Source organism: Tenrec ecaudatus, chromosome 4 (assembly GCF_050624435.1).
Source record: "Tenrec ecaudatus isolate mTenEca1 chromosome 4, mTenEca1.hap1, whole genome shotgun sequence".
NCBI lineage: Eukaryota > Metazoa > Chordata > Mammalia > Afrosoricida > Tenrecidae > Tenrec > Tenrec ecaudatus.
In genome coordinates this window covers 139,220,444-139,364,622 of record NC_134533.1, presented here as the reverse complement: position 1 = coordinate 139,364,622, position 144,179 = coordinate 139,220,444, and the positions used below count along the sequence as shown (strand labels likewise).

Genomic DNA, 144,179 nt, shown 5'->3' with positions numbered 1-144,179 from the left:
CTTTCCATCTGCTGATCTTAATGCAGTAGCTTTCCACATGAGATGCTGTCCAAGTACCTACCCTGGAATTGTCATGTGTAAACTGAACAGCCCTCTGCCGGTCAGCAGAAAGTTGTTTATAGGGCATTGTTCATGTGACAGTAGGCTCTGGCAGCTTCTAGAACTTCCCGGATGGAATATATGGAGAAGGAGGCTACCTGTTCATCAATACTGAGGTAGTTAGTTTATTGTGCCAACCTGGCCAATAAACACATGGGCTTAATTGAAGGGTAGATGGGATAAATGGCTCGGTAAACCTCACCTTTCAAGTTCTCAGGTCTCTTGCTTTGTGATGGTCGGACCAGGGTGCAGCTGCCTTAGCCAGTTCCCTGCTTAGCTGACAAGGCTCACTTCCTGAAAGACATCTCTGAGGAGAAGCCACATGGACCTACCCCAATGCAGCCATGGGTTCTGGAGGACCTGAGTGGAGACCCATGCCAGTGCTGAGATGCTTACACATTCACTGACTCTGCTTTCCTCCTGCAGTTGGCATCATTGCATGTGTTTTGTGAGATGGAAGAGGACTTTGTGGATTAGTGTTGGACACGTGGGTTAATGTTGGACTTGTGGGCTTGGGCAGCACTGGGTTGGGATGTTTTCTTGATGTGCACTTAACCTTTGTATAAAACTCTCTCTGATACATGAGTTTCTGTTGATTTGTTTCTCTCAAGTACCCAGACTAATACAAATACAATGGGTGCTTCTCTGCATTCCCCCAGTAGCTTGTTCCTATATGAACAAGTTATTTGTTCCATTTTATTAGGGAACTATGCACTTTGGGCAGCACCTTCCTATCATTGATATGGTCTCAGTCAATGTCCAGTAGCAGGCAAGTAATTGCCTTTCAAATGCGATGTGTTATGTTGCATCTTCTGGAAACTTCCCAGTACAGAATCCCAATGGCTCTCATACAGCAGTTTTTCCATGTTTTTACCAAAAATTTTAGTCTTTCAGTAGTTTTAGAAGCAGGCAAGTGCAGTCTACATGTGTGTGAAATTTCTGAGTCCAGGCAGGTTCCAAGTCCATGGGTCAGGTGGTGGTAAGCTGGAGGCATCTCATATACAAATACCATTGGAGGGGAAAGGTGGTCAATATCCACTAGTCCTGCCTACAGACGCCAGGAAGTTGACTGTACCCTGAAGCCAATTGTGTGCCAGTGGTCTTCCCATGTTTCTAACATCACCATGATGAGTAGACTTGGACTTACTACTCAAGACCACTGTCCTGCCTCCTACTGCACATCTTTCTTCACCTGCCCCCGAGGTCTGGAAACTATAGCCTTCGGCCTCTAGGGGACATACATGCTTGTGATTTTTTTGTTCTTCTGTCCTTCACATTGGGTTTGGCCCAGGTGGCTAGGTGGCTCCTTGAGGACAAGAGACCACAAAAGGACAGCAGGCCACAGAGGGAGAGTTCCAGGTCAAGATGGAGAGGGGCCACTCATCCTGTGATCAGTTGGGCAAGACAGGTGAAGATCTCTGAACTGCTTGTGTCCCCTGCTCTCTTCCCAAAGAATAGTGACCTTACTGCTGTTTGAGAGACTGTTTAACTCACCCGTGGGTGGGAACTGCACACACATGGCTTCCAGACTGCCCATGCACCATTCCCCGAGCTGGACATGGTCCTGGCTGGTGAACTCCCTGACAAAGCTAGTGCCTGTCCTCACTGAAGCACCAGTTAACTGACCGGAGCACTCCAGTGGCCCCACAACTTCAATCCCGTCACCCTAATTATAGAGGGCAGACTGTTGCTTTGGATGACCTGGGGTGGTCTTAACAGGCTCTCCTGCCTACCCCCTCCCACCTCTCACCTCCACCAGATGCCTATGAAGGTACTGGCTACAGCCCCTTTCCCCCATCCTCACACAACTGCCAGTGGAAGAAGCAGAAAGGCAAAGCTTGAAGCTGGGAGGTCACAGACTGGTCAAGGAACATGGCAGGGTCCCACAGCTCCCAGCAATGGCAGGCCACGTGTGCTGCCACCCCTGGAGCCAGCTGTGCAACCCAAACAAGCAGGAGGTGAGGAGATGCAAGACACAGATGTTCCCAGTGCCTCGCTTATTCGAGAGCCACACCCCCAAGAAGGCGCCATCAGGCTGAATTCCACCCTGCATCCACACACGTATGATCAAGTTGACATAAAACCTTCTCACACAGCAACCTGACCTCATGCACAAAGGAAGAAATGTTGCCTAGTCCCACCCATAACTGTAGCCCAAACCATTCAGATCATCGGGTTTCCGGTGGCTGATTTTCCGAAGTAGATCACTAGACCTTTCTTCTGAGGCTGGAAACTCGGTAGAGCCTCCCTTGTTGGTTGCTGTGACACTAAGCAGGCTGCCGTGGTCAGACAGTGACTGCCCTGAGGGGCACTGACAGACAGGAGTCAAACCTGGCTCTCCTGCACAGAAGGCGGGACGCTTGCCATTGAGTCACCCATGCTCCTGCTTAGAGCTAGAACTGCCTGTAACGGTCTACTCTTCACTCATGCAATCATTGAGTAAATTCTTTCCGCGTGCGAACTGTGTGCCGGGCACTGTGATCGACGTCCTGAAGCTGCAGCAGTGGTCCCTGGGCTCCTAGAACCCAGCCAGGATAGCTGGGTGGAGAAGAAAACAACCCACCAGCTTTGAGAGCTGCAAAATAAAGCCCATTGTCTCTCAACAGCCATCTGAGACAGTCTCAACTCCCAGCCCCAATGTGCTTCCACATGATGAAAAATCACTTTTTTTTGGGGGGGAGGGGGTAGGAGACATAAATCAGTATAATACTGCAATTAAAATGCATTTTTAAATTACTTATTAAATTACTCTTCTTTACATCGTGAGAAGACACATCTTTCCTTGGAGGTATTTAAGGGAATTCAAAGAGGCTGGTGATATAAGAAATGCCCCCACAGAAAACACAAATACCCACTCTGCAGCCAGCAAGAGCCACCCACCCACCCCTCCCACTCCCACTCCCACACGCCCAACTGCATCTACAAAAGACTCAGCACAGTGCTCCCACAAGGCCCATGGACAGACTTTGTCTGCCCTGGGCCCTCTGTAAGCATTCGTTCATTCATTCACTCATTTCCCCAGCGATCTTTCCTGCCCCCTGTGTGTCTCTAGCAATATGGAGCTGGACAGGAGCGGGTCCCTGCCCTCAAGGGAACAGAGGATGAGAAGGATTCCCCTGGCCCCAGGAATGAGAAGAAGGTCACCAGGTGGCACTGAACTGGGAGACCAGCGGGGACAGGGGCCTGTGGAGAGCAAGACAGTGAGAGAAGTCAACCCCCTGGAGTGCGAGTCCATGGCCCCTTCTCACCCCACCCTCTGACACCCACAGGCCAGGGAGCGGCTCTCCCCTCACCTCACTGCTTCCAGTGACCCTCATGACACAGCCACCTTGCCTCAGCCCTGCCCAGACAAGGGAGGCAGAGGGCCCAATGTCTTAAGCATCTTGCTGTAAAGGCAGACATCCTTTAGCCCAGGCCACAAAGGTCCCAGTCCCTCCCCTGGAAAGTCCTATTTGATCTCCTCTGTTACTGGTTCTGTGTCACCACCTGCTGCCAAGGATTGGCAAGTGCAGCTTGTTAACCAAATGTTCCAAGAGAAAAAATACCACAAAGAGCTACCTTGAATAATATCAGCGTAGGGTTTTGCTCTAATTCTTATTAGTTTACTTCAGGTTACATTCAAAGACTGGAGAGGAGAGCATCAGAGTTGAGATTTGAATGTAGGACTCTCAACGTACCACTTTATGGTTGGTACAATCGCAGCCCGGACAAGTGAAATGACTTTTCGACATATTAAGTGGAAATAATGCCAGCTCACAGACGTTGCAAGGAATAGAAGACATCCAGTTAGCACAAAGGCCAGCACATGGTAGAAATCAGGAGTTGGGGCTGAGTTGGTAAAAAACAAAACAAAATAATAACAATAAAAAAACAGCAGTGAGTATGACTTTTGCCCCTACCTCCACTTTATCCATCTCCTCACTTCTACTTCTCTCCCTCCTCCACTTCCTTACCTTCACTCTGTCTGCCTTTTCTGCTTCCTCACCCCCTTCACCACCTCACCACCTCCCTTCTCTACTCCATCACCACCTCACCCCTTCCACCCTCCACACTGACAAATCTTAAAACTCCTCATTCCCCCTCAGAGGAAATGGCATCAAAAGATTCTTGCAGCCCACCAAATCCCGAGTGCCTCCTCTGGGGAAATGGGACGGCACACACCTCGTGGGAGAACTCGGGGAAAGGGGGCTGACACGACGCAGACTCTTAAATATGGGGATTATTATTGGGATAAAACTCTCTGCCATGGGGTGCAGTGTAGCAATAATGAAACATACAACTTTCCTCTAGTTCCTAAATGCTTCCTCCCCACCCACTATCATGATCCCAATTCCACCTTACAAACCTGGCTAGACCAGAGGATGTACACTGGTACAGATAGGAACTGGCAAAACAGGGACTCCAGGAGGGATGATCCCTTCAGGAGCAGTGGTGAGAGTGGCGATACCAGGGGCGTGGAGGGAAGGTGGGGTGGAAAGGGGGAACTGATTATAAGGATCTACATATAACCCCCTCCCTGGGGGATGGACAACAGAGAAGTGGGTGAAGGGAGACACCGAGCAGTGTTATAAGACATGACAAAATAATCATAATTTATAAATTATCAAGGGTTTGTGAGGGAGGAGGAACGGGGAGGGAGGGGGGAATGAGGAGCTGATACCAAGGGCTCAAGCAGAAAGAAAATGTTTTGAGAATGATGATGGCAACAAATGTACAAATGTGCTTGACACAATGGATGGATGAGTGGATTGTGATAAGAGTTGTACAAGGCCCCAATAAAATGATTTCATTAAAAAAAAAAACCTCTCTGCCATGATAGAGAAGTTCTAGGTCTACACAGTCCTATGCAGCAGCCAGTAGCCACCCAGAGGGGATACAAGAAAAAGGCCTGACCATCAGAGTTGGCATCGACTCCATGGGTAATTTAATGGAAGTATGTTGACCCTACAGGACAGGGCAAAAATGCCCGTGTGGGTTTCCGAGACTGTAACTCTCGTCTTTCTCTCTCAGAGCACCTGGTGATTTCAAACTGCTGACCTTGCAGTTAGCAGCCCAGCAAGTAAGCACTCTGCCCCCCAGGAAAGCCTTAGAGAGCAGGTATGTGTCCCACCTGAGGTCACCCAGTCTGAACAAGCACGACGGCAACAACCTTGGGTTTGGGTTCAGCCATCTGTAGCCACTGAGCCTTTGAACGGTGACTATTGTGTCTGGATAGCTGATTGTTTTATTGATTGAATGATAATTAGTTTAAATTTCCGTAGGCACGTGTATCCAGACTGCCCAGTTCTTGCCACACGTATCACGGATAACAACAGTGGGACCCCATGGGCGATGTGTGCTTGTGATAGCTTGAGCCGAACAAACCCCCACAACTACAATTGGTTTCTTATGGCCTTTCTTGTAAGAGCACCTGCCTTCAGTTGAGCTCTTCCTGGGTCCTAGCCCTGATACTAGGCACTTCACGTAGATTCTGTCTAAACCCCACAACAGCCCTAGGCAGCAGCATCGTTATCTCTATTCATTCATGTAGTCGGCAGACATATATGGATCACCAACTACATGTCAGACAATCTGCCTTGTTAGTACCCATATGCTTAGTGCCAGGCTGACTTCTCTGAGAACGTGCCTTACAAAGGAGGTGAGGGAGCCGAGGCTCCGTAAAGTTCAGTAACTGAGATTGGACCCAGGCTGCCTGACCCCACAGCTTCCCGGCCAGGCCAGCCCCACCACACTGTAACTTGCGGCAATCTATTTAATTTTAAGGTCAACTTGATGCATCTGTGTGAAGGTGCTGATGGAGGCAGGACGCTAATGGGTTTATCTAACTCAGGACCCTAATGATGTCTCCTTGGGGCGTGGCCTTTTCTTGTAAGAGAGAGATGAGGAGAACTGATCTCTTGACTCTCTTTACGTCTTTGTTTGCCTTGATTGTGCATCTGCCTCTGGAGTTGGCGGCCCATGTAGCCTGCAGATGCTCGGAGATGTTGCACCCTGTTGGCTCCTGAGAACCTTACATTGCAGGCTGGTGGGTGCAAAGGTGCATGGATCCATCAGCTTCCTGCATCACCTATCAGCAGCCATGGGACAATGGAAGACCTCCAGCTAGCATATGACCCATGGTATGTGTTGGACTACGCTGGGCCACTTTCTTGATATAAAATTATTTCTGGACATAATGTTCTTTCTATACATCTTTGAAAGGCCCAGCCTTCTAGAGAAATAAAACCAGTGAGAAACACAGACAAACAGCAAGCTGGACACTCTGGCAGCCTTAAGAGCAAAACTGAGGTTTCATAGAGAAGACATCGAGACAAGCCCAATTATGAAGGAGCCCCGATGGTATAGTGGTTGCAAGTTGAGCTGCTAACTTCAATGCCAGCAGTTCAAAACCACGACACTCCTTGGGAGAAAGATGGGGCTTTCTACTCCCATAAAGAGTTACGGTCCTGGAAACCCACAGGGGCAGTTCTACCCTGTCCTCTAGGGTCACTGGAAATCAACAATATGTGTCTCACTCACTGCTATTGAGGTGATGCAAAGAGCAATCTTCTTTACTCAGTGTCAGCTGCTTGAACATGTTGATCACGTGTGCAAATTACCATCACAGCAACATCCAGACGAGTGTGGGCATTATGGCCTAGCAAGGTTGACACAGAAACAACCCAGCCCACTGTTCAATGCTCTCTGGTTTTGAAAACCTAAGAGAATATGTAGCATATTTTTTCTAGAAGTTGGGGGAAGCAAGGAAATAGATTCTCCCCTGCCCTCCAAGACAGTGCAGCCCTACAGAACCCTTGACTTCAGCCCAGAGAAGCCCTTTTCAGACTTCTGCCTCCAGAACAGCATTTCAGAGAATAAATCTGTGGAAACTGCTTAAGCCACCATTGAATGGGAATGTGTTATGATAGTCTTAGAAAACTAAAAATATTGTACTTGGAAATTTCTCTAATAAAAAGTTAAAGTCAAACATCATTATCTCAATGCATGCGGACAAAGTTCATTGAATTAAAGTCAGTGTCTGCTCCTAATTGCTATTCTTGGCAAATTAGGCATAGAAGAATATTTATTTAATCTAATAAAGTGTACCTTCCACAAACCTAGAGCAAACATTATAATTAATAATGAATATAGAGAAAACATTATAATTAATAATAAAACAGAAGCATTTTTTTTTAATCTTGAAGAAAATGAGGCTCCTCCCTCTATCACCACTTCTCAGTACCACTAAATTAGAGAACCTTTTCCGTTAAACAAGGAGAGCTTCTCTGAAACCTCTGGACCACTATGAGTCTGCATTGACTCAGTGGCCGTGGGTTTGATTTGAGGTTTGTCAGTTCCAACTCAGGCTCTGTCCTCTAGGGTCACTCTAACTGTTCCTGTGGATTTCTGAGATTGTAATTCTTTACGGAAGTAGAAAGCCTCATCTTTCTTCTTTGGAGTGTTCAGTGGTTTCAAACTCCTGACCTTGTGATTAGCAGCCCAATGTGTAAGCATTATGCCGACAGGGCTCCTTAATAAAAGGTACATGGATTGTAAAAAGCCCTCCTGGGTCAGAAGAAAGTCAAAGTCTAAGGCTGAAAGGGGATCGCCTCACCCTGCTGACTCTACACAACTGCTCCGCTGGTGGTGCTGTGAGCACTTTGTCCAGGACATCTGCATGCCGGTGTTAGGCATAACGAACAGCCACACGCAGATGGGGTGTCCCGTGGCAAGTCCACAGAGGGAGTACAGAAGACCATCCGCAGGGGATTCTTCTGCTGCCAAGAAAGAAAGGCATATGGGCCTGCAGGAGCGCTTACTGAGCACTCTTTGGCCAGTAGGTGCCCTGTCTCCATCCTTACAGTGCACTCTCCATAGCCAGCCAGAAGGAGTCGAGTACCATGAACTGATTCTGTCCAGGAAGGAACACATATGTCAGATCACCACTCCTAATCCTCAGTGGGTTGTGGAGTTCGCCTCGTCTCCTGTGGATCTGTGACCTACTAAGCCAAGCAAGCAGATGCAGCAGCAGCTCCCGCCCTACCTGGAGCCCCACCAGTAGAATATGCCCCAGGCCTTTGGTGGAAAATGAATTGTGTGAAGCCTCTCACAAGGTTTTTGTATGGAAATACAGCATGATGATAAACTAAGAGCAAACAAAAGTCGTAGATTTTCCATTTCTGGAATTACTGAACCATCTGGCCACATTTTTGTTTGTTTGTTTGGGGTTTTTTGTTTTGTTTTGTTTTGTTTGCAAGCCTTCAGGGCTAGATCCCAGAGGACATCAGACTTTTGGTGGGTGGGGTTGGGGGAGGGAAGAGACTGGACCGGCTCCGCAGTTCTGACCCTCTAGAAACGGAGGCTCGTGGTGGGGGCACCTTGAGGCTTGGAGTCTCAAAGGAAGCGAGACACGAGATGTGGAGGGTTGTTTTGGGGCGGCTGCCGCTTTTCAAATATTTTGAACATTTTTAGTTTTCCTGCTGGAGTCTTGCAGTGCGCGTGGCATGCAGCTGCTTATCTGTATGCCTGGCGTTCCTGTGTGGACCACGGGTTGAATTCTGCCATTTGTTGACACTAGCTTTAAACTTGGACCCTTCTCTTGTCTCTGAACCCCCTCATGACTTAAAAATCTTAATGTTGAGTAAGGAGGCGTCTGCATTCATGCCACAGAGTATCTTCTGCACACAATTTAAGATTTTGTGCAGTTCCAGAGCTGTGAGTGTGCTAAATCAGAAGCACTGTGTGCGACCCTGTGCCCATTCATTTGACACACATTTTAAAAGGATAGTTTGCCATAAGGACAAGGAAATATTAGGTAAGTTTATTCATAATAGTGAGTCAAATGGCATTGGGGGTGATGATATGGTCTGGTCTTAGCTCGTAACAATAAAAGCACAGGTGAGGAAATGAGACCCTATTCTAGAATTATCAGTCTGCTTATTAAGAACTCTTTTCCCTGCAAAACTTAAGCCATATTGGTTAAATATGGGCAATCTTTTGTTCTGATACAGTTGCTAATGTTCTGAGTATAATAATTCCACTTTTGAAATTGTCTAAGCTAAAGTAAGTTTTCTGGAAAAAAAAACCAACAAACCTATCTGGCCACATCTGCTGGGGGGGAGGGCATGTTCTTTAACAGTCATTGTGTCCCCAGATGGTTGTCTGTATGGATTTGGAGTGACCAGATAATCAGACACTTACAAGAAAACTAGAAAAATGTTAAATGTAATGTATGCAAATAATTTTGAAATTTGAAACGCCCTTGGATCAACCTATTAGATGGGGCGGGAGCTGCAGTACGCCTACAACTCCCCAACTCATCCTGAACCTTCATCCAGCCACTTTTCCTGGCTGGCTCCAGTAGGTGCCCAGTGTGTAAAGTCTCTCCCAGGATCTATTACATTGATAGGAATCTACCTGCATTTCCCTTAATTCACCAGAAGAGGGAAGGCACAGATAATCAAAACAGAAAGTCAGAGCTTTTGCTGCCACTGACTGATACTTACAGGAAGAAGAATTAAGAGATTAACCAGGAAAGACAGTTTACATGTTGATATGTGTGTAAAAGTATTTTTTAAATGTTTTATTAGGGGCTCATACAACCCTTATCACAATCCATACATATACATACATCAATTGTATAAAGCACATCTGTACATTCTTTGCCCTAATCATTTTCTTTTCTTTTTTTTTTCCTTTTCTTTTTTTACATTTTATTAGGGACTCATACAACTCTTATCACAATCCATACATACACATACATCAATTGTATAAAGCACATCCGCACATTCCCTGCCCCAATCATTCTCAAAGCATTTGCTCTCCACTTAAGCCCTTTGCATCAGGTCCTCTTTTTTTTTCCCCTTCCTCCCCGCTCCCCCCTCCCTCATGTGCCCTTGGTAATTTATACATAGTTATTTTGTCATATCTTGCCCTATCCGGAGTCTCCCTTCCCTCCCCCTTCTCTGCCGTCCCTCTCCCAGGGAGGAGGTCACATGTGGATCCTTGTAATCGGTTCCCCCTTTCCAACCCACTCACCCTACACTTATAAGCATGAAGTATAAGGGGCCTGGCCCCAGACACCCAAGGGCTTGACGTACTTCAGAAAGTCTTGGAAATGAGTGGTTCAGTATCTCTCACAGTTGCTCTTTTTGGCTGAATGCATCTCTTGAAGAGAGACTCTCTCCAGGTTGTCTGTCTTCACGTGGGAAAAGAGATTCTTAAGAGAGAAATTGCAAATGGAGTAGGGAAGGAACACGCTAGCCTCCTTGACAGGCAAAGGGTAGTAATGTTGTGCATAGGATCTGAGAGAGAGATAGGGAGAGAAAGAGAGAGAGAGAGAGAGCGAGAGAGGAGAGAACCATGATGTGTAGCATTTACCAATTTTTTTACTTTTTTTCTTTTAAAAATAATTTTATTGGGGGCTCATACAACTCTTATCACAATCCATACATACATCCATTGTGTCAAGCACATTTGTACATTTGTTGCCATCATCATTCTCAAAACAATTTCTTTCTAGTTGAGCCTTTGATATCAGCTCCTCATTTTTTCCTCTCCCTCCCCACGCCCCTCCCACAAGCCCTTGATAATTTATAAATTATTATTATTTTGTCATGTCTTACAGTGCCCGATGTCTCCCTTCACATTTCCATGGTGTAAATGCTGCTACCTTGGCCAACCTAAACAGTACCACTGACGTGGGAAGAGATGCACAGTCAGCTCCCACCAAGCAGAATAGGCTGGCTTCAGCAAACCACTGAGTTCCCCACACTGCACCTCCACTTCAGAGTTGAACCTTTACTGCAGAAAGAGGGCCACCCCAAACATTTGCAGGGTTAAGGCAAAGAAATCAGTAGAGGACCACATACTATAGGTGAAAATATTTAAATTATAAATCTACCTGTGTTAAATCAGGTGTCTTACCCTGCTGCCTTGACAACTATACCTTCAAAATTACCTGGAAGGCCAAGTTTTCATTTAGAATTCTATGCCTAATCATAGCAACATAGGCGTCCTTCTCTCCCAATCCCAGACCTAATCCCTACTCTCCCCAGCCCAGTCCCATGCACAAATCCCTAAGCAGCTCATACTCCAAGCCTTCATCCCAGCCCCACTGAAGCAGCTGACCTCCAAATGTAGTTTGGCTAACATGTAATCTCTTATCATTTGACCCATTTTTAAATGGTTTCAGTTTAGAGGAATACACGTGGATTAGCCTCTGGTGAATCCACTCTAACTAGAGGCCAGGGATGTGAATAGTCTGCTATCTTGGAGAATGCATTGGAAAGTAGATTATTGCCATTATAGTTAGATTAAAAAGTAGCAGTTTATCATGTGATCTCCCTTTTACCCCATGTTAAATTTGTTCTACTTCTTAATATTTTCTACTTTCCCAACTGAGGTTTTTCTCTGTTTTACTTTGTTGTTGTTGTTGTTTGGTTTGGTATGTTTTGCTCCACATGAAATCAAGGACAGGTAATTCTTATAGAGATAATGGCCTCTTGGAGGTATGGCTGGGGAGGCTGGGAGGAAATGGGGACTAATCATAACGAGTACAAGAAAGAAGAAAATGTTCTCAAATTAATTGTGGTGATGATTGCACAACTCTTCTTAACATAAGCAAACAATTTCATGATAGCTATATTACATGCTAATAACACTGATACAAAAGAAAAGAAAGAGCTGCCCCCAACAATCCCTCAGGCCTTGGGGTGGGCATCCGCGGTAGTGCGATCCAAGCTCAGGTGGATGGGCCTATAATTGCCCAAGAGTGGACTTGATGCCATTTATATGGAATCCCAGGTCCCCAGGAACCGGAAAGATGGGGCAGAGAGAGGCACCAAGTGGGCACATCCCTTTGTCCAGTCGTACTCCATGCCCTCAAAGCCAGAAGAAGGTCTAAGCAGGCCCTGCCACAGCACAGTGTTCAGAGCAGGCCCCTTCTCACCCAGGTCTAGGGTAATTACTACCGTGGAAATCAACAACTTGATTTGCTATGTGATTCTCTTTGTGGTTGAAAATGACATTTGGCCCCAATTAGAGCAGCCAGGCTACAGAGAGGACCACGTGGCCAGCCCCACTCTGAGACACGACGCCCTCACTGACCCCTAGAGGTTGTGCTGTTTCCATCTTTCCCATTCCATCCAAAACCAAGTTGGACAGTCGCTCTCTTTAAAATATGACTTTTCATTGGAAAGATCACTTTTCCAGATTTTAAAACCCTCTACAAATCTGCTGTGGCCAGGGCAGTGTGATACTAGCACAGAGATAGATATAAAAATAAATGGACTAGAATTGTGCGTACAGGAATAAACCCAGACAGTTAGGGTTGATTAATTTTCAGCAAGGAGGTCAAGACTGTTAAACAGAGGAAAAATAGTCTTTTCCGGAAGTGATACAAGGGCAAATGATTATCCACATGCAAAAAAGTGAGTATGAATTCCTCTCACACTATACACAAAAGCTCAATAAAAATAGGCCAAAAGCCTACATTTCAGAGCTGAAACTACAAAACTCCTAGAAGGAAACATGCAAATCATCATCATGGCTTCAGTTAGGCAACAGTATCTTAGCTGTAAGATCACAGTCTCAAGCCATGAAAGAAGAGTTCAACTGGACTGCATCAAAATATTAAAACCTGTGCGTCAAAGGGCACGAACAACGAAGTGAGAGGATACAGTTAGAATGGGAGAAAATATTTGCGCCTGTTCTACAGTAAAGTCTGTGAAAGTCCGGACCTGGGAAAGGCGGTCAGAAAAGAAGCATATCGTTGACATCTGTTCAGTCAAAAGGAGAGAAATTAAGTACTGTAAAATGATGAATCTCAAAAATGTGATGCTTCACGAGAGAAGCTAGACACAAAGTGGCGCACAGCAGCGTGTGACCCACTGATGTCAACTACTTGGTGGGTTCGTGGCCGATGAGGCTGCGAGGAGAGCTGTGGGATGGGAGGGCTGCTCACCGGCTTCTTTCCTGGGTAATGAACGCGTTCTGCCATTAGATGGTGGATGCAGGTACACAACACTGCCGTACACTAAAACCCACTGAATTGAAAACTTCAGATTGCTTCGTTTTAGAGTATGTGAAGTGTACCTCAATGAACACACACATAAATATGTATTTCTATTTTTATACATACTTGTAACTTTTCGCTTCCGTTTCTCCCTGCCACATTCTCACTGCCACTCCTGTCATCCAGGCCACATCATTCTTCATTCCCTTGTAAAACAAACAAAAATAACCCAAACGCACTGTCGCCGAGCCCATGCCTACTCACAGCGCCCCTATAAGACAGGATAGAACTGTTCCTGCGGGTTTCCAAAGCTATAACTCTTCCAGAGAGTCAAAAACCCTGTCTTTCTCTCAATGAGTGGCAGGTGGTTTTGAACTGCTGACTTTGAGATGAACAGTCCAACGAATAACCACTGCACCTCCAGGAATCCCATTCACTTTGTGAGAGCCTCCTGATTGTCCCTACTCTTGCTCCATGAGTTCCAGTCTGCACACAGCAGCCAGTCCAATTGCGTGGATGCTATTTTTAAAATGTATTTATCGACTGATTATTTGTTTAACTCATTTTTGTCATAATTTTAACCATCCAAAAAATGACGATTTCTAGGCCCTTTACTTGGTCTTCCCAAATGTGAATGTCTTAAAACAATGCAGTGCCGCTGAGTCAATTCTGACTTACAGCGGCTCTCTCACACAGAGCGGAGCTGCTTCCTGTGCAACAGCCGACTGCCGCGGCTTTCCCCGGAGGAGCAGCGAGTGGCCTCAACTACTGACCTTTTTGTTAGCAGCCCAGCACTCAACCAGTATGACACCAGGGCTCCTTAAAAGAGTCAATACAATTTGGGGGGAAATGCTGGCCGGGAAAGGAAAAGTGAACTGACACCGAGTTGTCATAGTTGATATGATTTCCAATGTGTTTAACAACCTTGGTAAAGTTCCAAGCAAAGCAGAGGCCATGCTGCCTTGATTTATATAGTAGTTCCACCCCTGGAAAATTCAGGGTTTATTAAAGTTGGGCCAAAACCACTCCTGTGTTTACATATGAAACAGCATTAGATTTCAGGCTCGCATCACTAGAAACAGGTTTTTCACCTACTTGAATATCAGTCATGGCTTTTTACAGCCCCACGCAATGTACAGCAATTCTCTGTTGAACCAGAATGGCCTGGGTTCTGTGGGAGGTGTGCCATACCTGACCTCGCCTATTGAATGCCAACAGCCTCCCCCAATCACTGTGACAACAAATGGACTCCCCAAATTTCAACTTCACTTCCCAGAGTGCTGTTTGCCAGACGACCAATAGAAAAGGTAAACCAGGTGTCCATACAACAGGGCCTTGCCGCCACAGCACACATCCTTGCTGCCCACCACTCGTCTGCCAATTGGTCATACTGCGTGGATTGTTTATTGCTATAATCCTGGATGTTATGCCACTGCTGCTTCACCTCTGTGATTTGCTAGGGTCCCGACAGGTTTCAGTAGAGTTTTCCAACTAAGACACGCGGAAGTGAAGCCTGGCAATCTACTTCCAAAACCAGTCAATGAAACCCTATGTGTTACAGCAGACTACTGTCCACCACTGTTCTGGAACTCCAGCCCGCTAGGTCAGAAGGCATTCAAGATACACAGAAGCTGTGCTGATCTCGAGCATACCAATGATTGGGAAGCTCGCACAAGACTGAGCAATGTCCCCGTCTATTATTCATAAACTCTCCAGGAATCAGAGCCATCTTGAGGGTGATTGACCACGAAGGCATTCCCACTGCCGTTGTGATTTCTAACTCATAGCGATCCCAAATAGAGTTTCCGGGGTTTTGTGAATTCTTGCTCCTAATACTCTCAGACTGGAAGCGGGAACCATCTGCGTAAGTAAGGTAAGGACTTCCCTGACTGACCCCTTTCTCTGACCCCACAGCACAGCTCTTCTCTTGAACCACAGAGGACTCACTCTGGATCAGCGCTATCCAGATGCACTGCTGCGGCGCCTCCTACTAGCCCCCAGGCTCCAGGAGAGCTTTGTTTGAGTTACTTCTGCTGTAGGTGCTTGGCCAAGGTTTGTCAAAGTCAATAAATAAATAAATAAATGTCTGCTTTGGTAAGGCTAAAGGACCGAGACAAGCCCCTTTCTAGAACTGTTCCCAAAAGCCGCACTCATGGACCTGAGGCTGCACTGAATGTCAAACCTGGGCTCGGCCCTCGGTGCCAACATCAACAAGACAGCTGCCTGTCCCTGGGCAGAAACACGTCCATCAGCCTTTGGCCACGGCGAGCACAGCAAAGAGAAGAGAAGCACTGTGGGGCTCTGGGGAGCACTGCAAGGTTCAGCTAACTGGTAGGGATGCACAGGGCTGGGAACCGATCTGCACCGTGGTTTCTGGTCACGTAAGTAAGTGACCAGCGGTGAGGCAGATTCTCCCAAGCCCATGTGGCCGTGCAGCAAAGTCACAGTAGGGAAATTCGAGTAGTTCACTCTTCCTCGAGACACTTTAGACACTGCCAGCGTGCTCTGGAGACGGAGTAGGCCATGTCCTGGGCCGCGAGTAACCTTCAAAGAGCCCAAGCATGTGCTGTGTACAGTCCACCTCCCTCCCCAGGCCACAAGAACTGACCATGACGTTACAGGACTTCAAATGACCTTTTGGCTTCCTCAGGACCTTACCACTTGGAAGTGCCTTTTCTTCACAGTGCAATACTCCCAAACCAGTGACTATTCAAAAAGAAATTTTAAAAAATTCACCTCACTAATAAAATCATATTCTCTCCCTTCACCCCACCTTCTCGACCTCCTCTCTGCCAGATGTGGTCCTAGGTGCACCACATGTCACCTCGGGTAACATGTAACAGAAACCTGAGACTCGAAGAGGCTGTGTGACTTGTCCAGTATCAAGCAGTTAGCTGCCTCCGGTCTACCCCGTGCCCTTTCTGCCAGCACACCTTCATGAGGACTTGATGGGTGGAAGTGAGGCTGGGTGGCTGGTATCAGGGGCAGGATTTTCAAAGCACTTCCTGGACCAGGAAGGGGCCTCTGTTGTTCTGTGACAGTCACTCGAACAGCCCGCAATCTAAACTCTGCGGGTGAGGGCTGCAGGAGTGACAACCTGGCACCTGTTAGATGCTCAGCATCAGTGTGTGCCGTGAACCTCTGTCCTAATATGACCATGTAGTTGATCTCCCAGGATACCTGGGTTTCTAGCTTTCACCCACACTTGTTCCTTCTGTGTTATCAGTCATGGTCTGATAACAAGATAGTACATGCCAATAATTTAATTGGATAAATTATAATAAATGTTCTAATAAGGTGAAATCTTCTGGTTCTATATCTGACCATGTTCATAAGGTTTTCAGTGACTAACCCCTTAATTGGAATCCCTATTCTGTCTTTCCTGTCTGTCCTTAATATGGAAACTCCACTGAGTGACTTGCTGATGTTTGAATCAATGATGGTCTCGCTTCCAGCATCATGGCAACATGCGAGCCAGCACAATGTGACCAACTGACAGAAGATGAGGCCCTCAAGGTTGAAGACATTCAAAGTACAACAGGGCAAGAGTTGTCTTCTCAAAGTAGAATGACCTTAGTGACCTGGACAGAGTAAAGATTTTGGAGCCTTCATTTGTTGGTCGACAATGATTCAAAATGGGAAGACCCAGCAGCAAACATCCATTAATAATCAGAAAATGGAATTGGATAATTGGAAGTCGGCAACAATGCAAAGGAATTCATAAATATCTGTGTGCTAAGCATTAGGTTGCTGAATGGACTAGGATGTGTCATTTTGAATCCAGTATATTGTACACTATGCTGGGAATGACAAATTCAGAAGGAATGATGTAGCTCTCATTGTCAAGAAGAACATTTCTAGACAATTTTAAGGTTAAATGCTGCCTGTGATACCATAATATCTATGCACCTACACAGAAGACCAATTAATGTAATTGTTGCTCAAATTTGCACACCACCCACCAAAGTTAATGATGAAAAACTTGAAGAAATTTACCAAGTTATTCAGTCTGAAACTAATAAAATATTCAGTCAAGATGTATTGATAATTACTGTTGATTAGAATGGGAAAGTTGGAAACAAAACTATTCTCTCTCCCAAAATTGATCAATCTTCTGATTAACTTGTCTACATTTTAATTGTGTATTGGCTAATAATAGAGGGAAAATCCAAGCTAAATAAATGAATCTATATCCACAACTGAACTTGATACAACCTGAACCTACTATGAAAAGCATGTTAAAATCTAGATGTAAAGTGCAGAACCAACTTTGTCAAACTCTTCCAGGAAGAACATAACATGTGGCCTGTCTTCTTAAATTTTCTCTACAATTTTTATTGCAGAGTAAAATTGTGAAAGCTGGATATGTTATCAATGATTATCGGTGCTGGGAAACCATACTGTATTAGAGCTTAAAGTCTGGGCACTAGACTTACAGAAAGCTATAGTTATTAACATTAAACTATAAACCAAAACCACTACTGTTGACTTTATTCCAACTTGTTACTGTTATTGTTGTTGTTGTTAGATACCAGTTCTGACCTATAGCAACCTCATGCACAATTGAACAAAACACTCTGGTTCTGCACCATCCTCACAATTGTTCCTAGGCTTGTGTCACTGCAAGTCCTTGAGAGCCTTCCTCTTCTTCGGTGACCCTCTACTTCACCAAGGATGATTTCCTTCTCTGGGGACTGATTTCCCCTGATGATATATTCAAAATACGTAAGACAAAGTCTTGCCATCCTTTCCTCTAGGAACCAATCTGGCTGTACATCTTCCTGTACCTCTTCCAGGACAGATTGGTTGGGGTTTTTTTGGCAGTCCATGGTACTTTCAATGTTCTTCTCCAGCACCACAATTCAAACACGTCAATTTTTCTTCAGTTTTCCTTTTTCAAAGGCCAGCTTTCATAAGCAGATGAGGCAACTGAAAACAGCACGGTTTGGGTCAGGCATCCTTAGTCCTCAAAGTCGCCTCCGTTTTTCAGCACTTTGAAGAGCTGCAGTGCAGATTTGCCCAATGTGCTGCCTCGTTTGATCTGTTAACTGCTACTTCCATGAGCTTTGATTATGGATCCAAGCAAGACAAAACCCTTGACAACTTCTACTTCCACTTATTTCAGTTTCTCCATTTATTAAGATGCTACCTACTGGTCCAGTTGAGCGTATTTTGATTTTCTTTACTTTGACTTGTAATCTATATTGAAGGCTGCAGCTTACTCTCACCAGCTTGCCTGATTATGCCCTTGACCGTGATTGCGGTGGTTATTGTTAGGTGTTGTTGAGTTAGTTCAGACTCATAATGACCCCATGTACAACAGAACAAAATACTGCCTAGTCCTGCACCACCTTCACAATTGTTCTTATGTTTGAGCTCATTGATGAAGCCACGATGTCAATCCATCCTGTCAAAAGTCTTTGTCTTTTTCACTGCTCCTCTACCACGCATGGTGCACTTCTTCAAGGACTGGTCTTTCCTCATTACATGCCCAAAGTACACGAGGCAAAGTCTTGCGATGTCAGCCTCTAAGAAGAATTCTGGCTGTACGTCTTCCAAGGCCAGAGTGCTCCTTAGAGGCAAGGATGGCAAGACTTCACCTTACATACATTGGACCTATCATCAGCAGAAACCAGTCCCTGGAGAAGGACATCCTACTAGGTAGGACACGGTGAAAAATCAGAAGACCTTCAACAAGATGGATTGACACAGTGGCTGCCACAATGGTTCGGGTAGGGGAGTGATTGGGAGGATGGCGCCGGACTGGGCAGTGTTTTGTTCTGATGTGCATAAGTTTGCTGTGGGTCGAAACTGACTTGATGGCACCTAGCAACAACAACAACAACTTATTCCAAGACAGATTTCGTGGTTCTTTTAGCATTTCATGGTATCTTCAATGTTTGAAACCATAATATTCAAATGTGTAAATTCTTTCTTATTCAATTTCCAACTTTTTTACTATATATGAGATGATTGAAAATACTATGGGTTGGGTCAGGAGTATCTTAGTTCTCAAAGAAACATACTTAGCCCTACCCCAAAACTACTTGAACCCTTGGACTTAAAACTAAAACACTCTGATGGGAAAGCAAGCAAAGGATGGCCAGCCCAAGACTGTGGAAATAGTGGTCACTGGACTTTGGATGAAACCCCTGACTTAGTGAGTGTTCAATTAACGGGGACCCAGAACCACCATATGTTGAATACCTCAATGCTCCCCTTGCATTAATATGACAGGTTTCAATCTGTTAGGCAAGGATCTGTGCTTATAAGAAATGATATGGCAAGTTTCCCCCTAGCACCAATTCCCATGTGTAAACAGAGCTCAATCAATTGAAAAATCAAGCTGCACAAAGCAATCACTTAAGGGTTGCAGCTGGCCACTGGACATTACTCGCATGAACAGTGTCGTAAATTCTAGATCACTGGAAAAATATTGATGCTATCACCTTATACCCCAGGAGGATGATTAACCATGTTTTCCTTTTTTGTTGCTTTGGTTTTTTGTTTTTCTACCTTTTGTTTGTTTGTTTTTGTTCTTCGTTGATGTGTTCATTGTTGTTGTTGTTGTTATACCAAAATAAACCAGAATTGTTCTTAACCCATGGACCACCAGATGTGTTCTCAGCTCCCACTTAACTCTAGCTCCAACCCAAGATCAGTTTGTTCTTATAACATGTCCCTGCTCAATACTTGCCTATGTGAAATGATCATGGAAGGTAAGGCTGCTACCCCAGAGTGTGGTGAAGAAAGCAGATGGTACCTGGCTAACAATTGGAATGGTGCCTGGGGTCTTAAAGACTTGTGTTCAAACAAGCAGTCATCTAAGTAAGGGGTCAATAAAATCTACATGGAAGAAGCACACCAGCCTGGGTGATTCAAAGATGACAATAATAAAATCCAAATATGATGAAGGGAAAAGTATCCGAGCTAAAATTGTGAACACTCAATTTGTAGAAGACTTTGGAGGACAGTGGGAGCCCTAAATCCATCTGCAGAGGATCTAGTCAGATTAAACCGCTGGCACATCCCCTCTGGCCACAGGAGAGGGACTCCAACAGCTGTACCATCAGACAGAGACTTGCGTAAGCTTGATTATGGTGGATCGAGCCATGGTATAATAAGATACTTGGTAGTGGACCTCCCTTTTGACCCATCCTGAATTTGCTCGAGGCTCAAATGTTCCATGACAGAAATTTCTTCTCTGGCCTTTTAACTACTGATGGTAGTCTTTTTTTCTTATTATTTACTTGTGTTTTTATATTTATATTATTATTTTCTTACCATTTTGTTTTGGTTTTGTTTCTCATACTTTCTGTTGGGTTTCCTGGTTTGCGAAGCACAGGAGTGGATGCATAAAGACAGTAACTGATGTACTGGTTTATAGCGGATGTGGAGGTGGAGGGAGCTGGGAAAGGTGAGGGGATTCGGGGAGTAAACAATGAATGTGGGAGTGGGGAGGGAGCACCAGAACTGATTGTGATGATGTACATATAATATTTAAAATCATTTTAACCACAGAAATATATGATAAGTGAATACTATATCAAGAAAACTACTTAAAGAACTAGGAGGCAAAGGGCATTTATAGAGATCTAAATACAGGCATGTACATATGTAAATATATGTATATATGATTATGGGGAAATAGATCTATGTACATATATTTATAGGTTTAGTATTAAGGAAGCAGATGGACATTGGGCCTCCACTCAAGAACGCCCTCAACACAAGAACACTTTGTTCTATTAAACTGGCATTCCATGATGCTCACCTTCCCGACACACTCTCTAACGACAAAAGGGGTGCATAAGCAAATGTGGCGAAGAAAGCTGATGGTGCCGGCTATCAAAAGGTATAGCATCTAGGGTCTTAAAGCCTTGAAGATAAACAAGCAGCCATCTAGCTGAGAAGCAGCAAAGCCCACATGGAAGAAGCACACCAGCCTGTGTGATCACGAGGTGTTGACAGGATCAGGTATCAGGCATCAAAAGACCAAAAACAACCAACCATATGTATGCGAATGAGGTGGGGCTGAGTGGAAACCCAAAGCCCATCTGTAGACTATTGGACATACCCTCACAGAAGGGTCAAAAGGAATGGACAAGCCAGCCAACACTGAGGAAACAAGGAATGGACAAGCCAAGCCGTATAACACTGAGGAAACACACACCATTCCTCTTGTTCTTTAATGCTTCCTCTCCCTCCCACCTCCCTTCATGACCCCAGTTCTAACAAACAAATCTTCTAGACCAGAGCATGTACACAGGTAGAGATAAGAGATCTCAACACACAAAATACAGGACAGATAAACCCCTCAGGATCAGTAATGGGAGTAGCGATGCCATGAGGGTAGGGGGAAGGTGGGGATAGAAACAGAGAACAGATAGCAATGATCGACATATAACACCCACCCACCACCCACCACCCGCCCCTCCAGGGAGATGAACAGAAACATGGGTGAAGGGAGACAGTGGACCGTGTAAGATAACAATAATAATTTATCATTTATCAATAATTTATCATATAATTTATCAGGGTGGGAGAGAAAGGGAAAAAATCAGGAGATGATACCAAGGGCTCAAGTAGAAAGAAAATGTTTTGAAAAAGATGATGGCAAAAAAAATAAAATAAAATAAAATAAAATAAAAAAGATGATGGCAACATATATACAAATGTGCTTGATACAATTGATATATGGATTGTTATAAGAGCAATAAGAGTCCCCAATAAAATGATTAAAAACTAGTAATAATAACTATCAATGCATCTAGATTGCATGTTTGATCAATTCAGATTGAAGACAGAAGACAGTAGAATTCTTCAATTTCTTCACTAGTTTTAGTGGTTAGTGCATAAATTTGAATGACTGGATTTCCTTGTAAGCAGGTAGATGTCATCCTATCACAAACAGCATTGCACTTTAAGAGAGATCCTGAAATGTCCTTTTTGATGATGAATGTGACACCATTCCTCTTGATCAGGTCATTCCAGCCTAATAAAACCATATGACTGCTTGCTTCAGAGTAGCCAGTGCATTTTAGCTCACTAATGCCTAGAAGAAACCCTGCTGGTATACTCCATATCTGAGCATTTTTCACTGTTTCCCATAATGTTTCCAGTGGCCGATGCCTCTGAAGTGGACACCCTCTTCCTTCTTCATGATCTGTTCTTAGTCTGCCAGCTCTGCTGAATCCTGGTCACTTTGGATGACCCAGCTGTCATTTGAAATACCAGTGTCATAGCTTCCAGCAGCACAGCCACACACAAGCCGCCACAGTGCAAGAAGCCAACAGACATGTCTTGGAGAAACTGGAGTACTAGAGTCAGATACTCTGTGTGATGATATCCTTGGTCAGAGGGTCCTGGACTGGCCTTGCGACTTTTCCAATGTACAATCGTGTGTGAGTGCCAATCACGGTCCCTCTCCAATTCCAGAGTCTGCCTGCTGAGCGACGAATGGACCTGTCACCACTCAGGGCTTTGTGATGCCTTCAGTTCCTCTTCCAGTCCTATTTAAGTAACCACGTGACTGGGAATTCCTGGACACCATTATGGTCTTATCCTGATGGTCTCCTTTCTCTGGATAATTTGCCTTAATCTTTGTCCTGTATAAGCCTTAATAAATGGGTCACTGTAAGCTAGATGTGAATGCAGGGTATCCTTAGACAGGGATTTCTACTCTTCTACACAGTTGCAGTCTCGGAAACTCACTGTGGACACAGTCCTACCCTGTCCTGTAGGGTTATTATGAGTCGGCATTGACTCAGCAGTTAATTTGGCTTTTTTGTTGTTTTTTCTATTAGAATACTACTCGCTCCCAAATAGACCAAAGAAGGTACCAGAACCAATTACCACAAACTAGATGTCTTATAACAGAAATGTATTCTCCTCTAGTTCTGGCTGCCAAACATCCAACATAAAGAAACCTGCAGGGCCAAGTTCCGCCAAAGGTTCTTGGGAAAGATCTTTCTTTGCCTCCCCAACTTTAGTGACTCCATTTTGTTCCCGAGGGAAAAGAAACCTCAAGTTCAAATATAACTTATAAAGACACATTTATTCTTAAATGACAACAAGATGAAGACAAATCATCTGGATGGGGGAGCTCACCAGCATGAGGCTATAATTGTGGGGACCGGATCAGAGAGATGCAGCCATACACTGAAATAGGACACGGAGGACAAAGGAAGCCGTTAGAGAATCATGATTGGTGGCAGACCAGTGCATCACAGTGGCGGGCAGGATGGCAAAGGCAGGAAAGGGACCATGATTGGGATTCATACTCTTACAGATTAGAAAAATTCACAGGATTGGTACAGGGCTCTTCGACTCAGGCAGTCAGGGCATGACTCGTGACTATGTTGTACTAGAACCCCAAATTCCACGGAAGGCACACCCAGGCAAGTCCCTAAGGGAAGCCTCCCTCCCTGGGCTAGCTAGAGGAGTGCTAGTAATCCGCTTGCAATCATGTGCTAGAGTAGGTTTAGGACTCCCCCTGCAAACCTGGCACTCACAACCCAAACTGTGATACAAAATGATACTTGGCTTGCAGCTGCATAGCTCCAGTCTCTTGCCTCTGTCTTCACATGGTCTTCTCTTGTGTGTCTTATAAGAACACTTGTCCTTACATTTCAGCCCCACTCAGGCCATCTAAAACAATCTTATCCCAGGAGCCTTACCCTTAATTACATCTACAAAGATTATTTTTCCAAATAAAGTTATATTACAGTTTCTAGAGAATATTGTATGGATATATATTTCTGTGAAGCCGCAGCCCACCCCATACAGGAGGTACAGGAGGCAGCCTGCTACAAGAGGCCAGTGAAGGACTGGACTCGAGAGGAAGGGCTGCCCACCAGGAATGGTGACCATGCCTCAGTGTTGCTCCTGCTTCACAGAGCACTGCAATCACCTGCAGGGTCAATTAGTGGGCCCTTCAGTAGACCTATGGCCAAAAAAAGAAACACGTGTATTTCCATCACATGCTGATGCTGGCCCATGGATGCCACTCTGAGAACCACTGCCACGAAGAAAAAGCTCCCTGGCTCGATCAGAGTGAAGCAGTCGGCTGCTAACTGAAAGATCAGGGCCCCTGCCTTCCAGAAAAGACCTGTCAATTTTCTCCCTTAGAAAACCCTATGGGGTAGGGCTGTTATAGCTACCTTCTAATTGCATTATTCCAGTGAGAATTTCCCACTGCCTCCTACCTACCCACAGCAGCCAATCAATTTGACTCATAGTGATCCTTCATACGGCTTGTGGGACTATAAATCTTTATGGGGGTAGAGGGTCTCATCTTTCTTCCAGTGAATGGCTGGTGGGTTTGGATCACTAACCTTGCAGCTATCAATCAAACTCTTACTGAGTCATAATCTATGTTTTAACACTCTCCCCAGGAAACTTTTATAGATCCCCAGGTGATTGTTATTACATACCTATAAGAATCACCTGGGAATTCACAAGAATGTAAATCTGTCAGGTGTGCATTTGGATTGAGTATATCTTCATGATTCTGGTAGGTGCTGTCGAGTCAGTTCTGACTCATAGCAACTGCACCTATGTCAACAGGGCAAGTCCCCCTGGTCCTGCACCACCCTCCCGATTGTTCTGTGCGCACCCATTGCTGCAGCCGCTCTATCTAGCCATCATGCAAGGGGATTCCTCTTTGGGGGGTACTTCTACTTTTCCAAGCACAACGTCTTTTTCCAGGGCAACTGGTCTCTCCTGATAAAATGTCCAAAGTACGAAGTCTTACCATCTCTGCTTCAGAAGAATATTCTGGCTTTAGTTGTGGGATAGAAAGGCAAGTTCTCAGCAGGGTGTCCAACCAGAATGGGTAGGTCCGAAGACTTGTCATCAGCCAGAAGACAAACAAGAGTTATGAAGGACAATAAGGACCATAGGAAAAAGGCAGACAACGTAATAAATGCCCCCACCTAGTCCTCCTTCCACCTTCTGGTTATCTGCTGGTACTTTTGTTAATTAGCTAGCATAGGGACTGAGGCGTCCATTACGCATGCTCAGAGGTTCGAGCTTCTGGCCAGGAAGGGGTGGTACACCTAGGTGGGCGTTACACCTGGATTGGCCCATCTAAGCCAGGTGAATTTGATTCAGCTAATGGGGTCGACCAGTACTGTTGACCACGCCTCCCAATAGGGCCCCTGAAAAGGCCAGAGGTTTTGCTCTTTCGCTTTCCCAGCAGCTGCTACATGATGCAGCACAGCCGTGCTGCGGTCCAGAGCGGCCAAGCCACAGCCCCGCAACTGTGCCGCGGACTCTATCTGGCTTGTGCTCCATTTGCTGTAGGACCTGAAACTGCTACTATTCTCTATAAACCCACTGGGATCACCAACCAGCCTTCGGAGGGAATTCTTTCTCACATGGAGCCAAGGACCGAGGTATGTCTCTCCCCTAGAGGTTTAACACGTTTGATTGGCTGAGTCCATCCAGGTGCTAGAAGTCAAAACAAAAACAAAACACTGCTATTGAGACGATGCCAACGGATAGTGACCCTATAGGGCAGGGCAGAACTGCCTGCAGCTGTATAGTTTGGAGGCAGGTTTGGCTTGGCAAGAGAGTTAGGGCTTGATCAAGTGTCCAGAAGTCAAGCTCCAGGACACAGAGGGCAGCGAATGGATCTGGAAGTGGGGAATGAAGAAGAATAAGAAACTCCTCCCCCACCCTTCCCTTGCCTCTCTACTCCCACCATTCCAGTGAGAAGTGGACCCTGTTCTCTTTCGAATATTGTTTTCTGTCTTGTCTGAATTTACTCTTGAATGCTAGAATACATGACATTCTGCTTGAGGACTTACGGAAATGAGGATTCTCTCCACTTGATTAAATAAGCTACCATGTGTTGATGCCCCCCAGTAATTTTATGCCCTTACCGTGTGGAGAAGATTCGCGTCTGGAATAATGCCGCCCATTCTTCAACTCCTGCATCTTCCGCTTTTCCTGCAGATATTTCCAGAGGCTGCTGTCTGTTTCCCAACTAACCTATGACAAGAGTGAAGAATTTAAGTTTCCTTTTTTAAAAAAACCCTTAAAGTGCAAGAGAGCTTCAAACCATTTGTGGAAAATGGAATGGAAAGATAATGGAATTTCCCCAAGCACTTTGAAGCCCCTTTATATAGTGTTTCTTGAATTTGCTCCCAGGTGCTCTCCATGGAGTCCCTACTTGCAACTCTGAAGAGTGTGTATAGATAGAGAAGTGGGTCTTCTCGCCTGCCTCCCAAGAAGAGCCTGAGTCTCTGAATCTGAAAATGAACAGTTAGGAAGTGTGGAATGATTAAAGAAATTCCATTTTCTGTTTGGAAATGAAAGCATTAATGTATGAGTAGCTCTTCAAAAACTGTCTCCCAAGGCTCTCCTTGAGGGTGAGAGAATTTCCACCATGGCATCTCCCAGAACTCAGGTGGGTTGATAAGAACAGTCAGGTGAGTCAGTGCTATAGGTCCAAAGCCTGAGTGAACTTAAAGGTAGTAAGTAGCGGGGGGTGGGGGGCCTCTATTTCTTCAGCAGCTTCTCTTCTCCCGTTTCATGAACCTTCCCCTTTTCTGCATCTCCTCACTCAATGACCTCATATTGATTTGCTCCGGGTACTCAGTAGGTAATGTTTGCCTTCCTCACTAAGGTAAATAGGCAGATCTGTTAGATCTCTCTGGAGCTAGAGTTATACCTTGGTCCTTGGCTCTGCGTGAGAAAGAATTCACGCAGAAGCCTAGTTCGTGATCCAAGTGAGTTTTATGAGAGTTAGAAGTTTCAGGTTTACACGGCACCCATAGGACTCTTCCCGACCATGCAGCCTGGCACGCAGACAAAGTTCTCTCCACTCTGAGCTCCTGCCTTTTCAAGGATTCCATGGGGAGGCGTGGTTGACGACCCCTGATCGACCCATTGGCTGAAGTGAATTCACCTGGCCTAGGTGGGCCAATCCAGGTTTAGCGCCCACCCATGCCTACTGGTGGGAAGCCTGAACCTCTGAGCATGTGCAGTGCGCCGCTCCTTTGTTTCCGTGGCTTGGCTCTCTGGGCATGCGTTAATGGACATTTTTTAGCCCTGCGCTAGCCGGCCCAACAGATCTCCTATGTCAACACTCATCCATCAATAATGAACCTATGGTGCTGTGTTGAGCAGGATAGTAGGACCTTTTTCTAGGTCTAACAGAAGAGACTTGAGCAGCAATTGAGTTGCTATAAACACAGCAAAGCAGCCAGCCTTTGAGCTGGCCTCTGGTGTCCATGCTCCTGGCATTCACGTCTGTTTGTTACACCCTTTCACAAATGCAGGGCCCTAGTGGCCTAGTGGTTTACACACTGGGCTGTTGAGTATAAGATCAGCAGTTTAAAACGAACAGCTGCTCCTTGGGAGAATGTTCTACTCCAGCGGTCCTCAACCTTTGGGGGTTGAACGACCCTTTCACAGGGGTCACCAAATCCATAACAGTAGCAAAATTAAAGTTATGAAGTAGCATCAAAAATAATTTTATGATTGAGGGTCACTGTGGGAAACAGAAGGATTTCTCCCAAGTTGTCTCCCCCAAATATATACCAAACTTAGCTGCTTGCAAATGACTGTACACTTAGAGGTCATCGGAAGTAGATCAGGGGTTATTCTCCCTAAGGGTTGTCAGCCATCTAGAGCAAGCAGACACCACTGTTTATCCCATAACAAGTAGGGCCCACTCCCTTCTGATAAGGATAGTAGTTGTCTGTTTCCTTGTAGGAGACTCCAGAGAGGTCAAGGGTGACCAAGGTTAGGCCGCCATCATGAATCTAGGGTCTGCCCATCTTGTCACATGTATACCCCTAGACCTTCCCATTCCTATGGGCACCCCCCTAGCTCATCCCCTTCCTGTCACGCTCATGCATATCGTACACCCCCTTCCTATAATGTGTATGCCTATTGTACTGCCCCTTCTTGTGACATGTGGTGACCTGCAATCACGCCCCCCCAAAGGAGATATAACCTTGGTTAGCAAGAAACGGGGTCCTCCAGCCTCCAACCCGGTCCTCCAGCCTACTGCCAGTTACACCCCACCTCACCTTGGCCCATGCTGTGCGCGGACCTGGCTGGTAAGATTATGGCTATCCAGGAAGTGAGCATGCTACTATGAAATGTATCTGACTCCATTATTTGACTCTCTTCCAATGCTAATGCTCTCTATGACTATATTATATATAGTCATATATATATATATCAACCATACAATTATGCTTACTGAACCTGTGATTAGTGATTAGGGGCTGCCACAGGTCACCACACATGAGGAGCTGTTGTATTCAAGGGTCGCGGCATTAAGGAGGTTGAGAACCACTGTTCTACCCTATCCTATAGGGTCACTATGTGTCCATATCACCTCAATGGCAGTAATTTGGTTTTTGGTTTCTCGCAGATGCCGCCCAAAGTCCACAGAATTGGGCACATCTGTCTTGGCAAAGCAAGCTGCCATGCTATAAGCACTGAACCCTAAGTCCTATGGGGGGATGGTAGAGGGAAGAGGTTCTTGTAGAGGATGTAGGAAGAGAAATGACCTAAGCTACCCATGAAAAATGAGTAAGAAATTGATAAGAGTGGTGGACAATTCTAGACAGGCATTGTGCCTTACAAAGGGGACCTATATACAAGATCATGACCAGCTTAGGGAGTGAGAAGACACCGAGGATGGCTAGGAGCCCTCATGGCTGAGTGGTTATGTACTGGGCCACAATTCCAAAGGTCGGCAGTTTGAAACCACCAGCTATTGCTCTTTTCAGGAGAAAGACAGGGCTTTCTACTCTCATAAATAGGTACAGTCTTGGAAACTCGGGAGCAGAGTTCTTCCCTGTCCTAGAGGTCACCGTGAGTTGACATTGACTCGATGGCAGTGAGTGAGAGTGTAAATGAAGAAAAGGAATGCTGAGATGTTAAACTTCAAGAAGAGACAGCCCACTCCTGAAGGGTCCTCTAAGGACTTACTTTTCAAAGGCTTCAGAACAATCTCCCAGCAATCAAGATCTTTAAGGACAACCTAGCCATTTCAAGGGAGGGGGAGCATCTTACAACATCAGGATTCAAGGCACCATTAGTTTATCTCTCTCTTTGAAATTACAGTCTCTTCTCTGTCTTCTGTAGACTACTTAACTGTTCACTCTGTCCATATTCTCTGTTCTATCTATCTATCGATCGATCTATCTCTATCTCTCTCTTTTCCTGGTACACATAATAGCAGCCAACCAAACCAAGTTCACGGCCATTGAATTGATTCCAATTCAGAGCGACCCTCTAGGGCAGAGAACTGCTCGGCTGGGTTTCAGAGACTGCAACTCTTCACGGGAGTGGAAAGCCTCCCTTTCTCTTTTGGCGTGCCTGGAGGTTTGGAACTGCAGAACCCACTCCTTGACTGAAATGGCAGCAGCAAGCCTTTAATGAGCTCTTAGTGTGCTCAGTCATTCCTGTCCACGTAACCGTAGCAGCAGGTCTCTGAGGAGTTTCCACAGGTACACAGTCCTGAAAGCCAAAAAGACTCTCAAAACACCAAAATGTTTTGTTTGCTTGTGTTTTCCTTTAGTTTCTGTCTGTTGTTTTGTTTTGTTTGTTTGTTGGTTGGTTGTTTGGTTTTTCCCCAGCAAAACTTAAGGTGAACTGATATAACCATATTGATGTCCTTATTGTACTGATTCTATCATTATATGACAAATCACTGAACAAATATGAATGCCTCTCATGACAGGGGATTCCCCCAGACCCTGTGAGGGGCATTAGATGATATTGGTATATTTGAGGGTGTTTCAAAAAGTTCATGGAAAAGATGAGATTTAAAGCTATTGGAGTTTTTCTCTAAACTTTTTGAAGCCCCTTCAAACAATGTGTATATTTTGAAAAATTCTAAATCCCAAAGCACACGTACCTCCAAGTGTGTGAGATAAGGACTAGGGACCTATCTTGGTAACCACATAAGAATGTGAGGCTCAGGTCCGGACACTGGACTAGAGTGGGAGGAACTGGAAAACAACCCAGTGTGAACCCAGAGCTGGCACCTAGACAAAAAGAGCTCCCTTGGTTTAATTCTTCCATATCTACAACTTCCAGGCCTGAATCCAGATTCCCACGGACAAGATTCTAATTGACCAGGCATGAGTCAAAAACGCAAACTCATGCAATCTGTGGCGAGTGAGAGAGGTCTAAGGGAAGAGGGATGTAGCCAGGGAGGCACCCTGATAAAATGCTTCTGATACAACCAGATAAACGAAAGGCAGAAGAGGAAAGACTACACAAGTGCTGACAGAACATAAGGAGTCTTCTCTAAACATACACAGCCAGTCACACCTCAGGATGTTGAAGAACAAAATGAAGGACCTTCCGCAGCTCGGCTTGGAAAAGAATTTCTCCAGATGGAGCCTCTGGACTCCAGTGTTCCCTTGGTGGTCACTTCCTTGGGAAGTGCAGATATCATACTTCCATCTGGGGGCTCTTCTGGTGTAGTGGGCTAAGGGCTATGCTACTAACTGTAAGGTCCGCAGTTCAACTCCACCAGCCGCTCATTGGGAGAAAAATGAAGCTGCCTCCTCCCATAAAGAGTTACAACCTTGGGAACTCGGGAGCAGATATACTCTGTCCGATAGCATTGCTATGAGTCAGAATTCGTTCTTGACGGTTGATCACACCACCATACTGGCCAGTGTGTGTGAGCCATAGCCTAGGCTGGACAGATCTCCCGATAAAGACGGGGGAAATGGTGCAGGGGCCCAGTCTGATCTCCTCCAGCTTCACAAGTGGAAAGGAGAATCTAGCTAACTCAGTACCTGCCCAAGGAGGCTTCCTATGCGGCTGATGTCAGATATACCTCCACCCTCCACCCTTCTTTAACCTATTCTGACACTAACCATCCTTCCCACAGCATTCTGCATCTCTCCTGGGTTCAAACAATCCATTTTAATAGTCCCACAGAACACCCAGGCAATACTCATGATCAAGGGGTATATCGGGGAAGTTAACAGGTTACAAGGCAAGATCCAAAACATAAAGGATACAGTCCTTTTGTCCTCAGCCATGCCTCTTCTCAGCCACTCAGACAGGCACACCTTTCTCTGGCTTCAGCCTCTGTCATGTGACTTCTTGGCTACTTGACTGCTCAGACGACTGTTACAAAGCTCCTTTAGTTCCAAAAGTCTCCCCGTGCCGCATGTCAACCTCCTGCTCAGAGGCTCTCAGCTTCACTCACTCACGGACCAGGAAGCCACTGACTGGGTCTTGAGAACTCGCTGCTGGTTTTTGTTGGGTCTGCTGCTACCACCATTTTACATGGGATTTCACCCATGCTCCACTGAGGGGTCTTCTTGTTTGATGATCGTGGGCCTCCCACTTCCTACTCCGGAGATGGCTCACTTTATATCCACAGGAATGGTGAAACCGATGAATCCCCTCCTCGGAATCTTCTACATCTTATTGGCATGCTTTCACCCAGCCATGTGGTGGGAGTTTCAAAGACGACGAGTAGAGGAGCCATATCAAGTGATTCCGCATCACTGCAATGACTAGCAAGGAAATACATGTATCTATAAATAAAATGAAAGAACCCTGAAAAGAGTCTAGTTGGTGCTGTTGGAGGTCGCCAGGTCATTTCCAGAGCTCACAACCCGTCTCAGTTCATATTCTGTGGGAGATGGCTACACGGTGGTCCTCCAAAGTCAGAACAACATACCAGGATCATTCACTTAGTACTCAGGACATACTAAGCATCTATGATTTATGTGACACTATTCTAGTCCTTGAGAATCCAATACTAAACAAGCCAGATAAAATCACTGCCCTTGTCACACCTACTTTATCATAAAATGAAGGAGGAAAAGTAAAGTAATCTGATAACTACAAATTACAGTAAAAACAAAACACAGCAATGATAGTGACTGGTGAAGACAACTTTAAATAGAGCAGTGGTCATAGAAGAATATTCCTTGGCATTTCAATATGAATTAAAGGGCAGTGCTTTGATTAAAATAGAAAAATGAAAATAAACCTGGCAGGTAATTGCCATGGGAGAACAAAGGCAGGCCCAGGCCAGGGACCAGGAAAGCTTAGAGCTCAGTGAGACCAGTTTAGCTGAGGCTGAGTGGCCAAGGGAGGGAGCAGCAGGATGTGCTGAGTCTGAAAAACAGACCACAGGCAGGTAGAGCCTGTAGGTCAAGTATATCACTTATTTATAGCTGTGGCACAAACCAATTCAAACCTTTGTGCCTTAAAACAACAGCCGTTTTATTTGCCCACATTTCTGCGTGGTATACTTGAGGCTGAGTTCATGTGTACACTGGCATCATTTGATGGCTTGACAAGGACCTAACTCACATGGCTGGGGGATGGTGCTTAAAGGCCTAGGGGACCTGACCTGGAGCAGCTCATCTCTCTCCATGTGATTTCCCTTCCTCCAAAATGAGGACTATGTTTCTTCAAATGTTAGTGTTGGGGGAGCATCGTAAACAGACAAAGGGGGAAGTTCTAAGGTTTGGGGGTCTAAAGTGTAAAAGCTAAACAATGTCACTTCTGCATCAGACCAAATCGCAAAGCCAATCTAGATTCCAGATGTGTGGAAAAGCCTACCCCTTTCTATGGGGACAATCGCAAACTCACTTTGCAGAGGGGCACAAGGATGGGAGGACTTCACGACAGACTCTAGCAATATCCCACAGCAAGGTAAGAAGTTTACCTTTTACTTAATTTAAGTTTTATTTAAGAACCACTAGAAGTCATTGATGAATCTCAAATACACCCATTGTTCCCTTATCGACATGGTTAGGGTCCAAACACCACTTCAATATGCAAACATCAGTGTTATGTTACAATGGAGGATCCTCAGACCAAATTACAAAATGGCATCATTAAATATCTTCCCAATTGCATCATTATAGAATTAACAAACCGCTGAGCATGATGACCCAACCAAGTAGATTCACAATTTTCACCATCACGGCCAATTGTTACTCTCACGTTGCACCTTGGTGTCGGTTCAGTACCGATAAGCCAAACCAAGGTCACTGCCATCAAGTTGATGCCAACTCTGAGACCCTACAGAGTTGACAGAGTAGAACTGCCCCTGTGAGTTTCCAAGTTTTTCAGGATTAGACAGTCCCTTCTTTCTCCCATTACTACTGATAGAGGGGGTGAAACAGTTAGCCCAGTGTTAAAATACTATAAATAAAAATAATTTAATATTCAATTTATTTAGAATACATTTATTTAAATACATTTATCTTGCAATAAAAAACCTTTTAAACTTAATCAGTAGAGATATTCTACTTCAGGAAGGATACAAGCAAGGCCATTTAGATAGACATTATAGAGCAGGAGAGGAGGGGAGGGCAGTAGTCTGATAACCCTTGGAGAGGGACAGATAACAGATAAGTCTGTGGAGAAATGCAGATTGTTTCCTGGGTCAGGGTCCTCTGATCACTGCAAAACCTGCTGATTATCTCCTGGAACCATGGCAAAGCCTGTTCCTTGTCACAGGTTTGGTGCATATAGCTTACGTGACTTTCACTGGGTCTTTGAAGTAGTTTGGAGGAAGCGCCCACCGCTGTTTCCTTCTGTCTAGCACTTGCAGAGGTAAACTTACAAGTTCCTCAAGTCAACTTGGCGTCTGTCTCTGGTTGAAAGGGTGATAGGCAATCCCAGGCCTCTGTTTTCCTTTATCCAGCAACATAACCAGATGGACCTAATTAAGGTGTAAAACAGTTAAATAGTAGATTTTCAATCTTGTCCTAAATATGAAATGTCAGATAGCAAGCCAGTAGCAGGTAAATATGACTTATGTTTTCAAGGATCACTCTGTTTGGAGTTAGGGTATGAGGCAAGAATGTAAGTAGAGACACTGGTTAGGTGGCTTTGTCAATCATCAGGCCTTGAGAGGAAATAGTGGAGCTGAAGAAAACTGGACATGTCCTAAATCTCTTAGGGAAGTGAAGAAGATAATACTTGCTTCCAGATGTAGAGATCAGAGACAAAAAATCAAAGATGAGTCTGGAATTTTTTACTTCAGCCAACAGTGATGTCATTTGCTGAGTTGGAGAAGACCAAGGTCAAAGTGGGGGTGGGAGGGAACCAAAAGCTTGGTCTGGAGAATGTCACATTAGGGCTACTCAGTGATCGTCATGCCGTCAGTTGCATCCTCAGAGGTGAGGCTCAACAGGGAAGTTGGAGTTAGAGATGCCAATTTTAAGACTTGTTACTTGGGAAATAGGCTAGAAAACAGTCCCAGTTATTCACATACGAAGCTGGGTGTTGCTGTGGAGGCATTTTGTAACTGTCATTAAAGTCCATAAACAGTTGGATTTAAATAAGAGAGGTTATCACAGATTTCTGAGTAGATCTGATTCCACCTGTAGAAAAGCCTAGAAAGCAGGCTTCCTTGAGAAAGAAGAATGTCTACCTATCGGCAAGTTTCATACATGATCCAGTGTACACCCAGGCCTTCCCAAAGGCCAGCCCTACATGGATACAGTCTTGCCACGCCAGTCCTAAAATCATTCAAGTAGCCTCTTATAATGAATCTCTTAACATGTATGTCCTACTCCTTTTGCTCCCTACTCGTCTGTCAGTTTGTCATACTGTGGTAACTCACCTGTAGGTGCTATGATGCTGGAGCTACGCCATCAGTATTTTAAAGAGCAGCAGGGTCACATGATAGAGTGCAGCTTCCACACTAAGAATAGACTAACTAGAAGAAATTAGTGCTCCATTTCCGAGACATTAGACACTGGAATTTTTAAAAATCATTTTATTGGGGGCTCATACAATTCTTATCACAATCCATACATGCATCCATTGTGTCAAGAACATATGTACATTTGTTGCCATCATCATTCTCAAAACATTTGCCTTCTACTTGAGCCCTTAATATCAGCTGCTCATTTTCCCCCCTTCCTCCCCACTCCCCCTACCTCATGAACCCTTTATCATTCATAAATTATTATTATTTTGTCATATGTTAAGTGTAAGGCATCTCGCCCTGCCTTCTACTCTGCTGTCCATCCCCCAGGGAGGAGGCTATAGCTATATTCTTATAATCAGTTTCCCCTTTCTACCCCACATTCCCTCCACCCTCCAGGCATCGCCACTCTCACCACTGGTCCTGAAGGAGTCACCTGTCCTGGATTCCCTGTGTTTCTGTAAGATCTCTCTCTCTGGGTTAGAGTTACACCTCGGTCCTTGGCTCTGCACGAGAAATAATTCACGCCGAAGCCTGGGTTTATTGAGAGTTAAAAGAAGTTTCCAGTTTTACGCAGCACCCATAGGATTCCTCCCACTCATGCAGCCTGGCAGAGACTGCTCAGTGTCACGCAAAGATCTCTCTTCCAAGTTCTCCTCCAAAAAAAGACTTATCTCAAGTTCTTTGTCAAGTTCTCTCCCCAGTTCCTCCTCTCTCCCACCCTGGCTCCTGCCTTTTCAAGGATTCCAGGGGGAGGCGTGGTGGATGACCCCAGATCGACCCCATTGGCTGGATTGCAATCACCTGGCCCAGGTGGGCCGATCCAGGTTTAACACCCACCCATGCCCACCACAGGAAAACCTAGGCCTTTGAGCAGCATGCGCAGTGCGCTGCCCTTTGTTCTCGTGATTGGCTCTTTTGGGCATGCGTCAATGAACATCCCATCCCTGCCTATCTACCTAACATTTCCAGTTGCTATCTGTACCTATGTACAGCCTCTGGTCTAGCCAGATTTGTAAGGTAGAATTGGGATCATGATACTGGTGGGGAGGAAGCATTTGAGAACTAGAGAAAAGTTATATGTTTCGTTGTTGCTACCCTGCACCCTGACTGGCTCATCTCCTCCCCACAACCCTTCAGTAAGGGGTGTCCAGTTGGCTACCAATGGGTTTTGAGTCTCTACTCTGCATTCACCCACATTTTCTTTTTTGTTGTTGTTTTTTTTAATTTTATTTAATTTTATTTTTTTCACCCACATTTTCAATGATATGATTTTTTATTCCTTGATGCCTGATACCTGATCCCTTCGACAACTTGTGGTCACACAGGCTGGTGTGTTTCTTCCATGTGGGCTTTCTTGCTTCTGAACTACATGGCCACTTGTTTATCTTCGAGCCTTTAAGATCTCAGACGCTATATCTTTTGATAGCCGGGGACCATCAGCTTTCTTCACCACATTTGCTTATGCACATGTTTGTCTTCAGTGATTGTATCAGGAAAGTGGGCACCCTCTGATATGATTTTTAGTTCTTTGATGTCTGATAACTGGTCTCTTGTTACACCTCGAAGTCAGCCAGGCTGGTGTGCTTCTTCCATGTGGACTTTGATGCTTCTCAGCTAGATGGCTGCTTGTTTATCTTCAAGCCTTTAAGACCCCAGACACTATATCTGGAATTTTTATGAATAGCAGGGGAACATTTTCTGATAAGATGCCAAAACATGAGCTACTCAGGTTGGAAAACACTCCAAATACAACTACCCTCTATCCAGAGTTGTTTTTAAGAAGGTGGATGGTGTAAACGCTTTCGGGATTTTCATGTGCTCGTGGGGCATGACTTAAAATAAGAAGAAACTGCTGTAAGCGTTCATTAATAATTCAAATGTGGAATGTCCATAGTACAAATCTAGGAAGCAGACAAAATTGAATGCTAATAATTAATAATAGTAATAATAAATAGAAGGTATCCTAGGCAGTATGAGCTGAAATGGACTGGTATTGGCATTTTGAGTTGGTTGATTATACCAAGAATGACAAACCGTGTCACATTCATTATCAAAAGAACATTTCAAGATCTGTCTTCAGGGCCATGCTGTCTAGTGACAGCATAATATCTGTGCACTGACAAAGAAGGCCACAGCAGAGTATCTTGTCATATTACGCCTCTGGCTGATCCCCTCTGGCCACAGGCGGCTTTACTATCAGACAGAGATCATTGGAAACTTGATATGGCGACCTCTCTGTTGGCCCAGCCTGAATTTGCTCTAGGCCCAAGTATTTCTCACATGTTCTGCAACAGAAATTTCTTCTCTGGCTTTTAAAATACTGATGGTAGTCTTTTCTTTCTTAACTCTTTATTTTTATTTATTATTAAAAAGAAGGCCAATTAATATAACTATGATTCAAATTTATACACCAGCCACTAAAGCTAATGATGAAGAAATTAAAGAATTCTAAATTCTTTAGTTTAAAATTGATCAAATATGCAAACCAGCTGCATTGATAAGCGCTGGTGATTGAAATATGAATATTGACAACAAAGAGGAAGGATCCATAGCTGGGAAATATGGCCTGGGTGAGAGAAATGGTGCTGGGGAGCAAAGCATAGAATTTTGAAAGTCTAAAAGCTTTCTTTATTAAATAATGTTTTTCAATATAAACAGTCACTATTCCTGTTGACCTCACCAGATTGAATAACCAAGAATCAAATTGACATTTGTGGTAAGAGATGACAGAGAAGCTTAATATTATCATGAAAAACAGGGTCAGGGGCAAGACCGCGAGAGCTAAAATACGACTCTACCCCATCATAATTTAGAGACCATCTGAAGAACAGATTGTACTCACTGAACACTACCCACTGACAATCAGATGAGCTGCAGGATGACACCAAGAAATCATACCAATACTTCAAGACATGGGCGTCTGGAAGACATTAGACTGAGCGAAGTTCGTCAAGCATGAAAGGACAAATGCTACAGGCGTCCACTGCTGTAGGAACATGCAGCAGAACAGGCACGAGCTAGGGCTTGTAGGGCATCCAGTCTGCTGGTTGCGGGGCCAGACAGCCTGGTAGAGAGCCTGACCAGTGCCAACAAGCCACATGCCATCCACTCTCAGTCAGCATTGTAAAGGTCACTGTTCAATTGTTCAATCCTCTGAAGGAGAATTGTAAAATCTCCACGTCGCCCCACCACCATGGTCCAATTGCCTTTACAAAGAGTTGTGCAAGCACAGTCAGTTCTGGTGCTCCCTCCTTCCTCCTGCCTTCAGTTTCTGTTCCCGAAATCCTTTTCCCTCCCTATCACCCCACCCCTACCCCTGCATCCCCTGTTGTTGCGAGTTCAAATAAATAATAGCCACTGTAATGTCTTGATAACTTAGAAGAGCATTTTATTCAGTTAACTTGACTGCAGGGAGCTAATACATTCTCCGAACTGCAGCACTGAGTGAAATGACGAACCAGCGTGTAAAGGTGAAAACCCATTTATCAGGGGATTTACTATGAAGCAAGTAGGTATGACAAAAGCAACAATAGCAAAATGAATGCTAACATTCTTTAGATGTAGCATTCTTTAGAATAACAGGATTAATCACAATGTCCTGATTCCAGGCACATTCGTGAACAACCACCAATGGAGCTTTCCATTAAGGGAGGGGGGAAGAAGGCAGATCAGTCAGCAATCAACAAAACGGTGGTACAGTGGCCAGTCTGCCTCACTGTCAACCATCTTATCATGCTATTATCACTGTGCATCCACTCCTCCTGTGCTTCACAAACTGGGAAACCCAGCAGGAACAGTAAGAAACAAAATCAAAATAAGGTGGTAGGGATAAAAATGATATAAAAGCAAAACTATAAATAATGAGTAAGAAAGAAAAGACCATCATCAACATTCAAAGAACCAGGGAAGTAATTTCTGTCATGGAACTAGTACAAGATACTTGAGCCCAGACCAAATTCAGCTTGGGTCTGTAGGGAGGTCAACTAGCCAAGTGTTGAGTTCAATCCAGCATAGTCAAGATTACAGTGCTCTTTGCCTGCAGTGAGGCTGTTCATGACTCTTCCCTTTGGCTCCAGTCGATCTGACAGCAGCTCAGTCTGACCAGATACCCTGCAGATGGGTTTGGCGCTCCCACTGTCCTCCGTAGTCTTCTACAAATTGGGTGTTCATAATTTTAGCTCTGATACCTTTTTCTTTGCCACATTCTAATTTCGTAATTGTCATCTTTGGATCACACAAGCTGGTGTATTTCTTTCATGTGGGCTTAGTTGATTTCTTGCTTAATGGCTGCTTGATCAAATGCAAGCCTTTAAAACATCAGACAGTATTCCAATTAATAGTTGGGCACCATCTGCTTTCTTCAATACACTTTGCTGTAGCACCCTTATCTTCAGCGATCATTCCATGAAGGTGAGTATCAAGCAGGGTCATGTTATCAGAACTAACTGTTCTTGGATTGGTGCTGGAGTTAAGTAAGAGCCCAGAAGTCATTTGCTTGTCCATGTAGTTTGCAGATCTCAGGTTTACTTTGGCAGTGGTAATATGACAAAAACAAAACCCTATGAGACCAACAGCATAAATTAGCAGCCAACCAGCCAGCAACCAAACAGACACACACACACCAAAAAGAAAGAAAGAAAAAATCAAGCTACAAGTAGGAAAGCAAAAACCCATATAAACAAAGAAGTACAGCAATCACCTGCCTGGAGTATAAATAGATGACATTATTGTCATCATCCATTTGCCCAGTGACCCAGACACTGGCAGTATGAGCAACCTATGCAAGTACAGTTCCACCTGGAGCTGCCACCCATGAGTTTTGGTCTACACCATTCAATCTCTCATTCGATTGGGGACCCCAAGCATGGAGACTGATGCCAGGGGGACCTTCCTGGATCCATTCTAAGTATAGATATCTGCTCAACAGATCACAACCTGTTGTGTCACTGTAGGGTGGGCATGGAGCTTCTACATGTATGGTGATCCTGGGTCCTTTCCATTGGACACCCACCGAGCCAGGGATTTCCTCCAAGGTCCAATTACCACCACTTCCACATTCCTTGGCAGCCACTCTCTGCTTCCTCTCCCATCCTTGTACCCCAGCCTTCAGTCCAAGGGTGCAGGCAGCTTCGAGGCAGGGTTCACTTCATTCAGTGGAGCCTCTATCTTAAGTCCTTCTGGTGCAGCCCCTGCATTGTGCCCTGCTGCCTGCCAGGTCAGCTTCCATGATCATCCTGGTGCTTAGTCCATCATGTGGTTCACTGACGGTTGGATAGAAATGAGTTGTGACACTCCAGGGGTGAGGTCCAGGTAGTATGGCAGGAGACAGACCAAATCCAGGGGTACATATGGTAGCCAACTAAAAAGGGGCGGGGGGGAAGGGTAAAGGAAAAAAAAAGATGTGCGAAGGGGGAATAGGGCACGGACTGACCCAAGGGGAAGGTATTGTTTGTGTCTCCAGAGGGAAAGAAGGACCAGATATAAAGCCAGTGCCAGATGAATGCAGTGTGCCAGCAAGGAGTGGGGAGCCAGTGGAGGGGTCTGAGGGCTCGGCCCCCATACCAGCTACATGGACAACTGCCCCTCCCCCCAGAAGAATTTACTTGAGAGGATGGCACTGAAGCTGCAGCTAGGGGAAAGGGGCATGTCTGACCAGAGCAAATGGGAGCAAATGAAGGGAAGGAAGAGAGAGTGGAGCACATCCTGGCCCACCAGGCCTGGAGGACGACATCCGCTCTGAACAGCCAATGGCCAGAGTGGACAGTATGGCTGATCCCAGTACAAGACACGCCAACCCTTGATGGCCCGGGGCCCTAAGGAGGACAACACTGGAGACTCAGTGTCGGGACTGGCCCAGACTGACCCTGAGACACCGAGGCAAACCACTAAAAGTGTGGGAGCAGAGCACGGAGCCCCTGAGGGAGTACAAAGGACAGACGCTGGGGCCAGAGCATGGTACCCCCTTGGACCTGACTGAAGGACATACCTAGAAATCAAAAATCAGACCTTGATCTATTTACAGGTTTTTCTTTCTTTAAATTTTTTTTTCTTTTAATGAATTTATTCTTCTATGGGTAATTGGTTTCCTTTTTTGTTGTCATTGCTGTTGTTCTAAGTCATCACCTATCCTGCTATGACTTGTTTTTTGGTGCATATTATTATCTCTACAGATCTATCTACATAAGATAGACTGGATGAATAGTCTGGAGGAGAAAACAACGGGACCAATGGTTCCGGGGGGACACGGGAGAGGGGGAGGAGGGGGTAAGGAGGTGGTGCTGAACAATACAGGGACAGGGGAGCAACAAGTGATCCAAAATCAGTGGCAAGGAGGATGTGAGAGGCCTGGTAGGGATTCAGCAAGGACAAGGTAACCAAGAGAAATTACTGAAACCCAAATGAATGCTGAGCATGATAGTGGGACAAGAGGAAAGTGAAAGGAAATAGAGGAAAGAACTAGGTGACAAAGGGAATTTATAGAGGTCTAAAGACTGGAATGTACATATGTAAACATTTATATAAGAGTGTGGGGAAACAGATATACATGCATATATCTATAGGTTTAGTATTAAGGCAGCAGATGGACATTGGGCCTCCATTCAAGTACTCAAGCACTTACTCAAGGCAAGAACACGTTGTTCTATTAAATTGGCATTCCATGATGCACACCTTCCCGACACGATTGCTGAAGAAAAATGTGTGCATAAGCAAACGTGGTGAAGAAAGCTGATGGTGCCCGGCTTTCAAAAGATAGAGCACCTGGGGTCTTAAAGGCTTGAAGATAAACAAGCAGCCATCTAGCTGAGAAGCATCAAAGTCCACATGGAAGAAGCACACCAGCCTTTCTGACCACAAGGTGTAGAAGGGACCAGTTATCAGACATCAAAGAACTAAAAATCATATCGGTGGGTGCCCACCTTCCTGAGACAATCACTGAAGACAAACGTGTGCATAAGCAAATGTGGTGAAGAAAGCTAATGGTGCCAGGCTATCAAAAGATATAGCATCCAAGGTCTTAATGGCTTGAAGATAAACAAGCGGCCATCTAGCTCAGAAGCAACAATGTCCACATGGAAGAAGTACACCAGCCTGTGTGACCACAAGCTGTCGAAGGGATCAGGTATCAAGCATCAAAGATAAAAAAAACTCATATCATTGAAAATGTGGGTGAGTTCAGAGTGGAAACTCAAAGCTCATCGGTAGGCAACTGGACACCACCTTACTGAAGGGTTGTGGGAAGGAGATGAACCAGTCAGGGTGCAGAGTAGCAACGATGAAACATATAACTCTCCTCTAGTTCTTAAATGCTTCCTCCCCATCATTATCATGATCCCAATTCTACCTTACAAATTTGGCTAGACCAGAGGATGGACACTGGTACAGATAGCAAGTGGAAACACAGGGAATCCAGGACAGATGACTCCTTGAAGACCAGTGGAGAGAGTGGCGATGCCTGGAGGGTGGAGAGAATGTGGGGTAGAAAGGGGGAATTGATTACAGGAATCTACGTATAGCCTCCTCCCTGGGGGATGGACAGCAGAGAAGAAGGCAAGGGAAGTGTTGGACAGTGTAACATATGACAAAATAATAATAATTTATGAATGATGAAGGGTTCATGAGGGAGGGGGGAGTGGGGAGGGAGGGAGAAAATGAGCAGCGGATAATAAGGGCTCAAGTAGAAGGCAAATGTCTTGAGAATGATGATGGCAACAAATGTACATATTTGTTTGACACAATGGATGGATGTGTGGATTGTAGTAAGAATTGTATGAGCTAAAAAATGAGAAGCTGATGCCAGGGGCTTAAGTGGAGAACAAATATTTTGAGAATGATGAGGCCAATAAATGCACAAATGTGCTTTTCATAATTGATGTATGTATGGATTGTGATAAGAGTGGTATGAGCCCCAATAAAACAATTTTTAAAAAGAATTGTATGAAAACCCAATAAAATGATAAAAATAAAAGTAATGAGTTTGTCGTGTCTACCCAGGAACCTACCATTTGATCCATTGTCCCCCTAAGTTCCCTACACTCATCGTTTAGCATCCCTTCCCACTATGTGGTCAGTTCTCCCCAGTCACCCACCACACCAACAGAACTATCCGCATCTCCTCCACCATGTAGATGGTCCCCTCTCCTGGTCTTAGCTTGCATTTCCAGAAACTCCTCCGTCCATTCCTGTGGGGGCACATTGATTTGCCCCCACCTTGTTTTGATGTTGTATAGCCTCAAGTAGATGCTCATCTCCCAATCCCCCAGTTGAAAGAGTGACCCCAGGCAACATGGGGTCTCTTCCTCCACCTTGGCTCTTGTGAAGTTCACAAAAGGGAGGTGATGTATGGCTCATTGCCACCTATTTTATAGGTAAGGAAACACTGCGAAGAAACTTGCCGGGTGAGATGGGGAGTGGGAATGACACGTAACCAACAAGTGTAGGAAACCAAACGCTGAAGAATTTCAGCAATTCTTCTTTTGTCTCCTAATGTGATCACCTCAACACTATCTAGGGATTGTCGGTGAATATTTTTTCCAATTTCATTGGAAGCCCAATCAATATTTTTGGTATTAATATGATTCCTTTACAATAAAAATGTCTAATAACAAAATAAAATGAAACCCATATCAACACATTTAGGACAACAGAAACTATGTTAGGTGTCTAAACAAAGGGAAATTAATAGTCGGATTTGGTTCAAAGGAGTTGGGAAGAACAAGAGGGCAGCTAGGAGAGGATTAGTAACTGTAGAAGGTCTCTAGAACGCCTCTACGGGTGCTAAGACGGAGAAATAAAAGGGGACGTTGTGTTCCCAGAGCCCTGTGGCAGAATGGATCACCCGTTGGGCTGCTAACCTCAAGGTCACCCACTTGAAGCGGCCAGGTGCCCTGCAGTCAAAACCACCAGGCACGTCACAGGAGAAAGGTGAGGCTTTCTACACCTGCAAGATGTTACCATCTCAAAACCCACAGGGGAAGTTCGACTCTATCCCAGAGGTGACTCTGAGTCCGAATCGACTCAATGGCAGGGGGTTTGGTGTCTGGCCTTGGAGACTACTGCCCATTTTCCCCTGCCAATGCAGGCACTCAGGAACTTGGACGTGTTGGCACAACTCCTGCTACCACCACTTCCACAGACATTACTAGCATTACCTTTCCCTTCTGCCACCTTCCAGTCTCCTGTGTCGCTCCAAGGACTCACAGACATCGAGTCAATTCTGACGCACAGAGTCCCTCTAGTTAAAACAGAACGACCCCCGTGACTTTCCAAGATTGTAACACTTTCTAGAAGTAGAAAGCCTCATCCTACTCCAGGAGAGCTGCCGGTGGTTTCAAACTGCTGACCCTGTGGTTTGCTGCCCAACACTTCATCCAAGACACCAGCAATGAAATGATCACTGAAGCTAAGGGCGCTACAGCAAAGTATGGTACAGAACAGATAGTGCCCGGCTATCAATAGGATTAACAGCTGGGGTCTTAAAGGCTTGTGTTCAAACAAGCAGTCATCTAAGCAAAGAGTCAACTTGGTCCACACAGAAGAAGCACACCAGCTAGTGTGATCCAAAGATGGCAATAACAAAATTCAAATATGGTGAGGAGAAAAGCATTAGAGGAAAATTGTAAGCACTAATTTAAGGAAGGCTGTGGAGGACAGTGGGAGCCCAAAACCCATCTACAGAGTATCTAGTCAGAGAAAGTCACTGGCAGATCCCCTCTAGCCACAGGTCAAGGTCTGGAACAGCTTTACTCTCATAGATCACTGTAGTCCTGATGAGGCTGAATCAAACTTGATACTTGGCCAATTGACCTCCCTCTAGACTCAACCTGAATTTTTTCTAGGTGCAAGGATCTCTTGCTTGGTTGTTTTTGTTTGGGGCTTGTAAACATACTTTTATTTATTTTTCTTTTTAAAATCATTTTATTGGGGGCTCATACAATTCATCACAATCCATACATACATCCATGTGTCAAGCACATTTGTACATAATTGCCATCATCATTCTCAAAACATTTGCTTTCTACTTGAACCCTTGGTATCAGCTCATTTTTCCCTCCCTCCCCACCACTCCTGCCTCTCGAATTCTTGATAATTTATAAATTATTATTATTATTTTGTCATGTCTTACACTGTCCAACATCTCCTCCCTTCACCCATTTTTATGTTGTCTGTCCTTCAGGGAAGGGGTTATATGTAGACCCTTGTGATTGGTTCCCCCTTTCTACCCACTCCTTCCCCTTACTTTCTTGGTATCACTACTCTCATTATTGGCTCTTGCTTGTTTCATGACAAAATTTCCTTTCCTGGTTTTTAAAATATTGATGGAAGTCTTTTCTTTCTTGCTCATTGCTGGTATTTTTATCTCTTAATTGCTATTGATTTATTCTTTCCACCTCATTTCACTTGTGTTCTTTACTGTTTCTATTGGGTTTACCAGTTTGTGATGCACAGAAGGAGAGAATGCATAGAGATAATAACTGATGCAAGGGTTTGTAGGGGCTACAGAGAGGGTAAGGGGGGGTGGGGATATTGGAGGGATTTGGGGAGTAAACCACGAAGGCAGGAGGGAGAGGGAGCACTAGAATTGAATGTGATGACACTACTCATTTTTTAAATCATTTTATTAGGGGCTCATACAACTCTTATCCAATCTATACATACATCAATTGTGTAAAGCACATTTGTACATCCACTTCTCTCATCATTCTCAAAACATTTGCTCTCCACATAAGCCCCTGGCATCAGATCATTTATCCCCTTCCTCCCCACTCCTCCTCCCTCATGAACCCTTGATAATTTATAAATTATTATTTTGTCATATCTTACACTGTCTGATGTCTCCCTTTACCCACTTTTCTGTTGTCCATTCCCCAGGGAGGAGGTTATATGTAGATCCTTGTAATTGGTTCCCCCTTTCCACCCTACCCTCTGTCCACCCTCACCACTGGTCCTAAAAGGATCAATCACCCTGAATTCCCTGTGTTTCCAGTTCCTATCTGTACCAGTGTACATCCTCTGGTCTAGCCAGATTTTTCAGGTAGAATTGGGATCATGATAGTTGTGGGGGGGGTGGCGGGGAGGAAGCATTTAGAGAAAAGGACACACTCATTTTAAAGGTGATTTAATCATGGGGTTAAAAAAAAGAAAGAAAATATTCTGAAATTGATTGTGGTAATGACTATGGATTCAATGACCAGCTAGTGTATTTGCTGAGATAAAATCAATCCCTAAAATAGCCTCTGTGCATCTTTTAATGTTTTTATATTCAAAGTTTTTCATATAAAACACTCATGACTCAGTTCTCTTCACTCTAAACTTAAGGTAGTGTGAGGGAGAAAACAAAATTAATGCAGTTTTAAATAGTTCAGTAATTTCCTTGTAGGATATTCTAGTTTCATGAGGAGTGGTCTTCATGGTATGAGTCTCTGCCCTGTAGCTTTAGGAGTATATGCTTTGGGAACATCTGTAAATAGTTATCTTGGACAAGGCCCAAACAACCTTCTATTGAGTCTTGTTGTGTACAGAAAGGTGGCTCTGTTAGATGGCTGTGTGCTTGTTTGCTTAGTGATGACAGAGGTCACTGAAGCCAGGAAAAAACGAGAAACCACAGCCTCTACCCCAGTTACTAGGTGAAAATCAGAACGTCTTGTGTGTAACGGAATACCTTTGGACTTGCTCATGCCTATCGTTATTAATATGATGCTTATGTAAGTGGAAGTACTTCTGTTTCAGGTGCCAAACCCCTAAATGGAACACAAAGGAGAATGTGTAACGGAGAATGGCTGTAAATGAAACTGTTAGGAAAATCCCCAGGTATGACTGGATCCAAATGTTCAGCTGACCTCGGCAAGAGCTACTGGCTCCATCTCTGGGAGCTCCTGTCTCTCCTTCAGCCTGAGGTCACCATGCTGTCATTCTCTTCAAGCATCTGAAGAAAATGTGGGCCTCGCACTTTGTCAGAGCAAACCCGGAGAGTGGCATACCGTTCTTGAAGGGAGGCATGCTTCACGCAAAAGGGGAACAAAGTCAACAGGATATAGGTAGTTGAGTGGGCTGAGTTTCAGACAGCTTTTTGTTTTTACTGGTTGGCTGCCATGGAGTCAGCCCCAACTCATGGCAATCCTTGCATGCTGGGACGAAGCACTGCCCACCCAGTCTGTGCCATCTCACTGATTGCTTGCAGACTGGATTCTTGAAATCCATAGTGTTCTCACTGGGGGACTTTCTGAAGCAGATCACCAGAGCTTTCTTCCCAGCCCGTCTTAGTCCTGCCTACGACAGTGAAGGATGATATGAGGGACAGGGACCTCTTTTTGTGCCAGGCGCCATTTGGATATTAATCACGTCATGCATGGGCCATCAAAATTATCCACTTAACCTCCCTCAACACAAGAACACTTTGTTCTAACAATTCGGCAGTCTGAGATGCTCACCTGCCTGGTACAATCGCTGATGGCAATGGGTGCACAAGCAAATGTGGTGAAGAAAGCTGATAGTGCCCAGCTATCAAAAGATATAGCACCTGAAGTCTTAAAGACCTGAAGATAAACAAGCAGCCATCTAGCTGAGAGACACCAAGGCCCACATGGAGGAAGCACACCGGCCTCTCCCAACTCGATCTCTGAGGACAAAGTAGGTGCATGGGCAAAGGTTGTAAAGAAAGCTAATGGAGCCCTGCTATCAAATGATATAGCATCTGGAGTCTTAGGCTTGAAGACAATCAGGCAGCCATCTAGCTAAGAAACAACAAAGCCCACACAGAAGAAGCACACCAGCCTACCCCAACATGAACGCTGAAGACCAAGCGGGCTCATAGGTAAATGCAGTGAAGAAAGCTGATGGTGCCCAGTTGTCAAAATACTTAGAATCTGGGGTCCCATAGGCTGGAAGATAAACAAGGAGCCATCTAACTGAGAAACAACAAAGCCCACATGGAAAAAGCACACCAGTCTGTGAGATGACAAGGAGTCAAAGGGATCAGGGATCAGGCATCAAAGACAAAAAAAAAAAAAATCATAGCATTGTGAATGAGGGGGAGTGTAGAGTAGAGATCCAGGGCCCATCTGGGTAAATTGGACATCCCCTTGCAGAAAGGCTGTGGGGAGGTGAGGAGCCAGTCAGAGTGCAGTGGAGCAACGACGAAACACAGTTTTCCTCTAGTTCTTAAGCTTCCTTCCCCCTCTCCCCACTATCATGATCCCAATTCTACCTTACATATCCGACTGGACCGGAGGTTGTACACTGGCACAGACAGAAACTGGAAATACGGGGAATCCAGGACAGATGATCCCTTCAGGATCAGTGGTGAGAGTGGCGATATCAGGAGGGTGAGGAAGAAAGGGGGAACAGATGACAAGGTCTACATGTAACCTCCTCCCTGGAGGACAGACAGCGGAGAACTGGGTAAGGGAGACATCAATACAATTTCCAGCACACACCCCTTCTTGAGGTCTGTGCTGGAAATTGTATTGGGCTAACTAAAACGACCTGCAAGTCATTCATTCACAAATCTCCTGCCCAAGTGTCTAGACACAGGAGAGCGTAAGCTTTCACAGCTGCTTCTCTGACAAGAAAGGGAATGGAGCACAAATGTCAACTCGTTCACTTTCAGCCTTTGTCTCCACCAGAACCCCTGCTCTCCTGGGGATGGGGGAAGGCGTGCAGAAGTTCTTTCGGGGGCTTTTCTGTGAGCAATCGGCAGGCCCATCTAGGGCAGAGAAAGCAAGGATTGGGGGTAGGGAGTTTAAACATTTATGAAATTTATCTCTAATATCTAGGGCTCAGGTTTGGAGTTCCAGTAGGCTTATTTGAATCCATTTCCGCACCATCACTCCACTCCTGAAGAGGGATGCGTATAACATTAATGAAAATATTTGCTCTGCTCTTTGTTACACTCACCTCTTCATTCCGTCAATCTACTGGGACTGAATCTCTTTTTTTAGAGAAGAGAAACATTAAGCTCAAAGAATTAAATGTGACTTGGCTAAAGTATCACCACTGGTGAGTGAGGAAGCCAAGAGCTGAACCTACATCTAGGCATTCCAGTGTCCACTGGCAACGAGAGACGAAAGACACCCCCCCAGCCCCACCGCCCCGGGCAGGGCTGCTCTGCTCACAAACACTTGCCCCACTGGTCTGTTCCAGTCATTCATTTCCTGGAGAGTCATTCCCCTGAGTAACAGAGTTGAGTCGTAGGATCACAACAGTTTTCTGAAAAGAACGGTACAGATTGCCCACTTCTGTATGGAAATCCCCCCAAAACCAAACTCAGTGCCATCAAGTCAACTCTGACTGAGAGAGACCCTATGGGGCAAGGTAGAATTGGCCTTGTGGTTTTTTAGACTGCAATTCTTTATTGGAGTATAAAGCCTCGTCTTTGTCCTGTGGAGAAGCTGTTAGTTTCAAACTGCTGTCATTGTGGGTAGTAGCCCAACGATTAGTTACTACACTACCAGGGATCCTTCTATGGAAAGGGGAGATTTACAAGGACAGCCCAGTGGAGACCTGAGTAACTGAACCCATTGCCATTGAGTGGATCCCGACTCACATCGACACTATAGAACAGAGTAGACTGCTCCTTTGGGTTTCTCTTTTATTATTAAACTGGTAAATAATTTACCAATTATTTATTGGTAAATAATTCACATATTATATAATTTAATAGTTTAATCATATTAAGAGTTGTGCATTAACCACAATACATTTTAGAACATTTTCTTCTTTATTCTTTCTCCTACTCGTCAGCTCCCTGTCTCCCTGCAACCTCCCCTGCCAAGCCCCTAGGTAAATATTAACCCAGTTACTGCCCCTGTAGAGTTCCCTATCCTGAATTTCATATACAGAAAATCATACAAAACAAAACCAAGAAACAAACAAACAAAAATCAACAGCAATGACAAAATATAACAAAGGAAAAGCTCAATTGAAAAGAAAGGAGACATGTAAAATGGAAGCAATTTTCAAATGTGTCAAAAGAGCGGTCTTACATCTTCCATAACTGGCTTCACAATGTTCTCTGTCTGATAAAAACACTATGCGCATCCCTGGACCATGGTCAGAGGGGTTTCACTGGATGCTTAATCCCTACCAGGACCCTGCAAATGGATTTTAGGCTTTCATAGCCTTCTGCAAACCAGGCGTTCACAATGTAAGCACTGATATCATTCCCTCCTTCAGATTTGGATTTTACTATTTCAATCCTTGGATCACTCAGGCTGGTGTGCTCCTTCTATGTGGATTTAGTTGGAGCCTTGCCTAAGATGGCTGCTTTTTTTGAGACAGGGCTTTAAGACCCAGATGCTATCTTTCTCATAGCCGGACACCATCTGATTTCTTGCTATCGCACTCAGACCCTCAGTGATCTTTTCCTGAGGACAAGTATCCAGGAGGGGCATGTCATAAGAACTATATGTTCTTAGATTAGGGTTAGAATGAAGTGTGAGCCCACAATCCATTCATGAATCTATGATTTGTATGTCTCTGATTAACTTTAGAAACATCATTATCATTTTATAATAAAGAGCATTACCCATCATTCCACTGGGGCATAAGGTGATTCTTTTGATAGTGATGCTAATTTATCAACACTATCTGGGATATAGAGTTTAAGGCAGGGGTCCTGGTTAGGAGGTGGTCAGGTGGTGGGCTGCGCTCTGACTGTCAGCAGTTTGAAACCACCAGCAGCAGCTCCTCAGGTCCCTGCAACAGAAATCCACAGGGCTTGTTATGAGTCAGCATTGACTCCATGGCAGTGAGTTTGATTTGGGGGTTAGAATTGAAAACATGGTTGAGAAAAGAAAATTCCGTATGCCTAGGCCAACGTTTCCAACTGGAATGCGAGTTGTTAACTTTCCATCGGGTCTCTAAGCTGTCAATATTTATGGAAGCGGATTACCACATCTTTCTCCTATGCAGCACCCAGTGAGTTAGAGCTACCGACCTTCCAGTTAACAGCTGAGTGCTTCGCCACCATGCTATCCAGGCTGTTCTACTCAGAGAACTCTTAGGGTGGAACCCAAACCAGAAAAAGTGCAGTACCTTTGACATCTGGGTGTGTCTAGAATTTCTCCCACCCAAATCAGTTGTCTTCAGCAGAAAAGCAAAGATAAGTAAAAGCACAAAAGAGATTATTTCTGAGCTTATCACTTACAACAGTATTCCTCCCTAAAGCTACTGCCCTGACTCTGTTCCGTCTTGGAGAGATATTAGCTCTAGCCCTGGTTCTAGTCATTCATTCAGCCCACATTCTCTGAGCACCAACTCCAGGCTGCTTGCTACAAAGCTGGTCAACACGGGACATTCTAGCCAAGACATTGCTGACTGTCCAGCTGGAAAATGGCCAGCCATAGCCTCTATCTAAAACCCCAAACTCCCTGATCAATGTGACCCTAAGTTAAAGTGTCTTAATCTAGGATCCAAACAGGCTTGGTGACACTGTGGCTTCTACCTGCCAGGTGTGTTGTTCCAGGCCACCAGCCATTCTGAGGGAGGAAATTAGGCTGTTACGGTAGAGATTTACAGTCTGGGAAGCCCTATATGGGATTGCTATGGGTCCAAATTGACTAGATGGAAGTGGGATTTAATTTGACTCCTGGAGGCAATTATCTATGGAACCCTTTTGTGCTTTTATTTACGATTGTCAGTATTCTGGGGACTGTCCCTGGGCTTCATCAGATAGACACAAAAGGCTACAAAGCTAGGTAATTACCGGGAGCAGTGTTGTAATGTAAGTGTCTCCAGACACTTCTAACAGGATACCATGCGTAACAAATGAAAACCATTCCAATTTGCCCCATCAAGTTTTATAAAAGGAATGGGGCACTAAGGTAATGACCCTTTCTACTTTCTCTATAATAAGTTCATTTCTCATTGAGGTGTACTTTTCGTCACATTTGGTAACGGGCAGCTAGAGCTGTCAACACAGATGTTTATACATGTCATAAAGATCCTAAAATAGCACTTGCCGCCAGCCACCAGATTCCACAAAGCGGATGCCTTAATGGAACCCATCTTCTCTTATTGCAAGCCTCCATCTTAATAAACTGCAGCAAAGAAACCTCGGTTCGCGATGTGTGGTTTATTGGTTTGTTTCTTAAATAGCGGAGAACTGGTTACTTTCTATTTTCAGATTAACATTAGTTGGTGTGCATTTTAGTCAGCATGTAAGCGGGAGGGAAGCTTGTTTCCTCTACAGAAGTAAGATTCATTCTTAGCTGTAAAGAAATAAATCCAATCTGTCTCCTAATTTCCCTCTGTTTTCCAATTACTCTGAGGCAGTTGAATTGTAAACCCAGCAAAATCATGATCAGTGAAGTAGCACATTTTAGATACAGAGTTATAATATCATCTGTACTTAACTACTTTGTCTCTCCCTCCCCCGCCCCCCAAAGCTTACCCAGCAAGGGGTCCTCTTTGCAGCTAAATTCCCCCAAATACTTAGTGTCCTAAACAATCATCAGCTCACTACTGTGTAACCAGGCTTCTATTTGGCTGTACTCGAGGTGCTTCAGTGGGGGAAATAAAACAGATAGTTCCTATTATTAAAAAATTCAAAACAGGTCTATGTCAAAAAATGCACGTGCTCATTAAGGTTAAAATCTGATTGTGAAAACAAGACAGATTCATGGGGAATAGACAGAATGCAATATAAAAGGATAAGGAATTAAGTACTCCATTTTGATGTGCTGACTCAAAGACATTCAAATTACCATCTATTTTACTTATAGCAATCTATTTTTTTCTTTTGTCCTTGGTAATATATACTAAATACAATGTTCCATTGCCTAATTTGCTTTTCTTATCATTCTCAGATGTAATGTTTTCCAACACCTAAAGAAAAAAAGATTAGATTTATGAAAACAATAATTATGATATTTTAAAACAATTTAATATTTAGCTTACTTCAGAACTGACTTATGATGTACCAGTTATCAGGCACTACAGATGTATGAGTTTAGAAAACAAAGATGGCAATGTTGGTTTGATTTTAATGGGGTAAGATCTCAAATAAAGGTAAAAAATGAGTTTGAAAAAATATAAAGTTTAATAATATTAAACTAGTAATATTAATAGGAAAAATACAAATAAATAAATTACAACTGTTGACACTATCCATATGCCATTACCCCCACTTGTCTGGCAGTGTCGTGCTGGGCTGTGTGTTGCTGTGCCACTGGAAGTCATGCCAGCTGTACTGTACAAAGCATCAAAGTGCCCTACGGTAGACAGGTTTCCGCAGAGCTTCTAGCTAAAAGACTAGACGGAAGGAATAGGCAGTCCATGTCTGAAGGATTCCCCCACTGAAAGTCTCATGAGCAGCAGTGGAGCATTCTCTGATAAAGCCAGAACGTGATCTACTCAGGTTGGAATGCATTCAAAACACTATTAGGGTAGAGATGTCTTTTCACAGTAGAGTTGGTCTTAATGACATAAGTAGTTCAGGATCTTCATCTACTGATAGAGTATGACTCAAAATAAGAAGACACAACCATAGTATACAAAGTATGAATCTAAGAAAATTGGACATCATCAAAAATGAAATGCATACATAAAATTTGACCTGCTAATGAAGAGTGAGGAAATTGACTGGTATTGGCCATTTTGAATGAGACATCATTTGGCTTGCTAAGCCAAGTGTGATAGCTAGGGCTTTTGTGCCAACATGGAACCTTTAAGACGATATGGGTAGGGGTGAAACACTAAGAGCATGCAACAGAGCATCCAGGAGAGCAAAGCAATGAAGTCCCCTGGGAATACAAAAAGTACACTTTGGGGCTAGGGTATGGTACCCCATCAAACTCGACTGGAAAACATCCTAAAGGTCAAAGAACATACTGGAACTATTTATAGGGTTTTCTTTGTTTATTATTGGTTTTCCCCCGTTAGGTTGTTTTGTTTTGTCTTGTTTTTGAGCTGACTATTGTCTCTGCATATCTATCTAGATAAGATAGTTGGGATAAACAATCCCTGGGAGAATCCCTGGTTACTGGGGGGACACAAGAGGGGGAAGGCAGGGAAAAGGAAGTGGATGTTAACAAACCCAGGGACAAGGGAACAACAAGTGATCTAAAATTGATGGCACAGTGGGCATAGGATGCCTGGTAGGGCTTGATCAAGGGCAATGTAGCCAAGAGGAATTACTGCAACCTGAATGAAGGCTGAACATGAGCATGGGACAAGAAGAAAGTAAAAGGAAATATAGGAAAGAACTAGGCGGCAAAGGACATTTATAGGAGTCTAAGTACAGGCATGTACATATATAAATATATTTTTATATAAGGATAGGGAAAATATCTATGTACATATATTTATATGTTAAGTATTAAGGTAGCAGATGGACATTGTGCCTCTACTCAAGTACTCCCTCAACACAAGAACACTTTGTTCTAATAGCCCAGCATTCTGTGATGCTCACTGTCCCTAACTCCATAGCTATTGCAAACAGCAGTGAGTAGAAGATGGTCTAAAATTGATTGTGGTGATGATTGTACAACTCTTCTTAATGTGATTGTACTATTGAATTGCACGATTTGCGAATTATATGCCAATAATACTGCTTAAAATTTAATTAAAAATATATCATCTAACTACCACAGATGTCCATGTGGCCAGTCAACTAGAAGAATCCTTATTTGTTCCCTTTCCAAAGAACAGTGACTCAACAGTATGTGGAAGCTATTTAACAGTATCATTCATATCACATGAAAGTAAACTTTTCTAAAAAAGATAATTTCTTAAACTTTTAAGTGGTAATTGTATTAAATCGAATCATTCCACTTGATCATTTTATTGCTACAACAAAACGGAGTATTACAATACTTCTCATTTCTGATTTTAATTGACTGTCTCATTCCTCATTCTGCTCATACATTTCAAGTTTTAATGCAAGAATAAAATAAGATACTTACCAAAAGAGCCCTTCCCCACACTATAATCAGAATAATGATCATAAGAGACCCATTCTCTCTTTGCATGTTCCGACTTATATATTAATTTTCCAAACCACTTTTTTAGGAGCTAATTCAGAGATCATACCATTCCATAGTTCAATCACTTTAAGCAGGATTGTACAATTGCTACCACAATAATTTCCAAAACATGTCCTTCCTTCTTGAAGTCCTTGATATCAGCTCCCCGTTTGTAACAACTTTGCAATAAAACAGATGCTGAATGGCCCACCATTCATAATAGTGGACTACAATTAGAGAAGTAGAGTAACAAATATGAAACACTACATCCACCAATCATTTTGCAATGACAGATTCCATGCTTTTTGTCAGGCATTTATACTCATACTAAAAAATATATTTAATGATTTTTCCTAAGTAGGGGCAACTATGGTCATATAACTTTGTGAAATAAAAGTTCCCTTTGTCAAGTTACTAAGGATAGCTTTAACATGATTACAGATAGGAGCTGTCAGACAGATCTTGTTTGAAAGCAACGATGTTTACTTTGGTTTTATGGACTATGCAAAGGCAATTACCAGTGTGAATTAAAACAAACCATGGAAAACATTATAAAGGATGAGAATTTCAGACCACTTCATTGTGTTCATGAAGAACCATAGTATTTTCAATCACCTCATATGCATGTGAAAGCTAGACAATGAATAAGGAAAACTGAAAAAGAATTGTATTTAAAATATGGTGTTGGTGAAAAATACTGAAAGTTCTGTGGGTGTGTTAGTCCTGGTAGACTAGAGAAACAAATCTGGGGTGACTCACATGAATAAGAAAGAGCTTTATTTATAAGAGCAATTGAGTATTGAGAAAACATCCCACCCCAGTCCAGATCAAGTCCATTAGTCCTATATTACCCCATAAGTCAACACTATGCCATAAATAATTCTTCAGACTCACACAGCCATGCAATGATACCGAATGCAGGAAGATCACAGGCCAGTGGGTGGAAAGTCCTGTGGATCCAGTGGCTGTCGAAGCCTTGCAGTGCTGGTGTGAGTCTCCACGTGGCTCCTCCAGATCCCAGGGCTCTAGCTGCAGCAGGGTAGCTCCATGTGGCTTCTCCTCAGTCTCACAGGGAGTGAGGGAGTGTCCCACCTCCACCAAGCTATTTATCTCCGTAGTGTCTCCAAATGAGCTCATCAAGCTGTGACCTGATTGACAGGCTGACCTCCACCCCTTCACTCTTAAGTCTCAGATTGGCAACAGTCACAGGGGACTACCAGAAGATCAAGCAAAACTCTCTTGGAAGCACAGCCAGACGTTTCTTTAGAAGCAAGGCTGGCGAGACTTCACATTTCACCTACTTTGGACATGTCATCGTGAGGGACCAATCCCTGGGAAAGGATATTATGCTGAGTAAAACAGAAGGTCAGAAGAAAAAGGAAGACACTCCATGGGATGAACTGACATAGTGCTGCAGCAATGAGCTCAAACATGACAGCTTTGAGGATGACACAGGATTGGGCAGTGTTCTGTTCTGTTGTACGAAGGGTTGCTTTGAGTCAGAACTGATGAGAGACACCTAACAACAACACCGTGAGCCATTTAACTGCTTTGCATGGATTATCTAGTTTAATTTGTAGAACAGCTGATTTTACACATGAATAAGCTTCTCTACAGAGAAGCTAAATAATCAGAGCAACAATAGAATCTGGTTTGTCTACAGCCTAATTCCATGGTCCACTACACCTGTACAAAAAGACTTCAAACAGTTCATCAAATTTTTTTCATTATATTTTTACAATTTTTATGCTGAATTAGCTAAATATTTACAGAGCAAATAGTCACTTTTACATTTAACAATTCGTACAAATTTTATTTCAACCACCCATTGCAATCTCCTCAATGTACTCTCACATGTCTCACTTTCTCCTGTGCTTCCTGTTTCCACTCATCCTTTTCCCCAACCTTCCCAACTCTGTCCTTGGGCGAAGGCTGCCCTTTCTGTCTGAAATGGTTCATTATTTTAACGTGAGGTAAGTTCAATTCCAGACATGAAGGGTCTTGAGGGTTCTATTAGTCTCTATCCAACAAAAAGCCTGGTCTCTTTTAGGATTTTGAGTTCTGTTTCATACTTTTCTTCCACTATTTTCAGGGTCTTCTAATAGGGTCCTTTTCAGAGCAGTTGGTAGTGATAGCTGGGCACCATCTAGTTCTTCTGATCTCAGGATGAGGAGACCAAGGTTTGTGTGGTTTATGAGTCCAGCGGACTAATTGTTTTCATGTGTCTCTCAATTTTCATTGTTCTTCTTTCCTACAGCTGAGGAGAGACCATGTTAGTTAGATGGCTGCTCAAATTTTATTCTCTTTCAATTCTGATTTTCTATGACGTTTTTAAAGCTCTCTCATATATTAACTCCCTGAGATAGAAAAACACAGTACCCTTCCCCTTCTCTTAATAAAAATTCTGTTAATATTTCGGAGTTGTAAAATAGAGTCATGTGATTCAAGAAGAGCCATCAACAGCTTGCTGCTCATAGACTCTCAAAGGGTAGGCATAGTTTGTTATTTGTGTCCTAAATTCCTTCTCATGTAAAGAGCATAGTGAGAAGAAGGGGACTTCCACAGCCAAGACACAAAAAATGGAAGGTCCAAAGGAAAGTCCTTATCCTTAAAGTAGAAAGAGACAAATAAAGGGCTTGCTTTCTAAGAGACCCGACTCCGTGAATGAAATGGAACTCGAGGAAAGGATGAAGTCCCCCTAAAAACCCACCTTGCCTAGGAAGCCAAGTCTACAAACCTACGGCCATCGGTAACGCCATACCGCAGGGTATGCGGTACATTGCCTCCAAGATGGCCACCAGTGATGTCCATCTCCAAGAGTCACACCCTTGTGCTGCATCAAGGTTGCTCTGTGTGACCAAGAGCCTGTAACGTAAGTGATAAGATGTCATTTCTGAAATCTGATTACAAAATATCATCACTTCCATTTTAGACTTGTGCTCTCGCGGTCTCATTCTGTCTCTCTGGTCTCGCAATTTCAGGCAGCCAGTTTCCATGTTGTCTGTCAGCAGCCCTGGAAGGGTCCACCTGGTGAGAAAGTGAAACTCACCTGTCTCCATGCTTGGAAGCAGATTCTCCAACCTGAGTCAAACCTGAAGATGACTCTGACACAGGCAACAGCTTGGCTGCAACCTCATGAGAGACCCCGAGCTAGAGTCATTCCACGAAGGTTCTCCCAGAGTCCTGACCTTCAGAAACTATGGGCTTTTCCCATTAACCTGTTTAGATGTGTGAGAGCCTAGATAACAAATGCAGTAGGGTGAGCCTTAACAACCAGAAAGAAAAGATGCGCCCAACAAATATGGCCATAAGCAGGAAAATGAATTTCGTCCTTCTTCTGCTTCAAGATCCCTAAAGCTCCCCCTCTGGTTCCGTGCTTGCACATCAGCTATTCTTTCTGCTGGCGGTGTGTCTTCTACCCGTCTGCCTTTCAGCTCTGGATTCAGATATGGCTCCTGCAGAATTCTCCCCTGGTCTCACCGATATGAATGGCTTTCTCTGCCAGGACCCCACTGTTCCTCCCCATCCCATGCATCCTTTCACCACAGCTGTGCTTTGTAATGCCCTGCATCCTTGTCTGCCCACCCAATTAGACTTCGGACAACTGGAGGGCAGGACTGACCCAGCATCTAGCTAAGTCCTTGGCACAGAGTAGGTACCCAAGAAAGTATAGAAGAAAGACACGGAGCTGTGAGGGAGGAGGATGCAGAAGGACTTTCTGGAGTTAAGAGCCCTACCGATCCCCCAAAGAAGAGACAAGCAAGTGCAAATGGCCTCCAGCCGGAAGCCCCCAGAAAGACTGGTGCACACAGGAAAGGCAGCTCCTCTTGGTTGGCTGGGGGCCCAGGACAGAATCACGGCAACCAAGCTATACTTCAGAGCAGGCTAAGGAGGGTGACCTGAGCCAGACCTGAGACTCACAAGCCAACTCTGGACAAGACAGCATCCAAGCATGTCTTGATACTATGCCAATCCAGTTGACCTTGGCCTAAAAGCCAGATTGCTTTTTTTAGGATCCAGACAGAGAGCTGTCATGAAATAAGGAGCCTGGGGCCAAGAATGTACTCAGCAGGGTCAGCCAGGCTAATCTGGGGCTCGGTGTAAGTTAATCAGAAACGAGGTTTCTAGAAGACGCTTAGGTCGAGAAATGGAGGGAGAGATCAGTGCATGGGAATGTTTCCTTTTCAGATTCCATCTGGGAATTTTTTTCTCACAGCTGCCACCAGGGGAAGGGAATTTTCCCCTCACACATTGGTCAAGATTTTTGTGTCTAAATCATTCAGCCATCTGAAATTTATTTTGATCAAAAGGGTGAGCTTGGGAATCCACTTTTCTGTATTTTTTTTCTTTGCTAATGTTACCTAGTTTCGACAGTTATTTGACTGGATGATTCCTCTTTCCCCCCACTGATTTGAAATGCCACTTTTATACTAAATTCTCATATATATTTGCATCTAAAAACAGCCCATTTAAAAAAATCTATCAAGATGTTGTTTAAAACATGGGATATTTGTAAACTAATACTTCTTCAAATATAATAAGTTACCCAAATTATGTTCATGTATGCTTTCACCATTATCCTGAAGTATATAGTAAAATGTGTAAGATGCGTTAAGCTGAATTTTCCCAAGGAAGGAGGACTTCCTGAGAACAGGGGCCTTCAGACTGGGAGCCCCTAAGAGTGCCTCCTCCCAGACTGGCCATTTCGTAAGAGCAGGGGTCCAGTGACCTCATCTACCAGGAGACCACTGCACCAGGTGAAAGGGCCCTTTGCCCTTACTGAGCCCTGGTGATGCTGTCCGATCGGCCTTCGGTTGCTAACTGTCAGGTCAGTGGTTCCAACGGCCAGCTGCTCCCTGAGAGGACGACGAGGCTGCCTGCTCCAGTAGAGATTTGCCGTCTCAGAAACCCTGCAGGGTTGGAATTGGCTCCGTGGCAGTGGGTTGTGGTTATAATTGTTGAGGCCGGCGAGTCTGGACAGAGGGTGCACCAGCTCAGTCAACCACTGGAGACTGCCCCGCCGTGGCCATTCTGTAGCCCTTGTCCACTCTTCCTTAACACCGTGTTCCTGGCCCTGGGCTCTCAGAATCGAAGGTGGCAGCGTGTGCTCTGAGCCAAATAAAAGTAATGGCCACTTCTGTCTGGTAGTCAGAACAGACATTCCTCAGCCCAAGAAGCAACCTGAGGGCGGAGGGAGGCCAGGCAGCTCAGCGCTCCAGTTCCCTCCTACACCAAGAGAAGGTTTCCGCCTTGACGCTCGGTGCCCGTTCTCTAGCACCCCGAGGTGCCCCTCTACCCCGTCACCACCCCGCCCCTGCCCCCTACCTTTCCTTTCCCAGCACTGCCAGCCAGCTTCTCCCTCTCTCGCTGTCTCCTGGAATATCCTGCTCCCCTCTTTATAAAACTAAGTGCACAGCCTCCTCAGACAGCTGAAGGATGGAGTCCAGCAGCGAGTGTTCTGGGCAGTGATTATCGCTGGGGCACTTGGACGTGGATAATGAACGAGAACTCAGATCCAAGTGTTTCAGTACCTGCACAAATGCCCTAAGTCATGGGACCTTCACTGCTCCCAGACTTTGGGTTAGCAAGAGTTGGTGATTAATATTTCCTAGGGAACAAATTAATACAGCATGCAATTACATGTTCTAGTTTAACAGCTTGGTTAAGGCCCACGTGAAAGCCACAGCCTCGGGGCTCCCTAACTGGGCTCGCTCTGGTGAGACTGGCGGCTCAGTTGCATAGTGGACGAGGAGGTAGCCAGCTGCCCTGCTCTGAGCCTGCCCCTGACCAGCACTGGGAGAGGTCCCAGGAGAGGAAGGAGCTGGGCAGTTAGGGTGCCAGATCGGGGTTAGAGCCGGGAGGGCATTTATTGCTCTGACTTCCTCCTCTTGAGAGTACCAGCAGCAGTCCCTGCTTCAAGGGTCGCCATAAGATGAAATTACAAACACACACCTGGCCCACTGTAGGCGCTCAATGAGTAGCATTTAGTATTCCCATCAAGTGAGCCAAGACCCGTTAGAATGGCCTTGCTCTACCTTGGAAAAATGTTGTGAGTTTAGCACAACCTATACTATCTGTAGCAATGAATTTTGGTCGAAAATTACACTTTTACAAAAGGTGTCATGTACCGTCTTCCTTCTCCTTTTATGCCCACTCTCCCCTCCCCGCCCACTGGGTAACCCATTATCTAAGAGAAAATATTTATTCTTTTCTGAGTACCCACTTCCAAGCCACTATGTGCACTAGCCCCGATTTCCTGTCTCCTACCCTCCAGTTGACACACAGGACCAGGGTGAGCTTTAGAAATGTTCACACTGCCCTGCTTCAAACCATCCACTGCTTTTCCATCTCTGAATAAAATAAAATTCAAAGTCCTTGCCATGACCTACAAGTGTCTACATGACCTGGTTCCTGGCTACTTCTCCAACCAGCCTTCCTCCTTGTACATTCTGTTCCAGCTCCCCTGGGCTTGCCTTTGCCCTAGCTCTTCATGAGGCTGTGCTTCATTCCTCTCCCAGGGTGGAACCAGGAGTTCACTCTCATCATACATGTCATGTCTTCAGAGAGTGGATGTCCCTAACCATGCAATGTAAACTCCACCCACTATTTCTCTCCCCTTCACAAGAACACATTTTACCTTCTGGACTCGCTGTCTTTGTTGTTAACCAGCCTACGTATGTGTGTGTGTGTGTGTGTGTGTTGCTTTTTAGCAAAGTGCTTTATATACATTACTTGATATCTCACCATGATATTATACAAAGATAATATACAGGCATACCTTGTTTTGTTGCATTTGGCAGATAGTGCATCTGTTATAAAATTTTTAAAAATCATTTTATCGGGGGCTCATACAGTTCTTATCACAATCCATCCATCCATCCATTGTGTCAAGCACCTTTGTACATATGGTGCCATCATCATTTTCAAAATATTTTCTTTCTACTTGAGCCCACCCACTGAGTTTTTCATGGGGTCATGCACTTGGTGAGAACTGGAACTCGTCTGGCTTGTTGATCTGCTGGGGCAGTATCTGGCATGGGGCTGTACCGGCTCAGTAAATCACTGGAGACTGCCCCACACTGGCTACTCCCTAGTCCTATCTGCTTTCCACTCTTTACAGGAGCAGAAAGAGACTACAAAGACATATATGACACAACTGCCAACCCAGAGAAGCTTAGTGCAGGAATCTCAGCGCTGCCAGGGCAGATGAGGGGTCTGGAGAGGTCCAGGCAGAGGTGTTCCAGAGGGAGTGGTCTGTCTGAAAGCCCAGAGAGCGCAAGGGCAGTGGGACAGTGGCCATCCCGAGAAGTTTAGTCCATGTCCAGTGGCCAGAGCTTGTGGAGAGTGTGGCCGGGTGGGAGGGAGAGAGACCATGCACGGTAAACAGCCTGAGTGCTGAGTCAAGGGAGGGGGGGTTTCTGTCTTCCACCAGAGGGGATTTCCTCCAGCCTAGGAATACCTGCCCTGTCAGAACTGTGGGAAAGAAGGAGGAGGTGGAGACTGCAAGCTTGACGTCAGGAAGAGGCTGGGGTCCCTGGGGGAGAGGCGATGGAGGCCTGCACTTAGTCTGTGGCAGGGACAAAGCAGTCACGGTAGGAAGGAGCCCCGCACTGTGCGAGCCGGTGGTCCTGCCTCCCAGCAGACCTCCAAATGGAGAAGGACGAAAGTGTGTTTAGAAATGCCCAGCAAGGTGTCTGAATTTTCTCCAATGGGACCAGAAGAACTAGGACTCACAAGATAATTTAGAAAAGTCGTCTACACAATGGTGAGCTCCCTCACTCCCGCACTCACTCACTGCCATGGAGTCCATTCTGACTCCCAGCCATCTTATTGGACAGGGTAGAACTGTCCCTGTGGGTTCCCGGGACTGTAACTCTTTACAGGAGTAGAAAAGCCTCTTCTTTTTCCCTCAAAGCAGCTAGCTGGTGGTTCCAAACTGGATAGCTGCCCAAAACTGGAGTTAAAGCGCTCCGGGCTGCTAGCCCAGCCCTGTCCGTTACCTCCCAACTGGCACATCCATGATGTCTTTCTGAGGCTTTGGCTGTTAGAGGGATAATGCACACACCTGATCATGTTTTTAGGGTTGACATCATACATGGTCTCAGGGAGTCCTGTGTGTCAACCCACTTAAGGGACAATGATGTTCAGTTACCCCAAATGGTGCTAGGGTTATAAACACTGGTCACAAAAATAAATGCATGGGAAGGTGAATCAATCATAAATATTTTAAATAGAAAAAGTGTAAATCCAACATCATAGGTTTGTTGTGTGAGCAGACTGAGCTAGTCTCTGTGAAAGCACCCACCAGTGTGTCTGATCTGTAGCTGTAAATCGTCATTGAGTAAGAGTTCGTTGCATAACCATCAACAAACATTGCTTGGACTTGACTGCATGGTGTACTATTTCTCACCCACACTCAGAATCCTATCCACCTATTACTTCTTCAGTGGGTACAATGGAACTGTAGTGCTGGAGAAGAATATTGAAAGAACCACGGGCTGCTAAAAGGACAGGCCAATCCGTCTTGGAAAAAGTAAGGCCACAGTGCTCCTTAGAGGCAAAGATGGCAAGGCTTGGTCTTACTTTAGACATGTTGTCAGAAGAGACCAGTTCCTGGAGAAGGGCATCAGCAGAGGGGCAGCAAATATGAGGAAGGCCCTCAAAGAGCTGGATTAACACTGTGGCTGCAACAGTGGGTTTAAGCATAGGAACAATTGTGGGGATGGCACAGGACCGGACAGTGTTCCATTCTGCTTTGCATAAGGTGGAAACGGGTCAGAAATAACTTGAGGACCCCTAGCAACAACCACAACATTACTCCTTCCGTCCCCTACCTTATACATACACCTACAACTAGCTCCATGCTGTGTATACATCCCTTCTCTGTCCAGAGAAGAGGGACACCTGTAGACACTTCAGTGCTAGGGATCACACTATGTAAACCAGGGGGGCCTCAAACTTTTTAAACAGGGGCCAGTTCACTGTCCCTCAGACTTTTGGAGGGCCGGACTATACTTTTAAAAAACTATGAACAAATTCCTAGGCACACTGCACATATCTTATTTTGAAGTAAAAAAACAAAATGGGAAAAAATACAAGATTTAAAATGAAGAACAAGTAAGGTTAAATCAACAAACTTACCAGTATTTCAATGGGAACTATGGGCCTGCTCTTTGCTAATGAGTTGGTCAATGTCCGGTTCCATATTTGTCACGGCTAGTCCTAACAAGCGATGCAAGTGTGCATCAGTTAGTCTAGCTCTGGTTGGAGATTTCAGACGCTTCATTCTGGAACAAGTCTGTTCTCAGACATCAGGGCTGCCACACATGGTTGCCATTTTGAGAGCATGGTTCCTGAGACGAGGATCTGTCTCCGAGGGGAGAGATGCATAGAAACTAGGAAGGTTGCTTGACTTGAATGCATCTTTCAGAGAGTCACAATTCTGCAGTGCAGTCAGTTCCATTTAGTGCACTGTATCCACATTTTCAATGGCAAGAGAACACGGGTTACGGAAAAGCTGCATGTCCTGTTCATGGAGATGAAGCTCTTTACATCTAAATTGGAACTCCTTTTGCAACTTTTCCAGTGAATCCACACGTGTTTTGTTTGGAAATGAACCAGTGGTTTTTCCGCTAACAGGTTTTGAATTGTGTGGGGATGGCAGAAATCTTCCTCCTTCCCTTGTTTGATGAGGAGCCTAATTTCACTTCAAATGCTTTCACGTGTGATTGCTTATCACAGACGAGCTTCCTCTTTCCTTGAAGCTGCACATTGACACTGTTGCATCTGTCAGAAAGGCAAGGTGCCATTTCCATTCTGCATCATTGAGCTCTGTTACTTCTTTGGTTTTTGAAAGCAGAAAAGCTGTAATCTGTGGAAGTAAGTCATAGAAATGTTTCAAAACTCTCCCTAGACTCATCCAATGGACTTCTGTGTGCGACAGAACATCTTCATAGGCAACATTTAGCTCAGACAGAAATTCCTGAAAATTGTCTGAGGTTTAGTGCATTTGCTCTAATGAAGTTAACACAAGATACCACAATTTTCATAACAGAGTCCCACTTCAGTGATTTACTACACAGCGCTCGTTGGTGGATGAGGCAGTGCACGGCTATTGGATGAGAATGGTTATGTTTGTCCATCTCTTGGTTAATGCGAGCAATTACTCCTTTCTTAGACCCCACCATGCTAGGAGCACTATCAGTTGTCACACTGGCTAGTTCAGCCCAGTTCGGCTCCAAATCATTCACAGTTTGGCAAACCTTTTCATAGATATCCTCTCCTGTAATTGTTCCTTTTGTGCTTTGCAGTGCAGCAAGCTCTTCTGTGACTTCAAAATAGTCATTCGTCCCACGAATAGAAATTAGAAATTGTGCAGAATCACGAACATCATTACTTTCGTCGAGTGCCAAGGAAAGTAGGAAAGTTTTTTGTGGTGTTTTGCAAATGCTGATGCAAATTGTCTCCCATTTCTTCAATCTTTCATGTAATTGTAGGTCCTGAAAGACTCACTGTACTAAATAAATCGGCCTTCTCTGGACACATCTCTTTGGCATCAGAAAGAAGGCATTCTTTAACAAATTCTCCCTCCACAAATGGTCTGCCAGTGCCTGCTATTAGCTTAGCAACTTGAAAACTTGCTTGCAGGGATTAAATATTTAGCTTCTTCTGCTTCACAAAAGTATTTTCTGAGTTGTCCATGTATTTTTCAGTTTTAATGTTTTATCTTTTCTCACTTCTCTGACCAATCATATTTATCTTTATGTTGAGTTTGATAGTGTCGATGCAAATTGTATTCTTTGAACACAGATACTATATTCTGGCATATCAAACACACAGCTTTTTCCTTGTACTACATGAAAAAGCATTCATAAATCCACTATTCTTTAAATATCCTACACTCTGAGTCAATTTTTCTCTTTCTTTATATCATTGTTTCTGAGGGATTCCAAATTGCTATTAGTAAAATACCAATATATGTGTGTGTGTATACATATATATATAGTGCTACAAAAATAATATACCAGCAATAAGTTTGCCCACACAGAGACATATAGACTGCACTGCCCATTAATGCAGTTTGATCAGTGTCCATCAATGCAGCCTTGCCAGTCCACGTCATTTCAGCCTCACCAGTTCCTATATTGGTGGAACTCCGGTTTTACCTCAGGCTCACACTGGTGTGGTGCAGAAACCAGCACGATTACAGAGCCAGTTCCTCTACCACGTTTCCAGTTCACACTACCCTGTGGGAACCGCACTGTGATCTGTGAACTCGCACAGCAATCTGATCGCATGGGTGAGAAGACCCATGTGATCAGATTCCACTGCAGGAAAAAAGAAGGCACGTATGGCTTTTTTCTTCCGAATCTAATGCGAGTTCAGCCAAAGAAGCATATGGATGAACTGGCACTGCTCAGAGATCGTAACAGTGTGAACCGGGGCTTACACAGCACACAACATACAACATCATACACAACTGAATAGCAATCAGAATATAGATGCACTTACTGTCAATTAAATTGAGTTTCCTACTCCTCGGCTGTTTGCAGAGCCGGATTAAGTTCCCATGGGGCCCTCCTTGGCAGATTACCAGTTTGGGTCCCCATGTGATAACACTGACCACTGACCACTGAGCACTATTTGCATTACGTCTAAGCGCTGACAATTTGCATTAGCCCAGAATGCTGGCTGTTTGCGTTATCACTGTGACGCAACCCCTCTAGAAACCACTGGCAACCAACCAACCAGCTTAAAAAAAAAAGACGTCCTAAATTCAGAAAAAAAGGCCCTTAACCTCTAAAAAGGCCCTATTAATTGCAAAATTTAAAAATATACCTCATGCCTTTTGCCTTGGAAAGAACCTGGAAACAAGATGGGTCCCCAGCAGCTCTCCTGGAGCCACCCGCGAAAATTGGGCCAGGGTTCTGGTTTTTGCCGCGGGTGCTCAAACCTGCACAGTCTGATCCGGAAATACGGCCTCAGTATGTGCCGTCAGTACGCGAAGGACATCGGCTTCATCAAGCTGGACTAAGTTATCTTTGGATGGACTATATCCAAGCAGCTACCCAACAGAAGAAACAATGCCAACTATTTGTACATAAAACTTTAAAAATTCAAGTCTGAACAAAAAAATCCTAGCTTGTTCTTGCTTGTCCGATCACACCTGAGACTGAGAGGAGGAGGCGAGAGACAGAGAGAAGGCGGGGAGTCAGGGAGTGGGGCGCACATCCCACACATGCGCACTGCGGGCCAGCAGGAGTTGGCTGCTAAGCAGGACAAGCAACACCAACAAAAACACCCGGCGGGCGGGATAAATATCCTCAGTGGGCCGCATGTGGCCCACGGGCGTAGTTTGAGAACCCCGGGTGTAATCTATGTTAAGGAGCATAGATTATAAATTCATTTGAAAAATCGACTGTAGTAAGTTAAAGATTCATACTATAAACCATACCCAAACCAAATTGACGCCTTCGAGTTCCTTCCACCCCATAGGGCAGAATAGAATGGCTCTGGTACACAACGCAGAGCATTTTCTTGTGTCTTTGAATCCTTAGTAAATTTTGTCTCAATGTCAGACATTATGAATTTTATCTTCATGCATACTGGATTTTTTGTAGTCTTTAAAATATTGTGGCACTTTTCCTGGGATGAAGCTCATTGGAAACAGTTGTTAGGCAGCTCTCAAACAATGTTTAGTCCAGGACAACTAAAGAAAACCTTTCGTATTGCTCTACCAGGGCTCCAAGAGCATGAGGTTTTCCACCTGGCTGGTGGGAGCAAGCCCTATTCTTGGCCCTGTGTGAGTGCCCAGTACTGTTTGTTCCTCTTCCCTCCAGAATTCTCACAAGCATGTGCTGCCGGTTCTCAGGGGAAACACCGAGAAGACCCTCTTTCTGGACTGCTCCCTCTCTGCTACCCTGCTCCACAAACTCATGGCCTTAGTGCCCTGGACTCTCAGCTGCATGTCCTCAACCCAACGTGTCTGCCGGGCTTCACCAGAGCTCCTTCTTTCGGTGCCTGTTGTACAGTCTCTCTCCGGCTCAGTTTGCTTTCCATTGATCAGGGTCACTTGCCGCCATTGCCTAAAAGCCAGTGTCTTGAAAGACATTGTTTCATATCTTCCTTTCTCCCTTTATCTTACTGTTGTTTCTGATCCCTGTTACTCCAGCTCCATTGGCAGCAAAAGTCTTCCTCAGCCAATAGTTTGGCCAATCTGTGAAAACAAATTTAAGTGTTTCACAATCACTGAACGGATGAAAATCAGACTCTTTAGATGTAACCACGCAATGGAGTGGCAATGCTTTCACTGAGAATGACGCTGAAGAATCACTTGAATTACTCAAAGGAAACTCAAACTCACTGCCACCGGTCGATTCTGACTCATAGGAGGGAGTACACCTGCCCCTGTGGGTTTCCAAGATTAGAAACATTTGTGGGAGTAGACAGTCTCATATTTCTCCTGAAGGGTCACTAGCAGGTTTCAATCTCTGACCCTGTGGTTAGCAACTTAGTGCATGACCCACTATGCCACCAGGGATCAGATTATTATTATTTTTCAAATAACAAAAATGTCTCAGTGTCCTATATTTCTGAGAAGGCCCTCACTGAGATGGATTGGCACAGTGGTGACAACAATGGCCTCAAGCACAGGAACAAGTGTGAGGATGGCACAGTGTTTCATTCTGTTGGGCTTAGGGTTGCTATGGGCGAGAACTGACTCTATGGCACCCAACAAGAAGAACATACTTCTGGGAGAGAGAAAGGCTGTTCCCAAGTAATTCTGTGGAATGGGATGCTCTCCCTTTCAGCACTAATTTTTACCCTGATCCCAAGAATAATGAGACTCCCCAGTCCTATTTTCTGTTTCCTTCTGTTTCCCCAACTACTAAACAGAGTAAGCCAGCATTCCCTGTAAGGCGTACCACCTCCGCTGTGCACCCCCACACCCCAATCGTTTGGGAAGCAAACGTGGTCATGGAGTTGAGGCTGGAAGAAGTGAACAACAACAAAAAGTTGCTGAACTGGTTCTCCCAGTTCTCAAGTTCAAGAGATTTAGCCTCCAATAAAATGAAGCTGTTATCACTCTCTTCACCCCCAAATTATTTGTCACGTGCTGTTTCTGACAGCATTACTGCCCCACCAATTGCCTATCCTTTCATCCAGCAGCCCTGATCTTAGGGTTTGGAGCCAGGGAAAGAAACCCTCTGAGGACACTTTAAGGCTGTCGAGGACTGGAGGACTCTAAAGAGAACAGAGGCTCACTGAACACACACACACCCCTACGCCTCACTTACCAGCTATCTTGTTATCTGGCATCTCACACTTTAAAAAGTGTGTTAAGCATTGGACTGCTAAGCGTGAGGTCAGTGATTCCAATGGGCCAGCCCCTCCACAGGAGAAAGGTGAGGTTATCTACTGCTGTAAAGATGTATTGTCTTGGAAACCCCACAGAAGAGTTCTATTCTGTCCTTGAAGGTCTCTGCGAGTTGGAAACAACTCAATGGCAGCGGGTTGTGCTACTACTGTACTATTTTGCATATTAACGGCGCACCTCTGGCAATAGCAAATTAGCAAAGGTTCCAGGAGAGTAATGATGGCTGTGATCAATAAGTCTATGTATAACTGTGCTGAGTCGTTGTTCTCATTGGCTGGCAGTTATGTAACAATGTAGTCATCCTCCATGTTGTCTTCTGGTGTGCTCATCTTCCATTTTCACATAACCCAGATTTTTGCATAATAACCTGACTTTTGGAACCTCACCAGGTTGACCAGTGAAGAGTGGCCACATACTAAACCAAACTCACTGCTATTGAGTCACTTCTGACCCAAAGCAACCCTGCAGGACAGGGTAGAACTGCCCCTGTAGGCTTCTGAGATTGGTAACCCTTTTCTTTGTCATTTTATTGGGGCGCCCACAACTCTTATCACAATCCATACATATATCAATTGTATAAAGCACATTCGTACATTTGTTACCCTCATCATTCTTAAAACATTTTCTTTCCACATAAGCCCCTGGCATCAGCTCCTCATTTTAAGCCCTCCCTCCACGCTCCCCCCTCCCTCATGAGCACTTAATAATTTATAAATTATTTTGTCATAACTTGTACTGTCCAATGTCTCCCTTTACCCACTTTTCTGTTGTCCATCCCCCAGGAAGGAGGTTATATGTAGATCTTTGTAGTTGGCTCCCTTTTCTACCCAACCCTAGCTTGACCCTCCTGGTATCGCCACTCTCACCACTGGTCTTGAAGGGATCATCCGTCCTGGATTCCCTGTGTTTCCAGTTCCTATCTGTACCAGTGTACATCCTCTAGTGTAGCCAGATTTGTAAGGTAGAATTGGGATCATGATAGTGGGGGGAGGAAGCATTTAGGAACTAGAAGAAAGAAATATTTCATCATTGCTACACTGCACCCTGACTGGCTCGTCTCCTCCCCGTGACCTTTCCGTAAGGGAATGTCCAGTTGCCTACAGATGGGCTTTGTGTCTCCACTCTGAACTCCCCCTCATTCACAATGATATGATTTTTTGTTCTTTGATGCCTGATGACTGATCCCTTCGGGACCTCGTAATCACACAGGCTGGTGTGCTTCTTCCATGTGGGTTTTGTTGCTTCTGAGCTAGATGGCCACTTGTTTACCTTCAAGTCTTTAAGACCCCAGACGCTATATATTTTGATAGCCAGGCACCATCAGCTTTCTTCATCACATTTGCTTATGCACCCCCTTTGTCTTCAGCAATTGTGTCGCTGTTAACTGTGTCAGGAGATTGTTAACTCTTTACAGAAGTAGGAAGCCTCATCTTTCTCCCATGGGGCAGTTGGTGGTTTCAAACTACTAACCTAGTATTTATCAGTTCAACAAGTAACCCACTGTACCATCACAGTTCTGGGTATATACAGGGGCTTCAAAAGCTTTCCTTGTCAAAAAGTTCCACTGCCTTTTAGTTGTGTCTTTGTGTATATACATGCGTATGTGTATTCTCTGAGAATAAACACAGAGACATATTATGTATTTTTTAATATTTTAAAGTTCTAGACACATAGACATATGTCTAGATCCTTAAAAATTCATAGAAAATTGAATGGAAAGATAATGGAATTTTTCAACAAATCTTTTATGCACTACCTGTATTATTTTAAAATAAAGACAAATAAGTAATATTAGAAGTAAGAAACAAATGCCAAGAAGTAAACTGAATTTCAAAGTAAAGATCTAAGATAGGGAAGTTAAGTGGGTTCCTAATAGGGGATCAGGGTACTCATTTTGTATAGCTGACTCCAACAACAAGGTCGAAGCCTCAGGCATTGCCCAGACTCAAAGGGTGGGGGAGGGAAGGCGTGTGTAACACCCTTATCTCAAGGACACCCAAGTATTCCTTCCACAGGTCTTTACACTCTTCTAAGCCTCTCCTCCTACAAGTAGCTTTGTGCTGTGCTCCTGCGACACACTGCTGAACTGGCCCACGACAGTGCTTCTTAGAAACCAAAGGCTGATTTACTACAAGAAGGCCCATTTTTACAAGTAAACCAAAGTCCAACCTCACTGCCATCAGGTGAAGGGTTTCTGAGACTGTAAATCTTCATAGCAGTAAGTAGTCTCAGCTGCCTCCTGAGGAGCTTCTCCTGGGTTTCAATGGCTGACCTTACAGTTGACAGCCCAACAATTCAACCACAGTGCCGGCAGGGTTTGAGATGACCGCTGTACTGTCAGAGTATTCAGGAGGTCATTCATCCATAGGGGAACAACGAGTGGGATTTAGGAAAAGAGGCTGACAGGAGGATTTCATTTTCTACTACATACGGCTCTGTATTTTTATTATTATTAATAGCAAAACATTAAACAAAATGAATCTGGTTAAAGGAATAGTAAACAATGTCTCCCATTGCATAAAGGACTCGGAAAAAACAAATATATCAACTCAAACATTTAAAACAAATGTTAGCAAGCCTATGCTGTAGCCTCAGGGATTCTCTGCAGCCTGCAGCACTGTAGAAGCTAGAGGAGCCCTGGTGGCCATAGCGGTGTTACCTGCTGGAGTGCTAACAGCAAGGTCAGAAGCAGCCACTCCTCTGGGGAGAGATGGGACTTTCTACTCCCGTTAAGAGTTACCATCTCAGAAACTCACAAGGCCAAGTCTACCCTTGTTTTATAGGGTCGCTATGAGTCTCGATAGCAGAGTGTGGTTTTGGAGAGTGGAAGCTAAGGGAGGAAATAAGAAAGAACTGGAATCCATGGTCTAAGTTTTGTTCTCTTGAAAATAGATAGTGAGACTTTTTCTCCCACTTCACACCCCCTCCCAAGCAGGCAATGATATGGTAGAGAGGTTCAGAGGGATCTGGTAGGCTTCTTCACTCCATTAGCAAATAAGAAAGCTGAGGCCACTACCGATCAGGAAGTAGAAAATCATCCCTGAACTTCACAACGGGTTTACTTGTTGCTTTTGAAGCAAGCATTGGGTGGCCCACTATGACCCATCAAGCTTTCTATTAAAACAAAGAAAATCAAAACCATTGCATCGATTTCATTCCAATTCACACTGATCATGTCGGGCAGAGCGTAACTGGCACACAGGCTTTCCAAGGCTACCGTCCCTATGGGAGCCGGCTGCCACTCCTTCTCCCTCTAAGCGGCTGATTGGGATGAAGCACTTTTTGGATGCCACTTGAAGTGCCTCACTAGGGCGCTTTTTTCTTACCACCTCCCCCACCCCCCCACCCCCCCCAAAAAACCACAAGAAAACAAATTGCGAGCCCATACCATGGAGTCAATTCCAACTCCTGCAACCCTCTAAGATGGAGAAGACCCTACAGGAAAGAACTCCTCAGAGTTTCCCAGATTATAAATCTTACGGAGAACAGAAAGTCTCTTCTTTCTCCTGAGGAGCACTGAGGCAGTTCGAACTGCTGAACTTGTTGTCTTCGAAATTAGCACCCCAATGCATTAGCAATGATCAAGTGGGAGGTGAAAATAGGTTTGATGCCAATGCACGGTCTTAGTCACATCCACTCTGTCAGAAGGTCTTTCTCTCGGAAAAGCAACCAGAAGTGTGTTTGGATAGGAAACCTCGCCTTCCTACTGGTCTTGATGGGATCACTTGAAGATGTCAACAGAAATGAGAGAGGCTGTTATGCAACAGTTTGGGAGGTGAAAGTGTTGTGGAGCCTCAGCAAATGAGAGGGCCAACTCAACCCCGGAACACGGCAAGAATGTTGAGCTAGCAACCACACCCCGGTGGGTGGTTCCCCCATCCAGGACGGAGTCAGAATGAGCGGAGGGCAGAGTCTCCTTCCACGGTGGCAGCTGAATGATGTCCAAAGGAAACAGTCACATGAGGAGCTGCTTTTGCTCAAGCTGGGACAAGCTGTAACTGCACACATGCACTAGGGCTCCTTCAATACCAGTGCTGTGAGTTCTATTAAATTAATTTTTTTCAACTAGGTTAAAAAGCAAAAACACTTAAAATGTCACAGTTATGCTGGAAACCAGGTTGGCTGTTCCTCAAATGGTTTAGCAGTGACAAGCTTATCAAGCAATTCCAGTTCTAGGAATATACCCAAGAGCATTGAAAACATGTCCACATAAAAACCTGGACACGCTGCCTCATCTGGCGATGCTGTGCAGAGGCATCTAAATGGTCCAGCTTCAGGGCACATCCTCTAGCAAAACTAGACTGGTAATAGAATGGGCTACCTTTTCTATCCAGAAAAGCACCAACATCAGCATGTGGTGTGTGCCCACACTGGCTCTGCTCCGTCCTGTGAGAGCTAAGGTTCTCAGGAGGCTGTCCAGGACAACAGTACGTCAGGAGGTCCTGTGGTGGTGCTAACCATGTCCAGGACACAATTGAGCGTGCTTCCCGGAGGAGCAAAAATTGTGGTGAACGTATTGGAGGCACAAACACAAAGTCAAAAAGCTAAATAAATTAAATACAAATGAAGCTTTTTTTGGATAAACAAATCAAATTATAAAAAATAAATTGGACACAAATGTGCACAGCATCATTATTCATGATAGTTTTAAAAAAAGGAAACGGCCCAACTGTCCATCAACAAATGGATAAACAAGATGTATACTGCTGTTGTTGTTAGGTGCTGTGGAATCATGGCAGCGTAATGAACAACAGAACAGCACACTGCTCCGTCCTGCGCCATCCTCACAATTGTTATGTTCACGCCATCGTTGCAGCCATGTGTTAATACATCTGGTCCTCTTTTTCTCTGCTGTTCTACTTTACCACGCATGATGTCCGGGGATTGCTCTCTACAGATAACATCTCCAAAGGATGTGAGACCTGAAGTCTTGTCATCCTTGCCTCCAAGGCATATTCTGGTGAGAGGATACAATCCTGAAGCACACCTTCTTGACTTTGAACCATGCCGGCCTTATTCCCCTTGTTCTGTTCGCACAGCTGCCTCTTGATCCATGTACACGTTCCGCATGACACAGTTAAGTGTTCTGGAGTTCTCATTCTTTGCATTGTGGTCTGTACTTTGTTAGATCTACAGAGTTACATGCCTTTACGTAGTTGATAAAACACAAGTAATCATTTTGGTTAATTCCACTGGATTGGACAACCTATTCCTTCTTCGCCGTCTGTTCTGAGTCTGGAAGCTCCGCTGAAACTTGTTCCCTTTGGGTGACCCTGGTGGCATGTGAAATCCCAGTGACCTAGCTCCCAGCATCACAGCCACACACAAGCCACCGCAGTAAGGCAAACTGACAGACAAGTGGTGGAATACATTTATACTTTTATATATGGTAGAATATTGTTCAGCTATAAAAAGAAACAAAACATTGATAGATGCTACAGAAAGGGTGAGCCTGCAGCCTGCACAGAAAAAGAGACTGCTCACCAAAGGCCACATAAAGCATGACTTGTGAAAGGCCCCCAATAGGCAAATTCAAAGAGACAGGATGTAGATTTGTGATTTCCAGAGAAATGTGTGGAAAGGAGGAGAAAGGTGAAAGATTACTAATGTGCATAAGGTTTGGGGTGTTTTTTGTTTTGTTTTGTTTGACTAATAAAAATATACTAGTGGGGAGAGGAGGGAGGGGAAAAGAGAGGAGCTGATCCCAAGGACTCAAAGGAAAGTAAATGTCGAGAAAAGAATGATGGAGTATATGTATGAATATGTCGGATACAATTCATGTATGGATTGTAACAAGAGTGGTAAGAGCCCCCAATAAAATGATTGTAATATATATATATACTATTAGATCATGGTAATTATTACTACATAGCTATGTTGAATATGCTAAAATCACTAAATTGTATATTTCAAAAAGGTGGGTTATATATGGCATGTGAATTATATCCCAATACATACACTATAGAAAATAATAAAATAGCCCCTAACTATTAATGCAATGGTTTGTGGGGAGCAAGGCTGGGGGTTGGGGGAGGTGTTCATCTTTCCTACTTTCCTGTTACCGATACTTCCCGAATGGATGCTCTGACATCACGGGCATTCTGTCGAACTCCAATTCAAGCTCCATTGAGTAAATCAGGTATTGTAAGTGCAGTTTCCTTGTATGTAAATTGGGGTTAGTGCTTACCTCTAGGGCAGTTGTGAGAATTTAATAAGGTAATGATATAAAGCATAGGTTTCCAAACTTATTTGGCCTACTGTGCTCTTTTCAGAATAACACCCCCCCCATTAAAAACCTTTGTCCTATATCCCATAATCCAGGATAAAATGAAGGTATCTGCTTATGCAGCCCCCCTCGACTGGTCCAGTGCCCCCTCCCCAGGGGTGGTATCACCCACTTTGGGAAACACTGATGTCAAGGATTTATTAAGCTGGCATAGAAATTTATTAGCCTGGCATAGTAATCAACACTCAGGAGACACTTTGTAATTAAACATCCAAGGCGGGAAAAGAATATTATCAATTACTATAACTAATACTCACATAGGTGCTTTATATATTTTAATGTATCTAATTCTTACAACTACCTTGTGAGGTGTATATGCTCAACTCCATCTTTCAGATCAATATTTACTGTGGAATGGATAAACACTTGCAGGGGGATGGGATCTGTAGATTTATTAGGAATTTAGGAGCAGTGGAAGATGGCCTGAAGAGGCCATTCATGGAGGAAGTGCCTGGGGAAAAAAGAAGATAGGAAAGGGCGGGAGGACATTTCAAGTATAAAGGAAGTTATCAAACAAAGAGGTGGGAAGTAAACATTCGTTATTTTTTGTACTTTTCCACACCTTAGTAATAATTAATAAAATTTTAAATAATTAACTGCTGTGTCATGGAAAGTACTATTTTTTTTAGTTTTTGACATTCTTATGTTTATAAACCATGGGACTTCAAAACGCTCGTGGAAAAAATAGGCTTTTTGAAGTACTCATATAAGAAATATTTGCTAGTTAAAAGAATGAGTAAAAAAATCCCTGGTAGCAGAGTGGCTACAGGTTGGACTGCTAACTGCAAGGCTGGCAGTTTGAAACCAACAGGCGCTCTGTGGGAGAAAGACCAAGACGGCTTTCTACTACTATAAAGAGTTACAGTTTGGAAATTCCCCCCCTCCCCATAGGGTCGCCATGGTAGCAGTGAGTTTGTGAAACAAAACTAAAAAAAAGAAGAAGGGAATGAGTAAAGCCCATTTTCTTTATGCGTTCTAAAATAAATGGTAGTGTTTTCTTTCAATTTCCCGTTTTCATTACGACTTGTGAAATTTTCCCGTACGGCTTTACCTAACTTCTCGCCACAATTGCCTAATTATTCCATCGCAGAAATATTCCATGATGCATTTATCCTTTCTCCTGTTGTCCTGTCTCATCGCTCTGGAATCGTGGAAACTCCGTGCACAGCACACGGAAGGCGAGAAGCACCGAACCGCCCACGCCCCAATTCTCCATCCCCTACCTATCTCTCTGGCAGGCCTGGCTGCCAGCCCTGCGAACTCGGGACACGCCTCTTCACACCATTGTTCGAGGGGTACTCTGAGGCAGACACCAGGAAGCTGAATTCCTGCATCACAAAATCAATTTTCTAAAAGTACATCAGAGAAGAGGCAAGCTCCTCATTCCCATTCGGCTTACGGACACGAATCCAGGAGACATTCACTTGACCCCCGGGGCTGGAACGCGCGGCACCTCCTGCGCGCATGCGCGGGCCCGTGCAAGCTTCCGGGCTAGCCAGTGAGGTGCGAGGGTGCCGTGACCTACGACCCTCCCTGCACGCGCTCTGGCTCCGCCTCGCTGCCCGTTCATTGACAACCCCCTAAGCGATCACGTGAAAGGGGCATGCTCGGCTCAGACGTCATCCAAGCGCGGCCCAATAGGAACCTCTGTTTATGCCTGGGTCATCCGCATATTCACGACCCCGCCCCTCCCTCCGCGCCGCCGCTCTCCGGCTTCGGTTGTGAACGCGCAGCTGGAGCTGGAGGCGGCGCGGCTGGGGCGCCGCGGGGAGGGCTTCGCCGGTGGCTCGCTGCTCCCGCGTCTCCGCCGGCTCCCCTCGCCGTCCCTGGGGCGCTCTGCGTCTCCAGTCCCGCACCGAAGCCGCCGGCAGTCGCGGGCGGCCGGATCCGCGCCCTGTCTCGGAGCCCGGAGGACATGCGGGAGAGAGAATGAGCCAGAGGGACACGCTGGTGCATCTGTTTGCCGGGGGGTACGCCTCGGGCGGGGCCGGGGCGCTGAGGGCCGCTTCTCGGCGAGCTGACGGGGGGACGCCCGGGCGGGCGGCGGGGAGAAGGCGCTGCCGGGGGGCTGGGGAATGAAGCCGGGGCCTGGTGCGGCGATGCCCGAGAGAGGGGTGCGGCGCCTTGAGGGGGGCGGCCGGCCGGGGCGAGGCCGAGGGCCCGCGGGAGGACCTGCGTCCCGAGGAGCGACGGGCGGGGCCGGGTGGGCGCCCCGCTCCGGGCCGGGGCCCTGCGTCGCGGCCTAGCGGGGGTGCGCGGGGCCGGGCCGCGCGGCCGCGGCGAGGAACGCAGTCGCAGGCCCAGCGGAGGGGGTGCGGCCCGAGGCGGCGGCGGGGAGTGCGGAGGCCCGGACAAAATGGGCGCCGGGGCCTTCGCCTTCTTTGCCGCGCGCACGGGGCCGCCCCCGGGCCATGCCGCGCCACCCTCCCGCGGGGGACGCGGGGTTCCCAGACGCGGCGCTCGTCGCTCGCGGGTCCTCAGCTTTGAACGCACGAGCCAGTTGTGCAGTGGGTGTGCTGGGCCCCAGTGGCTTTAGCCGGACTGGAGGTCTTGGAAAATCCCCGCCCTGAGCTGCTCCAGGTTTCTGCTAGGCGATGCAAAGCGGTGGCTGTGCCTTTTCCTGGGGTCGGATTTTTTTCCCCGCGTGAAAACCAACCCTCCGGACCCTCTGCCTTTTGCCTTCTGCTTAAAAGACACAGTGGGGAGAGTGAAAACGCTTTGATTATTGTTGCAATAATCAAACAGTAATCTTGTATGTTCAAGATTAGTAAGCCTGCAGTGTTTGTTCCTTGCTGCCCACACGGAATGCACCATCTATTTTGCTCAGCCAGTTAGGCTCCTCTTTAGATTTGTTCGGGCAACTAATGGCTTAGGGGCGGGAGGGTCTGCTTCCTAAAGATTTCCAGCTTCCGAAAACCCCAAGGGTGCCCTGTAGGGTCGCTGTGAGTCGGAATTGACTAGATGGCCTTGAGTTCTTAGATTACATATGTAACTTCCTAATGACGTGGACAATAATAGCAGTTTTTTTTCCTTTGCCCACCCCCAAATGGCAGTTTGAAGGGTAAGAATTACTTCCTATCTAGTATCAATAAAGAGCCCTTAAAAAAACTTGTTGAGAAACCACCTATATCAGACTCAACCCGCTCAGTCAATTTCGACTCAACGACCTTGTGTGGGCTTTGGTGGCTGCAAATCCTTTAACCACTTACTCTGCAGTTAGGCAGCCCCAGGCATATTGATAGGGGCCAGCAGTGAAGCCTACTGTGAACCTGTGGGTCCTGAATCATAGGGACTCGGTGTATACAGGGTCTCCGAGGCTGGCTCTCTGCTAGCAGGACGAGCTCATCTCCCTCCTTCGGAGCAGCTTTGATCCCGACTGCCACCAGAGTGCCGTCGTCCCATATGACTTTGTAATTCACATCCCTTTAAACTCAGAATCTCAGTCTTATGTCCACCACTTTAAACACTGAAACACGTCACTGCCTTCGAGTCGATTCCAGCTCAGTGACCATAAAAAACTACTCCTTTAGGTTTCCCAGACGTCCCGGCAATCAACAGCCTCATCTTGTGCCCTCCGAGGGGCTGGTCATTTCAGACCTGTGACCTTGTAGCTAACAGTTCAGTCCCTAGCGGGCTATGCCACCAGGGCTCCTTGACCACTTGAAGAATATTAAAGTAGTCATCTATCCCTAGTTCTGATTAAGGTGTCTTGATTTGAGTTGAACATACAGATTATGTTCATTATGGTAATACTTTCCTTAGGTGTGAGTTCATTTAGCAAGCATTGTGCGTCAATTATGAGTCAGCCAGAATTCTGTCATAAAACCAGTATTTTTCTTATAATCCATGAGATTTAATTGAGGCAAAGTTTGCCTTCCACATTTCTGAAATGTGTATTACCAGTAATGTTGGCAAATTAGATCATTTTAAAAATTCCATTTGCTATGTTGATTTTTTTTAGATAAGTGCTTTTGTTAAGTACAGGTGTCTTGTGCAGATAGTTGGATTTCCTTGGATAGTTAGCATGAATAAGAAGGCCTGGAAGTTAAGTCATCACAGATCTAGTTCTTGCTTTTTTTTCTTTTTTGAGTAAAAAAAGGGCAAACCCTTTGGATTTAAGTGCTTCATCTTAAAAATGATCTCAGGTTCTTCACTGTTAACCTTTTAATATATAAGACATCACTAGTTTTATTAAAATTAGGGCACACTTGAATTTGAATAAATATCAACTTGACTGCTAATTTTCCAGTTCAGAGTAGGAGCCAAAATCATTTTGTTGTTATTATAACACGTCAGGATCCTGCTGGTTAATTTCTTCAAGAACAATGGAAGGCTTTGGGGAGCTTTTGGGTGTTAAAAACAAGCAAAAAGTGCTCAGCTACCAGCAGAAGGTTGACATTCAGATCCATACCCCAAGGGCACTTCTGAAGACTGGCCTGGCATTCTGCTTCAGAAAAATCACAGCTTTGAAAGCCCTGTGCATCAGTTCTCTGCATGACTCATAAGGGGTCACCATGAGTCAGAATTGGCTCTTGGGGTAACTAAAAAAAGCAATCACAAGTATGAGGGGCTGGGATTTTTAAAATTCATGGACAAATGGAATTAAAAGAAACAACATGCAAATTATTTAGCATATTAAAGTTATAGTTTGTAGGTCTTGATTGGTAGATGCTGAGCATTGTAAATCCCCTTCCTTTGTTTGATTTTACTTTCATATCAAATATATTTGCATATATCATATCACTGAAGTTTGTTTTTCATTTTCAGAGGAATTAAAATTAGAATGGGTGATAGAACTAATCCAGAACTTACCCCACATTCAAGTTTTTTTAAAAATCAAAGTACAATAAGAAATATATGATCTTAAAGATTTTTCCCACCTTGAATTGTCCAATTCTATACAATATTCTGGAAGATTTATATAAGGATTGTAGCTGTGCATAAACTAAAAACCAAGCACTGCCATTGAGTTGATTCCAACTCATAGTAATCCTATAGGACAGAGTAGAACTGTCCCTATGTGTTTCCAAGACCAATTCCTTATGGGAGCAGAAAGCCTCATCTGTCCTGTGAAGTGCCTAGTGGATTTGAACTGCTAACCTTGTTGGCAGCCCAGTGTATAACACTATTGCCACCAGGGCTCCCATAGCTCTGCATAACATGTTAAATTGCAGGTCTTAATTTTTCTTGCCTTAAAATTGCTTATTTAGGTAGTCATTTTTGGAACATTCTTGATTGAAAACTAGATTAATTGATTTCTTGATTGAATTATATAAATCAAGAGTTGGGGGTTTTGCTTTTTACTTTTAATAATCACATAAGGAAAGGAGAGGGGTGTCAGTATTGTTGTGCCTGGGTTACTTCACACAGTTATTTGGATTAAGTTGTGAATGTTTATATTTTTTAAAGTGAAATATTTCATAGTGGCATTTAATCATAGGCAAAAATTGTTTAAATATGGAGTTGTTGGGTTGTAAAAGTTGATGTTTGTAACTGTGTCTACACTGGGCTCTTGGAAAGCTTTCTAGTAACACAGGACCCATATTTGGAAAGCTACCGCAGCATTGGACCTTGGGTCTGGGTGACATTCTCACATGCATAACTCGTGCTTTCTTTAAGCACCCTTTGGTCTCATTGTGTTTTTGTCAGAGTTAATATTCAGAGTTTGTAAGGTCATTGGTTAAGTTAATTGAATACAAAGGCAACTGCTGGCAGCCTACAAGGAGGATATGCATTGATTTAATGTGCTGGGGCTGGCTATGCAGTGGGTTAAGCTCTGGGCTGCTAAGGGAAAGGTCAGTGATCCAAACCCACAGCCTCTGAAGGAGACCTGTGAGCCTGCCTGCCGCTGTTCCCTGAGGAGTCAGAAACCCTGTAGAACAGTGCTGCTCGCGCCATCAGGCCGCTGAGTCGGAATCAGCCATGCAGCAGTTGCTTCATAGCTCTACAAACACTTTGGTCTGTGGGTAAAGGTAAAAAACAAACAAGAAAGATAAAAGCAGTTTGAAATGGGTAGTTAAACATTTTTTAATCAACATTTATAAATTTAACCCTTTAAAATATTTTATATAGATGCCCATTGGCTAAAATCCATTTGTAAGAGATCTCAATTTAGTGCGTCTTTTGATTATTGTTGCTGTTGAGAATATACACTACAAAACATATACAATCCGGCATTGCTACCTGTTCAAGTTAGTGATATTGCTTATGTCCTTTGCGTTGTGCCACTATCCTCAGCCTAGGTGATTTCTCCCACATTGACATCAGCTTTCTCACTGCCATCAAGCCCGTTCCAACCATGTAAGACAGTGTAGCACTGTGCTTTTGGGTTTTCAATACTGTAGCTCTGCTGGAATAGAAAGCCTCCTCTTTTCTCTGCAGCAGTAGCTGGGGGTTTAGCAGCCCAACATGTAACTACTATACTACTAGGACTGCCAAATATTCCATATCCTCCCTTTGATTCCTGACTCCCCTTCCTCTCTTCCAGAGATTAGACACCACTTGAACCTTAGATGACCAGTGGACAAGCCTTTCAGACCTCAGGCACAAAGCAATGAACTAGGAGATAGAACTGAAGGGCTAAACATTTTAGGTCAGTTAATGAAACCATAATCTTATACCTCCAAACCAAAGAACCAAATCCCATAAGGTGTTTGGTTGTGTATAAGCAGACTTGGCAATTCCACTTTTTTTTGTCTCTATAAATATATTTATCATGCAACATTTTCCAATTCAACTTTTTCCGTGTACACAGCTTACAGCTTACAATCTACACAGCCGTCCCACACCCTAAATCAGTTTGATTTTCCTGTCACTGGTACCCTTTTTTCCCCTTTGTCTTTTTATATGAAGTCATATAATAACTGATTGTCTCATTTCACTCAGTATAATGCCTTCAAGCTCCATCCACATAGAAGCATGTATAAAGACTTCACTTCTCTTATTGGCTTAGTAGTTCATATTCCACTGTATGTATGTACACCATTTTATTTATCCATTCATCTACTTACTGTTTGATGTAAGTGGTGTTGTGGTGAACTTAGTAGTACAAGTTTGTTAGGTTATTTGTGTTTCATTTCTGCCCCTGCCCTTTGGCAGGTTTGTCTACACAAAGGAGTGGATTTGCTGGGTCATGTGGTAGTTCTACTCTGAATCTTGAGTCCCTGTCTTTTTCCTATGGTGGCTGGACTGTTTTATTCTCACTTGCAAGGTTTCAGTTGCCCCTCATCCTCGCCAACATTAATTATTTTCTAGTTTTTGTTTTTTATCTTAGCCATTCCTGGTGAGAGGATAATGGTGTCTCAGTGATTTTGATTTGCATCTCTGATGGCTATGACTTGATATAGTGTGCCCTAGAATAGCACTAGACTCTGTATGGAAAGGTTGGGGGTTTGAACCTGCCATCTTCTCTGTGGGAGAAAGATGTGACAGTCCCCTTCTATAAGATTAGCCTTGGAAACCCTGTGGTGGGGCAGTTCTATAGGAATTGACTCAGTGGCAGTGGATGGGGGCTTTTTGGGTAATGATGCTAAGCATTTTTTTTATGTGTCTGGTGGCTGTTTGGTGTCATCTTTGGTGAAATAGCTGTTTATGTTTTTTTGTCCAAGTTATGATTGGGTTATTTGTCCTTTTTAAGTACAATTAGTAGAATTATGAATTGTCTAGTTGCTCTAGCAACTGTAGATGCCCACCAAGTCATTTCACATTTGTTTTTTTCCCTATTTGTGTGAGACTTGTCAAATGCAGGAATAAATGTTCAAATTTTTTGAGTGGATGAAAAATTTTTCCTATATAGCTCCTATTAGGGTAAGAAAGCCTTATATATATATGAGTATACACTTAGTAGATTAAAAGATTGAATTATTTTCATTTCCTGGAACTCCATTGTTATTTGTTGTAGGTGGTATAAAGTGGGCTCTGACACATAGCGATCCTATCCATGCACAACAAAACAAAGCATTCCTCAGCCCTGCACCGTCCTTAGTTATGTTTAGGCCCAGTCTTAGCTGCTATGGATCCATTTCCTAAACAGCTTGACCACGGTGTCCTTTTCCAGGCACTGAACTCTCCTGATAATACGTCCAAAGTGTGTGAGATAAGTCTGCTTCTACGGAGGAGACTTATTTGTTCTACTGGCTGTTCGTGGCCCTTTCAGTATTCTTCACCAGCACTGTACTTCAAATGCACCAATTCTTCTTGGGTCTTCCTTATTCATCACCAACATTGCGGCAATTAAGAATATAATGGCTTGGTTCAAATACATCGTAGTCCTCAAAGTAACATCTTTGTGCTGCCACACTTTAAAGAGGTTCTGTGCAACTGATTTGAGAAGCCCAGGTCAGTAGTTCGAAACCAACAGTCTTTCTCTGTGGGAGGAAAGACTTTCTATTCCATAAAGTTAGGCCCAGAACTCAACAGCCAGTTGTACCCAGACCTTAGTCTTTTTGAGTCAGCATGGACTCACCAGCAGTGAGTTTAGTGTTTTGGTTTGTGCAGCTGATTTACGCAGTGCACTGTTTGCTCTCGTGAATGGGCCTTCCATAGACATTGTGGATCCCAGCAAGATGACATCCTTGGCGACTTTGATCTTTTCTCAGTTCATCATGATATTGTCCACTGGTCCAATTGTGAGGATTTTAGTTTTCTTTGTATTCTATTTAAATCTATACCAAAGTCTACAGTATTTAATCTTCATTTACTAATTTATTAAGAAATTCCCTCTTGGATACTCTAAGGAAAATTCATTATAGTGACCAAACCAAAACAGACAAATCAACTACCATCAAGTCAGGTCTGACTCACAGCAACCGTACAGGATAGAGTCAAACCACTGCCTAGGGTTTCGCTTTCTCCTGCAAAGAGACAGAAGAGTCAAACTGCTTGCCTTAGCATCCCAACTCATGACCAGTTATGACATTGGTCACTAATTTATTTCATCTGGCTTATTTTAAGATGAGGGCAGGAATAGAACATTTAAAAGTATAAATAACACTCTGTCTATGACTCTTAGACGTTTTTACTACCTCCCCTTCTTTTTTTCTCTTCCAAAAAGGCATCATTTCATTCCCAACATGTAAGACTGAAGGACATTGCTTATCCTGTTGTAGAGTATACCCAGAGAAACCATGTTCTTGTTAATGGATTAAGGTAGCACAGCAGTGAATTAATGAGCCAGGGACCTCCGGGGGAGTTCCTGAGACTTTTTCAGGGTCTGCGAAGGTAGGCCTACCTTTCCCAGTAGTTTAGGATAGTATTTGCCTGTTTCCCACTGTTGACTGTTACAGAAGCTGTGGTGGGTAAATGAATACGAAGGCATTAGCACCAAGCTACCTTAGTCATTGTGCTTTTTCACCACCAGGAACCTGCAGTTTAAAAGCGCCTGTTTCACTTAAGAATATTCTTGATGCAGTAAAAATTACTAATGTTATTAAATTTTAGCTTTTATACACATTTAACATTCTATAACAGAACTGCAAGTTAGTAGAAAGTACTTCTGCCTACCAAAGTGTGGTTTTGCAATAATTTGGTCATAAGTACCATTCATACTTGAAAGAACAATAAAATACAGGCAATGTGACTAACAAGATAGATATGTTTTTGTTGGTTTTTTGTTTTTAAATCATTTTATTGGGGGCTCGCACAACTTTTTAATTGCAATTTTCTTTTTTTAATTATTTTTTAATTTAACATTTTATTAGGGACTCGTACAACTCTTATCACAATCCATATGTATACATATATCAATTGTATAAAGCACATCTGTACATTCTTTGCCCTAATCATTTTCAAAGCTTTTGCTCTCCAAGTAAGCCCTTTGCATCAGGTCCTCTTTTTTTCCCCCTCCCTCCCCCTTCCCCCTCCCTCATGAGCCTTTGATAATTTATAAATTATTATTTTGTCATATCTTGCCCTATCCTGCATCTCCCTTCACCCCCTTTTCTGTTGTCCGTCCCCCAGGGAGGAGGTCACATGAAGATCCTTGTAATCAGTTCCCCCTTTCCAACCCACTCACCCTCTACCCTCCCAGTATTGCCACTCAAACCCCTGGTCCTGAAGGTATCATCCGCCCTGGATTTCCTGTGCCTCCAGCTCCTATCTGCACCAGTGTACAACCTCTGCTCTATCTAGACTTGCAAGGTAGAATTTGGATCATGGTAGTTGCGGGGGAGGAAGCATTTAGGAACTGGAGGAAAGCTGTATTCTTCACCGGTGCTACATCGCACCCTGACTGACTCATCTCCTCCCCTAGACCCCTCTGCAAGGGGATCTCCAGGGCCGACAAATGGGCTTTGGGTCTCCACTCTGCACTTCCCCCTTCATTCACTATGGTAAGATTTTTTTATTTTGATGATGTCTTATACCTGATCCCTTTGACACCTCGTGATCGCACAGCCTGGTGTGCTTCTTCCATGTGGGCTTTGTTGCTTCTGAGCTAGATGGCCACTTGTTCACCTTCAAGCCTTTAAGAAGACCCCAGACATTATCTCTTTTGATAGCAGGACACCATCGGCTTTCTTCGCCACATTTGCTTATGCACCTGTTTGACCTCAGCGATCGTATCGTGGAGGTGTGGGGGCTCGCACAACTCTTATAACAATCTGTACGTCCATCCATTGTGTCAAGCACATTTTTACATTTGTTGTCCTCATCATTCTGAAAACATTTGATTTCTACCTGAGCCCTTGGTCTCAGCTCTTCATTTTTTTCCCGTCCCTTCCTGACTGGCTGGTCTCCTCACCTCAACTGGCTCGTCTCCTCACTGCCACCCTTATGTAAGGGGATGTCCACTTGCCTGCAGATAGGTTTTGGGTCCCCAATCTGCACTCTTCCTCATTCACAATGAAATGATTTTTTTGTTCGTTGATTCCTGGTCCCTGATCCCTTCAACACCTTGTGCTCACACGGACTGGTGTGCTTCTTCCATGTGGGCTTTGTTGCTTCTCAGCTAGATGGCCACTTGTTTACCTTCAAGTCTTTTAAGACCCCAGATGCTATATCTTTTGATAGCTGGGCACCATCTACTTTCTTCACCACATATGCTCATGCATCCATTTGTCTTCAGTGATCTTATCAGAAAGGTGAGCACACAATGATATGATTTTTTGTTCTTTGATACCTGATAACCTCATCCCGTTGACCCCTCTGTTCACACAGGCTGGTGTGCTTCTTCCATGTGGGCTTTGTTGCTTCTGAGCTCGATGGCCGCTTGTTTACAGGATAGAAATGTTTTGTAGATATTTTCTCTGAAAATGAAGAGCCATTTGCTTCAGGGAAAACAACTTAAAGTATTTATTTTCTTCCCAGTCTGAAGGCTAGAAGTGAAAGTCAGCATTTCTTGCCTCCTGTGGCCTTTGAGAGGGGAACCTTACAATGCCTCCTTGAGCTGCAGTCGTTGGCCGACTCTTGCTGCTTATGGATGCATCTGCCTCCATAGTCCCCTGGCGTCTTTCTTACCCTGTGTCTGTTTTCACTATCATTTTTAAGAGGCCACTCAGAAAGGGTCAGGACCCTTCCCTTAGATGATAACATCTTCAAAGAAAACTTATTTTCCACAGAAGATCTTATTCATTGGTTCAGAGGATAGGACTCTAACCTATTTCAGGGTGGGACATAATTTATAACATTAGTTTTGGGACTGCTCTGCTTATTCTTTCCATCTTTCTTTGATCCTCCCTGTGTCATTCAATATTTGCCGATATCCTTCAATATTACAACTTAAGGCTGAAATTTTCTCTCTATCTCTTTTAGCTTAAGATAGACTGAGCATGTTCTTTTCCCTTTTGGTTGTCTAGCTATGGGTCTTCCCACAATACATTACAATGCTTTATTCTATCTTCAAATACAAAAGCAAACTCACTGCCATTGAATCCATGCCAACTCATAACAGCCCTCTAGGGCAGGGTAGAACGGTTTCTGAGACTGGGAGCCTTTATGGGAGTAGAGAACCTATCTTTTTCCCTAACAGTGGCGGGTGGTATTAAACTGCTGACCTTTGTGCACTTGCAATTAGTTTGCCTATCAGAAGCAAGTTTCTTGGACTCTCTGTGTTTAAGAATTTGAAATCATTTATGATCACAGAGCTGGGAAAATTGTTGGGAACCTCACAGGCAGATTAAACAAGTGTGGAGTGATCAGCCCTGGATCTGCCATGCACCTCAAAGGTCTAGAAAAGTGGCAGAATACCTCCTCCCGTCCCGCCAGTTTGTGTTCATTATACTCATGACCTCAACTGGCATCACGGACCTCGAGGAAGCGAGGTGAAAGTACATGGGAGGAAAATCAGTCCTGAGCTGCTTTACCTAGGGATGTAATGCTTTGAAACAAACAAACTACCTAATAGACCCGCCCCCACCAAAAAAAAGAAAAGGTTAAAATCAAGGTCTGTAACACGGGGACCCTCATGGCATAGTGGTTTACATGGTGGACTGCTTATTGAAAGGTAAGCAGTTCAAAACTACCAGTTGCCCCACAAGGGAAAGATAAGACTTTTTGCTCCTATAAAGATGTTCAGTCTTGGAAACCCACAGGGGCCGTTTTATTCTGTCCTGTAGTGTTGCTGTGAGCTGGAATCAAATGGATGGTGATGAGTTTGGTTTGGCTTTTGATCCGCTAACAAAATACTCTGCTTTTAAATCTTGCTTTCTGTCCCTAGGGGACCAATTCTCCCTAGCAAGATCCTGGGTGGCTTTAGTATTATGGGTTGAATGGTGACCTCCTAAACCCTGTCCCGGTGAATGTGACCCCGTTTGGAAATAGGGTCTTTGTTATGTAATTGAATAGCCATGCAGTACCTACCATGTTGTCACAGTGACCCTATAGTATAGAGTAGAACTGCCCCGTAGTGTAATCTTTAGGAACAGCCAGCCACATCTTTCAGCCTCGATGCTGCTGGTGAGTTCAGATGTGTGACCTTACCAGCTGAGTTCTTAACCACACTCATCAAAGCCAGGCCTGCTGTAAGATAGTTGTCATGGGGTGTGAGACACAGAAAGATTTCTCCCAAGTTGTCTCCCCAAAATGTATGCATGCCAAACCTACACATGGTAAACATACACTTGGAGGTCATTGCAAGCAGGTCACAGGTTATTCTCCCTAAGGATTATCAGCCATCTAGACTCTCTAACCTTGGGGCCAGTTCACTGTCCCTCAGACCCATTGGAGGGCGGGACTGCAGTAAACAAACAAACAAAAGACCATTATGAACAAATTCCTATGCACACTGCATATCTTATTTTGAAGTAAAAAACAAAAGGACACCCAGTAGACCTGATAAATGCCCTAGGCAGGCCACATGTGTCCCGAGGACCATAATTTGAGGACGCCGGATCTAGAGCACTCAGACTATGTAGTCTGTCCCACCCTAAGTAGGGCCCACTCCCTTCTGATAAGGATAGTAGATTGTTTCCCTGAAGGAGAACAAGCCCACACAAGGGTGACCAAGGTTAGGCTGCCATATTGAGTCTAGGGTCTGCCCATCTTGTCACATGTATACCCCTAATTCCCCCCCTTCCTATTGCATGTACACTCCTACCTCAGCCCCTTCCTGTCATTTGTATGCCTATTGTACAGCTCCTTTCTGTGACGTGTGTGCTTACCTGTAATCAAGCCCCTAAGAATATTAGTTCAGAAATAAAGAGATGCTCTCTCCTGCCCTCTCCTCCTCTCGCATCCCCATGTGGACCACCAAGAAGGGGTGAGGTGAGCATGTTACCATGAGCTGTGTGTGACTCCTTTATTTTGCCTTCTGTTCTATCTCTCTTAATCTCTCTGACTTGACTATAATCTTTATATATCATAACTGTACAGTTGCACCCACTGGACCCGTGATACTGAGGGGCTGTTTTTCCCCCCACAATGGGGATGATAGGAAGAAGTATGAGAGGAAGTTTTACAATGTGGAGCCTATGAGACCTGAGGATAATTGGTTGGCATAAAGTCCTTGTGTCTTTTTATTCCAACTGAAGATTGTAGTCTTCAGTACCTCATAACTGCAAGCTATTTAATTAGACAATTCAGACAAATAAAATTTTCCATACTCTTGCTAGTGACGTTACATCTAATTAGAGCGGTATGTTTCAAGTAGTGTAATAGCTTATTAGTATATTGTGAAATCAATTGATTGACCAAGTTTATTTAGGTAGTAGAAAAGATCTGCATTGCTCATGATAAAGGTAAACATTATTCTGGAATTTAGGTGTCTGTTGGGTTTTTGTGTAAATTATTTCTCACTGGTTGAAGTGAAAGATTTGAAGACTACTAATAAAAAGGAGAGGATGAACTACTGTAGATACTCGAGTATAAGTCAACCCGAATATCAGCTGAGGCTCCTAATTTTACCACAAAAACTAGAAAAGTGTGGATAAGCATGGCTTCTACACGACTGTACACAGTAGATTAAGAATCAGGAATATGGTTTGTTATTTAAGTGACTGTTAAGATATACTGGACTTTTTTCTTCATCTACAAAGTAAGGAATTTGGGACAGATCATGCTGCCTCTCAGTCACCAGAGTGCCTACTGTGTCACCAGCAGTGTAGGAGTCCCAGAGTTGTAGTGGTCCTGGCTGGCAGGAACCCAAATGTCGGTAGTGTGAATCACCCACAGTACTGCAGAAGGAGAACCTGGTGATAAGGTCCAGGAGGTCCAGGTGGCAGCCATTGGAAACCCTGGACACAGTTTACTCTGACACACATGGCATCACTGTGAGTCTCAATTTACCCGATGGCAACTAGTGTGGTATTTGGGGGTGCACAGGAGGGTCACAGTAGTATACAAAATTGTTGATGCATAGCTAATGTAAGGCAACAGCAGAACAGGAGACATGATAAGTTAAATGCAAAAGATGCTATTGAGAAGAAGATTGCAGGGAAAGTAGTTGGTGGATATCACTTTGGTGATCAGGAAGGGTATCCTTAAGCAAGAATATTGGAAAGTAGGAAAACCAGAAGAAACAGCGTGAGACAGGAGTGTGCTTGATGTATGAGAGGGCTTCAGAATGTTTGTGGGAAATAGGGTTAAAGTTAATGGCCATATATGACAAAATAATGATAATTTATACACTATCAAGAGTTCATAAGGGAGAGGGGAGGAAGGGGGGAAATGAGGAGATGATCAGATCAAGGGCTCAAGTAAAGAGCAAGTGTTTTGCGAATGATGATGGCAACAAATGTACAAATGTGCTTGACACAATGGATGTATGTGTGGATTGTGATAAGAGTTGTACGGGCCCCCAATAAGATGATTAAAAATAAATTAAAAGTGTTAAAAAAAATTTTTTTAAAGATAATGGCTGTAAGAGTCACAGCAGATGCCATTGTGGCTGTAGCAGAGCACAGGAAGTCAGTGGGAGAGAAAGTCAGTCGTGGGAGAGAGCAGGTGCTAAGGTTCTTAGCCTTTGCATTGGGAGGACTCTTGGTATTTTAAATAGGTCAACAGACAGTTTTGAATAGAGAAATGACTTGATCTAACTTAAAATGCTTAACAGAATCACTATTGAAAATATATATGGGTGAGAATGATGAGGACAATGAATGTACAAATGTGCTTTACACAATTGATGCATGTATGGATTGTGATAAGAGTTGTATGATCACCTAATAAAATGAGTTTTTTTAAAAAAGAAAATAGATATGGGGAAGAGGCAAAAGTAGAAGTTGGATGCCTTGTTTTTTGGTGCATATTATTATCTTTACAGATCTATCTAGATAAGATAGACTGGATGAATAGTCTGGAGGAGAAAAAAACGGGAACTATGGTTCTGGAGGGACACAGGAAAGGGGGCGGTGAGGGTAAGGAGGTGGTGCTGACCAACCCAGGGACAGGGGAGCAACACGTGATCCAAAATTGGTGGCAAGGAGGGTGTGAGAGGCCTGATAGGGATTCAGCAAGGGCAATGTAACTGAGAGGAATTACTGAAACCCAAATGAAGGCTGAGCATGATAGTGGGACAAGAGGAAAGTAAAAGGAAATAGAGAAAATACCTAGGAGACAAAGAGTATTTATAGAGGTCCAAATACAGTCACGCACATATGTAAATATATATATGATGTTGGAAATAGATCTATGCACATATATTTATAGGTTTAGTATTAAGGTAGAAGATGGATATTGGACCTCCTTTTAAGTACTTACTCAATGCAAGAACACGTTCTATTAAATTGGCATTCCATGATGCACACCTTCCCAACACGATCGCTGAAGACAAATGTGTGCATAAGCAAATGTGAAGAAAGCTGATGGTGCCCGGCTTTTAAAAGATATAGCGTCTCAGGTCTTAAAGGCTTGAAGATAAACAAGCGGCCATCTAGCTCAGAAGCAACAAAGCCCACATGGAAGAAGCATACCAGCCTGTGTGACCACGAAGTGTCGAAGGGATCATTCATCAGGCATCAAAGAACAAAAAAATATTGTAAATGAGGGTGAGTCCAGAGTAGAGACCCAAACCCCATCTGTAGGCAACTGGACACCCCCTTACTGATGGGTTGCAGTTACGGTGCAGGGTAGCAAATGCTTCCTCCCCCCACTATCATGATCCAAATTCTATCTTACAAATCTAGCTAGACCAGAGGATGTACACTGGTACAGATAGGAACTGGAAACACAGGGAATCCCAAGACAAATGACCCCTTCAGGACCAGTGCTGAGAGTGGCAATACTTGGAGGGTAGAGGAAAGGTGGGGAACCGATTACAAGGATCTACATATAACCTCCTTCCTGGGGGATGGACAACAAAAGTGGGTGAAGGGAGATGTCACACTGTAAGATATGACAAAATAATTTATGAATTATGAAGGGTTCATGAGGGAGGCGGGAGGGGGGAAATGAGCTGATATTAAGGGCTCAAGTAGAAAGCATGTGTTTTGAGAATGACGGCAACAAATGTACAAATGTGCTTGACACATGGATGTGTGTATGGATTGTGGTGAGAATTGGACAAGCCCTCAATAAAGTGATTTTTTTTTAAAGTAGAAACTGGAACAGTAATGAAATCATTGCAACAATGTAGGCTAGATATAATAGTAGCTTGTACCAGGATAGAAATGGTCAGGAGTGGTTGCTCATCTAGATTTTGGAGTTACAGGTCAAAGACGTGTATATGTTATTTTCTCTTATAATTTCATGAGGTTCATTGAGTCCTAGGAACATCAGCCACAGCTCACAGAATGAAGACACCATACTTTTAAAAAATGTATTGGTATGATTTTGATTAATTTTTAATTTTAAAGCATGGTGTAAAGAAATATTGAAAGAATAAAACCCAGCTCTCCTCAGCTTCACCTCCCTTCTTCCTAATGGAGACTTTATTTGGATTTGTTAAATTAACCGAGTTGCATGCCCTCTCCTCTTTTTAGTCTCAAAATAGTTATAGTCAATGTTTACATTATTGTGAAAATATAAAGATTGTTTATTATAGAGCTAAGATGTATATAATGGGTTTTTTGTTTGTCACTGACACTTTATTCGTTGTCTTGAGATCAGTACAGAGACATAATGAGTAATTTGTACACAATTCTTAATGACTGTACCAAAATCCTAAAATGGCATGTAGATAAAAATATTTTTCTAAATTCCAGTGAGCTTCCAGCTTTGAATTTGGAGGGGTTGTTTTGTTTGTTTGATTTTGTTTTCTAAAAATGAAAAGCAATGTTTTATTCACATTCATTGATAATACAAATTGGAAAAGGTGTTAGTCTGGATTGACTAGAGAAACAAATTCATAGACACTCTTATATAAGAGCTTTATATCAAAGGGTACTGGTATATTAAGAAAACATCCCAGCCCAATCCAGATCAAGTCCATAAGTCCAATATTAGCCCATATGTCTGATACCAGTCTTTATAAATTCTTCTTCAGACTCATGCAACACATGGAATGACACAGAATGCAGGAAGATCAATGGCCAATGGGTGGCAAGTCTTGTGGATCCAGTGGCAGTCAAGCATCTCAGCACTGACGTGGGTCTCCACATGGCTCCTCTAGCTCCAGGGCTCTGGCTCCAGCAGCATAGCTCCATGTGGCTTGTCAACAGGAATGTCTCACAGAGAGAGTGTGTAGCTCACCTCCAGGGGAAGTTCCCAGAAAATCTGAGGAGGCCCTGCCCACACAGGCATTTTTGGCTATGACCTGATTGACAGGCTGGAGTTCACCCCTTTGTTCAAGTTGACTGGAGATTATGTAACTGCCACAGAAACTACCTGTGACAGAATGCAGTTCCACAGAGCACAAGTGGATAGAGCAGCAGTTCACAAGCTGGGTGGAGTCAAACGACTCTTTCATAGGGGTCGTCTGAGACCATATTTCCAATGGTCTTAGGAACCGAGACACCACTCCTCTATCAGACTCCAGGTGGATCCACCCACATTGCAGATACACCGACATATGGGGTCACCACAACATGATGAACGGTATTAAAGCCTTAGGAAGATCAAGAACCACTGAGAGGGAGGGACACAGGATGGCAGTCGGGGGTGAATTCCGATCCCGTCGGTCCCAAACCCTCTTTGTTATGTTGGTACCCCCTCCTCTGGGGGAATAGCATGGCACAGTCCTGATACCAGGGTACCCCACAAATCCATTATGAAAGGGGGAGAAATATTTTTTCTTTGTGAAAACACTCAATTCCAGGCTGTGGTCCTTTATGCAACTTTGAATGTAAGTCTGCCGACAATGTTTTAAAGAGGTTACCAAGTACCATTATTTTCAAATGTTGACACTTATCATCTTAAGTCCCACTAAATCACAATTTAATGGCTCACACAGTACACAATCAAATGTCCAACCCTTCACAACACATAACAAAGCTATTAGGAAAACTGAACTGCCATGAACAGACATGATGACCGAATGCACAGTTCTGACAAGAAGACATGATGACAGAATAGGTTTCAGACACGATTCTATTTAAAAAGCAGCATGGAAACAAAATGTTAAATGCTCGAATCTTACAAATTCATGACCTGGATTTCAAATTGCTATGTTTTGTATTAGGGATACCAAAACTGCCCTCTTCCCCCAGCTCATCACATGGAGTGTTAGGTTGACACCCAAGATCAGGGGTCCTCAAAACTTTTTAAATGGGTCCAGTTTACTGCCCCTCAGACCCGTTGGAGGACTGGACTATAGTTTTTTTAAAAAACCAACAAATTCCTGTGCATACTGCACATATCTTATTATAAAGTAAAAAACAAACGGGGAAAAACCACCTGGTGGGCCTGATAAATGTCTTCGGTGGGCCATGTGGCCCACCAGGATGTAGTTTGAGAACGCCTGCCCAAGAAGAAGATAGTCAAATCTTACCGCAATTAAACATTCCCCTATTTTCTGGTGGTACCAAAAAATAAACAACCAGTTTATTTCACAACCAGTTATTTCACAGCTTAAAAAAAAGCATTTACATTTTCAAGTGCAATGAAGTGGGATTTCCTCGAGCTACTAAAACTTGCATTTCAAGCTAGTTGATAAAAATATTTTTCTGGATTATACAAGAAGGGAGATAACAGGGCTCACTGATAAGACATGGTAAATAGGAAATCATCAGACTTGGTTTCTTTTTCTATTGCATCAGAGGCTAGACTCCTGTTGTTCGTTTCTCCATTTTCAGCAGGTAGATCCTCCATCTCTGGGTCAGCTCCTGCAGCTTGTTTCCCCTTTGCTCCCCCTTTCCCATTGGCTTGCACTCGTGTGTGTGTGAACATCTTTTCTTTCCTGCTGCCTTGTTTGCCGTCATCTCTCCTTTGCAGACTCGGGTTTCGCTGACAACCTGGCCATCTCCTTTTGGGCATCTGGGCTGTGGGGAGGGCTGGGGTCGGACGGCCTGTAGTCCGAGGGGCATGGAAACTTTTCCGCAGCAGGGTTGCTTGGTGGCTGCTGCTCTGCCCACCCAGATACAGATTATGTTTACCTTTCTTAAGTGGTTTTTCCCTCCAGTTGATAATGGGCTCACTTTAGAAATATGTTTAGTTTGGAACATACTTGTGGGCAGAGGTCAGACCGTGCAGGCATCTTGCCAGAGGGCGATCCCTTGCCAGACTGCACTCAGCCTGCTCCCTGCTGTTAAGGACAATGGACAGGCCTGCAGTCCTCTATTTGGTTCCTATAGGTGGGGTGCTAATGATTCCTATGAAGATCCAGAGAACAGGTTAAGTTAAGCTGCCATCCTGACTCTAGGATCTGCCCACCTTGTCACATGTATACTCCCAATCCCTCCTCTTCCTATTGCGTGTATGTCCCTAGACATACTGTCCCTCGTTGCTGTATAACCTATAGTGCAACCCCTTCCTGTGACATATGTCTTTGTGTGTAGTTAGTGGGCTTGAACGCCCCCAAAAGTTGTATAGGCCTGGGTTAGCAAAAGAGACTGCCCTCACTCTCAGCCCCTCCCTTGACCTCTCCTCGGTTCCCTCTCCTCCCGTTTCCCTTTCCCCTTGCCTTCCTTCCCTTCCCCATCTCTCCACGTGGCCCATCAGGCAAGACTGAGGTGAGCATGCTACCATGAAATATGTCCGACTCCATGATTACAATATCTCTTTTATCTCTCATGCTCTTGATGACTTGAATATAATACTTATATACCTCAACCGTACAATTGTGCTTACTGAACCTGTGATTAGGGGTGGGAGGCTGGCCCCTCCAACTCATACCACACGTACTGAGTATTTTCCTGTGGTCAAATACAGTAATCTTATCAGTTCTCCAACCCCACACTACTGTGATTTTCCTCTCCAGAACTCTCCCATCCTATCTGAATTATGTAAGTTATTTTCTAAGCTTGTCACTTTCAGTATCATCTTAGGACTCCTTTCTCGTTCTCCTAGGATATTCCGATCCTGTTGCATTCATTTCCTTACTTTTTCAGTTACTCTTCCCTACCTGGAACACATTTTTTACTAGCTGTGTAGGAAAGTTCACATAGCCCATTAAGGCACATGACTAATTGGGTTATTTGTATCTTCGATTTTCATCGTTCTTCATTTCACTGGACAGAAAGAAACCAATAGTCGGACCTTCGATGGCTACTCCTAAGCTCATAAGACCCTAGTTCTGCTCACCCAAGTGGGATGTAGAACATCGTCTGTGGACTAAGCTGTATGGGGCTTTTTAATTTTGCTTCTGCATTCTTGGTAGATAGATATTAAGCTCAGTTTATGTCTACTAAAATATTTATATATAGTAAAGGAAACTGTATAGACCTCTAGAATAATTTTAAATGGTAGTACCTTGCAAAGCCCATTGCCCACTCCATTTATAACATTAGACATGTGTGTATTATCTTCTAAGTTGATGAGTAAGTTCTTTACCTGTTTGTTTTGTAGATGTGGTGGTACAGTGGGAGCTATTCTGACATGTCCACTGGAAGTTGTGAAAACACGCCTGCAGTCATCTTCTTTGACACTTTATATCTCTGAAGTTCAGCTGAACACCATGGCTGGAGCTAGTGTCAACCGAGTAGTCTCTCCTGGACCTCTCCACTGCCTAAAGTGAGCACACTTGTTTTTGTCTGTCCTGCCACACTGGAAAGGTTCCTTAAATACGTAAACACAAGTCACTGTAAGTTACACGTACTGGAGACAGTGACGCCCCATGGAGACGGAAAACAGTGAATATTACAAATAGAGTGTTATTCCCAAGTCATTTATCTGGAATAGCTTTCTATATTGTGTTTTTTCCTTAAAGCTTCTTACTTATTTTTGGATTTGGTGGTTTAATGTTAACTCTTTTTAATATGTCGTTAATTTCAAAAATATGCACAAAGAGAGTACATTCATTTAATGGCAGCCTGTGATTTTATATAAGCTAGAAAACTAAATCGATGGTAAAAAGATAAGACTTTCTGCACCTGTAAAGATTTAAGCCTCAGAAACTCTAGAGGGACAGTTCTAAAGTAGGATCTCTATGAGTTGAATCAGCTTGGTGACAGTGTCTTTAGTTTGGTAAGAAACTTAATTGAAATTTAAAGTAGAATTCTACTGATTTTAACATGTTATTCCATGTTGATTTGGCATTTCTTGGTGGTTTAAGAAGAATTTATTTGTGAATTTTATCATACTTTATTATGTTACCAATCAGAATTGAAATTTAAAAACTATAAAAATCAGATTATATATCTTTAAACAGTGATCTAACTGAATGTTTTGTGTGTTTGTCTTATCAATTCACTTGGTACCTACTCTATTTGAGCTTAGTTCAGTAGTGTTTATTTTGTAGTGGAAAACAAACTCCTCTGTTTGTTCAACTTCACTATCAAAAGATTTCATCACTCTTTAAAAAAAATTAGTTACTAAGTACATGGATAAGTAGAATAAAATTGTGAACCAATTTTGGATCACCACTGTGACTATAGATAGTTAAGTACTTCTGGATGATGAATAGTAGAAGAATATTTTCATAGCTTATTTTTGACATTTAGTGTACTCACTACTTAAAATTCTACCTTTGACCTCTGGAGGTCTTATACCAGGGGTCCTCAAACTTTTTAAACAGAAGGCCAATTCACTGTCTCTCAGACCCGTTGGAGGGCCAGACTATAGTTTTAAAAAAAAAGAAAACTGAACAAATTCCTATGCACACTACACATAATCTTATTTTGAAGTGAAAAAACAAACGGGGCCAAAACACCTGGCGGGCTGGATAAATGTCCTTGGTGGGCGTAGTTTGAGGGCTCCTGTATTATACTATATGCCGGGCTTCAAAAAAATTATGGAATTGAAAGACTGTGATTTTTCCCACGGACTTTTTAAGCCCCCTTGTCTTTTGTTGACTATTTTCTGCCTTTCCTCACAGCAACTTTAAGAATCCTTCTGGGCACTGTTGTCACTTTTGTTTTCTGACTCAGCAGGGTCTTAAGTGAAACTTAGGATATTTCAGTGGCCCTCATTGTGCATTTGACCTGCCAAGGCCCGTTGTCTTTGCTTTCCTTCTCTCCAGCCTCATCCCGCTGTGTCCTTCCTTGTTCAGGGGCACTGTCAGTTTTATGACTGTTGCTGCTGCTTTATTTTAACGTCCTGTGATGGACATGTAATTTGCATACCATACACTTCAAACATTTAAGGTATGCTTTTTAGTAATTTTTAGTATGAGAGGGCTTCAAAAGGTTTGTGGGAAAATTCTGTTAGCTTTTAATTCCATTTTTCCACTAACTCTTTGAAGACCCGAATATTTAGAGTTGTGTAGCCACATCACAAGTCTAAATTTAACCCAATACACATTAGCAGTCATTTGCATTCTCTCTGTTCTCAGCCCTAAAGAACTTTTGCCTTCAAGTGAGTTTAAACTGGCAACCTTAGGACAGATTAGAACTATCCCTTAGGGGGTTGCCAAACTCCACCACATCTCTGATCAGTGTTCCCAACCAAGATATCTGCTACTTTACTCTCTATGGATACATTTTCTAGATATTTCATGTTTCACATGTTTCTTTATTGCTTTATTTATCATCGTTTAGAGGTATACCTGTGAAAGCCAGAACACATGTGTGATGGAAAGTCATCAAAGAAGGAAAGCATATTTTCCGCTTATAGCGAGCAATAGGAAAGTGATAAAACTGTACTTTTCAAAGGCAGAAAACTTGAAAGACCTGGAAAAACAAGGCAGTTATTTTGCATCCCAGCTTTCACAGGTTTCACTGTATCACGTTTATTTATCAGCTGATGATATTTGGCTTGCTTCATTTTGGCGTAAATGAACACTGCTAATGTTTTGGATAAACCCGCTGCCATCCAGTTGATACCGCCTCATAACAACCATATAGGACAGGCTAGACCTGCCCCTGTGAGTTTCTGAGACTGTTTATGGGGGTAGAAAGACCGCATCTTTCTCTCAAGGAGTACCTGTTGACTTTGAACTCTGACCTTCTGGATCACAGCTCAATATGTGATCCTTGTGCTGTTGGATGGACAAAGGCTTTCTACCTAAGAGGCAATTGTCAGGTCAGTCTTGTGCAACTTTATGTTGAACATTTTGAAGGATTACCAAAGTTTTCAAAAGTGAGTGTATCATTTTACATACGTTGGAATAAATTAGAGTCCCAATTTCCATACATCTTTGCAAGCACTTGCTATTATTTTATCTGTCATTTTGATTATAGCTATTCTTACTCTAATGGTCATAAAGTGTTAACCAACTTCCTAACCAGGGATCCTAAAAGGTTTGTGGATGAGCTTTAATTAATGAAATTATATGCAAAATAACATTTTTTAAAAAGAACACTTAGCTTCCTTAATTTCTCAAATGGTTTCACGATATGGAAAGACTTAATCATTGAGTCTTCAAAATGTGCCTCATATCTGTCTTTCTTAACTCTATTTCCACATAAGGATTTTGCTTTAGGATCTTACAGCTTGTCACTAAACAAAATGTGGCTTCATACCCTCCCAGTCCTGCCTTCAAGCTTTTAAATAACCTTAAGTATCAGCTACCTTCAAGAAATCGTTTGTTTTTTTTTAGTTTTTAATGGAAAACTATATTTAATTGTTATTCAAACAAATGAGGCTTAGCTTCTTGCAGTGTACATATGGCACTTTAGCGTGATTCAAACTCAAGTATCCATTTCTCATAACTTTTGGTGTCTGCAGCAGATACTGATTTAGAAACCTTTTTAAAAGCTATATTTCAAATCCTCGATAGTCGTAGGTATTAGATGTTAGAGAACCTCTGGCATAGTTGGATAACCTTTCATCAGTCTCTAGTCCTGAGATTCCCAACCCCAGACTGAGACACATCTCTCTTCCCTTCAGTTCCTCTGGCTTCTCCAGAATAAGCTGTTACCCTCTTCTCACAATTGGTCAGCAAATTTCTATCTCCTTACTCTTACTAATCATAGAAAGCTCTGGGCAACATAGTAAGTACTCAATAAAATAAATGCCGAGTGGAGGCAGAGATTTAATAGATTGACCTGCTTAGTACTTAATTTAAAGGCTGTTGGGTTAATAGATGTGTTTCCATGCAGTGCCCGTAGAACGACTGGATGAAATAGAATTACAGTAGTGGAGAGTGTTGTTCACTAGTGAGGAAAGGGCCTCGAGTACTGGAAGGGAAGCATGTTGCTCATTGAAAATTGACCTGCTGGGGCAGGTAGTAAAATTGAGGGGATTGAAGATAGGAATGATGTTAATGAAAATGGAGATACTGTATCACATCTTCAAACTTTTAGGAAAGAATCTGAACTGAGGTTTTATTATTATCAGTTGTCAATAGTTTATGTTGTATCAAGAAAACGATGTTTATAAGTAAGAGAAAATGACCCAAATAAGTGTTACATATTAATAATAGAGATTTCATTGTATTTAGACCCTAAGTTTGTAATACAAAATAAAGTGCCAGACTTTGAAGGACATTTATTTCTCAATGACTTCTTTTTCTTACAGGATGATCTTGGAGAAAGAAGGGCCTCGTTCCTTATTTAGAGGATTGGGCCCCAATTTAGTGGGGGTGGCTCCTTCCAGGTAAAAACAAAAACAATAAGTGGTCATTTTTCCTCCTATGTTTTAGGGTACAATGACAGTTCTAAATGCAGTTGTTTGTAAATGTGTATTTAAATGTTTATGGAAAGTTAAATTATTTAATTCTCTTTTTAAGGATTTCAGGTCCATATATACTTGAGTATAAGCAGAGTTTTCCAGCACATTTTTAATGCGGTTTTTGTGGTAAAATTAGGTGCCTTGGCGGATATTTGGGTCAGCTTATACTCAAGTATATTCAGTACTTACTTTATTATGGCTATAAATTTGTTAAGACTTGGTAGCAGGAAATGGTGCTTGGTATTTCAAAGACTGAAAATTGGTACCATTAGATACGAGCAGTGGTAATGGGAGTACGAAGAGTATGTATGTATAACATTGGCATTAAATATTAAATAATTGATATATAGTCTTGTTTGGGGTAGAAAAAAAACTTGGCCAATTATAGCTAAAGTATTAAGAAATGCTGCATTGTGTAAATTAGCATTATGAGCAGTCATTTACCTAAAATTCCATGGATGGAACTGGGGGTTTTTTTGTTTTTGTTTTTAAACTTTGCATCCAATGTTTAAAATACTGAACATAACATTTATCATTATATTGCACAGAATAGGAGGTATTACATATTTATGTTATAAGAATGGAAATTCTCTTAGAACTAGGCTCTTTGTACTCAGGTTTACTGAACAAATGCTTTTATCATCCTCTGATTGTAATTGGTAAAATTTGCATAAGTATAGGCTCATAGATTAGTCTGATGTTTGAGTAGATTTTGTTCATTTCAAGCCAGTGCTTATATGTTAAAAAATCTGTCCACAAATAATATTTTAAGTAAAAGTATCTGTTGATCCTCAAAGATTTAATAATTAGGATATACAAGTATGTACATTTTTTTGTTGTTCTGTTTTTGATAGCCATTTTGTTTGGTCTAGCATCTAAAATCCAGGTTCTTTCCCCAGTTCTCGGCACAGCAGAGAAAAAGTAGTAAAAGTCAGGTTTAAGAAAAGAACACGAAATCAGAACGCATCAGAACTTGAAAAGCATGGAAGTGTAATAAAATATGCACACAGATACCGACTGTGACTAACAAAAATGAAAAGCAGATGCTGTGCAGAGATGCCCTCTGAACATGGTGGGACACTTGTACAGAACCCAGGAGGCAAAGAACCATCTAGAGGAGCTAGTGGGCACAAGGGGAGAGCCCTGCATGTTGAAGATTTTAGGGGGCAGGTAAACAGAATGATTCCATCCCCCCGAAACCAAAAAGACCTTAATATATTGGTTGGTTATTTTTCTTTAATAGAATTTTATCCTAGATTTTTTACTTCTTCCATGATAGAACACTGTCCAAATGTCACTTTTATAGTGAATATTCACATCAGTGTCCTGTGTGCAAGCCACGTACTCCATCCTTCGTTTTTTTAAATTGTATTTCAAGTTTTGTTTGATTGTTAATGGGCTCTTTGTCCAAATTATCCAAAAGTACATCCTTATTGTAAAAACTAGAAGCAACACTTTAAAGAGTAAAACTTGCTATTTGACTTTAAACACGTTACCTCCATCCTATCCTCTCTCTCACACCCACTTAAAAATGATTTTTACTTGTATCAGCACGATCCCCACCACCCAGAGAGTGTGTAAATTTGCGAGTGTTCATACCACAGTTACTTAATTTAATTATGTGTATTTAACTTAGCCTTACACAATGAGCTCATTCATCTGTTGCAGTCATCAGAATCGTAGGCAAACATTTCTAGCTTCAGCGTGTCCTTTGTTAAGTAGCTGTTATCATAAGTGCTTGGTGGAGGGGCTCTAGTTGTGATTTACTACAAAATGTGCACCAGGGTCTCCATTGAAAAAGTGCACCTAGCATTTAGTTTATGTTTTCAGGCTTCCTTACTGTTTTAATTTTTATTATAAAGTGCCACATACATGTTTATGAACATGCTTACTGATAAAATTTAAACCTTTATTTTAGAGCAATATACTTTGCTGCTTATTCAAACTGCAAGGAAAAATTGAATGGTGTATTTGATCCTGATTCTACCCAGGTACACATGATTTCAGCTGCAATGGCAGGTAGGAATGTACAGTACTAAAAAAGGAACCTTTCTGGAATGTTGAGACAGTGTTAAATTGTAAATTTTACATTGAAAAGTTAAGGTGTGTAATGCGTTTTCCATTAAGTAGTATCTGTAAAAATGTTTACAGTTATTTGTATAAAAATACACTTGATCAAGTATATAAAAATATTTCGTCAATTGACCTATTCTTAAATAAGCATTTAATTGATAAGATGCACATTGCTTTTTTTCTGTGTAATCCACTGAATATGTAGTGATCTCTTAATATTTAAAGAACAATCTAACTTTAATTATACTATAAATCAGTAATAAAGCTGCAATTTACTCTTTTCTCCTCAATTTCTGTTAGTGCCTTTTTCCTTTTTGCTGCATGTTTTGGCTTCTGTCTGAAATGTGCCGGCAGTTCTTGGTAAAGTATTCATTTTGTCCTGTGCTCAAGTGCTGACAGTCTCGTGAGTGGTGTATTATTGGTAGCTCAGAAACCTAAGTGCTATATAGCTATGTATTTTTTTAATGTTTGCAGTCTGAATTTGTGACAACTCTTGTCACCCACACAAGTGACATTAGAAAGTACTTGATATTGAGGGGCACATTGATATCTGTGTGCATGCTCGCTGATACGAGTGATTCCAGCAGCCTTTCTGCCAGTCTTCATAATGAGTACACCTAAAGGACTTTTGTGGGGAAATGGGATGAAAAGATTATGGACATTTTTTATAAGTCCTTTGATGCTCCCATGTTTGTAAAGTGCTGAGTCCCTGTGAGTCTACATCCTTAAAGACAAACTGGGAATTAGTTTGGCCAATCTCGCTCTGGAATCATTCGCTGCCGTGCAAGTTAGACAAAGCCAGGAACGTTGGTTCTCAAAAGCGATTGCTCTCTAGTTTTCTGAAGTGTATTGCATTTTACCAGTGCTTCACATTCTTCAATTATGTTAGGAGTTTACAAAACAAACTAGCTGCTCTGATCAATTGTTACTTTTTTGGTCAATAAAAGAGTGTCAATTGTGTGCTTAATAATGAGTGCCTTAAACTATTAACCATTTTCTGTTTAGAAATAAATTGGATCAATTTGAACCACATACTTAACGAACTAAGTGTAAGTTGGAAATACTAATTTCTGAAAGGCTGATTGCCCTTACCATATAATTCTAGTATATATTTTATAAATTGTTTTCGAGTCTTTTAATATTTAGCAATTACTACTGATTTGTTGAGGCCTTAGAACTGGAAGGGTCAGACTTAAAGGTCAAGTTAGTGAAGGACTAATATATCAATGAGTTTGGGGACCAGTGGCGTAATTTATATGAACCCCATTGCCATATTTTTCAATTGAATAGATTGGTCTACATAATGTGGATTTTGATTATTAGTTCTTTAATTTGGTACTATAGATATTATCTAGTTAAAAATAAAAGTATTGTTAACATACTTTTTGCAGATGGCGAATATGAATAAATACAATTGTACCCCCTATAAGTTTGAGAGGATGTGAGGTAAAAGTTGGTGACCATAGAAAACTATGTATTAGATTTTTTTAAGAATACATTTCTGAATTACTAGTGTTTGTGGGTTTTTTAACTGCCAAAAGATAATAAATAAATGTTACTTTATATTTTGAAAATTAAAATCAGGGAAGGAGCCAGTTATTTTTGAGCTGAGGATAGTTATAAATCAAAAGGTTCAGAAAAATCTTAATTCCCAATAGAAAGTTTTTTCATTAAATATCAGAATTTATTGCTGTTTTTTATCACATTGCAAATCGTTTCAGTAAAATTGTCAAAGTTTGCTCTCTCTTCTCAAATGTATATAAAATGCTAAGTCATGGTTTGTCTATTTTTATCTATACATTACTATTTTCCAACTCTGATTCCTTGAACTTGGTAAATCAGTAATACTTGTTCAGAAATGATTTCATTGTACATTTAATGTGTAATTTGAAAACACCTCTTCCATTTGTTTGCAGTTACATTTTTCTGAGAGCTTCCTTGCACTGTCCTTGAGCATTAACATTTAGCTTTGCAGTTTTACATAACCACATGGTTGAAACCGAATGGTCCCATGCAGACTCGTTAAGGTAGCCATTTGCCCTCTTCGTTTTTGAAATAATCTACCCCAGTTTGCTCTAGTTATGCTTTAGGATCATTTTTAGAGGTCTTCTAATATGAATGATTTAAGGGTGCACAGTGCTTAGGTGAAAAATCAGTTTTTAACTGGCTATTTAAAAAAATGCTAACCTTGTCACTTTAGCATCAAAGATGCACTAAAATAGATTATCAATGGCAATATTGCCTATAAGATTTTGCTGTAGTAATACATATACATTAAGACACCAAATCAGTTTTGTGTTATGTAACATACAAAGGGGCTTCAGAAAATTCATGGGAAATGGAATTAGAATGGAATTTTTCCACACACGTTTTGAAATCCTCCCCTTACATAATCCAAGGGTTTAATTTAAATAACTATGGCACTTTTAAAAATTACTGGCAATTTATTTAAAGTGGGTCTTATTTGCATTTATTATACTATTTCAACTGAATACATGAATCTGTAAACCTTTAAAATCAAGCTATTTATGCATTAAAATGTTTTCAAATTGTGCAGATAGGTAATGAAATTAAGTAATGTTGGGCTCTTTTATATTTTGCTTACCTTTATTCTTCCTTTTTCTAAGTAGATCTTAGCAATTGAGGGCATCCGTTTTGTGCCTATGTGTTACTGTTTGAGTGAACTTGCATATCCTTTCATACACCCTTACACATTGATGTGTCATCAACAACTAATAGTAGGTGTATTCTTTCTTTGTAGTAGTTCCTCATTCTCACAAGTTTTTATCTAGCATGTGTCTTTTATATACATTATAGTTTTAAAGGAGACTGATTTTATTGGATTACATTCTATTGGTCAATTAAAAAATTTAATAATGTAGTTATTTAATTTTATATATTAAGTTATTCTGTTTTTAAAATTCCATGATGTAATTTTTAACATTTTCTACACCTAGTAGGTTTTATTTGCTTTTACAACATACACTACAGTTTTTAAAAGATAGAAGTTCTATTTTACATGAAGTTTATAATCAGAGACTTAAGTTTTTGCTAATTAAATAGAAATCTTGTCTTGCGTATATAAGATATTTTGTAGATAATATTTTATTGGTTCTGTGGCAGTTCATTCAGCTAGATGAGTGATTGGCCAGGTGTCTTGTTTGTTTGTATGTAAAAATTCTTCCTGTTTTTTGTTTTGTAGAACACAAGACATTAAATACAAAATAATCCAAAATATTCCATAAGTATGGATGTGCAATATTACTGCCATAGTGCAAGGTGACAGGTACTTTTGTAGAAGCATACTTTATTTACTTAATAAAATTAAAAATAGTTACAAATAAAGTTACTTGAATATTCTGTTTTTCTTAAAAAACAGATATATGTAGTAGGCTGATGGTTAAAAGATAGAAAAGCTTGTCTTCAGCTCTTTGATAAGAGCAAATAATCGAGGAAAACAGGGTGCCATAAGCCCCCATAGCAGACATTTTCTGAAGTTCCCCACTGACAAGGTTAGCATTTTTCCCTTAGTTCGGGCTTCCGTTTGGTAAGTATTTTGTCTTGGACACTGCTGCAGATGGCAGGGTTTTCAGCACTCATTGCAGTTTTTTTAATAAAAGAGTGTGGCCTGTTCTGATATCTTTATTTATTTATTTTCTTTTTTAAACTGAAAATTTTCAAAAGAATTAGATCTCACAATAACTATTTCTCAAACCCTTCCAATGGGATTCAGTTTGTACACGTGTTTCTGATGAGGTCACTGCTTGTTGTTATGATACAGAAAAGCCTGTGTCTATTTTAGGCATTTACTGTACATTTCTCCCGAGAAAAGAGTGAGATCGTGTCATCTCATGCTCCCCATCCGCAGGTCACTTCCTGTAGAAATATGGACTAACTTAAACCTCGTGAGTACTGAACTGAGCATCTCTTGCAGCCTCTAGCATAAGAAACACACCCTGGGTTTTTATAACAGCTGTGGAATTAATAGGTGGGAAATGAACTTTTATTTCCTCAATTTGTGTGTGCATTATCTGAGTATTTCATAAAAAATAAATTCTGATCTCTTTTTAGTAACCATTCTAGAAATAAAATGGGATACTTTTCAGTCATCTATAATCAAATCATGAGGTCAGCAGCTTGGCCATAACAAGCTTCACCTCAAAAGAATTTGCTAGCAGCGTCTAAAATGCACACGGTTGTAAACGGTACCATACTGTCCTACAGCCGGGAAATGCTTAGCGGAACATGCGTTTAAGAGTCTACTGCAGTGATTATCATTCTCATCTGTCAGAACTGGGTTTTCTACTCTCCTGCAAAAATACTGATATTATTGCTTTCTAAATAAATGTGGGATAGGAATATCTGAGATCTTAGCTCTTTAGTTTAATTAGGTTTCTTTTTCTTTATTTTAATATCTAGCTATTAGGGGGCTAGGTTGCCTTTGATCTCCCAGAAATTAATTGAAATAAGACTTACTGAAAATGCATACTACAGATACTGTTCATTTAATAGGTGTTTTCAACAGGCTTATTGTAAGCAGAAATTCTCTAACTGGTGTTTAATTGGTTCACATTATTAAGTGCAGTCTTAAATGAAACAAAGCTTTAAAAGTTTCACTTAAAGAAGTGTAAACTTTTCTAATAAAGTATAACCACATTGCTAACACTATGACCCAGTAGATTGGCACTTTGCTTTAACTTGATTATCAAGCATATTAATTCTCTACCTAAAAATGGATCCCTCATCTATTTTTCACAATATTAATATGAAATAGTACATTTAGTCAAACTGTCTTAATTCAAATTCATAAATAAGAAGTAATAGGCAATGCTTAAGTTTGGGGTATATTCTCAATATATCCTGTGTTTGTCTTAGAACAACTAGGAATATATGTTTAGCTTTGGCATTTTTCCTGTTTGTCAACCTTAAATTGCCTTGCCAGGTATAATTTTAAGTTAAGGGTAAAATTTATTCTTTCCACTTAATTTCTTAATAGATTACATTTTCTCGATTTAATTAGCCTAGTGGTGTCTATTTAGTCTATCTAAGTGTCTTTGGTTAGGGAAAATAATCATGACCCAAGGGTTAGGTTTCTAACTGCTAAAAGATGAAGTAGGCTCTTTGATGGTTTGCTAGCAGTTGAGTTAGTGTCTTTATGAAGAGCTAGCTCATCATTGGGGGATTTGAGTCAAAACAACTGTGTTATAACCGAATACTCTGGCTGATAATAGCAGTCATAGGGTTACGGTGATAGTATTTTCTCTCACTTGAATGAATTGTAGCTAACTGAGAAATACCTGTTGTGTGTGTCCTCTCTGTTTATTAATATATGCAGGGAATAATTTAAAACCATTATTTGTAGGTATATTTTAAGATATATTTCTAATATTAATAAATACTTATTGTGATACTTTAAATTATATATGGGGTCTGGTTCAGAATCTAATTGAAGCATTTTGTGACTTTAAAAGTGTTACATGCAGAAACTTGGAAGTGAGGTTTTAGTCTTAGAAATAGAACTTTAATCCTTATAAATACCGTGCGCTAACCGATTGTGCCACTGAGCACCCAGTACTTTAATCCTAAAAATAGTTGATGCTTCAATTGTTTAGGCCCACCTTTTCAAATAAGTTAATAAAATTGAATGAGAGTTTGTACCTAGCCAGGCTATATTATAAAAGTTTGATATAAGTATTTTCAATCAAGGCTTTCAAAGTTTAATAAAAAAGCATTGCTACAAAGAGATTCATGAAACCCATTTTGAATGCAGAATACTTTGTTGTTTGTGCTGTCACAGTGACTTTTCACCAATCAGCCCTTAATCTTGCTGAATAGGCATTTAGGCAACACATACCAATTTTTTTTAACTTTAAAAAATGACCAGAAAATTAATGTCTTATGCCTATTTGCCTCAAAATATTGAGTATCTTTAGCTTGATGTTTTCACCTGAAAAAAAATAAGATTTAAAATAAGAAAATAGTAACACTCTTAACTTTACTTCAATTAAGCAGTCAAACAAGAAAAATCCTTTCCAAACACGTTATTTAAACTAATCTGATAGTTTCATGTTCTTTTCTTTATTTTTTCCAAGCGTATATGCATGAAAGGAGCCTCTTATTTGAAGGATTCTCCTAACAATCTCTTCAGCATTTAAAAATTTTTATTATTTGAGTACCGGCTGATACTTCCAAAATTCATAGTCCTATTCTAAGTTTTATTCTTACCTATGTAGTATTAAAAGACTATGTTAGGGGGCTTCGAAAGATGCATAATAAAGTAGTATTAAAAGACAGTGAAGTTATCCCATGAACTTTCTGAAGCTTTCTTGTATATAAGCTTTATAAAATTGTTAAAGTAATCATTAACCCAAATTCTGTTCTTTTCATTAAGTATAGTTATCATGCTTGCTAAATTTCTTTGAAGCATCCCTTGGGTGACGTCTGATTATACACAGTATTGAAAGTGGGCAAAAAGGAGTAAAGTGTGAGTTAGCTACTTCCAACAGCACAGAAGGGAGATGTGACAAGTCAGCTGTGTAAACTATGTGTCAGAATTATTTTTATATTTCTAGAGATGCCTGTATTTTGACAGCCAGAAGGATTTGTGATTAATAGGGTACACTATTAATTGGGCAAAAAAGAATAAGATTTTTATTCTTGAAAGTACTTTGCTAATTCTATTCTACTTAAAGTATATATATGCTTCTCCAGATAATATTTGATTGAAAATATTAAAACAGTTGAGATCCTTAAACATTTTTGCATGCAAGTTCTCATAAAATTTAAAAGGTGCAATAGAAATAGCCAGATAAAAAATATAGCCAGTTGTAAGTAGTTCTCCCCAAAGTAAACTGATCATTAGTGTCTGAAGGGCATTTATTAAAATTCTTTTATGTAGATGAAGAAATCTTCTTAAGTTTCTGTCACCAATATTGTATATTGTGCGCTGTTTTCCATCACACTCGGAAGGTGGCACGCAGTAATGATTTGCCCTAGCTTAGCAGCATGCTCTTCCATAGGTCATGATGTATGCCCCAGAATGAGCCGTTTCTAGTTACCACCCTTCTGGACCAGTAGCAACATTTTGTACTAGAATTTTAAACTCTTAAGTTTCTTCCTGTCTGCAGAAGTGAAAGGAAACTTCCCATTTATAACTTTAAAACTTTTTAATTTTCTATGTCCTGAGTAGTTGAAAAAAAGCCCAACAAAAACCATATCTCTATGATGCCAGTATTCTAACAATTAGTAACTGCGTTTATTTATATAGGGCCAAACAACAAACTTTCTGTTGAACACCAATTTAAAATCAAAATATTAATATTAACATAGTTTCACATTTGAATATAGTGATAGGTGATATTAATCAGATCCCAAATAGCTGAGTTTGATCCCAAATATGGAGCGTTTGCATGCTGTGAAACAGTAGAATACACAAATACTATTTTTCTACTTTTGTCAATAGAAATGGATTTCTGAATTTGTTTTGTAGAATAGAGGGTCCCCCAGAAGGTATTCTGTATATTTTAGGATTTAAATTTAGAGCAAATTGCTAATGAAAACTAAAAATAGTCTTCATTAAAGTCAGATTTTGAACATTTTATTTATGTAGATTGGAAATAGAGCACAAATGTTTATGGGTTTATGGTTTTTTTAAACGTAAGATCACATGAATAGTTTTAAACTTAGACTTGCATAATTTATTTTTAAAACCTTAAGTTTAATAGTGTGTCATTTTTACCAAAATTCATTTTAAGCATGTTTGTTTAGGTTTTACTGCAATCACAGCGACCAACCCCATTTGGCTTATCAAGACTCGGCTACAGCTGGATGCAAGGTATGTTACGTCATTCCGTTAACCTTGATTTCAGCTAATTTGTTTCAGTCTCTAAGCTGAGATTTCAGTGTGCCTGCTACCTAACCGTGTTTTTTCCTTAGGCACTAACTGAAGGAAGTTTCTTAAGTGCACAATGCTTAATAAATGCAAGTAACCAGAGATTTTTCACTAGGAATACTGCAGTGAACCATGCAGTCGTCGCCTTCCAGAGGGGAATTTGACTTACATCCAGCTGTAGTGACCCTTTTGGAAAGAGGGAGCTGCCCCTTTGCTTTGCAGAGACTCTAAACCTTTACACGAGCAGAAAGCCCGGCCCCGTCCTGTGAAGCAGCTGCAGGTTTTCTGGTTAGGTGCGCATTGCGTGATCACTACGCAGCCAGGAGTCATTGTGGGACTCCTTAGCTGTACTAAAATCAGATTAATCATAGTCTTTGCTCTATGAGGCATTCTTCATTATTGTTATCACAATCTTTTCTTGTGAAATATGTTATTAAGTGCAAAGGAAATTCAGCTTATTTAGAAAGGGATTTAGTGTGAGGGGTTAGGTCTATTTTGTTTTTACCTTGGGCTGCAATTGGAGCCCATCTCTCCTATAGAAGTTGTTACTGATCCCCACAACCTGAACACCAGTGAGGACATGAAATAAGGATTCAATGTAGTGTGTTTTGCCTCCAGTAAAATTAACTATTTAATCTATTTCCCATCTAATATGAGAAATTTGGGGCAAAATAATAGAAAATTAAGATAACGTTTTATCATTTAATTTCACCTAATAATTTAGAGAGGGCCATTCTTTATTAGAGTAGCGTATTCTATATTTTATTTTAAAACCTGTACTTTATTTTAAAAATAATTTTATGGCATATACTTCACTTATAATACAATTATGTTTATTCCACTTTAATTCTTCATTGTATAAACTTAAAGATAACACTTAGGCCAATTAAAGTGCTGTTCTGGAATTTCTTCAACCATTACTAACATCCAAGCACCAGCAATTAAGATTTAAAATAAAATTCAATGCAAGATGCGGAAGACTCGTCACTTGGTATCTCTTTAAATTTTACTGTCCTTCTTATTATCCCCACGGTAAGATTCGTGTAGCTTCCTAGAAACATTGTAACTAAAGTTAGAAGTTTGCCCAATAGCACCCTCTGAACACACTCCAGGTTAACAGGCAAAGAATGTTACTTGTACCCATCTGCATCTGGTACCAATTAATGGAGATTGCTTTGCCAGTAAACAAGAACCTAGCTGGGAAGGGAGGCTGCCACAGCTGAAGGGTCCCAGAGATACATGGACACATGCAACTTACTTGTTGACTCATATTGAGAAGAGTTGTGCTATCACCACCACAATCAATGGCAGGACATTTTCGTTTGCTTGCTGTCCGTGCCCAATACCCACCCCACCCCCACCTTTCCCTGCCACTTCCCTAGGTGATAATTCATCCAGTCAGTGATCCTGTAGCTTAGTGTTTCCGTACGCTGAGCTGTATTTCACTTCGGTTATTAAGAGTTCTCATTCTGCTTTTCAGGAACCGTGGGGAAAGACGAATGGGCGCTTTTGACTGTGTTCGTAAAGTATACCAAGCAGATGGACTCAGAGGGTTTTACAGGGGCATGTCTGCTTCATATGCTGGCATATCAGAGACTGTTATTCATTTTGTTATTTATGAAAGTATTAAACAAAAACTGCTGGACTATAAAACTGCTTCAACAATGGAAGATGATGAAGAGTCTGTGAAAGAAGCGTCGGACTTTGTGGGAATGATGCTGGCCGCTGCCACTTCAAAAACGTGCGCCACGACTATAGCATACCCACATGGTAAGAGGGGCCGAGTCTGCGGGCTGTGCTCGGGTGCTTCAGAAATGCTGTCTTCCTCTAGCCAAAGCGTCTTAAGAATGCTCTGAAATCACAACAGCGGAACTACTCCTGGGTCCATGGTAACAGGAATAAATCTATATAAGTCACACCCTCCCTCCCACCGTCCCCCTCAAAAATCATTACTCACTATCATCAAACACATCCCAACTCATAGCAACTGTATAGAAAATAGAACTTCTTCTCCCCGCCCCCCGCTCGCTGCCATAAGGTCCTGTGGTAATAATTTCTCTTAAAAGAATTAATACCAAACTAGTCCCAAGAAGAAGGATATTGAAAAAGTCACAGAAGTTCAACGCTAGTCTGCACCATCTCTCCCCCCCACCCCCACCCCCTGCCGAGTATATTCCCTGGTGTTTCTGGGTTCCACGAATCACTATAATGTCCCACAGAATTCATGAAAGTCTGAGGCATTATCTCAAGCGGTAGTGGGTGCAGTTCAGCACTGAAGGTCCGGCAGGGGTGAGGCAGATGGTGGGGCTGGAGGACCCACTCCACTCCTGACTCTCGCCAGTCATGAACTCACCCCGCTGCTTCTCAGCGGACTTGGTTGATATGCAGCAGGATGGCATTGCAGGGAATCCTGGTCCCAATTAGTCACAGGTGAATCCTATCAGTATCTTCTCCCCACCTTCTTAGCAGACCCACACAGGGAAAGGTCGTTTGATGGTGCAATAAAATTCCACCCAAATGTAATTTATTCTCCACCCTGGCCTGTATCTTACTTATGCAGCCTGCTGTGTTCAGTGGACATTGACCTCCTGCTCATGTTAATCATCCAGGTTTTTTTCCCATTCTCCTCTCAGCTATAGGCGCTAATTCCTTACCTTCGTTGTAAATAATAGTAACTGAGATAAACATTAAACTAAATAGTGTGGTTCCGTTTTGGGAGACGGGAGTGTGTCTATTCCTGGGAAGAGCTACAATCTCGGAAACCCACAGAGGCAGTTCTCCCTGCCTTTCCTAAAGGGTTGCTAAGAGTCAGATAGCAGTGAGTTTAGGTTTGGTGGCTCAGTTCACACCACCCACTAGGGTGAGAACACAATCCCATTTCACTACTGTTTGTTACCAGATAACGCCCTCCAGGAGGGACCACAGGCATAGGAAGGACACAAGCAGTTATGGCTGCAAGGGCCATACCAATTAAGTCTATAACTCGGTGACTGAGACTGGAACTCTAGGAGAAGAAAGCCTCCACTTTCTCCCACAGAGCGCCTAGTAGGTTAAACTGCTGACCTAGCAGGTAGCAGCCACTACCGGAACACCAGAGCTCCTTAAAGTAACAAAAAGTCTACAACAAGTTAGTGTGCCCCATAAAATAGAATCTTGGTGTTGAGCATGGACTTAGACATTAAAATCCAGCCATGCCACTTGCCTCAGCTAGGTGACTTGGGAGCAGAATAAATAATGGGTACACCCACTCCCATGATTCAATTTTAAGTCTGTAAGGAGAGGGGTAGGGGGAAATGCCTTGCTACATTTAGACTCTTTAAAAGCTCCCTTTTCTCAAAATAGCCATTTTCTCAGCCATGTCCACCTGACACAGTTGAGTTTCATTGATTTATGGCAGAATAATTAACCACTTGAGATCAAAAGGGCAGCATTTCCCTTAGGACAAAGTTCAGGAGGATTTAGAAAGGAGGAGAGATGGAAGGAAGTGGAGTGAGTGTTGTTAGATTGTGGGGATTGCGGTGAATGACTGAAGCTAAGTGTTGGTTACATGTAAAACTGCTCTGTAGACCTTCACCCAACTCACCGTCAAAAGTTTAAAGAGCAGTAATAGCTTGTCCAAGGTCACATAGTCACGAGAGCTCAGGTTGGAATCAAAGTCTGTAATCTCAAACATTATTTCCTATAGGTAAGTCTGTGTGTATGGATCAATTTTTATCTTAATTTTTATATCAGCCTATTTCATTAGTAGCTGGAGAAATGCAATAATTTATAGCACACTTCATTAATTTGTTTCTATGTGGATACATATACTTGATCTACTTGAGGTTTGTTTTCTTTTTTAAAAATACACACTTAATCAAAATAATCAAAAATAATGAGCATTTACCTTCAGCCTTGTGAAATTCTTTGCTCTAATATAATTTATGTAAGGTGTTCTATTATGTAACTCTTTTCCATAAACTACACATTAAAAATTACTCAATTATTCTGAACTTAGAGGCTGATAAATGACATGTGCTCATTATAATTGACTATAAAGATAGCACTCATGTTTAGTTAAAATAACTTTTTTCCCCCCAAACAGAAGTTGTAAGAACAAGACTACGTGAAGAGGGAACAAAATACAGATCGTTTTTCCAGACACTATCTTTGGTTGTTCAAGAAGAAGGGTATGGGTCTCTCTACCGTGGTCTAACAACTCACCTGGTAAGACAGATTCCAAACACAGCTATTATGATGGCCACCTATGAATTGGTGGTCTACCTACTCAATGGATAGCAGCATGTGCCTGTCCTCCTATCAAGAGAGAAGACCAAAAGATGATGGTGGACCACACAATATCCAAGCCAGCATGTTGGACAGAAGAAAGACAGCTGGGGAACATGTAACTATGCCTAAGTGGAAGTTTCCTTGTAGGAGTTCAAATATCACAACACATCACTTGAGCTTTGGGGAAATGGAGGGGGGGAGACACCCCGTCTTCGTCCATGAAAACACACTTCTCAAAATTGCCATTTTCTCTACCATATCCACCTAACACAGTTGTTTTGTTGATTTATGGCAGTCGGAGTGTAGCATTGTTTATTCCATAAGCAAAGCCATCCCTAATTACATACCATGGTATGACTGTCCAAAGATAGCATTGCCTGGCTCCTAGTCAATTCCTGTAAAGTTGCCAAATAACAACATAGATAGTGAGGTCCTCCCTATTCTTTTCCCATTTCGCTGACAGGTCCTGCCACAGTAGTGTAAATTCAATTACTAGATGTTAGTAGCTACTGTTTTAGACAGCTAATAACAGACATACTGTCTAAATAGCTTCTGTGTTTTCAGCATTGAGATGTTTGGGTTCCCACTTCTAATAGGTGCTGTGATAGTTCAGTTGCTCAGTAATACATCAAATCCATCTGGGACAAGGAAGTAGTTTGAAAATGAAAAGTATTCATTTGGACAAAATAAAACCAGTAAGATAGTGATTCTGACCATTGTGGTGACCTGGGCACGCCCTTGTCCCTGACGTGTGACATGCATGAAGACTGCGAGGTGGAAGTCAGCCATATTTCTTGGTAATCATTAGTTAAGAGCCGGCTCATCAAACCTAGGTATCGGTTACTTAAAGGGCAAGCTTGTTTCCCCATTTTTGAATTTTCTGTTTGCTTGCTTACAGATTTAGAATTTGAACCCTAGAATTATTTCCAGAAGATAGGTAGAAATTGAATTTATTGTACAGAGAAAGTGGTCATTTTTAACTATGCCCTTACACCTTTTTTCTCTTTTGTTTGAAGGTGACATAATATTGATATCTGGGGCAGTTAAAAAGAAGAGAGCAATTCTGCTGTCTGAGTCAGCAGGTAGTGATTTCAATTGACTTAAGAGTTGGAAATGAACACATTAATTTTAAATTAATTAAATTCTAATTTCCCAAATGGTAAATCATAAAAAGAGTTGAATTAATTCAGATCAATTGTGCTAAAAGGCCATAGCTTTTAATTTTTGCTATTGAGCTCAACTGCACCTTTTAATATTTTGAATCTGTTGTCTGTATGGCCCTTTTGGAAGATGCTCACTGTCCTGTGAAGAAACACCTGGTTATGAATGTTGCTGTGCCAGGGGAACTCCAGTGGTACCCGCTCAGAATACATGAACTGTACATGTGTGCAATCGATTTATCAGACTGCTTCTGAATGCACTTTGTGGCCTTTTGGGGTAGTGAGAGAATAGGAGAGAATTCCATGTGAAAGATTTTTTTTTAAATTGGTCCTGTATTAGGTAGAAACCATGTTGATAACCATTTTTCTGGATTTTAGATAAATTGTTTTGGAGATTTTTAGTATAAATGTTCTCAGTATTCTGTGAATACATAAGTGCCCCCAGTGTTACTGAAAATTGCACTATGTCATTGCAAGGCCTCTCTGGTGTCACCAATGACACATAGTGCCCGCTTGAATTTCCCACCTTCTGAAGATCCTTGTAACCAACAGTAACTGGATGTTTTTGAGGTGCTTTGATTGGAATTTCTAAATATTCCAATCTCATTTGGAGACCAAAGGCAAAATGAGTTTTCTTACCTTTGGGATTATTAATAACCTTTTTAGCTTTCACATTTTTGTGGGGCACATACCAAAAAAATAAATGGAGGTTTCCGACATAAATCTGCAATTTCAGTCTGTAGTATTTGCCTTTTCAGGTGCCACTTACTTATGCTTGCCTAATAGAATGCCGTTTGCCTTGGAAGATCCGTAAGCATTGGACAATGCGGAATGTAGGACAGAAACTTTCTCTAATCTTGATGATCTCAGTACCCCACAAATGGTTAAGAATGGCATGAACACCACCAGCTAAGGAACATCTGACTGCCTCCGTGTAGCAAATTCATAACAAGTGTCCTTTAAGGATAAACATATATTTTAATCCTGTTTGTATTTAGCAAGCAAAACATTTGTTGGCCTTTATTACATTATATTCAGCTTTTCAAAATGAGTATTATGTATACAAGGGGCTTAAAACTGTTCATGGAAAAACGACTGTAATTCCATTTTTTGCACAGTTTAAGAGGTCCTATAATAGACAGGAAGGACAAATTTTAGTGTCTTAGGTTTTGTTTCTTTGTGCAACAACTGGAAAGGAGCATTGGTGTTTATTTGAATTGTTTGTTTTTTGTTCCCAAAGCACAATCTATAGAAGTTTACATTGTGTATGAAAGAGATCATTAAGAAAAAGAAAACTATATATAAAAATTGTATATAAATTGTATCTCCAGACTATTTATTTGGAGAATTTTTTTATTAGTGATTCACGTGTTTTAAAAAGAAAAACAATACACACATTGAAAGCATTGGATTCTTTTTTTTTTTTTAAGAAAAGTTATTATTGTTATCTATTTTCTATCACATTATTTTCTGTTTTGTTTCTGGTATGAAGGTGTCAGCGCTCTTCAGATTGGTATGCACTTATGTTAGGAGATCTTCTCTGGAAAAAATAGTTTCTAGACAAAGAAGAAACTAGAACTTATCTAACTGAAATTAGTAGATACTGAAAGAACATTCTCTAATCTTCTGGTACCTGTTGGTTTATAGAAATTATTTGCTGGGTTTCAAAATCCAATTATGAGAATTATCTCTGTGATTGTGGGGTTTACCAAACAGAGCTTTGGAAAAATTATCACCACAGCTTTGTCTTCATTTTCATTATGTATGTAACCTTACTGGATGGGGCCCACTCGTAAGTGATTTATAACTTCAAAACCACAACACAGATTACCGTCCCTGTTGTCTCTTAGCACAAACTAATGACCCCTGTGGAACAGCATTATTGTGTTAGGACCAGGGAAGTTTGGGCTGCTAAAAATAAATGTTCACTCTTGTACGAGAGTATCTCAGCAATTTTTGGATTTTTAAAAAATATTCATTATTTTTCATGGAAAGGGTTTATATGCCAGGAGTTATCTAGCTCTTACTCTCTCAGACGTGTTCACCTGCCCAGCACCAGGTTGTTTACGGGCTCATTTGCCCAGACTGTTAAGTTTGAAGGGACCCCTTTGGAACGAATAAGAAAAATAGTTCAGCCCTTTCCTCCCCCAATAGTGATCATGACTTCAACATTCCTAAGAAATAGATGATCTGACCATTTAAATTGGAGAGAATTTTAACATATGAAATTAAGACAATGGACTTTCTGCCTATTCACATCTCCTTTCCATCCTGCCCTTCTATTGCTCAGACACACTGGTTTGGATGTGATGCCTGTCGAAACTGAGAATTCAGTTTGGCTTGCTTTCTGTGTTACTTTTTGAATGTGTACCCCAGCATATGTGAACAATTAAATTATGACCCATCAGTCATAGCTAAATAGTCAACTTCATACGAATTGCTGTCTTTTAGTCATTTATATGAGGTTTGCTATTTTTGCATTATTATACGTGGCTGTAAATTATGTGCATTTACTCTGTATTTATGTTAAGCTGACTTATGTGAATTATTAAAATTCAAAAAGTTAAATGTTTATGGAAATGTTTTGTCTTCTGTGGTGTATTTTAATCTGCCATCGTATCAGTATAATCACACTTTCGTTAGATTATGCGTGGTTCAAAATAACCTTACCTGTTTTAAGTGACTGGTCATTGATGTGAGCCTCCGTGATTCTAAAAGGGGAGTGTTATGGTAAAACAACTTTTAAAAGATCCCGGAAGTGCCTGGGAAATAGCCCTTTAACCAGAATTTGGAATAAGAATTTTAAAAATTTGACAGGCTGATATGGGGAGGAACATGACTTGTTGAACCAGAGATCCAAGTGTTTTAGTAGCCCAGGTCAGAAAGAATTTCCTATTTTCTTTGACCTTCCTTCTCTGGAATTGACTCTAAAGGGAACTTCATAGAGATTATGAAACTAGCAGACTAACCCAAGATTCTAAACTACACCTAATTCAAAGGAGACCTTCATATCCAACCCCAAACAACGTAATACAAACCCACTGCCACCAAGTCAGTTCTGACTCAAACAGCCCTACATAAGGGATTTCCAACGTGGTGAACCTTCACTAAAGCATACAGACCGCAGCTTACTCCAGCAGAGCATCTTTGGTCCAAACAACACATACACATTTATTTGGCTTACTGCCCCCTTTTCAGATACAGAAAGCACTCAGCACTGTGCCAAGAAAGGCGTTTGCACTACAGCCCTTAGTCCATTGCCCCTAGGGGCTCGTGTTACCAACCTTGGGAAGCAGTGATCCATACCTGTGTAGATTGTAGATTGATTGTTAGCTTGTTTTTCTCCGATCTGGACTCTCAATAAATGTGCTGCTCGAGCGGTTAGGCATCATTGAATAAAAATGAATCTTGACCTTTACTTCACCACACACAAAGGATGAGTGATAGAAAAGTTTAAAAATTGTAAATCTAGAAGAAAACATGAGAAGATATGCAACTTAGGGTTAGAATTCTTGAAAACACCAGCCATACATTTGGGGTTTTTGAGTTTTTTTTTACAATTAGTCATTCAGTTAAATGCAACATTGAAAGTAAATATGACATCGCAATCTGGAAAAGTATTCACAATACATGTTTCTGACAATAGGTGATGAACTAAAAAAACCCGGCAAAGTCTTGAATAAGCACGGCCCCAAAGGAAAGAATGAATGATAAAAGCCAAAATGAGAGACCACTGTTCACCCAGGAGAATGACCAGCAAACCATTGCTGTTAGGTGCCATTGAGTCTACTGTGACCCCGAGTACAGCAGCGTGAGCACTGCACAATCCTGCAACATGCTCAGCTCATTGATCCAGCCACTGTGTCAAGCCATCTTATCAAGGGCTTTCCTGTCCTTTGCTACCCCTTCCTTTACAAAACATGATGTGCTCCGGGGACTTGTGTCTCCTGACAATATGTCCAAAGAAATATGTCCAAAGAATGTAAGACAAAGAGCACTCTGGCCTAATTCTTCCGATACAGATGGGTTGGCCCTTTTAACAGTCCACGGTACTTTCAAAATTCTCCAGCACAATTCAAATGCACCAATTCTACCAAATGCATCAATTCTTCTGTGGGAATATTCAACTTCATGTGCATATAATTCAGTGCAGAGTACTGTGGCCTGGGTCAGATACACCTTAGTCTTCCAAGTAACATTCTTGCTCTACGATACTCAAATCTTCAGCAGATAGAGTGCTTCATGTGATCTCGACTGCTGCTTCCATGAGCCTTGGTTGTGAATCCAAGCAAGGCGAAATCCTAACAGCTTCCCTTTTCTCCGTGTATCTGGATGTTAGCTCTTGGTCCGGTTGTGAGGGTTTTGCTCTCTGCATTGAGTCGGACAGAATCCGCACTGAAGGCTACAATCCTTGATCATCAGCAAGGGCTTCATCCTCACTGTCAGCAAGCTAGGTTGTGTCATCTGCACACCGCAGCTTGTTAATAAACCTTCCTCCCATCTTGATGCTGCACTCTTCATATAAGCCAAGCACCTCTGACCATTTCCTCAACGTACACCTTGAACAAGTAAGAGAGGTTGCAACCCTGAGGCACACCGTTGCTGATTTTAAAGCATGCAGTATCCCCTTGTTCTGTTGACCCATGTACAGTTCCTCATGAGCACAATGAAGTGTTCTGGAATTCCCATTCTTCTCAAGATTATCACAGTTAATTGTGTAAACATCTTTCTGATATTCTCTGCTTTGAGCTAAGATCCATCTGACATCAGCAATGACACCCTTTGAATCTGGCCTGAACTTCTGGTAGTTCCCTGTCACAATCGTGGTTGGATGATAGCCAGTTTATACTTGTGTGATATCAATGATATTCTTTTGTTTGAGCATTCTGTTCTGTCACCTTTCTTTGGAATGGGCACATATGTGGATCTAATAAAGTTTTAACTACATTTACCCTATAACGGAATTTTTTAGTCAGATTTTACAAGAGAAATCAAAATACGTCCACAAACAAATGCTCAGCTTTCTTAAAATCCAGGAAAATTATGGTGAACTCATAGAGTAGAAGAAACAAAAACTTATACATGCAATAACATGGACAAGCATCAGAAACATTGAATGAATGGAGCCACATACAAAATACTGCCAAGAATAGGCAAAATCAATCTAGTCACAGAAGCCAAAGAAATTGATTGGGGTGGGAGCCTGAATCGTGGTTAAACAGGTGTGTGCATAACAATGGCTACTCATAAGTTATCCAGTGTTTTAAAACATCTAAAAGAGCAGAGCAAAAACTGAAAGCCTCGAGTAAAAGGTACAGAAGAAAAAGCATGAATTAGATACTGGAACTATCAGAATATTTCATAAGCATGCTTAAGATATTTCAAAAAATAGGATGCAGGTTTCAAAAATTATCATATGTACAACATTGGTGCTTTGAACTACTTGTTTGACTCACCAACTAAATCTCAGCTGGGGCACGCTTTCAAGGCATTGCTCCCAAAATGCTGAAGGAGTCCTCTGATTATTTTGCCCATGCCCCATACCCAAAGCACACAATTAGAAACGGATTTGGGCTGTCTGGGTAAGAGGTGTAGCTAGGGCTTAGGTGACCAGAAGCACTGAAGAGGATGGCCTCCTGGGTCCAGCAGAAGCAGTCCAACCTTTCAAGGGAAATGCCCCCAAATTGGGCCTGCAGCAGAACTCAAGAGATTGAGCCATTTTAGTTGGCCTCCGTGATCACAGAAATAGGGAAACATTTACATAACACCTCAAGGACTGAGAGGAGCCCTGGTGACAGTGGTTACTAGTTGGACTGTGATCCACAGGGTTGACAGTTTGAAACCATCAGCAACTATGGGAAAAAGCTTTACTCCTATAAACTGATGGGGTAGCTATGAATCAGCATTGACTCAATGGCAGTGAATTTGGTTTGAAGTAATTTTATTATCCAAGAGGAAAATTTTGGCTAATTAAACATGTTTGATAAGTCTAGTATGTATATTAGAATATTATGAGATAGCCAGTGAATGAACATAAATTGCCTATATAACTCCTATACTTAGAGAAAAACATGAAGTTCCTTTTAAAAAAAACATCTTTGGGGCTTGTACAACTCATCACAATCCATCGATTGTGTTAAGCACATTTTTACATTTGTTCCATCATTTTCAAAACACTTTCTACTTGAACCCTTCATATCAACTTCTCATTTTTCCCTTCTACATGAATCCTTGATAATTTATAAAGTATTATTTTTTCATGTCTTACACTGACCGATGTCTCTCTTTACCCAATGAAATTATTTTAAAGAGCACAAAGGAGAGGCAAGCAGCATGAAATTATATGATTGGTCTAGATTCAAATTTATTAGTAGTTACATTCAGTGGAAATAGATATTTCAGTTAAAAGTTAAAGATTACTGAATTTTAAAATAATGAGCAGTGTGACTTTGAGAAAGCTAAAACAAGCTATGTAAGATTAGCAGATTGAAAAGGGATGTTGACATGTACATATTACTACAAAAAAGCTTGCTACCATTGAGTAGATTACAATTCAAAAGCACTTGTAGCAGCCCAGTAAGACAGTAGAACTGTTCGTTAGTGTTTTGTATTCTAACTCTGCTGGACCAGTGTCAACTTTCTTGCACTGAGGAGTTGCTGGGTTTTCAACCGCTGGCCTTGTGATTTGCAGACCAGAAGTTACCCTCTGTGCCAACAGGGCTCCAAAAACACGTGGCTATCTTGCTGACAGACAAAACAGATTTTATGGCAAAAAAAAAAAAAAAAGCATTACTAGGACTTATTTTAAAATCCTCTTATTGGGGGCTCATACAACTCATCACAGTCCATACATACATACATGTGTCACGCACATTGGTACATTTGTTGCCATCAACATTTTCAAAATAATGCCTTTCTGCTTGAGCCCTGGGTATCAGCTCCTCGTTTTTTTCCCTCCCTCCCTCATGAACCCTTGATAATTTATAAATTATTATTTCATGTCTTACACTGACCAGTGTCTCCCTTCACCCACTTTTCTGTTGTCCATCCCCTTGGGAGGGGGTTATAGGTAGATCATTATAATCAGCTCCACCTTTCTCCCCCCTCATTCCCCCTATCCTCTTTGTATCCCTACTCTCAATACGGGTCTTTTAGGATTTATCTGTCCTGGATTCCCTGTATTTCAAGCTCTTATCTGTACCAGTGTATATCCTCTGGTCTAGTTGGATTTGTACGGTAGGAATGGGGTCATGATAGTGGGTTTGGGAGGGAAGCATTAAAGAACTAGAGGGAAGTTGTATGTTTCATCAGTGCTGTACTGCACCCTGACTGGCTTGTCTCTTGTGACCCTTTTGTAAGGGGATGTCCAATTGTCTACAGATGGGCTTTGGGTCTCCACTCCACACTCCCCTTCATTCACCATGATAGATTTTTTTTCTGGGTCTCTGATAGCTGATCCCATCAATACCTCAAGGTCACATAGGCTGGTGTGCTTCTTCCATGTGGGCTTTATTGCTTCTCAGCTAGATGGCCACTTGTTTATCTTCAAGCCTTTAAGACCCCAGACGTTATATCTATTGATAGCCAGGTACCATCAGCTTTCTTCACCACATTTGCTTATGCATCCATTTTGTCTTCAGCAATCAAGTCAGGAAGGTGAGCATCACAGAATGCCAGGTTATTAGAACAGTGTTCTTGTGTTGAGGGAGTACTTGAGTAGAGGCCCAATGTCCATCTGCTACCTTAATACTAAACATATATAAATGTACATAGATCTATTTCCCTATCATTATATATAAATATATTTATATATTTACATGCCTGTATTTAGATCTCTATAAATGCTCTTTGCCTCCTTGTTCTTTAGTCTCTTGTCCCACTAACATGTTTGACCTTCATTCAGGTTCCAGTAATTCCTCTGTTAAATTGCCCTTGATCAACCCCTACCAGGCATTCCTACGCCCTCCTTGCCATCGATTTTAGATCACTTGTTCCCTTGTCTCTGGGTTTGTTAGGGTTTAAAATTTTTATATACCTAATAAAATTACCTCAAGAAACAAGAAGGAACAGACAAACCCACAATAACAGTATGAGAATTTAACATTTCTTGAAATTAGTAGAATTAGCAGATAAATGAACCAATGGAAATACCAAGAACACTGCCCTCAGCATCTGCAGAAACATACATTCTTTCACCTGAAGACATACTAAAAGCAACTCACTGCCTTTAAGTCAAGGCAGACTGAGGGACCCTATAAGACTGGGTAGAACTGCCCCTGTGAGTTTCCAAGACTCTAAAGAAGTAGAAAGCCATGTCTTTCTGCCACAGAACTACTGGGGTTTTGAATTGCTTGCAGTTAGCAACCCAACACGTAATCACTGTCACCAGGGCTCCATTGACTATACACAGAATTTGTATAAAAACTGGCTTAAGCAGTTCGCAACAAACCTCAAAACATTGAAATCATGCCAAGTATGTTCACTGGCCATAATGCAAAAGGTGAAGAAATTAAAACACTTCTAAATATCCTATGGGAAAGATGAATCTCATGGAAACAGTGTTTTGAACTGAATGACAGTGAAAAGCCTAAATGTCAAAAATGGTGAGAAGCATCACAAACAATTATTAAAGATTTTATTTCTGTGGATTAGAAATTAATGAGGTAACCATTTAAACTAGGTAAGGTAGGCCAGGGCTCAGTAGTTTAGAGAACTAAATGCATTATGACGCAACCTAATAGACATTGAAGAAGCCCTCGCAGTACAACAGTTAAGCACTTGGACCGCTAACTGAAAGGTTGGTGGTTCAAACCTAGCTAAGGCCTCCACAATAAAGATAGATAATAGCCCAGATAGATAATAGCCCTTGAAGATAGATAATAGCCCAGATAGATGGGTGGTTTTCTGTCACATGGGGTCACACTGAGGCTAAGCCGATGAGATGGACCTAACAACAAGGAAAGACTTCTATTTCCTGCATGTATAATGGTCACGGACAGAAGGATGAGTGGATCGTTTTGCTCCAGGAACTTTGCCGACGAAAGCTGTGCTGCCCTCCTCCGATCTCTTCCGAGGTCCCACGAGCTGGGCGCCTCAACCTCAGGGTCCCAGTTGGCAGGTTTGTTACAACTCTGGTTGCCGAGTGTCGCTTCCTGCATTCGATGTAGCCGTGGGATGCCACGGTGCACAGAGAGACTGTAGGGGACTGGTGGGCACTGCACTAGGCATGCTTTTTGCACAATTTTTCTATATACCCATAGCGGCTCAGAAAAACTACTGAACGTTAGTTTGATAAGAGAAATCTTCAATAAACATAAGAATACCATACGGTATGTGAAAGGTTAGAAAGACTACAACAAAGCTGCCTGTTTATTACCACTTTTATTCAACCTTCTACATAAGATGCTAGCCTGAACATAAAAAACTAAATGATTATGATTATTCATATAAGAAACCCCAAAGAACCTAAAAAGTATAAGGATGAGCATGTAGTTAATGCTGCTGCTGGAATATAGAAACCATGCGGGCGCTAGGTAGCATGCAGCGATGCACAATAATTTTTCAATGATACCGTTTACAGTGGTGACAACAAAGACGAACATAACTGTACACAAGGTGAGAAAATGTGGAGAAAATGATAAAGTTCTTTTGGAAAACAACGAGGTCCCAAAGAATTGATACAACATGCTATGGATAAGAAGGCTCATTTTCCAGGGAAACAATAGGTCTGTGGGGCCGGCCCCAATCCTGACTATGTAGACACCCTCCACCCGCTTCAGAAGAACTCACTTCTGAGGACAGCACTGGCGCTACAGCTTGGGGAGAGGGGCGCGTCGGATTAGAGCACACGGGAGAAATGGAGAGGGAGGAGAGGGCATACTGGCCCACCAAGCCCCAAGGACGATGTTCCTGCTCAGAGCAGACAACGCACGGGGAAGACTGTAGGGCCAGCCCCACCATAAGACACAGCGTTCCTCACCAAACCATGATGCAGGTGACAGCACTGGAGACACAGTGCGGGAAAAGTGCACGGTCTGGTCCCATCACGCTGGGGCGAGGCACTGAGGCATGCAGCAGAGCAGCAGGGGGACCAGACTGATGAAACCCCGGGGAACACCAAAAGTAGACTTAGGAGACAGAGTGTGGCACCCCATCAGACTTGACAGGGGAAAACACTTGTAAAGGCCAACAAACAGATCTTGAACTATTTATAGGCTTTTCCATTTTTGTCAGTGGCTTTTTGTTATTGTTATTTTGTTCTTGCTTTCTGCTGCTGTCACTGTTTTGTTGGTCTTGACTTCCTTTGTTTTATTTAGCTTTGCCTGGTTTTTGCACTTATTAATGTATCTGCATGTCTGTCTAGATAAGATAGGCAGGATACATAATTCCAAGATGAAAAGAACGGGACCAGTGGTTCCAGGTGGATACGGGAGAAGGGGAGGTGGGAGAAAGGAAGGGGTGGGGTGTATGTGTGACCAACCCAGGGACAAGGGAACAACAAGTGAACTAAAATCACGGAAAGGAAGGTCGTAGGATGCCTAGTGGGGCTCTGACACCTTCAATGGGCCTATTGATTCTGTGTAATTTAATCTCAGCAGAGATTTTCTTAGCACTTGTTAGGTCATTCTGAAAGTACATGGAAGAGCAAAAGACCAGAGAACCTAGAATTCTGAAGGAGGGTCAAATGGGGAGACAGTGTTCTTATAAAGTTAGAATAATTAAGATAGTATGATATTGATACAGATATATAACCAGAGCAATGGAATAAGGCAAAGTTCAGAAATAATCATATCAGAAAAGTAGGAGAGCTCACTAATGGGTAAACGTTTGACAATGACACATTGGATAAAGGGTTAATCTCCAAAATCTATAAAAAAACAGTGACAAATAAAAGACAATCCAATTAAAAATTGGGTTGATGACATTAATAGTCAATTCACCAGAGATGACACCCAGGCAGCAAACATGAAGACATGCTCGTGATCACTAAACATACAAGAAATACAAATTACAATGATGAGATAGCACCTTACACTGGTGCTGATAACAAAGTTTTTAAAAAATGCTGGAGAGGATATGGAGATTGGAAATCTCATGCACTGTTGGTAGGTTCGCAGAACAACAACCACAGTGGAAATTGGTATGAAGCTTCCTCAAACAAAGGGTAATAGAAATACCATCTCCCTGCCACTGAGTTGATGCCGACTCATAGCAGCCCCTTATGAGTTTCCCAGAGTGTTTATGGAGTAGAAAACCCTGTCATTCTCCCTCAGAGCAGCTGGTTTCAAACTGCCAACCTTGCAGATCACAGCCCAACACATAACCACTAGGCCACCAGGGCTCCTTAGAAATGCTGTATGGCGGACCAAGGGTGTGAGGGACGATGCTGGGAGAGTGGAGGGTGAGTGGGTTGGAAAGGGGGAACTGATTACAAGGATCCACATGTGACCTCTTCCCTGGGAGAGGGACAGCAGAGAAGGGGGGAAGGGAGACTCCGGATAGGGCAAGATATGACAAAATAACGAGGTATAAATTACCAAGGGCATATGAGGGAGGGGGAAATGGGGAGGGAGGGGGGGAAAAAAGAGGACCTGATGCAAGGGGCTTAAGTGGAGAGCAAATGCCTTGAGAATGATTGGGGCAGGGAATGTATGGATGTGCTTTATACAACTGATGTATGTATATGTATGGATTGTGGTAAGAGTTGTTTGAGTCCCTAATAAAATGTAAAAGAAGAAAAGAGAAAAAAATGATTAGGGCAAAGACTGTACAGATGTGCTTTATACAATTGATGTATGTATATGTATGAACTGTGAAAAGAATTGTATCAGCCCCAATAAATTGTTAAAATAAAAAAAATTTTTTTAAAAAGAAAGAAAAAAAAAAGAAATGCTGTATGGCTCAGCAATTTTTAGTTGGTATCTGCACACATGCCCCCCCCCCCCACCACCAAAAAAAGCAAAACACGAACAGGTACCTACACACCATGTTTATCATAGCACTATTCATGGTGGCAAAAAGGTGGAAACAACTAAAATGCTGTTTGGAGAAGGAATGGATAAGTAAATTTCAATTCATACATACAGTGGAATACAGTGCATCCCTAAAGAACGATGATGAAACTGCCATATGCCTTACGACATGAAGGGATTTGGACAACATCACGCTGAGCAAAGGCTGTCAATCCCATAAATACAAATACTGAATGAGACCAATATTATTAAAAGAACAGAAATAAAGAAAAATGGCTTCACACCAAAAGAAACCAGGAGAAGAAGGGATGAAAAGGAAGGCAGGCTATGGAGAAGGGGAAAATTTATATATATATTTGTTAAGTGCCATTGAGACAGCTCCAACTCACAGCGACCGTGTGCACAACAGAATGAAACACTGCTCAGTCCCACGCCATCCTCACAATTGGTCTTATGGCTGAGCCCATTGATGTAGCCACTGTGTCAGTAGTCCATTTCATTGAGGGCCTTCCTCTTTTTCCCTGCCCTTCCGCTTCACCAAACATGATAGTCTTCTCCAGCGACGGATCTCTCCTGACAATGTGTCTAAAGTATGAAAGACAAAGTCTCGCCATCATTGCCTCTAAGGAGCACTCTGGCTTTACTTCTTCCAAGACAGATCCGTTTGTCCTTTTAGCAGTCCATGGTACTTTCAATATTCTTCTCCAGCACCACAACTCAAATGCATCCATCCTTCTACGGTCTTCCTTATTCAATGTCCAATGTTCACATAGTAATACACATAGAGAGCTACCACAGTAAACAGATAATAATAGAGAAAAACATATACACATAAGTATAAACAGAAAAATACACACATATCTTGTGTTAGAGCATAGAGAAGTGGACGGCCATTCAACAAATAATGCTATTCAAGGTTATCAATCTGAACAAATATGAAATTGGATATTCGTATCCAATTGATGACTACTACACATCATGTGAAAAGAATTCATTTTAAATAGATTAAATTTAAATGTGCAACATGACTATGAAGAAAATAGAGGAGCAAGCTTTTCTACTTATAGACTGTGAAGTACCAGGGGTGTTTCAAGCAAGACACAAAAGGTGCACATAGTATCAGAAATGCCTGGCAAATTAGGCAACATTAAACATAAGAACTTATTTTCCTCCATGTGTCAGGCCGGGTTGACTAGAGAAACAAAGATAGGGACACTCCTATATGTGTAAGAGAGAGCTTTATAGCAAGAGGTAATTATATGTCAAGCAAACATCCCAGCCCTGTCTAGAACAAGTCCTTAAGTCAGATACTAGTCTATAAATCCTTCTTCAGACTCGTGTGTGACATGCAATGTGCAGAATGCAGGGAGAGCACAGGCCGGTGGGTGCACAGCTGTGTGGATCCAAACAGCAGTGGCTGCATCACAGGCTTGCCCACACGGGGGCCAGCCGTATGGCTCACCCACAGGAAGGTGAAGGAGAGAGGGAGTGGCCCAACTCCAGAGAGTCATTTCTCTCAGTGTCACCTCCAAATGAAGTCATGAAACTGCAAACTGATTGACAGGCTAGACTCCACCCCTACACTTCAAGTTGACATGACATTATGTAACTACCACACTCTGTATTTCAAAAAGTACAAAAAGATAATCCACAAATGAACATATAATAGTCTTGCCACACATATAATTGACAAGAGATACTCATAGAATCAGAGCACATTAAAGAGCAGATTATTTTAATCCAAGACAGCCTAGTAGGAATCTGGCTGAGCAAAAGTTAGAAATCAAAATTTCACAAGAGTATAAGCCCTAGTATGCAGTAAGCATCTAGAACAAATGACAGTAATTAAGGTGCTGCATGTTAAAATCACTTTTTTACAACCATCAAAATGGTAAGCATTTTTAAGTCAGAAAAGACCAAAGGGAACCAAGTGTTCTGCACACCAGGCATAAGGGTGAAGTGGCATCATTCTATTACCAAGTTCAAGATCCTATTCCCTATAAACTGGCACTTCCGCCTCCCAGACTCATGTCATTGCGTGAGCCCAATTCACAGCAACCCTGTAGTTCAGAGAAATGCCATCCTGGTGGGGATGGTTGGGGAGGGCGGGGGTGGGGCTGTGACCTTTATGGAGGTGTCCAAGTGCCAGTGACACTCGTATATGTGTAAGAAAGAGCTTTATATCAAGAAAACATCCTAGCCCAGTCCAGATCAAGTCCATATGTCTGATACCAGTCCATACCAGCCTATAAATCCCTCTTCATACTCATGTAGTCGCAAGCAGAGTACTAGAAGAAGTCAGCTTGGTGGAATCCAATAGCAGTGGGCACATCACAGGGCTTTGGCAGCAACCAGGGTCTGCCAGCAGGAAAGTGAAGGCAAAGAGAAGGGGAGGTTCCCGGGACCCTCGTTATGAGAAGGCCACGCCCACAAGGAGTCCCTGTCAGGCCTGATGGACGGGATACACCCTTACACTTTTATCTTCAAGTTGACATGAAATTATGTAACTACCACAGTCACTCTGAGTTAAAATCAACTCGGTGGCAGTGGGCGTGGGTGAGCTGCCACATCCTGCTCCTGCTGAGTGGGTGATCAGTTTGAACCACCAACCTTTTAATGACAGCGCCTAAGTGCTTAGCCTCTATGCTACCTAGACCTTCTTCTCAGGTCTATGAAAACTCAAACCCGCTGCCATCCCGTAAAGTCTCACTCATAGAGACCCCATAGAAGAGAGGAGAACCACCCCTGTGGGGTTCCAAGGCTGTAACCTTTATAGGAGTAGAAAGGTTCATCTTTCTCCTGCAGAGCAGGTGGATGTTTTGAACTGCTGACCTCGTGGTTAACAGCCCAATGTACAACACTCTATACCCCCAGGGATGCCACCTGGCTCCTTCAGAAGACTTGAGGCATGCCCTGTCCGGAGAGCAGTAGCAGCAGGGGTCCTTCTGTCTGGGCTGAGGCACTGGCCCCTAGAACCTTCAAAGTCAGGAGATAGCTCCAACCCACCGAGCAGCACCCTGCAAAGTTTGCGTTATTGCCAATTTTATGAATTTTGTGAGATGCCTAAGGTCCTTGTGGTAGTTACATAATCGGTTGTCAATTTGAGTGTTAAGTATGAAGGGGTGGAGTGTAGCCTGTCAGTCAGGTTGCAGCTTGATGACCTCACTTGGAGGCGCTAAGTTGATAAATAGCTCCCTGGAGGCGGACACACGCTCTCACCCTGTGAGACGTTCCTGAGGACGAGCCTTGTGGAGCTACACTGATGCAACCAGAACTGAGAGAGCTGGAGGAGCCATGTGGAGACCCATACCAGCGCTGAGAGGCTTCTACCACCACTGGATCCACAAGACTTTCCACCCACTGCCCTGTTATCTTTTTGCATTCCGCGTCATTGCATGTGTTTTGTCAATCTGCAGAGGAATTTATAGATTGGTATCAGACTTATCGGCTAATATCGGGCTTATGGACTTGATCTGGACTGGGCTGGGATGTTTTCTCAATATTCAGTTGCTCTTGTATATAAAGCTCTTTCTTGTACACATATGAGTATCTCCCTGGATTTGTTTCTCTCGTCGACCCGGACTAACATAGGCCTGATCGATTGCAAACATTAAAACATGGAGTGATAAACACTGGCTTTATAGTCTTCTGATGGTAAAGGAAGACTAAAATGTTGTTGGATAAATGCACCCCCTGAGGTGTTTGTGCTTTCACACACTGTTTAGCATGGTTGTGAAGTCTGGGCTCATGTTAACAATTTGATGAAGCAATTGTCTAATTTAGCTACAATGAGATGATGAAGTTGGGAGCATCAGCCAGCTGCTTCCAAGATTGCCTACCCACAGGAGAATTCCCTACAGAACGTTGGCATTGGATCTGTAGGCCAACTTGGGTTTCATTCTAATTGCCATGCTAATTGCAGATGTGCTAAAAGACCCACTTGTGAATCTTTCTTGAGCTCCACCTCTTGGAGCGGGGGGGGGGGGGGGGATTTCGTGCTGGCTTGAAGAGGCATTGGAGTCAATCCTTGCTATGTCAGGCAGGAAACCAAGGATTTACGGTAATACTGTGTTTATTGGTGCAGTTTCCTCTCTGTTCCCAGAAGGTTTCACTTTGAAGCAGGTGGGAATTTAAAAGCCATGGCCTGCGGTAGCCTGTTTCCCAGCTCCCAGCCTTCCCTGGGCCTTCCTCACAGAGAGTGGATTCTCCACCGAAGGAAGCTCAGATTCCATTCCTCAGTTCTCTTGTTGATTCATTTGTTCCTATTCAGCAATAGTCACTGAGCTTCCGAGCCGGCAGAGATCGCTGGAATTTAGAACCTCCTCCCCTGTGATTGTGCTCACTGTGACGTCGACAGGGGAACCGCTCCATGAGGAGGCGCCTGCTTTCCAAGGAACCTAGGAGGCCGTGTTTGCGTTCACACAGCGCCCCTGGAGGTGCAGATTTGGGAAGGGAATGGGGCCAGTGAGATTCCCAGGGCAGAAGAGCCAGCTGACTGCTCCACACACCGATGATCCTCAGTAGAGCCTCCCTCAGGGAGAGGCTGGGAGAAGGGCAGGTAGTCATCAAAGGAGGCGGTGGGCTCACGGTGGTTTGCAGGTCCACACAGACCTGGGTTCAGATTTGGCATTTGGGCTCCTGCGGTGTGAGGGGGCCTGCGACACCCTCGGCGGGGGTAACTGAGGGACGTGTTTGCTGTGGCCTTCTTGCCCCGTGAGCGGCACTTACACTGGCAGGTTTTATCCGCCTGGCGTACTCTCAGTGAAACTGCTCCGGCCTCAGTGGCTGCAGTCCCGGGGTCATTGAGGGGGAATGAGGGAAAGGGAGAATTAATCTAAAATCGTGATTTTCCTTATTTAGAATGAAAAATGCATATGAAAACTGTAAGAGAGACAATTCAGTGCACGGAGTGCTTATCCGGTGCCTACAGTGGAACACCCAGAGTGCTCCTAGAGACAGGGATGTAACTTCATTTTCCATTCCTTGGATGTGCTGTCAGCAGAGGCCAGTCCCTGGAAAGGACATCATGCTTAGTGAAGTGGAGGGGCGATGGAAGAGAGGAAGGCCCTCAGTTAGATGGACTGACCCAGTGGCTGCAACGATGGGCACAGACATAGTAACCATCGTGAGAGTGGCACGGGACCAGGCAGTGTTTCCTTCTGTTGTACCCAGGGTCCCTATGGGTCAGAACCGTCTCAGCGGCCCCTAACAACACCACCACCACGGTGGGGTCAAGGCTGCAGGGGTGAGTCGCTGGTAAAATTCGCACCTTCTAAGTAGGAGACCTGGTTCACTTCCTGAGGACTGCTACCACCCCCCTGTCACTGCTTGTGGCCACGCTGCAGGGTCCACGGGAGGAGCAGCAGACAAAGAGAGATGAGGAAACCAGGGCTGGCGACTGACTTCCAGGAGCCAGGCAGTTTGCTCCTGACGGTCTGATCCACAGCTCAGCTTGGGGATGGCACAGGGCCAGCCATGTTTCCCTGTGTTGCATATGGAGCCCCTTCATCAGGGACCCCCGTGATGGCTGCAAACAGCATCAGCTCTGCCCAGCAGAGGGAAAGGGTCGCAAGGGAAATTCACCACGCCCCAGTGCTGCAAAGCCAAGGTGGCACTGCATTTTGGAAACATCAGTCCGCCTTCGCACAGGGATTTGTGTGCATTCTGTCCTGATTCTTCACGTGTCGCCCTTCCTGCCTGTGTGCCCAGGACCGCTCCTGCTCAGCCAGATGTAGTTCAGGCTAATTGTCGCTAGTGGGAATTTACAAAGGCATTTCACTTCTGCTTTATTTTTATGGTATGGGGAAAGCATCTTTAGATTAGATATTTTAAATCCAACGATTAATTACCCAGCCCAAGCTAATTGGCAAGTGTCCAATTAAAATGTGCAGTATTGACTGGGTGGCAAATGTCTTGGCAGTTATGCTTTCCTATTCCTTATTAAAGATCAGACAGACTCGGAGTTTAAATAGTTTCACTGAGGGCTGAGGAGCTCAAGGCATGACTGTTTTCGCATCTAATGTCATTGGCTTCTTCCTCTGATCAACCGTGCAAATGACACTCCCGCAGTCGCCATGAGGACCCAGGAGTATGCACAAGAGGCACTACAGCCATTGTGGTTTTCACGCACCTAGAGGTGGTGTAGTGGTTATGTGTTGGGCTACTGACTGCAAGGTCAGCAGTTCAAAACCAGCAGCTGCTCTGCAAGAGAAAGATGAGGCTCTCTACTCCTGTCAAGAGAGAGTTACAGTCTCAGGAACTTACAGGGGAAGTTCTACCTTCTAATATAGGGTCACCGTGAGTCAGGATTGACTTGTTGACAGTGAGTGAGCGAGCAAGCAGAGCTGTGTGTCTTCCAATCACTCTGCCAGCAATTTCCAGCAAGGATGGTTGCATGCTCTAGAGGGCACTGAGTAGTGGGTGATAGAGGCTGTGTGATGTGACATCCGATGTATACATGTGATGTCATACATCAAAGCTGCCTTGGACACCGCACGAACTCTGTGTCCAGCCAGAAATCCACACAGGTTAAAAATGTGTCCATAATTAGTTGAGCCTTGAGCTCTCTGTGTTTTATCTGTGAGTGATGGGAGCAGAAAGCCTCATCTTACTCCCACGGAGTGGCTGGTGGTTTCAAACTTAGATTAGAAGCCCAATTTGTAACCTACTAGGCTACAACTTTGGGTTACTAACTTCAAGGTGGACAGTTTGGCTTTCTACTCCTACAAAGACTTAGAGTCTCAGAGACTCTCGGAGGCAGTTCTACCCTGTTCTGTGTGGTTGCTGTTAGTTGGCATCGACTCAGTGGCAATGAATTTGGTTTTGGGTTGGAGTCTACTAGGGCTCAAGTCAACAATAAAAGGCCCTACTATCAACTGGGGAGAAGGTGTGGTGGCCTAGTGGGTGATGAATTGGAAGAGCTTTGCCAGCACCTGGCTTGGTTTTCTGATTTTCATGAGCCCGCATTTGAAACGGTCGTATCCACAGTAGATTTACACATAATTCCAGGCATCCCATTACCTCGGTGTGTCCTTTGGTATGCATTATTGTAACCAAGCAGCTAGAGTTCCAGCGGCTGGATTTTCAAACCAGATTCAGAAGAGGGACATCCTTGCTGATTTTGGATGGACCTTGCCCTAAGGCAGAAAATAGCACAAAAAGTTTTACTTGTGGTTTTTTTTTTTTTTTTCACTATAGAAAGCCATTTGACTGTGTGGATCCTAACAAGCATGGATAACATTGTGAAGAATGGGAATTCCAGAGCACTTACCCGTGCTCGTGTGGAACCGTGCATGGATCAAGAGGCAGTTGCTCAAACAGAACCCAGGGATTCCACGTAGTTTACAACCAGGAAAGGCGCGTGTGTACCGCGGTTGTCTCCTTTCAACCGCCTTATTTAAACCTGTACGCTGAGAAAATAATTGGAGAAGCTGGACCCTGTGAGGACGAATTCTGCATTAGGATTGGAGGAAGATTATGCAAATCACACAACCTTCCCGAAAGCCAAGGCGGCTGGAAGAAAGCCCTTGCTGGTGCAGATCCAAGACTGCAGGCTTCAACATGGGCTGCACCCCAACCTAAAACAATACTCCTCACAACTGCCAACAGGCAACATCATGGTAAATGGAGAGAAGAGTGGAGTTGTCAGATTTTATTTTATTTGGATCCACAGTCAGTGCTCATGGGAGTAACAGTCAAGAAATAAAATGATGAATTGCTTTGGACAGATATACTGCTTTGTTAAAAATCAAAGATGTCACTGAGAGGACTAAGGTGTACCTGACTCAAGCCATGGTGTTTTCACCATGAGTTAAATGAGTTAAGAAAACTAGAGAAGAATGGATGCTTTTGTATTAGGGTGCTGGCGAAGAATATGGACTAGATGGAAGAATAATCACATTTGACTCCGAAGAAGTACAGCCAGAATGTTCCTCAGGAAGTGAGGACGGTGGGACTTCGGACATGCTGCTGCAGAAGGACATCATGGTTGATAAAGTAGAGGGGCAGCAAAAAAGAGGAAGCCTCTTGTGGTAATTAAATAATCAGTTGGCAATTTGAGAGGATTAAGACCTATCAATCAGGTCATATCCAATGAGACCTCTGTGTGGGCATGGCCTTTTCCTGAGGATTCTGAAAACTACTGTATTCCTCCTTGGAGATGGGAGACTCTCTCTCTCTCTCGCCTCACTCCCTGGGAGACATTGTAGCTGACAAGACACATGGAACTATACTAGTGCCCTGAGCTGGAGGAGCCATGTGGAGACCCTGCCAGCGCTGAGATGCTTATACCGCCACTGGATCCACAAGACTTCTCACCCACTGGCCTGTGATCTTTCTGCATTTATTGTCATTGCATGTGTTTCGTGAGTCTGAAGAGGACATTATAGATTGGTATCTGATATATGGGCTAATATCGGACTTAGGGACTTGATCTGGACTGGGCTGGGATGTTTTCTCGATATTCTCATTATTTGATTGCTCTTGTATATAAAGCTCTTTCCTATAAACATATGAGTGTCTGTGAATGTGTTTCTCTAGTTTACCCAGATTAAAGCAACCCTCAACAAGATGATGGACACAGTGGCTGCACAGCGGGTTCAGCCGTAACACCAACAGTGAGGATGGCACGGGAACGGGTCTTGTTTTGTTTGGCTGAAATTTGTGGCACTCTAATTCAGACCACACTGGCCGGCACACCTGGCAACAACATTTATATGTTAAAGTATACATGATTACAAATCACTTTCCCCTCCTCTCCCTATTATTAAAATTAGACATGCTGTTGGTTTGGATATATTACATTAAGTTTCACTCATTTGGAGATGATAAAGGGGTATCTGCAAATGGTTTGTCATTCGCACGTTGAGTGTGTCTGGCTGGAATGCTGAGCGCCTCCGAACCAGAGGATTACTGAATTTTCAGAATTCTGCATGGCTACTGCTTTTGATATTGTTGTTTAGATCTGTTGTTTTGATATTGTGGTCTATATTGTTGAATTAGGCTCATCTGCTCTGAAGGGAAAATCCAGCAGGAAGTTCAAACAAGCTAAAGCTCTGTTTGTGTCTCCCCTAAGCGGAGTGAAAAGGTAAGCCATCTGGGACGCTACAGCAATTCCTCATTCATCAGAGTCACAGACACCTCCAATTTTTCTGTTTCCTCATCTTCGTCCAGGCTTCCATTCCCAGCTCCATGATGACGCCAAAGCCTCCCCCTCACGGCCAAAGTCTAAGCAGGAGGGACGAATGAACAAACTGACAAAGAAGCACTCCTGCAGCTGTCTTTCCTCCTTACAAGGAGCTTGCTTACTCAGAAGTTCAATCCAACAACTCCATTTCACATTCCACTGGTCACCTGTGGCTGCCCAGGAACCTGGGAAATGTAGTCTTTGAGCAAGTTGGTCTTCAGGACAGAAGCACACTTCCGTTAAGCAGAACGAAAGCGAGAGGAGGCCTTGGAGAAGCATTTGACAATTGAAGTTGCTGCTGCTGCTGCTACTGCAGAAGTACCTCCCTCCTCAGGCTGTGGGAACCCATAGTCCCGGAAAGGGATCATAGCCCCTTGTTTTCTTAATATGTGATGACTTTGTCCAAGAGACGCCACTTCTGTGAGCCTCATTCTTCTCATCTGTATTATGGGGCTGTTGTGATGTTGGGCTGACAGACTGCTTGTAATGGCCCTGACAGTCATGTTGTCGACATCTGCCCCCTTGACACCTTCCAGGAGCCTTGGTGGCATAGTGGTTACACATTGGGCTACAAAATGCAAGATCTAGAGTCTGAAACCAGCAGCCACTCTGTGGTAGAACGGTGAGACTTTCCACACCCATAAAGAGCTCTAGTCTCGGAGACCCACTGGGGTACTTCTCCCCTGTTGTGTTAGGCTGCGCTGACTCAAGGAAACAAATCCAGTGACACTCATAGATGTATAAAAAAGAGAGTTATATCAAAGAGTAACAGTTCATTAGGAAAACATTTCAGCCCAGTCCAGATCAAGTCCACAGTCCGATAATAGTCCATAAATCCCTCTTCAGACTCATGCAGCCACGCACAATGCTGCAAAATGCGGATGATCACAGGTGGGTAGGTGAAAAGTCTTGTGGATCAAATGGGGATGGAAGCGTCACAGGACTGGCACGGCTCTCCGGGTGGCTCGCTGGCATGAAAATGAAGGCTGGGGGGCGGGGGTGGGGGTGGGGGGGAAGCTCCCAGAACTGTCCTTAGGAGGAGGCCATGCCCACAAGGAGGCACCATCAGGCTGTGACCTGATTGACAGGCTATACTCCACCCCTACACTTCAAAGTTGACATGAAATTATGTGAGCACCACACCTATCCTGTAAGGCTATCATGATTCGGCATCAACCCTGGCAGTGAGTTTGGTTTTGGTATTCTCACACATTCTCAATCATTTGCTTAGGATTTGACCGAGCAGACTGCTGTGGCCTCAGCAAGGAGTCCAGGTGCACTTCCGGTCTGTCCTTGCTCTCTGTTTGAGCCATCAGCCAGTGAGCTTGGGAAGCAGGTGTCCACACATGTCAGCTCTTGGCTAGCTGCGCTGCCGGAAGGATGTGAAGACAGCTGGGCTTGGGTTTCTGGGCTTTCCTCCATGATGATTTCCAGCAGAGCCGGCCAGAGGCCCAAATGCTGAGCACTGTGGGGCTGGCCTGCAGCATCTGCCCCCACGCTGGCTGCACCACAAGAGACGTAACAGGTGCTGTGTGAGCTGCACATCTGCTTCATTTCAGAGAAGTGCTTTTCAACGACTGTATCCTTTATGGCATCATCTACCACCAAGCGGGACCAAGGATCCTTGGAGAAATGACTAACTCCAAGACTGAGATAGAGTATGATATAGGCTGGGCATATCTTGTGTAAGAAAGCAAGGAAGCGATGAAGACTTGTGGACACAGAGCCCACGTTGGAGGGCCTCTCATCGGTCAAGAAAGAGACACTTTGCGCATCAAAAAGAACAATAATTCAATAATTCCAATGTACCGGATTCACCCACCCACTGCCACTAAGTCCATTCTGAATCAGAGCAACTCTCTAGGACAGAGTGGAACTGCTCCATAGGGTTTCCGAAACTGTACATCTTCATGGGAGCAGCCAGCCTCATCTCTCGCCTGTGGAGGGAGAAGCTGGTGGATTTGAATCACCAGCCTTGCAATTAGCAGCCCAATGCTTAACTCACTGCACCACCAGGGATCTTTAATGTACTAGAACATCATAAATCTTTTCAAATCCTCCTTAAACCTATTGAGCCCCGATTGTGGGATTTTGTTTGTATGTTTAAGATGGGTAGGAAGCAAGTTATGCTCTGAAATAAAGGGGAAGAACCAAGCATCCATCCATCCTGAGCTTTACTTCAGATTAGCCAAATCATTGATGGGGAAAAACTATCTTTCTAGAAGAATCACAGATAACATATGCCAGAAACATCATTGGATTAGAAACCACTATTTTGAAGTAATTGACTCCGTCACAATTGCCAGTGCTCGCAAAGGCATCACGTGAAAGGGGCGGGGTGTTAAGTGGGGGGGTTGGGGACACCCCTGGGACCCTCAGGTAAATCTCAGCACCGCCACAGCGCAGCGTCCAGCTGTGGGGCTGGAGGCAAGGCAGCGCCCCACTATGAAGTATTCTGACAGAAAAGGGAAAGAAGAGAAGAGCCTGAACCAGACCAAGCCCCACAAGATCTTCCTGCCACTTTTCAAGAATACAACGGACAGAGGAACATAATTTTTTTTGATATTTTGACTTTTTATTTTAGGAATCATTTTGCCAAACTCAGATCTGGGAGTTTTATAGAACACACAATGAATATTTTTGTTTGATAATTTCTTAATTTCATGCAATTTCAGAGTGAGATGAGAATTAGTCCCAAATTCTCAACAGACTAACGTTCTGAATTACATATAATTTATAGGCAGAGAGGAACATAATTTTAAAACACCTGAGGATTTGGCCAGCCATGTCTATAATGTTGGAAATGCTAGCAGACGAAGTCTCCATTGCACCAGGAGATGAGTGAATGATGTGCAGGGAAAAGAGGAAGTAGGGGCCTGGCTCTAGATCAACGTGGATTTAAATAAATAACTGAAAAGCATTGAAGACCCATAAGTCATCTGCAATTAAAAGAACATAATTGGATTCTGATTTGGACAAACCAACTATTTTTAAAAATCATTTTATTAGGGGCTCATACAATTCTTATCACAATCCATACGTACATGCATTGTGTCAAGCATATTTGTACATTTGTTGCCATCATCATTCTCTAAACATTTGCTTTCTACTTGAGCCCTTGATATCAGCTCATTTTTCCCTCTCCCGCCCTGCTCCCCCCTCGCTCGACAAACCAACTATTTAAAAAAAGATATCTAAAACAATTGGAGAAATATGGATTGGGTAAAATAAAGATGATTTAAAAAAAATTACTATAACTTTTTTGTGTGAGTTACAGGTGTTGTGGTGATGAATTGTGTGTTTGTTTAGTCCTTATCTGAGGATAGACTCCCTGCCATCGAATCAGTGCTGACTTATAGGGACTCTGTGGGTTTCTGAGACTGTGACCCTGTGTGAGAAGCAGGAAGCCCAGTCTTTCTCCTGTGGACCTGCTAGTGGTTTGAAACAGCTGACCCTGCATATTGCAACCCAACGCATAACCATTACACCACCGGGGCTCCATTATCTGTGGGTAAAAGATTTACTTTAAAATACTCACCAACAAACAGGAGGTGGGTTGAGAAGAGATGAAAGAAATCACAGTGTGCACTAACCCAGCGCTCCCCAGAGTGAGCAAGCGATACCGTCCCCTGGGAGCAGCAAGCTAGCAATCCCGGGGCCTGCAAAAGCAGATTCCCACACTTTAACCTAGATCAAAAGTCATAATGCAAAGATTTTAATTGCCAGGAAGGCACATCGTTGTTGTTGGTTGTTTTTCCGTGAAAAAGAGGTGGTACGCCCAATTAGCCCTAGTGACAGACAATGAAGGATGCTGGAAATGCAGTCTTTTCTGTGTCTGCCCTTGGCCCCAGCTGCCTGTAGTGAGTGAGGATTGCCATGACCCGGGATCCCCTGGAGGCTGGAGGTTACAAAGAAGGCAGGGAGAGCTGAGGAAGTAAAGGTAACTCCGCAGACAAAGAAAGCAATAGGTTACATCAAATTTGTATTTTGCATTGTTCACATACCTGAAGCTTTTCAGCTAATTCAGAATTCAGATGACTAGCTCTCTCACACCTCCTCTCTTCTTCTCTGTGTGGATCAGTTTTGTCAGCATGTCTGTGCTTCTTGATGGCTATTTTGTGTTGCTGTTCCCTACCTTGGGTGGTTCCCGTGAGTCCTCCAAACCAAACTAACCTTGCCGCCATTAAGTCCATTCCGATTCTTAGCAGCCCTATAGGACAGGGTAGAACTGCCCCTGTAGGTTAAAGAGACAGCAGCTCTTTACCAGAGTAGAAAGCCCCATCGCTCTCCATCAGAGGGGCTGTGGTTTTGAATTGCTGACCTTTCAGTTAGCAGCCAAGCATAACCACAAAAACACCCAGACTCCCCAGGGCCCCTAGAACTGGCAAACATAAATCTGGTACTGAGAAAGTGATGAGGCTGCCTCCATTGTTATTGGGCGCTAGTGAGTCACTTCCGACCACTAGCAATCCCGAGAGACGGGGTTGAACAGCACCGCAGGGCTTTCTAGGCTGTAAGTGTTATGGAAGCTGATCACCAGGTCTTTCGGCTGCAGAGCCACAGGTGGATTTGAACTGCCAATTTCAGTTCCAGTCTGGTGCTTCCCTTTCACCAGCAGGACTTCCGATGCTGCCCCTGGTGTAAACTGTGTGCACTGGAGCCAGCAGCTGGTTAGAGCAACTGTGCTTCAGCTCCACTGTGGTAAGAATATGTGGTCAAAAGTCCTCTTTTAAAAAATCATCTTAAATATCTGAAAACACATGGCATAAATCTCTCTTGTAAGCAATTCAGTGGCTTGATTTATTTGGTCCCCATTGAGAATCCTGGTGTTTCCTCCCTGAGGTAGTTAGTTTATTGTGCCAACCTGGCCGATAAGCACACGTGGGGTTAATTGAAGGGCGGAGGGAGAAATGGCTCAGTGAGCCTCCTTCTCTGGTCTCTTGTTTTGTGATGGTCGGACCAGGATGCAGCTGCCTTAGCCAGTTCCCTGCTTCAACTGGCAAGACTTCCTTACTGCAGGACATCCCTGAGGAGAAGCCACATGGACCTACCCTGATGCAGCCCTGGGTGCTGGAGCAGCCGTGTGGAGACCCCTGCCAGCGCTGAGATGCTTACATGTTCACTGATTCAGCTTTCCTCCTGAAGTCGGTGTCATAGTGTGTGTTTTGTGAGATGGAGGAGGACTTTGTGGACCGGTGTAGGACATGTGGGTTAATGTTGGACTTGTGGACTTGGGCAGCACTGGATCGGGATGTTTTCTTGATGTGCACTTAACCTTTATATAAAACTCTCTCTTATACATGAGTTTCTTTGGATTTATTTCTCTAAAGTACCCAGACTAGTACACTCCCTTTGAAGAACACAGGTGAGATTAAGGAACAGCTAGTGTTACGTTTTCCTGGCCTCCACTAGAGGTAAGGAGCAAACAGCTCTGCGTTTATCTGTAGAGACAAACCCAGGGAAGTAGATGAGGTTCTAAAAGTAAAGCTCCTGGTATAAATCCTGGCATGTGACCTGGCAAACCTTTCTGAACCCCAGTTTCCTCATCTGTAAAATGGGGTCTTAGAAACTGATTGTGAAATTTGAGGGCTGGCCTGATCTCGACTCTCAGCAGGCCTCAGTAGGTGACAGCTTCCCTTCTGTCTGTGTCAGTGCCAGTCCGGGGTGCTGTTGAGGGCTGCTGGTCAGGGGCCCCTGCAGGGGACTGACCTGTGTGCATTTGCCTTCTTTGTGTGTCCTATTTGTTCACCATCTGGCTGGCTCAGGGTAGCGCCTGCCATCTGAACCTAGCCTGCTCTGCCTCCCCCAGCCTCAAACTGCCCAGGGGCTCCACAGAACAGTGTGAAGGACGCCTTCTGGGGCCCAGGTCAAGCCTCTGCTTTGTGTCTGCCTGTCGGTCTCCCCCTCAGAACCCAGCCCTGGGGCGGATATTAAAGGGGACTTTATGCACAGCAATGGACACAGGGAGACATCCTCCCAGACACCCTCACTCCCTGGCCTGTGGCACTGGCCCTGTTTCCTTGACGATGGTGGCTCTATGTTCCTGTGGGAATTGGGATGCCAGGCCGGGGCACATACAAGCGTGTCTGCAAACCTTAAGCAGAGTGAGTCCGGTATTCTGAAAACAATTTTTCCTTCTTTTCTTTTGGACATGGGGTGGGCCCGTCCCTCTGGTCAGCTGGCATTCATCAAAGAAATTCTCTCTAAGGTAATCTTCGTGCGAGTCCTTGGCGCGTTTCCCTAAGTTAGGACAGAGGGGTATGTGCTGTCATATAGTGGCTTCAGGGTGGGAGGAGAAAGGGAAGCGTAGGTTTAAACAATTAGGAAAAGAGCTCCAATTTTATTCACAGACATCCACAGCAGGCCTCAAGCATCAAGGTCTTCCTGTGTCAGGAACACAGTAAAGGCAAGAGAAACCACAAGCAACCAGATTTTTTGTCACAGAAGGATTTAAGAAAGAAATTGCATGTATCCTCACAGTTGTGGACAATGTTATCAATGGGCATTTGGCCATCACAAACAGCCCCTGCGAAGGGGGTAGCTTCTCACGAAGGCAGAGCACAGAGAGATGTGAGGCTGCCCAGTCACCCACCGGAGCCATGGCAGAGAGCAGCTCACAGCCAGCTCCCTCTCCCGGCCCCACGGGCCCACTGGCTCACTGATGGCCTGTGTGAAAGCTGCTGTGTCTTGCCCTGCATAGTGGGGGTATCCCCCGT

At 43.1% G+C, this 144,179-nt stretch overlaps 1 protein-coding gene, 1 long non-coding RNA gene and 1 pseudogene across 2 annotated transcripts; 1 reads left to right on the top strand and 2 right to left on the bottom strand.

The window, feature by feature from the left end:
- Positions 1-55,528: 55,528 nt before the first annotated feature.
- LOC142445215 (uncharacterized) lies at positions 55,529-76,851 on the bottom strand. The gene is made up of 4 exons (XR_012783998.1): positions 76,623-76,851; positions 63,878-67,952; positions 57,474-57,601; positions 55,529-56,993 (listed from the first exon to the last, which is right to left on the bottom strand). It is a non-coding gene; the product is annotated as an uncharacterized LOC142445215 (long non-coding RNA).
- A 256-nt stretch (positions 76,852-77,107) lies between these two features.
- SLC25A36 (solute carrier family 25 member 36) lies at positions 77,108-118,212 on the top strand. The gene is made up of 7 exons (XM_075546835.1): positions 77,108-77,369; positions 96,712-96,876; positions 100,762-100,839; positions 102,833-102,933; positions 110,755-110,821; positions 112,359-112,648; positions 114,963-118,212. The coding sequence occupies exons 1-7, from the start codon at positions 77,329-77,331 to the stop codon at positions 115,154-115,156; spliced, it is 936 nt and encodes a 311-aa protein (XP_075402950.1). The 5' UTR covers positions 77,108-77,328; the 3' UTR covers positions 115,157-118,212.
- LOC142447636 (small nucleolar RNA SNORA24) lies at positions 112,004-112,123 on the bottom strand (annotated as a pseudogene).
- Positions 118,213-144,179: the final 25,967 nt, after the last annotated feature.

Bases quoted from the DNA above. Each gene is read 5' to 3' on its own strand.
- SLC25A36 (XM_075546835.1), top strand. From the start codon at position 77,329: ATGAGCCAGAGGGACACGCTGGTGCATCTGTTTGCCGGGGG. The intron at 96,877-100,761 runs GTGAGCACACTT...TTTTTCTTACAG, and splicing joins GGACCTCTCCACTGCCTAAA to GATGATCTTGGAGAAAGAAG. The intron at 112,649-114,962 runs GTAAGAGGGGCC...CCCCCCAAACAG, and splicing joins GACTATAGCATACCCACATG to AAGTTGTAAGAACAAGACTA.